Source organism: Aquarana catesbeiana, linkage group LG10 (genome assembly GCF_042186555.1).
Source record: "Aquarana catesbeiana isolate 2022-GZ linkage group LG10, ASM4218655v1, whole genome shotgun sequence".
NCBI classification, from domain to species: Eukaryota; Metazoa; Chordata; class Amphibia; order Anura; family Ranidae; genus Aquarana; species Aquarana catesbeiana.
This window is the reverse complement of record NC_133333.1, coordinates 228,101,752-228,221,515: the sequence shown is the minus strand read 5'-3', so window position 1 is coordinate 228,221,515 and position 119,764 is coordinate 228,101,752. Positions and strand designations below refer to the sequence as shown.

Genomic DNA, 119,764 nt, shown 5'->3' with positions numbered 1-119,764 from the left:
AGCTGATCATGTGGTAAAGGACCGCTGTGATTGGCCCTTTACCCCAAACTGCCTGAACCCGAGATAGAGAAGAGGACTGACCTACAGTCGCCTTTGGATCGATAACTCCTCATTTGAGACCTGAAAATTTAGGGGTTCAGAGAGATATTTGGGTGGGAAAGAACCTCCATCCCTCAGTAGAGAGTAGAGAAGAACACAACAAAATGAGCAATGTTGGCTAGCGCGTGGCTGAGACAAGGTTGCTAAACTGATGACTGTCTCTTTGGGAACTCTAATGCCCCGTACACACGGTCGGATTTTCCGATGGACAATGTCCGATCGGAGCGTGTTGTCGGAAATTCCGACCGTGTGTGGGCTCCATCGGACATTTTCCATCGGATTTTCCGACACACAAAGTTTGAGAGCAGGCTATAAAATTTTCCGACAACAAAATTCGTTGTCGGAAATTTCGATCGTGTGTACACAAATCCGACGGACAAAGTGCCACGCATGCTCAGAATAAATAAAGAGATGAAAGCTATTGGCCACTGCCCCGTTTATAGCCCCGACGTACGTGTTTTACGTCACCGCGTTCAGAACGATCGGATTTTCCGACAACTTTGTGTGACCGTGTGTATGCAAGACAAGTTTGAGCCAACATCCGTCGGAAAAAATCCTAGGATTTTGTTGTCGGAATGTCCGAACAAAGTCCGACCGTGTGTACGGGGCATTAGGCATCCAGGAGATTTCAAACACCCTGTTAAAGGAGAAGTGTGACTGGCAGTGAGCCGAGCATTTGTACCAAGAATTGATCGACTATTTTTGCTTCCGGAGGACAAGCTTTTTTTTTCTGTTGGCCTGTTTTTGACTGTAAAAGGGATTGTTTGCTTTTTCTAAGGTGCTTGGCTGATGATCTCCAGCTCCAATATGACAGTGTATATATAATAAATAAACTATTTTTTGTAAATAGCATGACAAATACATTACTTTAAATATTAATTAGATATACACATCATAGAAACTAAAAAGTAAATGTTTACATTATCACAAAAGGTGACTTTCTTAAGTTATACTTTTTCAATCCTATAATGTGTTTATATAATAATCATTTGTTATTACTATATTTAGCTAAAGCTTTAGGTTAGTGTTTTTTGTTTAGCATAGATTTAACTGGATGACATATTTTTGTCAACATTATAAACTGCATAACTATGTCAAGGAACAGAAATGAGGGTGATTACTAGGTGCAATAGGCCAGGCCTAGTATTATTTATACCCGTTTGCCAATGCTGTGTCTTAGACCAATAGAATTGGAAAAACAAATTATCAAAGTATCCTCTACCTCATGGAGTTGATGATGTTTGAGGTCCTGCATTCAGCACCATCTAAAAAGATAGCACTGAAATTTCAAGTGACGGGAGGCAGGGCGGGGTTTATGATCATGTGACCGCCACGATTGTCTGTCACAGCTGTCATATAATTGGAAAGCTTTCTATTAGTCGCCGCTAACTGTGGTGGGAGCGCACAGGGAACGTTCTCTCGGTACAGCTGTGTTTACAAAATGATATGCAAATCTGTGGCCGCTCGGAGAGGCCACATATTTGTGTACTGTTGGTGCAAAGGAGTTAAAAAGGCCAGCTAGGAAATGCCCCACTATGCAAACAGTGTGGCCAAAGGAGCTGATTGTAGATACATATAAACCCAACTATTGGATTAGTTAAAGGCTAAGTTCACCTCATTGCATGCATTGTGATAGTACATAGCCCCAAGAGCTGTGCAGTGAATATTCCGAGTGTGAGGTCTGTTACACAGGCTGGTGTGGGTGGTCATAATATACTGTATAAGTGCAGCAGAGATTGGGGGAAGATGTTAGGGTGATGTGAGCTAGTTCATCTTTTCATAAAAAAAAATAGTTTTTCACTTTTTAGAGCCTCAAAATTATTACATATAACTTCTCAATGAATTATACTAATCAACCTCTGCATAAACCTTTTAATACAGAAAACTAAAAGAATTTGCACAGAGTTTGAAAGGTTGAACTTCAGAACAATGGGTTGTATTGGTGCGTAAACAGATAAGACCTGCGTAACCTTAAAAATGACTCTGCTCCCGGTCCGGATGGCTTTTCAGCCCCGTACTACAAACATTTCTCCCAGCAGCTTTCTCCATATCTAGCCCACTTTTTTAATCAGCTTTGAGCCGGGGGACAACTAGACAAGACGCTTAATTCAGCCTTCATTACAGTACTGCCAAAACCAGGCAAGGACACTAGCTGCACAGCTAATTACCGGCCCATATCATTGATCAACAATGATCTAAAAATCTTAACTATAATCTTAGCTAATAGAATATCCTCCTTTATAAGCCTATATATTAATAGGGATCAGGTGGGCTTTATTCCTGGGAGACAGGGTCCAGATCAAATCAGGAGAGCTATAGACATAGTTTCATTACTAAAATCTGGCTGGGACAAGGGATCCCCTCAGCAGGGATTTGTGCTTTCTCTGGATCTAATGAAAGCTTTTAACTCTGTCTCCTGGGCCTTCCTGTTCCAGATACTAAAGAAGTGGGGTTTTGGTCAAACCTTTATGAATATAATAGGAGCACTATACTCCACTCTGGTAGCACAAGTTAAAATGCAGGGTTATTATTCGCATCCTTTCCCAATTTTAAATGGTACTAGACAAGGTTGCCCTTTGTCCCCATTGGTTTTTGCCGTGGTCATCGAGACACTGGCTATCGCCATCCGGGATAATCCGGACATACATGGAGTGCGTTGTGGCCCACAAATCCACAAGTGTGCTCTCTTTGCCGATGATGTGTTGCTTTTCATCACCTCGCCACTTACATCTGTGCCAAACCTATACAGGGTGCTCGGTGACTTCGGCAAGGTGTCTGGCCTTAGGGTTAATTACTCTAAATCTATGGCACTAGGGGCGTGTCCAAGATGGCGACCGGGATGGACGCATAGTTAGGAGGCTCCACTACCCTGCCGGCTATTAATCCTGTTTCCCAGCGGAATTTTATGAATCGGGACCTACCCAGGCACAGTTCCGAACTCACAGACCTGGTATGCCCTATAATCGCCGCTCCGCCGCCCACAAAAAACCCTCTACGACCCGCACTACCTCCAGTGGCGGGAAGGCTCAGAGCAACAAGACGGCTAACATGGCGTCGCAGACCGAGGAAGCGGATCCTGAGCTTCAAGAAACAGACCACTTCACTGCACTGATGCAAGCCATCGGGACATGCCAAACCACACTGACAGGCAAAATTGATAAAATCCAACTAGAGATGGGTCTAATTCGAAAAGATATGGACAAATTCAGGACCCGGATGTCAGAGGTGGAGCGCCGCGTGGGGGACACGGAGGACATGCTGGGTGAGCACACATCATCTCTCCGAACCCTCACTACTAAAGTGAGGGCACTAGAATATCGTGCGGAGGACGCGGAGAACCGCAACAGGAGGAATAACCTCCGAATCATTGGACTGCCTGAGAGGGCTGAAGATCCTGATCCAACCGGATTTACTGAACGCCTTCTGAGGCAGCTATTCCCGCAGGCGGCCTTCTCCCCTTTCTTCGCGGTGGAGTGCGCTCACAGAATGCCGGCGGCTCGTGGGCCTCCTGGGACCCCGCCTCGCACATTCATCCTCCGGCTACTGAATTACCGAGACCGGGACGCTGTCCTAAGGGAGAGCAGGAAGATGGAGACCCTGCGATTTGAGGGGTCCCACCTGATGATCTTCCCGGATTTCTCTGTCGAAACGCAGAAACAGCGCAAATCATTCGACCATGTAAAGCAAGAGATGCGTAAGAAAGGCCTCAAATACAGTATGCTTTTCCCGGCCAGACTACGAGTCCAAGACGGAGAAACACACAGATTCTTCACTACCCCTGAAGAAGCAGCTAATTGGCTAGACACCATCCCACAGCGTTAACCATAAACCCTGACTGCTACATGTTTTTTTTCCCGGTGGGTGAGTTCTTGTTTGCTGTACCGCACTTTTAATTTTCTTTTATTTTTTGTTTGTGTTATCAATGGCCGCTGACTACATACTATTGCCCTCACAACTAGTAAAGCAGGCCAGTACTCTGTGGCATATCCGCATACCACACTGTGCAGCAGTGAATGCATGGCATAATATATCCCAGGGGGTGGGTCTCTTCTTGCTCCAGCACCCCCCCTTTTTGTTCCAATACTGGCTGACCACAGCTGCCATGCTACATGGTGCTCCACCCCCCCTGAATGTGAACCTTCAACACAACAAGTTAACCCTGGCCAAAAATCAGCAGCACACATGCACACCAGTATTCACCATATGAAGCAGCAAATTTACTACATAGAGGAAGCGGATGCAGTGCACTTTGAGACTTTAACCCATGAAGAGGTACCTCGGCACATACTCTGTCTGGAGGAGACTACGGGGGTCGAGATTCTACACCCCCCTTTTTTACACCCGGGTGAACCCTCTCCGCCGGCTCGCTATAACATACAGCGGTGGATAGACCTACTCTATTATATTGGTGGCATAATCCCTCCGCAGGGAAAGAAATTCCCTCTTTTCCTTCTATTGATGTTAATACCCTGAAAAGGGGTAGCTGGCGCACATCACGACTGCTAAGCAGTTTGCGGACTTCCTTATTGTGCCTCCAAGGCGCCCTATTGGCGCACTGCCTCCAAGGGACTTTAAAAGTCATGTTTTGTTTGGGTATTCAAACGCACCCAGGTTTGGGGGGTTGCGTGGGGAGGGGGGGTGGGGGTTTTGTTCAACGGTACGCCAACAAATCTATCTATGTTGATGCTCATATATCAGTTTTATCTTTTACATCTGTAACAGGAATTTGGAATCCAATTGACAGTAGGTCGGGTATGCTGGTCCTGCGTCTGGGTCTGCATGGGGGTCCGGTGAGCAGATTAGCTGAGATATATACTTACCTACAAGTATGGCCCCTATTAGAGTGATTTCCTGGAATGTGCAGGGGCTTAATTCCAAGTTCAAACGATCCCTTGTATTTTCATATTTAAAAAAATATCATCCGCACATTTGTTTGCTCCAAGAAACCCATCTTACGGGCTCCAGAATACTCTCTCTCAAAAAGCCCTGGGTGGGATCGTATTTTCATTCCACCTATTCCTCCCACTCCCAAGGAGTTAGTGTTCTTGTGCATAAGGCACTTCCCTTTGTGCTTCTGGACCTTCATCTAGACCCGGACGGGCAATATGTGATTTTGCACGCACTGTGTGACAGATTGGAAATGTTAATAGTAGGTCTATACTTGCCACCACCAGCTAAAATGATGGTATTACATAAAATTCAAAATATTATGGTCAATTATAGTACCCCCAATATAATCATAGCAGGTGATTTTAACATGACTCCAAACCCTAGTGTTGATAGGTTACACACAGGTCAGACAACAGACTCGGCACTGTCCCGTTGGGCGGAGGTATATGGCCTTACTGATACCTGGAGATGGAAAAATCCACAAGGTAGACAATTCTCATGTCACTCTGCTACACATGCGACATTGTCGCGCATTGATTTAATTTATGTTACCGATCCCCTGTTATCCCGGGTGTCTGCTGTTTCCCATCTGCCGCGTGGCATATCAGACCATACCCCGGTTATGCTGGATCTCTCTATGGGTTCGGTAGCTAGTACGGGCCTGTGGAGACTATCCAGATACTGGGTCACCGATGAGAAACTGGAACCAATAATGCTAATGGAACTGGGGGAATACTGGACACATAATGACCAATCGGCCTCTCCATCAATAGTATGGGATGCATTTAAGGCGTATGCCAGGGGTAGGTATCAGTTTAATATCTCTAAGGTTAGGAAAGAATCGAGACTGGAGCTCTCGGCGGCAGAACAAAGGGCAATAAGACTAGAGACAATACACTGCCTCACCCGACCAGGGAACACACTCCGATATGCTCGCGGCATATAGGGAGGTGGCGCTCATTCGGGCAACCTCTTGCCGTCGCTTCCTCCTTGCCCAGACTCAACGTATATTTGAGCAGGGCGAGCGATCGGGTAGATTGCTGGCCTGGTTAGCTACGGAACGGGCTGGTAGCCCCTGTATAGCTAATATTAGAGCTGAGGATGATACATTGCTCTCTGATCCCGCGCGTATTAATACGCGGTTCGAAAGGTATTATCAGCAACTCTACACATCCAGAGCCACATACTCCCCTGAGGAATTGAATTCGTTCCTCCTAAAGATAGAATTCCCTACTCTTACACTGGAGGCGAGTCAGGCACTGGAAGCTCCTATAACACTGAAAGAAGTCCAAAGAGCCATCAAGTCACTTCAGGCGGGTAAAACTCCGGGACCTGACGGATTACCCACAGAATTCTACAAAACCAATTTGGATATAATAGGCCCCTACTTTCATACTATGCTCACTAAAGCATTAACTCAGCAGTGTCTCCCACCCTCAATGATGGAAGCAGTAATCATTGTCATTCCAAAACCGGGGAAGGACCCAGAAGTCTGTTCATCCTACCGACCCATTTCTTTACTGAACGTGGACGCCAAGATCCTTACAAAGATCTTGGCGGGCAGGTTAAACTCGGTGATACTATCCCTCGTACATGGTGACCAAACCGGGTTTATGCCCGGCAAGGGCACGGATATAAATATCCGCAGACTCCATACTAACATAGCGCTACCCCGAGATCCTAAAGTGGGTGGAGTGGTGGCCTCGTTAGACGCCGAAAAGGCCTTTGACTCAGTTGAGTGGGCCTTCTTGTGGGAGGTAATGTCTAAATTTGGATTTGGGAATAAATATATCAGCTGGGTCAAATTACTTTACCAATCGCCAACGGCTAGAGTGCGTACAGGTGGTCTCCTCTCTCCTCCCTTCCACTTGTCCAGAGGGACAAGTCAGGGATGTCCACTGTCCCCAGGGCTGTTTGCCCTCGCCATTGAACCTATGGCTATATTACTCCGCTCGGCCTCTGCGGTGAAGGGATTAGAGATAGGACCACTGATGGAACGAATCTCACTGTACGCGGACGACACGCTTTTATACCTGGGGGATGATACCCATTCTTTAGTTGCGGCGCTTGAAATTATAAATCATTATGGCGTATTCTCCGGGGTCAAAATTAACTGGAGTAAGTCTAACCTGTTCAGCCTGACTGACAGTGACTCCCCCAATGCCGACCTGACCCCCCTTCGCAGAGTCACCCAGTTTAGATTTCTTGGTATTGAGATATGCAGGGACCTAACCCAATATCTAACGAACAATTTATATCCCATCCTCCAAAACCTCATTGCAAAATGTCAGGCCTGGAAGTCACTTCCATTAACACCAGTGGGACGGGTGAATCTATTAAAAATGACGTTCCTTCCCAAGTTTTTATATATTTTCAGGAACACCCCGGTCCCAATCCCAGTCTCTTTTTTCCACAAACTAGATGGGGTAATCTCCTCCTTTATATGGGGAGGGAAAGTCCCAAGAATAGCGAAAGCCAAGCTACAACTTCCCCTATCTTCTGGAGGCCTGGCACTACCATGCTTCCAGAAATATTACTGGGCGGCAGTGCTGGTCACTGTTCGATGGTGGTTCAGGCAGAATAGATCAAACCCCGCGCTAAACCTTGAAGCAGCCATAATGGGTTCATACTCAGCCCTTACAAACGTTGTCTATAGAGGTGTAAAAGCCAGCTCACATATAACTCTACCAATGCGCACCACAATACAAGTATGGGATAAAGTCAATGCAGATATAGCAAGTAAGGATACTATTTCCCCTCATACCCCACTATGGGGTAATCCCAGACTTCCACACTTCAGGTCCATCCCAGACCCCAGTATATGGGCTAAGTATGGGATAGTAAAGATTAAGCAGATCATGCCCAATGGGCAAATACTCCCATTCCCAGAACTCAAAAAGACATATCAGCTCCCTTCATGGATGTTATTTCGATATCTCCAACTAAAACATGCTACGCAAGCACAGTTCCCTACAGTAGTCACAGTGGCATCAAATATGGTGGAGAGCTTCCTTACCTCGCGGGGGGTAGACAGGATACTATCTTCCATATATCTACGCCTTACCTGCGGTGACGCAGAGAAGAACCCACATCTCCTACAAATGTGGAAATCAGACATAACGGATCTCTCTGACGAACAATGGGAAACAGCGATTCAAAACTATATACCGACAGTGATCTCGGCTAGGGATAGATTTATCCAACTCAAATTCATACATAGAGCGTACTATACGCCACAAAGACTGGCGCGGATATTCCCTTCGCAAACCGATCACTGTACAAAATGTCAGCAGGCGCGGGGGACGTTTTATCACGTCATCTGGGAATGTCCTGTCATTCAGGAATATTGGAAGAAAGTGGTTGAGGAAATTAATAGTGTCACCAACATGTCTATGCCCTTAGATCCTAGGATTCTTATTCTAAGGGTTACAGAATTAATAACTCACTCTACGTATGAAAAGCTACTATTGTTTTATCTGTGCTTCTATGCAAGGAAGGCTCTCCTCCAACAGTGGAAACTGGCGGCTCCCCCCACTGTGACTCAGTGGCGTGCCCTAGTGGATGCGGTGCTACCCTTATACAAATTGACGTATATGGGCCGTAAATGCCCTAAAAAATTTGACAAAGTGTGGGAACCATGGGTGACCGCTAGACCACTTTTGGACTGAGGCGGTCCTCGAGGATAGCTTTAACACTAACGATACTGCTGGGCTGCATGTATTAATTATCCAGACCTAGAAATATAGTTAAACTGAAATAATGAGGATAGTCCTGACTTGCCTACCTACCCTAAGCCTGGATGTTATGCTGGTATAGATGAGTTAGGAAATATTGGGACTTATGCTTGAGGCCCTCCTCCTTACCGTATAATTCTGTTTGACTGGTGAACCCTTTTCCTAATGTATATCTAACCAATGAATTTGATCGATTATTACAAGATGTAATAGTATAATTGAGTCCAATGTGGCCCCCCCCCTCCTCTTCCCCTCTCTCCCCCTTCCTTTCTCCTCTTCCCATCTCCCCCCTACCAACTATAAACTAGAGTTATAATCCAGCACAAATGTTAGGCAGGAATACCAGGCTCCGACCCATATTCCAGAGTAGTGTTATGTAGCATCATCATTTATTCTAAATTGAATGTGAGTTAATATTTCTAGATAGAATACATTGTTATGTTATATTCATGCTGTACCGTATTTGTTTTCTTTTGTATTATTTTTTGTATTTGATAGAAATAAAAACTTTTCTGTTAAAAAAAAAAAAAAAATCTATGGCACTAAACATTAACTTACCAACATCCATGATAGCCCTGCTCAAAAACAGCTTCCGATTCGGTTGGGGGGAGACAATGATCCCCTATCTGGGTATCAATCTTACAGCATCAATTGACAATCTCTATAATGCAAATTTCCCCCTGCTCTTTCGTAAACTGGGAGAGGACTTATCATGATGGGATAAAATGGGGCTATCCTGGTTAGGCAGAGTCAATTCAGTGAAAATGACTCTGCTACCACGCATCCTTTATCTATTTAGGTCCCTGCCAATACCTATTCCCAAGGATCACCTCAGGAAATTTCAATCTAAAATTATTAAATTTACATGGGGTGCGATGGGACATAAGATTTCCAAGGAGACCCTGTTCAGGAGCAGGGATCAGGGAGGAGTGGGTCTACCTAATCTTCTCTGGTACCATCAGGCAGCACAACTTTCCCAGCTCTCCACTGTATACTCTAGGGTTGCTCACCCAGATTGGGTACATATGGAACGACAGGCTATCCCTCAATTTACTTTAGATTACATCATCTGGTCCCCGCCTAGATCTAGACCTGCCATCATGGTCCCTACACTTTCCCACTCCCTGACAATGTGGGACTCTCTCAAAAACAATTCTCGAATAGTATCACACTAGCATCCCTTGTCCCACATTTTCTGAAATCCTCTTTTTCCTCCTGGCATGGACATAAAAGCGTTCCAGTGGTGGCTAGATAAGGGGATATATAGAATAGGACATTTTGCTAATCCTACGTGACCCCTCACTTTGGCCCACTGCACTAACAAACTCGACATGCCCAACACAGAAAGGTTTTGATACAGACAGATATTTCACTTTCTGCAGTCTTTTAGGTCCCCCAATAACACCCCACTTTCAATCAAAGAATATGAACGGTGGTGTGGTCAAGCTGTGGAGAAGAGGGGCGGGATTTCGGTGATTTACCAATCACTTGCTAAGGCTGAGACCAAATCACTCTTCATGAGGGAATGGGAAAATGATCTACAACACACATGGAGTGTTGAAGAATGGCATAGAGCTTCTACTGCAGCATCTAAGGGCATTTTGAATATAGCTTTAATTGAAGCGAATATGAAAGTCCTCATGCGGTGGTATATGGTCCCTCTCAAACTCTACAAAATCTACTCAAGCGCTTCCCCTATGTGTTTTCGTAATTGTGGGCATATTGGGTCCATGCTACACATTTGGTGGGACTGCCCTAGGCTCAGTGGCCTATGGAATAGGATCTTTACTATCATTAGGAAAATAACGGGATTACCAATCAAAAAGTCTCCTCAGCTAGTTCTCCTGAACTTTCCCTGTCCAAAACCCCCTAAATTAGTCCAACGACTTATTATGTTCATTTTCCTAGGGACCAAGCTCACGATTGCACGGGCCTGGAAAAGACCAACTGTATCCTTTCTCTTGGTTAAGAGAAAGATTTCATGGATCATGACCCAGGAGAAAACGGTTAGCATCCTCCTGGACACTACCTCTAAACACGATGCCGTCTGGGACCCTTGGACTAGATACATATCTCCACCGCCCTTGGCATCTCCATTACCCAGACCTCTGTAGCTGAGTGAGTACCGCACCATCTTAGGATGTATCATTCCTTTTTTCTCTACCCTCTCTATTCTCTTCTCTCCTCTTCCCTATCTTTTCCTATACTTTTGATTATTGGCATACAGGTTCGACTACTTTGCTAACACTTGGAGAAGCTACTTCAGCCCATTCCTTATTTACAGGTAATAAGCTTCTTCAGATGGTTACCAAAGCTAATTTAATGCAGATTGGACCTATGGTTCGATTTCCTCCACTTATTGGACAGCCACATGCAACTTTCACTATAAGCTCTGTTAGTTATCCCAATATTCTGGGTTCAATACTCACGATAGTCACTTCATATTTGCATTCACTCTTCCTTCAAAAGGTTTTGCTTCACTTTTATTACATCATATATCATAGTTTTAGAGGTCTGGATTCTCCTGAGAGGTGGACCTCCCCTCCCGACACAGTGAGTTCCCATGAGCGGTGCTGGGGTAGAGGAGTGGCCCCTCTTATCGGAGTCTGTCTTATTGGACTTAACTTACTGCTGACAACATATGTTTCTCTGTCCTAAATGGATTTTATGTTCTGTCTGCTACTATTTTGGCAATTGTTGTACTTTGGTTGTACCTGTAATCTTAATCATCTCTTTGTTGATTTTTCAATAAAAAAACTATTGAAATTAAACAGATAAGACCTGGACCCAGAAAGAAGTAAACTTTTTTAAAAAACTGAAACAGTTCCATGTTTACAAGGCTTTCAGAACTTACAAGTGTTACTACTGCCTAGCTAGTGAAAAACAAACCTAAACCTTTCTATTCAGCTGACCAAGAGTCAACACTCTTAAATTTGATGATGGTGTCCTCTATTGTTCAACTTAAAGTGAAAGTAAACCCAACTATCATTTTTAGCCAAGGAAGCTTTCATCTTCGTCTCTGTTTACTCTCCAACTGCCATTAAGCTTCACATGTGATCAGTTGATTGGATGGTTTATCGTGTTGAGGTCAGAACTCTGTGCAGGCCAGTCAAGTTCCTCCACCCCAAACTTGCTCATCCATGTTTTTATGGACCTTGCTTTGTGCACTGGTCCAACCCCTTGGGTGGAGAGGGGATGGTGTGGGGTTGCTTTTCAGGGGTCAGGTTTGGCTCCTTAGTTCCAGTGAGGGGAACTCTTAAGGCATCAGCATACCAAGACATTTTGTACAATTTCATGCTCCCAACTTTGAGGGAACAGTTTGAGCATGGCCCCTTCCTGTTCCAACATGACTGCACACCAATGCACAAGGCAAGGCTCATAAAGACATGGATGAGCAAATTTGGGGTGGAGGAACTTGACTGACCTGCACAGAGTCCTGACCTCAACCCAATAGAACACCTTTGGGATGAATTAGAGCAGAGATTGCAAACCAGGCCTTCTCGTCCAACATCAGTGCCTGACCTAACAAATGCACTTCTGGAAGAATGGTTAAACATTCCCATAGACACACTCCCAAACCTTGTGGACAGCCTTCCAAGAAGAGTTGAAGCTGTTATAGCTGCAAAGGGTGGGTCATTCAATATTGAACCCTACAAACTAAGACAGGGATGCCATTAAAGTTCATGCACATGTAAAGGCAGGCGTCCTGATACTTTTGGTAATATAGTGTCTATACCCAGGTACATGTGCAAAATTCCTTTTGCTGATATACCTTTTTGTACATTGGATGTATGTACTGTTAATAACCTTTTCTTATATAAAGCTTGTATTATTTCCATACAGGTGTGCATCTTTATACTTATACAAGAGAAAAAGGAAAAAAGTGCCAAGCAGGCATCGTGAAGATGATATAAACAGCAATGGCACTCACAAGCAGTTGTGGTGGGGGATGAAGTTTGCAGTGGATGGGAAGTCCAAGTGTGAACTGGGAGCTATGGTCTTTATCCATTATAGGAAGAAGGCAAGCTGTATAGAGGGAGTGAGATCAGCCTGAGATCTGTCCAGAGGGAGCCGGCGTCGAGCTGTTCTGTATAGCCGGGATGGTTCGTCTGGTGTTCGGATATCCGTCCAAAGTATGTATCTCCAGCGGGAGTGTAGAGAGGAGCTGCCAGTCCGTCTGCCATGAGAACCAATGGGAACGCGTTTCGGAAGCAAGCCACACTATCTTCAACAGCCTCTTTTTTTATTATTGACATTTATTCCTATACCTCTGGGAATAAGACTTTTTTTTGGCTGTTTATTTTAATAAGTTGCTTCATTATATCCTATGACCATGGGATTGGCACGGAGGTAGCTCTGTAGTGTATTGTGTTTTGTGGTTTTATCTTTTTACTTATGGTTAATGGTATATGCTGATAAATTTACCACAGCGCTGTCACTTTAAAAGCATGAATATTTGCCTTGGACTGCTTGCTGTTTATCAAGTACCAGAATTTTAAGCAGTTGTTTGTACTATTAATCTTTATCCACAGCTCTGTCCTTCTCATGCTAATATTATCACATCAATATTACCATATATTATCACATCATATATGCATTTGTGCATTAATTACAAAATTAATGAAATTGGTAAAATAATTTATTATTTCTTGTTATATCCGTTTCATTCGTTTTGTATTTAATGCACAAATGCATACAATGAGATCATGTACGGTGCTATTGCTGTAATAATATTAGCGTGACAAGGAAAGCGCTGTGGATAGAGATTAATAATGGTATATGCTGCTTGCAGTAGTTCCTCTGCTCCCAATTACTTTGTTTAGATTTCTGTTAAAAATTTTGAGTAAGGGAGTCCCCAATATTCACAGAGGCCCTGCCCTGGGTGAAGACACTGCCAACTTTATTATCAAACTCACACTTCCACTTACCGACGATTCTGGTTCTCTTATTTTCCTAGGGGTTTAGTGCAATATCTTGTTTGGGATTGTTATTTCCCATATACCCCTCCCCCCCCAAAAAAAAAGTGAACTACACTCCTTAAACTTTTAGTCAGGAAAATATGAAATATTGCATACACATACTTAATATCTACTAATAATATTTCTAGCCACATATAAAGCTTTCAGCTCCTTTTATACAGCTCAGTAGCTCAAGCAGAAATTTACTGCAGAACTGAATGAGTCAGGAGACAAGCATTTCCAACTTTCTAATTTTTTTGTCTATAAAGCCCGGTACACACTAATGCCCTGTACACACGATCGGACATTCCGACAACAAAATCCATGGATTTTTTCCAACGGATGTTGGCTCAAACTTGTCTTGCATACACAGGGTCACACAAATCTTGTTGGAAATTCCGAAGTCAAGAACGCGGTGACGTACAACATGCACAACGGCACTAGAAAAGGGAAGTTCAATACCAAGTGCGCCACCCTTTGGGCTTCTTCTGCTAATCTCGTGTTAGTAGAAGTTTGGTGGGAGATGATTCGCGCTTTTCAGCCTCGTGCTTTTCCGATCGTTACTGCTCTTCACTTTGTGTTTGTGGGTTCATATCTGGTTTTCAGTGCGTGTAGTCATTTCGCATTTGTTTTTCAGTGCGTATTTTATAGTACGTATTTGATTTTGCAGTGCGTTCTTGTCCGCTCGTTTCTGATTTTCAGCTCGCTCTTTTCAGGCCTTTCTGTTTTTCAGTGCTTTCTGTTAGTTCGTTCTGACCAGCCGACCGTTTTGAAGCCAGGAGGACCCTCACCCCGGACCAGAGGGTTTTTAACTACCGGCTGGCCAGAGCCAGAAGAGTGATGGAGAACGCTGGATAATGGCCAGCCAGTTCCACCTATTCCTTGCAGCAATCAACATGGCGGAATATAAACTTAACCATATAATCCTTGCATGCTGGATTCTCCACAACTCTTTAAGGAGAAATTCAATGAACTATGTTGCCTCAGTTGGGCCTGAGGCCGGACTTCAAGAAGAAACCCTGACGGCGCTTGAAGCTGGCCGTCCTGGCTTGCCCCCCAAAGCGCCCACGAAGTAAGACAGAAGTATGTCAAGTACTTTGCGGGTAGGGGGGCCATTGATATGCCAAAAATGTTTAAGAAACATTTTCAAAATAACATTTTTAGTTAAACTGAAATAAGATTTACTTAGATTTACTGCTTGTGTTTCTTTTAGCTGTCTCCTAGGTTCTCCAATGGTCTTTTCTTTTTTGCCATTTTCTTCAATAGTGCAAATGTAATTTATTTGATACATGAGGTGACAATCTCTTCTTCAGCGAAATATTATTATGTTGTGGGTCTGCTACACACACACACCTTGTTTTTGTTGTGAATGTATGTAATGCATTACTGATAAAAATATACATCATTTTCAGCACCATGAATGAATTTTGGTAAGTCACGAAAATGGCGTGATTGTGGCAAATTATAAAGCACTCAATATCATTTTTTGGACTAAGGCTCAATATCATTTTTTGGACTAAGTTGGTGTTTACACTGACATGGGGGTTATTTACTAAAGTAAGATCCACTTTGCACTTCAAGTGCACTGCAAAAGTACACATGAAACTGCACTTGAAACTGCACTGAAAATGCACTTGTAGTGCAAAGTGGATTTGCCTTTAGTAAATAACCCCCATTTCAGTGTAAACACCAACTTAGTCCAAAAAATGATATTGAGCCTTGAAAGAAGAAGCCACACATTGTTGAATAGAAAACTTTTTACTCTCTGTTCATTCACATGTGCATTAGAAAAGGGTTTTTTGAACAAACCAGCATATTTTAGTAATAAAAAATTTTTATTGGACAGTACAAATAGCCTTTTTGTGTTAAAACAGGCATGTTTAAAACCATAAAACAACACACAACTCAGGAACTTACAAATTTCAACTTTGACAAAGTGAAGGCAATATCAGACATTAGTATGTCCAAACTGTGTTGATATTGCCTTCATCAGATGGGGTGATGTCACCCCTGTGAAAGCCAAATTTTGAAGATGCACACAAATTGACAGTCAAAATAGGGATTTCCCTCCTGATCCCATGCCTAATGTCAACATGTGCTAGCTCCCATTATGGGGGATCAATGGACGTGTTTCGGGGGTGCAACCCCTTCCTCTCATCTACTTTAGTTGCGAGGAAGGGGTTGCAGCCCCAAAACGCGTACCTTGATATCCCGTGATGGCAGATAGCACATGTTGGCACACTGTGTGCGTCTTCATAATTTGGCTTTTAAAATTTTGGAGAAAAGTTAGAAAAATAGAAAGAATTTGATAAATGTTGGTGTGTTTTCGATTCTGCCTAAAACATCAATGATGTTTTTGAGTCTTTTTTCAACACCATTGATGTTTTCCTTGATCTTCTGTAAATCCCGATTGCACACCATGATCTCCCCGATGAGGACGTGTGCACTTGTGAAATGCGTTTCTACTTCAACAACATCCACATCACCTAAAAAAAAAAACCACCATGTATTATAAATATGCAGGCATCCATCTATTACCTGAAGCTGTGGTCTCAGACACTCACCTGTTGTGGTCACTATTTTGTCCACTTCATAAACCTCTCCTTCCTCCACATCCTCTGGTTGTTGTTTTTGGATTTTCCCTTCTTTAGGAGGTTGGGGGTCCCTGGTGACCTCAGAAATCCCGAGTCTTTTCTCCCCTATGTGAATAAAATAAAGGTATACTTAGCACTAGGGATGAGCTTCGAGCTCGAGTCGAACATGAGTTCAACTCAAACAACGGCTGTTCGCCAGTTTGCCGAATAGTGAACAATTTGGGGTGTTCGCGGCAAATACGAATGCCGCGGAACACCCTTTAAAAGTCTATGGGAGAAATCAAAAGTGCTAATTTTAAAGGCTTATATGCATGGTATTGTCATAAAAAGTGTTTGGGGACCTGGGTCCTGCCCTAGGGGACATGTATCAATGCAAAAAGAAGTTTTAAAAATGGCTGTTTTTTTGGGAGCAGTGATTTTAATAATGCTTAAATTGAAACAATAAAAGTGTAATATTCCTTTAAATTTCGTACCTGGGGGGTGTCTATAGTATGCCTGTAAAGGGGCGCATGTTTCCCGTGCTTAGAACAGTCTGACAGCAAAATGACATTTCAAAGGAAAAAAAATCATTTAAAACTAATCGCGGCTAATAATGAATTGTCAGTCCGACAATACACATAAAAGTTAATTGATAACAAGGGCATGGGATTTCCCCACAGGGGAACCCCGAACCAAAATTTAAAAAAAAGTGCATGGGGGTCCCCCTAAATTCCATACCAGGCTCTTCAGTTCTGATATGGGTATTAAGGGGAACCCCGCGCCAAAATTTAAAAAAAGAAATGGCGTGGGGGTCACCCTAAATTCCATACCAGGCCCTTCAGGTCTGGTATGGATATTAAGGGGAACCCCTCGCCAATTTTTTTTTAAAAATGGCGTGGGGGTCCCCTTCAAAATCCATACCAGACCCTTCTGGTCTGGTATGGATTTTAAGGGGAACCCCGCGCCAAAATTAAAAATAAAATTGGCGTGGGGTCCCCCCAAAAATCCATACCAGACCCTTATCCGAGCACGCAACCTGGCAGGCCGCAGAAAAATAGGGGGGGACAAGAGAGCGCCCCCCCTCCTGAACCATACCAGGCCACATGCCCTCAACATTGGGAGGGTGCTTTGAGGTAGCCCCCCAAAGCACCTTGTCCCCATGTTGATGGGGAGAAGGGACTCATTCCCACAACCCTTTCCCGGTGGTTGTGGGGATCAGCGGGCGGGGGGCTTATCGGAATCTGGAAGCCCCCTTTAACAAGGGGACCCCCAGATCCCGCCCCCCTCTGACAACACGGGGAAAGCCACAGGGAACTCACATGAATTCCCAGTGCGTCAGAGGAGGGTGGGGTCAAGGGGTGGCCCCGCCCTCCGTTTTAAAAGAAATGTCAGAAGAAGCGAAGCGTCACATGGATGAAGACTCCCTCTGAGGCAGATGGTGCAGACGGAGCAGAGAAGAAGCCTGGAGGAAGATGCGGGACGAAAAGAGCAGAGGAAAAAGAAGATGGAGAAGAAGAAAATGAAGAAGATGGAGGAAGAAGAAGAACACCAAAAGAACACCAGAAGAAAGAAGATGGAAGAAGAAGCTGAAAGAAGAAGAAATTAATAAAGGACTTGTCAAAAACCATCTCTTGTCTTTTTTAACCTTTTTTGACACTTTTTTGTGAAATAATAGGGGTACATTTGAACCCCATTACCAATTAACATGGGGGGCCGGGATCTGGGGCCTATATCGGGCCTGCCAGGCTGCGTGCTCGGATAAGGGTCTGGTATGGATTTTTGGGGTGACCCCATGCCATTTTTTTGTTAATTTTGGCGCGGGGTTCCCCTTAATATCCATACCAGACTTGAAGGGCCTGGTATGGAATTTAGGGGGACCCCCATGCATTTTTTTTATTTTGGTTTGGGGTTCCCCTGTGGGGAAATCCCATGCCACTTTTATCAATTAACTTTTATGTGTATTGTCGGGCCGACAATTCATTAATAGCTGCGAGTAGTTTTAAATGACTTTTTTTCCTTTGAAATGTCATTTTGCTGTCAGACTGTTCTAAACATGGGAAACATGAGCCCCTTTACAGGCATACTATAGACACCCCCCAGGTATGAAATTTAAAGGAATTGTTTCACTTTAAGCATTATTAAAATCACTGCTCCCGAAAAAACGGTTGTTTTTAAAACTTCTTTTTGCATTGATATACGTTCCCTGGGGCAGGACCCAGGTCCCCAAACACTTTTTATGACAATAACGTGCATATAAGCCTTTAAAATGAGCACTTTTGATTATTCATGTTCGTGTCCCATAGACTTTAACAATGTTCGCGTGTTCGAACAAATTTTTTGCCTGTTCGCAAGTTCTGCTGCGAACCAAACCGGGGGGGGGGTGTTTGGCTCATCCCTACATAGCACACAGATATTTGAGGCAAGAAATAGGAATATGAAACATTGCTTGGAAGTGTTGTACAATTGTCTGTTTTGGCAGAGTTTAAAGCTGAAGACATTATTTTTTTCCCTTTACAAAGCTGGAATACTTACCTTTTTTGTTAAAGTATCACACATGTAGAGACCCCTAGTATCCACTGTAGCACCTGTGTGGGACACCCTAAAAAGGATGCTCTGGAAAGTGCGCATGCGCGGGGCTCGCAAGATGGCCGCTATAGCCTAGAGCTCCGCTCCCTCACGAGCAATCGGCGCCCACAGCATTGACCACAGTGCACCGCCGCACATTTAAAGCACCTGGAGACATTCCCCACGGCCCCAGCTACACCCCCATATGACCGGGGTCCCGGTGAAACGAAACCTGTGGCCACAATTGGAGAGAGCAGGAACGGCTGGGACTACCAAGATGGCCACCGCTACACAGGCACAGCCACAGGATCTCTGCTCCACAGGCCTGGCGGACTACAGGTCAAAGCAACCCCACATCCCCCCTCACTTCACCCCAGGTAGACAAACGGGATACCCACCTCTGCTGACCCCTTCTCCAGCCTCTACAGGATCCCTGCAGGATCACTCCCTCTGTGATGGCCCTCTGTCCCCCCTGGGATCTGTCTCAGGTCACTCAGGCCTCCCTCCTCATGCCTTCCCTGCCAGTGACCCTGCATCTCACATGGATTCCCTCTTCCACAGATTCTCTGAACTTCTGGACAGAGGCCTGGCTCAAACGGCAGCTAAAATTACAGGGGACCTGAAGGCAGACTTTATTAATTAAGGAGCTCGGATCGATACGATCGAACACAAAATTGGGGACAATATAGCTATCACTAACCAAAATTTGCAGCACATCAGCACTGTGCAAGATCAATTGGACCTAGCAATGGCCCGTATTGACGAACTTGAGAATAGGTCAAGACGATACAACATCAGAATCCGCCTCCTACCGGAAACGATTCACAATGTTCCAGAAGCAGTCCAGGACCTGATTAAACATCTAATCCCTAATATCTCCTCTCACCGCCTTGAATTGGACAGGGCACACAGAGCATTAGGGCCCCCCAGAAAAGACGGCACCCCAAGAGATATTATCGCTAAGCCCCCCCACTACACAGTTAAAGAGGAAGTGATGAGACAGGCCAGGTCCTCTCACTCAGTGCAGTGCATGGGACACCCAGTACAGATCTTTGCAGACCTCTCACCCTCTACGATCCAGAGGAGGAGATCATTGAAACCCCTGCTTCTCGCTCTCACCCAAAGAGACGTTAAATACAAGTGGGCATTCCCATTCGCGGTTAAATTCTCCGTCAAGGGGAAACAATACGCCTTCTCCTCCCTCCCAGAAGGAGAAAAACTTCTCTTGCACCTGAAAATCATCTCCCAGGAAGCCGACATGGACACAACCAATGCCGGGATCAACTCCAACAAATGACAGACCCCCACCAGCCCTCAATCTCCCCTGTGGTCAACAGGAAAAGCAAAGAAGGCCAAAGACAACAACCAAACTTGAAGCCAGTGATGATGTGAACTGCATCTCTTCTATCCCGGTTGTGAAGTAGGGATCGGATTGATCATCCCCACGAACATGGGGGATCATTCGCGTGTATTCGTTAGGCATGCTAGCCAACCGGGCACCGTTTTCTGAATTTTCAGAACTTTTTGTTCTTTGTTTTTCATGTTCCAGGTTTTTTGTTTTTTTGTTCATTTTTTTTTTTTTTTTTCTTTTTTGCTGTTTTTAACTGGCCCACTGACATATCTACTAAGCTCAAGGGAGCTGTGCCTCTCCGGATTGAGAGTAGGGGGAAAATTTAACCCCCATGATTGGGGGATTTTATTTAGGTCTAGTCTTTGGACGCTTTGCTGTGATAGCGAATGGATAGAGACCTAGGGGGTTACTACACTTGGCGGAGGTTTAGGGCCACTAGCTAGTCACACTGTTAAGATAACCTGGTATACACCGGTAATGGTTTAAAAAATTTTCTTTGTTTTTTCTTCTTTTTTTCCCACAAGGGAACGAGTTTTCTGTAGGGCGTTCGGTTTCGTGAAGGAACACTTGCGCACCAACCTAACCCTTGGACACCCGTAGGTCTCTAGGGGCTAGGCTGTTTGAGCCCAGATGGGCCAGACATACTCTAATTTTTTTCTAAAAGACGTGGGGGGTTTCTCCTTCCCTGTGTCCTTTCTCTCTTTTCTAGGAGACCTTTTCTTCTCTATCCTGCACCCCCACCCCTCCTCCCCGATCACTGCAATGTGCCTAACCACATCTTGTGTTTCAGATACCACACACACCTCCAAGGAAGTTCCTGATATCTTCCCAACAAGAAGGAAGAATGATCATCATCCTAAAGTCCAGGTTCCCACGCATCAAAGGGTAAGTGAGGGCTGATGCACTTCACTCCAACTGCTCCATGGCTAACGATCCTACAGCTGAACTCCACATAGCCTCCCATAATGTCCAGGGAATCAATTCCCAGATTAAGAGGAGAAAGGTCCTCGATTATTACAAGCTTCTCAAGCTAGACATTGTCATGCTGCAAGAAACGCACTTCCCCTCCCGGTATAGCCCTAAGTATCTTCACCCTCACTTCCCACAGTCTTAGCGAGCGCTGACAACAAAACTAAGGGAGTTGCAATCATAATATCCAAACACCTTAAATTTGTAAAGATCTCTGAATTCGCTGACCCAGAGGCCAGATTCCTCCTGGTCAGGGGCACAGTGGGGGACCACCTGTATTCCCTGATCTCCTACTATGCTCCAAATAGAGGACAAGCAAAATTTTTTGATTCCCTATTGCGCATCCTCGCTCAGAAATTGGAGGGAACGGTCATCTTTGGCGGAGACTCAAACGCAGCGTTCGATCAGGGATTGGACAAATCTAAACCCCCACCGACTCAACTTACGCGACCCACCAAAGAAAGCCTCAGAATCGCAAAGATAATCCATGCTCATGGCCTAGCTGACACATGGAGGGAAATTAACCCCAGCAAAAGGGACTATACCCATTACTCTCCCCCTCATAACACCTATGCGAGGATTGACCACATCTTAACCCCATCCTCCCTACTCCCATTGATCCACAGAGCACAAATCAGGGAGTCGGCCCTCTCGGACCACTCCATCGTCACCCTGTCAATCAAAACGGGCCCCCTGGGCGGATCCAGGGGACATTGGAGACTGAATGAGTCGCTATTATCTGATCCCATCAGGGCCATAGAACTTGAAAAAGCCCTACAAGAATACTTTAAACTCAATAAATCAGAGGACATTTCTCCCGAAATGTTATGGGCGGCACATAAAGCTTTTCTAAGGGGTAAACTCATCCAGATTGCCACTCAAATCAAACGAGCACAGAAAGCAGACCTAATTCGGTTGGCCAGGGAATATACCGCACTGAAGGCTTCCCACAAAAAAGACCCCTCCAAGACCCCTGTTTCCCTCATTGATAAAGCTAGACTTGATGTCAATCTAGCACTCACCTCCAAGGCTGAAAAGGCCGTGCGCTGGAACGGCCAAAAATTTTACACTCAGGCAGACAAAATAGGCCCCCTTCTAGCTAAAAAACTGTCTCCCCCCTTCAAGATCCACGCGTTTCCCAAACTAAGAATAAATGGTCAACCCCCCACAACCAACCCTTCCAAGATACTAGATGCCTTCCAGGGTTTTTACTCTAAATTATATAGTCAAACCAATACGCCAAACGCGGACTTAATCCCTCAGTTCCTGGAGGGTATTCCACTACCCTCCCTAAAAGATAACCACAAACAAAAGATGGAAACACCCATCACAGTGGAGGAGGTTTTGGGGGTCATAAAAGATCTTAGAAGGGGGTCAGCTCCGGGTCCTGATGGTCTCTCTGTAGCATACTACAAGTCTTTCGCAGCCATTCTGGCACCTCACCTGAACTCCTTCTTTAACTCCAAAACCAACGGAACCCCCCTAGACATTCACCTCAATACTGCTTTAATCACAGTCATACCTAAACCTGACAAAAACCACGAAGACGTTAGCAACTACAGACCGATCTCACTCATAAACAATGACCTAAAAGTACTCACCAAAATAATGGCTAACAGGTTGTCATCCTTTATTACTCAATATATACATAAGGACCAGGTAGGATTCATACCCGGGAGACAGGGTCCTGACCAAATAAGGAGGGCGATAGATATCACTTCGATTCTTCAAACTAAGTGGGATGGGGGGCCAAACCAATCGTGATTCCTTCTATCATTAGACCTGCAGAAGGCCTTTGACACGGTCTCCTGGCACTACATCTTCACTGTGCTGGAGAGGTGGGGATTTGGCGACCGCTTCCTGGGACTTGCATGCTCTCTACTCACAATCAAAGGCCCAAATACGCCTCCAAGGACATTACTCCAAACCAATAGACATTTTGCGTGGCACTAGGCAAGGGTGCCCTCTATCTCCCCTAATCTTCGCAATAGCCATAGAAACCTTAGCGATCGCTATTCGACAGAACCCTGATATAAAAGGGGTGACCTGTGGAGACCAGACGCACAAATGTGGGCTTTTCGCCGACGACATCCTCCTTTTCCTGACATCCCCGCTCACTACACTCCCCAATCGCTGCCTAGTGTTGTGAAGGAATGTGATGTAGATAATAATAGTAATCTGAAAATGTCTATTTTCTTATGTGCATACATATTTTTCTCCTTACTCATTATATAAGTATACAGGTTTGCTCTGTTCTTATATTTTCTCAAGATGGCGGGTACCCCCTACATCCCACACATCAGAAGAACGCGGAACTGAAGATAAGACCAAAGACAGCCAAACCTCGTTATGAAAATTCTCCATCTTCTTTATCTTCTTAACCAATGAGATGTACCTATTAGACTAACATAGCAATGACGTATTTGTGTGTATAAAACATTAACACCGCCTTGAATAAATTAGAAGTGTAACAGTAATGCTGCTGAGCGTGTCTCAGAGTGTTTACTTTTATATGCATGCATATCAACACTTTTCAAATTAGAGACAGCAGCAGATAACCTTGGGCTCGATTGGAGCTCTTAATCATTTCCATAACAGATGGTGCCGAAACCCGGGACCTCAGGCTACAGTCGAAGCCATACCGCGACAAGCATTCGGGCGTTAACTGATTGATGAGACGGGGTTTGCGCAGCCCTAACAGTACCGGTGAGTTTGATTTATATTCTTACCACTGTACGACTCTCTTATCTTTCGGTTGACGGCTGGATCCTGTCGGTATGCTGAGACTGTCTTAGAGGCAGGTATTTCCTCGCCTGAGGTTGTTTAACGAACCTGCCAATGGGTTTCTGCTGACTGTATTTTTTTGTTCACTGTCTGCCATTCTTTGGGCTGCGAAACTCAGCAGTCTAAGGGTGCTACATGTGTGAATGGGTAGTCTCATCTCCAGATGAGCTTTCGGCCTCTGGCATGAGATTGTTTCCCGTGTGGCAAACGTTATAGACGGGTTACTCTGGGTTCGACGAACCTTTGAGGGGAATTTCAGCTGCTGGCTTTGCAGCCTGAAGTGCTACATGTGTGAATGGGTAGTCTCATCTCCAGATGAGCTTTCGGCCTCTGAGATGAGATTGTTTCCCTTGTAGCAAGCGTCTATAAACGGGTTTATTTTTGCAGGGTGGTCTGCCCTTGTGGTTATTTTAGCCTGCTGAAATTTTGCAGTTCGAAGAGTGGCAGGTGTAATGTCCTGTCGTGATTGTATTTGTGGTTTATTGTTTGCTATACATGAGAGGGGGTGGGGACTGGTGAAAGTCAGAGAAGGAGGCTACCCGAAGGATCTGTTGGGTCGCGGGCCGTTGCTCCTCACTACCCCTGATGTGTTTGTTCTTGTTCTGAGATTAACCGTACATTAGTCTTATGAGCCCCCACCGAAGGAATTTGCTGATAAGAACGCTGAGAAAAATATTAACCCCTTGGTTGTACGAGGGAAAAGAAAGTGATATTGCAAAGAAGATGTTGAAATAGTTAACAAAGTTGAAAGAAGTGTAACAGTAATGCTGCTGAGCGTGTCTCAGAGTGTTTACTTTTATATGCATGCATATCAACACTTTTCAAATTAGAGACAGCAGCAGATAACCTTGGGCTCGATTGGAGCTCTTAATCATTTCCATAACAGTGTTAAGGAACTTTGCTAAAATTTCTGGACTCGAAGTTAATTTCACCAAATCTCAAGCTCTTAATGTCTCCTTACCGCCTCAAACAGTTGCCTCTTTAAAACAGTCCTTCCACTTCAAATGGGGCGACACCTCCATTAGCTACCTAGGTATCACACTGACGGCCACGACGGAAACTCTTTATGCACAAAATTATCCTTCACTCTTCAGGAAACTGGAGGCAGACCTTACTACATGGTCAAAACACGAGCTATCCTGGCTGGGCCGGATCAACTCCATTAAGATGACCTTACTCCCCAGGTTCCTATACTTCTTTCGCTCCCTCCCTATCCCAATCAGGAAAGATCACCTGAGAGCGTTACAGAGTAAAATACTCCAATTTATATGGGGTAAGAAAGGATACCGTATTCCTCAGAATACCCTATTCATTCATAGACGCAAGGGAGGGCTGGGTCTTCCAAATTTACACAAATACTACTTGGCTGCTAGATTAGCCCAATTGTCCTCAATTTACTCACGCTATGAAAAACCAGACTGGGTGACTATTGAACGAAAGGCCATCCCCAACCATATGCTAGATTACATACTTTGGTGCCCGACTAAATCTAGACCACCCATCCCCTCACCCACTTTATCCCACTCCTGCGCCCTTTGGGATTCCCTCCGGCAATCGACAGCTCTGGTCTCCACGGGTCGTCCCCTAGCTCACCTATTCCACAACCCTGACTTTCCACCTGGACTTGACATCTCAGCATTCAAATGGTGGCTGGACAAAGGGCTATACCGGATAGGGCACTTCTTCACTCCCAATGGACCAATCACCCTCAAATTCTGTATCAAACACCTGGACCTCCCGGAATCGGAACGATTCCGCTTTTACTAAATCGCACACTTTCTCCACACTATTTGGAAGGAGAAACCACTTCCCCCTAAATTTACTGTATACGAACAATGGTGCGGACAAGCCATGGAGCAGAGGGGAGGCATATCAGTGATATATTCGGCCCTCACTTGCCCTACAGACAAAACCACATATATGAAGGCTTGGGAGGCTGACTTCCAATGCTGCAGGGACATAGAGATTTGGCAAGCAGCACTAACTAAATCCTTTAAGGGGATCCAGAACATCTCCTTGATGGAGGCAAGCATCAAACTGATAACCAGATGCTATCTGACTCCTACCAGGTTGGCAGCAATCTATCCCTCAGCGAACCCCTTATGTTTCAGGGGATGCCAACACCTGGGCACAATGGCCCACATTTGGTGGGAATGCCACAAAATACGCACTTTTTGGAGAAAAGTCTTCTCTATGATTAACAAAGTGACAGCTTGCCAGGTCCCTAGATCCCCAGAGGTGGCAATTCTCAATGCAAACCTATCTGGAATTTCTAAGGCTACCCAAACCCTGATCAACTTTATATTACTGGGCACTAAAATCTCCATTGCCAAAGCCTGGAAACAGCCGAGACCCTCGTTCAACGCAGTGAAAAGGAAGGTTTTGTGGATTATGACCCAAGAAAAACTTTCCAGCATTCTGACTAACACCTCCACGAAATTCCAAACAATATGGGAACCTTGGGCCCAATATATGGGAACTTCCCTCATACCGGGTGTTCAGGTGCGCAACAACCCCTAACCCACACCTAGACGAATTCATCCTACAGTTCTACTAGAGGCACACAGATGTAATCCTTCTCCCTCCTCACCCACCCCGAGGACCCCCTTTACCCCCCCCTTCCTCCTCACTCTTTTTTCCCTCTCTTTCATCTCTTCTTTCTGTCTACCACCTCACATCAGATAGCTAACTGGTGACAACTCAATATGAAGCTACCATACGGTAAACTATCTCGTTTACGGGGATTCATAACCTCCTCAATACTCACTTGGCTCAGCCCAAGTGTGCAAAGGAGAAATATGGAATTTTCCCCGCCCGGCACAGTTAGATCCCGTCAGGGGTGCCGGGGTTGGGGAAAGGTCCAGTGTTGTTTTAGGGACAATACATGGAGTCTGATTATTTAGTGTTTAGACATTGATTTCTATCTGGTTGACCCCCCCAATAGCCTTTAAGGTTGAGAAACCGTATGTTATATGTTTTTTTTCTCAAAATGTAACATTTATGTCTCATGTTCCAGGAGGCGTTCCCTCCTGTGCATTCTAATATGTCAATGCATAAACTGTATGACCTAATTGAAAATAAAAACATATTGAAAGTAAAAAAAGGATGTTCTGGTGTCCCACACTAGTGCTTCTTCATCCAGATGTGTAAACAGCTTCTGAATGTCCTCTCCTTACACTGAATCAAGTTTGCATTTCATCCTAGTTACAAACCCATCTAGCCACTTCAGCCCCGGAAGGATTTACCCCGTTCCTGATCAGAGCACTTTTTACAATTTGGCACTGCGTCGCTTTAACTGCTAATTGCGCGGTCATGCAATGCTGTACCCAAACAAATTTGTCCTTTTCTTCCCACAAATAGAGCTTTCTTTTGATGGTATTTGATCACCTCTGCCGTTTTTATTTTTTGCGCTATAAACGGAAAAAGACCGAAAATTTTGAAAAAAAATGATATTTTCTACTTTTTGTTATAAAAAAAATCCAATAAACTCAATTTTAGTCATACATTTAGGCCAAAATGTATTCGGCCACATATCTTTGGTAAAAAAAATGTCAATAAGCGTATATTTATTGATTTACGCAAAAGTTATAGCGTCTACAAACTAGGGTACATTTTCTGGAATTTACATATCTTTTAGTTTATGACTGCCTATGTCATTTCTTGAGGTGCTAAAATGGCAGGGCAGTACAAAACCCCCCCAAATGACCCCATTTTGGAAAGTAGACACCCCAAGGAAATTGCTGAGAGGCATGTTGAATATTTATTTTTTTTGTCCCAAGTGATTGAATAATGACAAAAAAATAAGAAAAAAAAAAAAAAACAATTTACAAAAAGTTGTCACTAAATGATATATTGCTCACACAGGCCATGGGAATATGTGGAATTGCACCTCAAAATACATTCAGCTGCTTCTCCTGAGTACGAGGATACCACATGTGTGGGACTTTTTGGGAGTCTAGCCGCGTACGGGGCCCCGAAAACCAAGCACCGCCTTCAGGATTTCTAAGGGCATAAATTTTTGATTTCACTCCTCACTACCTATCACAGTTTTGAAGGCCATAAAAGGACAAGATGGCACAAACCCCCCCAAATGACCCCATTTTGGAAAGTAGACACCCCAAGCTATTTGCTGAGAGGCATGTTGAGTCCATGGAATATTTTATTTTTTGACACAAGTTGCGGGAATGTGACAATTTTTTTTTTTTTTGCACAAAGTTGTCACTAAATGATATATTGCTCACACAGGCCATGGGCATATGTGGAATTGCACCCCAAAATACATTTAGCTGCTTCTCCTGAGTATGGGGATACCACATGTGTGGGACGTTTTGGGAGCTTAGCCGCGTACGGGGCCCCGAAAACCAAGCACCGCCTTCAGGATTTCTAAGGGCATAAATTTTTAATTTCACTCCTCACTACCTATCACAGTTTTGAAGGCCATAAAATGCCAAGATGGCACAAAACCCCCCCAAATGACCCCATTTTGGAAAGTAGACACCCCAAGCTATTTGCTGAGAGGCATGTTGAGTCCATGGAATATTTTATTTTTTGACACAAGTTGCGGGAAAGTGACAATTTTTTTTTTTTTTTTGCAGAAAGTTGTCACTAAATGATATATTGCTCACACAGGCCATGGGCATATGTGGAATTGCACCCCAAAATACATTCTGCTGATTCTCCTGAGTACGGGGATACCACATGTGTGGGACTTTTTGGGAGCCTAGCCGCGTACGGGGCCCCGAAAACCAAGCACCGCCTTCAGGATTTCTAAGGGCGTAAAGTTGTGATTTCACTCCTCACTACCTATCACATTTTTGAAGGCCATAAAATGCCCAGATGGCACAAACCCCCCCCAAATGACCCCATTTTGGAAAGTAGACACCCCAAGCTATTTGCTGAGAGGCACATTGAGTCCATGGAATATTTTATATTTTGACACAAGTTGCGGGAAAGTGACAATTTTTTTTTTTTTTTTTTGCACAAAGTTGTCATTAAATGATATCTTGCTCAAACATGCCATGGGCATATGTGGAATTACACCCCAAAATACATTCTGCTGCTTCTCCTAAGTACGGGGATATCACATGAGTGGCACTTTTTGGGAGCCTAGCTTCATACGGGCCCCAAAATCCAATCACCACCTTCAGGATTTCTAAGAGCGTAAATTTTTGATTTCACTCCTCACTACCTATCACAGTTTCGAAGGCCATAAAATGCCAAGGTAGCACAAAACCCCCCAAAATGACCCCATTTTGGAAAGTAGACACCCCAAGCTATTTGCTGAGAGGCATGGTGAGTATTTTGCAGCTCCCATTTGTTTTTGAAAATGAAGAAAGACAAGAAAAACATTTTTTTTTTTCTTTTTTCAATTTTCAAAAGTTTGTGACAAAAAGTGAGGTCTGCAAAATACTCACTATACCTCTCAGCAAATAGCTTTGGGTGTCTATTTTCCAAAATGGGGTCATTTGGGGGGGTTTGTGCCATCTGGGCATTCCATGGCCTCCGAAACTGTGATAGGCAGTGAAGAGTGAAATCAAAAATTTACGCCCTTAGAAAGCCTGAAGGCGGTGCTTGGTTTTCGGGGTCCGTACGCGGCTAGGCTCCCAAAAAGTCTCATACATGTGGTATCCCCGTACTCAGGAGAAGCAACAGAATGTATTTTGGGGTGTAATTTCACATATTCCCATGGCATGTTTGAGCAATATATAATTTAGTGACAACTTTGTGCCAAAAAAAATTTGTCTTTTTCCCGCAACTTGTGTCACAATATAAAATATTCCATGGACTCGACATGCCTCTCAGCAAATAGCTTGGGGTGTCTACTTTCCAAAATGGGGTCATTTGGGGGGGGGTTTGAACTGTCCTGGCATTTTATGCACATTTAGAAGCTTATGTCACACATCACTCACTCTTCTAATCACTTGAAGACAAAGCCCTTTCTGACACTTTTTGTGTACATGAAAAAATTATTTTTTTTTGCAAAAAAATTACTTTGAACCCCCAAACATTATATATTTTTTTTAAAGAAAATGCCCTACAGATTAAAATGGTGGGTGTTTCATTTTTTTTTTTCACACAGTATTTGCGCAGCGATTTTTCAAACGCATTTTTTGGGGAAAAAACACACTTTTTTAAATTTTAATACACTAAAACACACTATATTGCCCAAATGTTTGATGAGATAAAAAAGATGATCTTAGGCCGAGTACATGGATACCAAACATGACATGCTTTAAAATTGCGCACAAACGTGCAGTGGCGACAAACTAAATACATTTTTAAAAGCCTTTAAAAGCCTTTACAGGTTACCACTTTAGATTTACAGAGGAGGTCTACTGCTAAAATTACTGCCCTCGATCTGACCTTCGCGGTGATACCTCATATGCATGGTGCAATTGCTGTTTACATTTGACGCCAGACCGACGCTTGCGTTCGCCTTTGTGCGAGAGCAGGGGGGGACAGGGGTGCTTTTTTTTTTTTTTTTCTTTATTATTTTTTTGCTTTTTTATCTTATTTTTAAACTGTTCCTTTCATTTTTATTTTTTTTTAATCATTTTTATTGTTATCTCAGGGAATGTAAATATCCCCTATGATAGCAACAGGTAGTGACAGGTACTCTTTTTAGAAAAAATTGGGGTCTATTAGACCCTAGATCTCTCCTCTGCCCTCAAAGCATCTGACCACACCAAGATCAGTGTGATAAAATGCTTTCCCAATTTCCCAATGGCGCTGTTTACATCCGGCGAAATCTAAGTCATGAAATGCTCGTAGCTTCCAGTTTCTTAGGCCATAGAGATGTTTGGAGCCATTCTGGTCTCTGATCAGCTCTACGGTCAGCTGGCTGAATCACTGGCTGCATTCTCAGGTTCCCTGTTGGGACAGGAGAACCAGAGAAAAACATGGAAGACGGTGGGGGGGCATTCCCTCCCACTGCTTGTAAAAGCAGTCTAGAGGCTAATTAGCCGCTAGGATTGCTTTTACATGAAAGCCGACCGCTGGCTGAAAAGAATGATACCAAGATGATACCTAAACCTGCAGGCATCATTCTGGTATAACCACTCAAAGTCCAGCAACATACCAGTATGTTGCTGGTCCTTGTTGGGCATACATTGTAAACTTTTTTTTCATGCAGCCTGTGGGCTGAACGAAAAAAAGATATTGATCGGTGGGTATGCCCACCATTAGAATACCTCCCTTCATCCACCCACTTCTAATGATGGGCATACATGCACCGTATTTATATGCCGAAGCATGGGGGCATCCTCCCACAAAAGGCAGGAGCAAATCGCTCCTCCACCCACTGCTGCCCCCACGCTTCGGCATATATGCTGAAGTATGTAGTATGTAACTGTGGTGGTGAAATCACCTCCGCCAGCGCTGGAGTCACGGCTTTATGTATCATGGGAGTAAACGCTGTTACTGTCAAGATAAATAAATCCGTGCTGCAACTGAATGGCGTACCTGCTAAGCAAATGATGGTTAAGAAAAAAACAAAGTAACATTACAGTATAACAGTAATACTTACCATACTGCAAAGCAAAATACAAAAAAAAACATAGTAAAAAATAAAACATTTAACGCAACCTGTGCCTACCTAAAATATATATATGCCGAAGCATGGGGGCATCCTCCCGCAAAAGGCATACTAATGTATGGTAGCGTTCAAAACATTCACCAATGCAAAGACCAGGATTGCCAGGACAGAGGGGACAATAATACTGGGTGTCACGCCTAAATCCGTGCTTGCTGCAGACATGACATCTTTTTTGGGGGGTTCGTTGGGTAGGGGTACTCGGGAGGGCATAAAGAAAATGCCTCTCATGCAGCCGGCTTACTGCATTTGGTTGGGGAAGGTGAGGTGGAGCACCGTCTGGAAACAGAAGGGCTCTGACGATCTCTTCCTGGAATTTAAGGAAGGATCCAGTCTGTCCTGAAGCTCTGTATAGCACATGAGCGTTCAGCAAAGCCAATTGAAATAAATAAACAGACACTTTTTTGTACCAGCGTCTGGCCTTATGGGCAATTAGGTACGGCGCCAACAACTGGTCGTTGAGGTCCACCCCTCCCATATTAAGGTTATATTCGTGGACACAGAGGGGTTTCTCCACAACACCAGTCGCCGTAGGAATTTGGACCATCGTGTCTGCATGAAGGGAGGTAAGAACGAAAACATTCTTATTGTCCCTCCACTTCATAGCGAGCAAGTTATTACACGCAAGCAGGCTCTCTCCCCCAGCCTAAGACGGGAATCTACAAGCCGCTGGGGAAAGCCCCGGCGATTAGGTCGCACGGTGCCACATGCTCCAATCTGATGATCAAAAAGGTGGCTAAAAAGTGGCACGCTCGTGTAATAATTGTCCACGTACAAGTGGTACCCTTTTCCGAATAAGGTTGACACCAAGTCGCACAATATCTTGCCAGCGCTTTCTATGTAGTCAGGGCAGTTTGTCGGCTCTACGTGACTATCTTTGCCCTCGTAAACCATAAAACTACATGTATAGCCTGTGGCCCTGTCACAGAGCTTATACATCTTGACCCCGTATCTGGCACGCTTGCTGGGAAGGTACTGTTTGAATGACAAGAGGCCAGAAAACTTAACCAGGGACTCATCAACGCAGACAACTTGATGGGGAGTAAACAAGTCTGCAAAACGTTGGTTGAAGTGGTTTATGAGGGGCCGAATTTTGTAGAGCCGATCGTATCCAGGGTCTCCACGAGGACGACAGAGTTCATTGTCGTTGAAGTGCATGAACCGCAAAATCTGCTCGTATCGTGCCCTGGCCATGGAAGCAGAGAACAAGGGCGAATGGTAAATTGGGTCAGTGGACCAATATGACCGCAACTCACTCTTTTTATTCAAGCCCATGAGGAGGGAAAGGCCCAGAAAGATCTTAAATTCGGAAACCATAATTGGTTTCCAATCTCTGGCAAGGGAGGACTGGGGATTAGTGGCGATGTGTTGACCAGCGTATAAATTGCTTTGGTTCACAATAGATCTATAGAGATCTTCGGTGAAAAACAGCGAGTAAAAAATCCAGTGGCATAAAGTCAACTGTTTCCACCTGAATTCCGGGTTGGCCAGTGAAAGGGGGAAGTACGGGTGCTGCAGAAGTGGTGGGTACCCAATTCGGGTTGGCGAATGCAGCAGGAAGGGCACTATGGGCACGACGGGCCTGTGTTCGTCTTCTTGGTGGCAGCGGGACACTACTTGTGCTTGCCACCTCGCCAGCTTGAACTGCACTTATGGGACTCGCCACGTCACCAAGTGTTACTGCAGTGCTGGATGTACGACCAGGGTGTACTAGGCCGCTGGTGCTTGCCAGTTCACCAGAAGGAATAGCGGCACTAGTACTTCTCTGCTCCATACGAGAGCCCTGCGGTTCTTGCACTTCAAGGACAGAAGAAGTTCGGGGTCTGGTACGCCTGACCTTAGCAGGGACCACAACTCCGTCGTCAGAGCTATCTGTCATGGAGCCGCTGTCCTCTACAGGATCGTATTCTGAGCCTGAATCTGACAGATGAGTGACTTCCTCTTCACTATCTGTTATGCTCAGAAACGTGTAGGCCTCTTCACTAGTGTACCTTCGATTTGCCATTTTGGGCTCTAAATTTAGGGGTACACTAGTTAGACTCACAGGCAAAAAAGCTCCTGACTGTTAGCGACTGATTCAAAACGCTACCAAAAAACTGTTAGCGATCGCAGGGATCAGGCCTGACTCTGCGAACGCTGCAGTTATGTGTGCTTAGTGTTTTGTAAGTGACAGTTATCGATTGATACTGCACTTGGGTGGGCTGGGCTGGGCTGGGCCAAGGAGCAAAACGCAGGTGCTAGCAGGTATCTGGGCTGATCCCGCTAACACTGCGTTTCAGGGAACCCTAAACTGCTGGGGAGTATAGATCTGATTGGATCAGATATTGATCTGCTCAGATACTATAGCACTAAGGGAGGTGTATGCTGCGTGCGTGGGTTTTAGCGGTACTGGCGCTAACCTGACGCTGACTGGGGCGATGCAGACCTTATCTGACCCTAAAAACGTAACTTATATCACCGCCGGGCAATTAGGGGGTTAAACCTTTATAAGGTAATAAACGGCAGGTGCCCTAAAACTATAATAAACTATAATAAACTATAAAAAAATAAACGAACTAACCAGCGTCACCCGTAACAGTTATACGGTGATCGCTGGTGAAAGGGTTAACTAGGGGGCAATCAGGGGGTTAAAACCTTTAGCAGGTAGTATATGGGGGTCCCTGTCGCTCTAAAACACTGACAGCGAACCTATATACTTACCTCCCTAACTAGCGTCACCTGTGTCACTAATACAGCGATCAGAAAAACGATCGCTTAGCGACACTGGTGATGGGGGGTGATCACAGGGTTAACCTTTATTAGGGGGGGTTAGGGGGGTACCCTGGACCTAAAGGGGGGTACCCTAGACCTAAAGGGGGCTAACCTAACTGCCCTAACACTTATAACTGTCACAAACTGACACCAATGCAAAAAAAAAAAAAAACTGCTATTGGTGTCAGTGTGACAGGGGGTACAGGGGGGTGATCGGGGGGTAATCGGGGGGTGAAGGGGGGTGAAAAGTGTGCTTGCGTGTTCTACTGGAAGTGTAGTGTTGGTGCAACTTACTTGGATGTCTTCTCTCCTCGACGCCGGATCGAAAAGACCGGCTCGAGGAGAGATGACATCACTTCCTCTCCCTCTGTTTACATTACAGAGGGAGAGGAAGCATTTGATTCGCTGGGAGTGATCGGGAGGGGGTGGCCATCAATGGATGGCCTCCCCCTGACCTCTCATCGCCCGCGAACAAGAGCCGACCGCCTATGGCACCGGGGGGGGTCCGATCGGACCCCCCACCCGCGGGAAGGCATCACGTATCAGTTACGTGATTTTGCCTGCTCGTGCCATTCTGCTCACGTATATAGGCGTGAGGCGGTCGGCAAGTGGCTAGACAACAATGTACTAAACTTCTTTTAAGACAAATAGGCATGGCCAAAAGTAGTTAACCTGCATTTGCAAAAAACATCATATTAGTGGGTGAACGAACAATGTTTACTACGAACGATTACTGTGCCCACAGACCTGAAAGTTGCCATTTTAAACTGTACAACAGTAAAGAAAAGCACATGGAGCAGCACAAACGTAAGAAGAAGAAGAATAGGAACATAGGACAAATACTTACTTTTTTGCAGCACTCTCTTGATTCTTCTGTACTGATCCTGCTCCCTCAATTTGAAGTCTGACCATCGTTTCCTCAGTTGATCCTTGGATCACCGTACCCCAAAATTCTTCGGCAGACTTTTCACAACTTTAGTCATGATCTTGGCCTTTCTCACATTTGGGTTTGGGTACAGTCCATGCTTCCCATCATAGTCGGCCCTCTTGAAGATGTCCACAATCTCTATATAGGCCATATTTGAAGCCTTAAATATCCTCCGGGATCAGGACTTATGTGGCTCCAGGTTTTGTCGTTGCTGCTGTCTGCATGCACTTGTTGTCTCTCCGCCATGTGCTCTCCCACTGCGCCGAAAGCCAAGGGGCGGGGAATAGACTAGAAAGAACGTCAGGGGCGGGCGGAGTTTCAGGCATGCGCAGTGTATAAAAAGCGTACATAGGATCTGTGAGTGGAGGAAGGAGCAGCGTAAGCGCCGATCGTTCTAACGAAGGTACAATTTTAACTTGGTGCATCAGTGGCCTATACTGCTTCTAGATTGAGGTCTATATTGGAAAATGATTAGGAGAGTTTAGCCTGACATTAGGGTTTGTCTTGTGTTGTGTCTTGCAGAGAAAATGGATCTATTCAATGATGAGGACTTTATTCCCATATTCATTGATATGTACAGGGAGCTGCCCTGTCTGTGGCAGGTAAATCACCCCTTTTATAACAATAAACCAAAGAGGAAGGCAGCGATGGATCAATTGCTGGAATTTGTGAAGCTGGTGATCACCACGGCAGACATCCCCTATTTGAAAGCCCTAATTGGTGGCATGAGGAGCACTTATAATAGGGAGCACAAGAAGATCCAGTATTCCCAGAGATCAGGAGCTGCAGCAGATGACATTTATGTACCCAGGCTGTGGTACTATGACAGACAGCATTTTCTGGCAGGCCAGACTGAACCCAGGCCAGCACTCTTCAATCTTCCTTCAAGGCTTCCTTCCACCTCAGCTGGGTCTTCTGACGTCCAGCCTGGGCCTTCCAGCCAGGAAGAAGTAGAGGAGCCCAGCTTGAGCCACGTATAGCATTGTTCAATATATTTCTAGTGAAATAATTAATGATGTTAACTAGATGTTATTATTGATCAGTAATTTATGATTTTACAAAGTGTTTTACATATCAATAGACAGTAGTAGCCACAAATGATTGGGAGAAGAATAAAAAATGCTGGGGTCAGAATGATAGTCTTTTCTATTTATTAACATTCAATTTGCAACAGTCACGAGCTGAAAATTGTGTGTGATTGATGAACCAATAACTAAAATTATGTCCCTTTTTCATACACAGGAAAGTCTCAGCCAGGAGAAGGCCATGGAAAGTGGCAGCAAGGAGGTGGTGGGGGTAAGTGGCAGCCAGGAGGTGGCCAGGCCCAGTAGCCTGCCCGAATCCCAGGTCCCTCCCCTCCGCCTTCCACAAAAAAGTCCCAGGAAGAGGAGTAACCTGGAGGAGGCAGAACTTGGCCTATTTCGGAAGGCTACTGCGGCCCTCAGAAACCCCCCCCAATAATCAAGAGGACTATGCCTACATGGCAGCCTGCAATATGCAGGAAATGGAGGAGGGCCAACGCCGCTTATGTGAGGAAGTTATGTTAGAAGCCCTAAATAAGGGGTAGAGGGGTGAACTCACAAGCCAAAGCCATGTTTGTGAGTTCAACCACGGTCCTCCTCCTCCTCCTCCACCGCCTGCCACAACTACAACACCAGAGCCACAGCCTGGAAGCAAGCATACAAGGAAGACAAAAGAGTGATGGCCTGGGTTTGGTCTTACAAAAGATGCAGGCTGTTGTAAGACCACAGCCTGGGGACATATATGTCATATACTGCTGTTCCTGATCTCTTGTAGTCCTGGACCGGATTGTGCTCACTATTTTAAGGACTCCTCAGGCCACCAATTTTGACTGTAAAATAAATGATGTGTGCCCTGGGGTACAAAGGCTTCACAAATTTCACCAGTTTCTTCAGCGTTGCCTTCCTCTTTATTTTGTTATGACCCATAATAAATGGCTATTTATTTTTCACAAATACTTGCCTATGTGTTTAACTTAAAAAATGCCAGTTTGTTTGTGAGTAGGCAGGTACATTTCAGAATGCGCTGCATTAACTGCTTGACGACCGTCCGCCGCAGTTGTACTACGGCAGAATGGCACAGGCAGGCGAATCGCCGTCATGGTACATCGGTGCCATAGACGGCGACTAGGGGGCGCGCACGCCCCCTGCTCACCCACGGAGCCGATGCGAGTGCCGAGTGGTCTCTTTCACCGCTGGGCTCCCACGATCGCTCGGGGCACACGGAGAACCGCAAGCTGTGTGTGTAAACACAGTTTCCGGTTCTCTGAGGGGAGTACTGACAGATCCTCTGTTCATACAGTGTATGAACAGGCAATCTGTTAGTTTTCCTGCACAGTCCACATCCCCCTTCAGTTAGAACACTTCCTAGGACACACATTAACCCCTTCACTGCCCCCTAGTGTTAACCCCTGCACTGCCAGTGACATTTTTACAGTAATCAATGCATTTTTAATTGCACTGATCGCTGTATTAATGCCAATGGTCCCAAAAATGTGACAAAAGTGTCCAATGTGTCCGCCATAATGTTGCAGTCACAATAAAAATCACTGATCACTGCCATTACTAGTAAAAAACTAATTATTAATAAAAATGCCATAAAACTATATCCTATTTTGTAGACGTTATAACTTTTGCGCAAACAAATCAATATACTCTTATTGCAATTTTTTTTACCAAAAATATGTAGAAGAATACGCATCGGCCTAAACTGAGGAAAAAAAAAATGTTTTTTTATATATTTTATGGGGATATTTATTATAGCAAAAAGTAAAAAATAATGCGTTTTTTTCAAAATTGTCGCTCTTTTTTTTGTTTATAGCCCAAAAAATAAAAACCGCAGAGGTGATCAAATACCACCAAAAGAAAGCTCTATTTGTGGGGAAAAAAGGACATCAATTTTGTTTGGGAGTCACGTCGCACAACTGCGCAATTGTCAGTTAAATGGACGCAGTGCCGAATCGCAAAGAGTGCTCTGGTCTTTGGCCAGCCAAATGGTCCGGGGCTGAAGCAGTTAAAAGATTTAAAAATTTGTAGCGTGATGAATGTGCTATCTCCATTTTGAATGCTAGTTTTACCAGACCGAGCGCCAGTGGCGTAGCGTGGGTTGTCAGCACCCGGGGCAAGGCAAGTAATTTGCGCCCCCCCTAACCTGCGGACTTTTAGCTATCCCTGAGTCCCTTCAAATAGAATACTGTAGTACTGACCTACCTGATTCCTATACTGACCACTACACTACATTGTCCTCTACACTGACCACTATACTATACTGACCACTATACTGACCACTATATTACACTTACCACTACACTGACCACTACACTGTCCACTATACTGACCACCATACTACACTGTCCACCATACTGACCACTATACTACACTACACTGTCCACTATACTACACTGTCCACTATACTACAGTGTCCACTATACTACACTACACTTGACCACCATACTACACTGACCACTATACTACACTATAGTGACCACCATACTACCCTGTCCACTATACTACACTACACTGACCACTATACTACACTATACTGACCACCATACTACACTGACCACTATACTACACTATACTGACCACCATACTACACTGACCACTATCCACTTAAAGACCAGCCTCGTTTTGGATTTTAGGTGTTTACAAGTTTAAAACAGGTTTTTTTGCTAGAAAATTACTTAGAACCCCCAAACATTATATATTGTTTTTTTTCTAACATCCTAGAGAATACAATAGCGGTCATTGCAATACTTTTTTTTGCACCGTATTTGCGCAGCGGTCTTCTAAGCGCACTTTTTTTGGAAAAAATTCACTTTTTTGAAAAAAAAAATAAGACAACAGTAAAGTTAGCCCAATTTTTTTTTATATTGTGAAATATAATGTTACGCCAAGTAAATTGATACCCAACATGTCACGCTTCAAAATTGCGCCCGCTCGTGGAATAGCGTCAAACTTTTACCCTTAAAAATCTCCATAGGCGACGTTTAAAAAATTCTACAGATTGCATGTTTTGCGTTACAGAGGAGGTCTAGGGCTAGAATTATTGCTCTCACTCTACCGGTCGCGGCGATACTTCACATGTGTGGTTTGACCACCGTTTTCATATGCGGGCGCTAGTCACGTATGCGTTCGCTTCTGCGTGCGAGCTCGTCGGGACAGGGCGCTTTAAAAAATTTTTTTTTTATTATTTATTTTATTTTATTTTATTTATTTTTTCACTGTTTTTTAAAAAAAAATAATTTGGATCACTTTTATTCCTATTACAAGGAATGTAAACATCCCTTGTAATAGAAAAAAGCATGACAGGTCCTCTTAAATATGAGATCTGGGGTCAAAAAGTCCTCAGATCTCATATTTAGACTAAAATGCAAAAAAAAAAAAAAAAAAAAAAAGTCGTTGAAAAAAATGACACTAAAAAAATTTGTGCCTTTAAGAGAGTGGGCGGAGCCGTCGTAATGACGTCGCTCCGGCCGTCACATGGTATGGAGACGGGTAGGCGCCATCTTGGCCTCACTTGTCTCCATACCTCAGCAGGGAAAGGACCCGATCGCCTCCGCCGCTACCGACGGCTCCAGTAAGCGGCGGAGGGTGCGGGAGAGCGGCGGGAGGGGGGGTGGCACCTCTCCTGCCGCCGATAACGGTGATCTTGCGGCGAACCCGCCGCTGAGACCACCATTATCGTGTACAGAATCGCTCACTGAAAAGATGGATATCTCGGTTGTGGCAGCAGCTGCTGCCGTTACCGAGATATCCATCTTCAAAAAAATGACGTATATATACAGTGAGCGGGGCTGAAGTGGCTATACTACACTATACTGACCACCATACTACACTGACCACTATACTACACTACACTGACCACTATACTACACTGTCCACTATACTACACTGTCCACTGTACTACACTGTCCACTATACTACACTGACCACTATGCTACACTATACTGACCACCATACTACACTGACCACTATACTATACTATACTGACCACCATACTACACTGACCACTATACTACACTGTCCACTATACTACACTGACCACTATACTACACTGACCACTATACTACACTGTCCACTATACTACACTGACCACCATACTACACTGACCACTATACTACACTATACTGACCACCATACTACACTGACCACTATACTACACTGTCCACTATACTACACTGACCACTATACTACACTGACCACAATACTACACTGACCACTATACTACATTGACCACTATACTACACTGACCACTATACTACACTGACCACTATACTACACTGTCCACTATACTACACTGTCCACTATACTACACTGACCACCATACTACACTGTCCACTATACTACACTGTCCACTATACTACACTGACCACTATACTACACTGACCACTATACTACACTATACTGACCACCATACTACACTGACCACTATACTACACTATACTGACCACCATACTACACTGACCACTATACTACACTGTCCACTATACTACACTGACCACTATACTACACTGTCCACTATACTACACTGACCACTATACTACACTGACCACCATACTACACTGTCCACTATACTACACTGACCACTATACTACACTGTCCACTATACTACACTGTCCACTATACTACACTGACCACTATACTACACTGACCACCATACTACACTGTCCATTATACTACACTATACTGACCACCATACTACACTATACTGACCACCATACTACACTGACCACTATACTACACTATACTACACTGTCCACTATACTACACTGACCACTATACTACACTGACCACTATACTACACTACACTGACCACTATACTACACTGTCCACTATACTACACTGACCACCATACTACACTGACCACCATACTACACTGTCCACCATACTACACTGTCCACCATACTACACTGACCACCATACTACACTGACCACCATACTACACTGACCACTATACTACACTGTCCACTATACTATACTGTCCACTACACTAGTGTCCACTATACTACACTACACTGACCAACATACTACACTGTCCACTATACTACACTGACCATTATACTACACTACACTGACCACCATACTACACTGTCCACTATACTACACTGTCCACTATACTACACTATACTGTCCACTATACTACACTGTCCACTATACTATACTGTCCACTACACTAACCACTACACTGTCCACTATACTACACTATACTGACCACCATACTACACTGACCACTATACTACCCTGACCACTATACTACACTGACCACCATACTACACTATACTGTCCACTATACTACACTGTCCACTACACTATACTGTCCACTATACTACACTGTCCACTATACTACACTGTCCACTATACTACACTGACCACTATACTACACTGTCCACTATACTACACTGACCACTATACTACACTGTCCACTATGCTACACTGTCCACTATACTACACTGACCACCATACTACACTGTCCACTATATTACACTGACCACTATACTACACTGTCCACTACACTACACTGACCTCCATACTAAACTACACTACACTGACCACCATACTACACTGTCCACTATACTACACTGACCACCATACTACACTGTCCACTATACTACACTGACCACCATACTACACTGACCACCATACTACAGTGACCACTATACTACACTGACCACTACACTACACTGACCTCCATACTAAACTACACTACACTGACCACTATACTACACTGTCCACTATACTACACTGACCACCATACTACACTGACCACTATACTACACTGTCCACTATACTATACTGTCCACTACACTGACCTCCATACTAAACTACACTACACTGTCCACTATACTAACCAGTATACTATACTACACTAACCACCATACTACACTAACCACTATACTACACTACACTGTCCACTACACTAACCACCATGCTAACCACTATACTACACTACTCTGACCTCCATACTAAACTACACTATACTGACCACTATGCTAACCACTATAATATACTACACTAACCACTATACTGTCCACTATACTACACTATACTACACTATACTGTCCACTACACTGCCCCCCATAGTGACCACTACACTACACTGACCTCCATACTATACTACACTATAATATACTGTCCTGCCTACAGTCTCTCTCTTGCTCCCCCCCTCCCCCTCCCAGTAACATGACTCTCACTCACCTTCTTATCCTGGCTGCATCAATCTGGAGGAGGAGAACACAGCGGCGGTTCACATTCTTCTCTCACCTGCGCTCTGCTTGCTGCCATGTTCAGTGTGCAGCGCCCTGTGATTGGGCGTATGGGGGGTCATGTGTGGAGGCGGGACTTCAGGAGCGATCGAGGACAGGCCAGCCCTACGCCTCACATGACCCCCATACACCCAATCACAGGGCGCCGGACACTTAACATGGCGGCCGGAGCCCGGGGACACAGAATTAGAAATTAGGAGGAGGCAGCCAGTGACACATACTGGCGCCCCCCTAAATATCGCACCCGGGGCCACGGCACCCCCTGCACCCCCCACACTATGCCACTGTCGAGCGCTTCCATCTCGTAATTGATTCTGAGCATGCGTGGAACTTTGTGCGTCGGAATTGTGTACACACGATCGGAATTTACCAGAACAGATTTTGTTGTCGGAAAATTTGAGATCCGGATCTCAAATTTTGTTTGTCGGAAATTCCAACGGAAAATGTCTGAAGGAGCCTACACATGGTTGGAATTTCCGTCAAAATGCTCCCATCGAACATTTTCCGTCGGAAAATCCGACCGTGTGTACAGGGCATAACAGTTTTTTTTGCAGGCTGAACAACAAAAATGAAGAGCTCGGGAGGAGCCGCTTTCCTAACTATCTGATGTTAGCGATCTCCCCGGCTGAGCTATTGTGTTCTGACAGGGGCCCCTGCGAGAACACACTGGTCAGCGCTCTAAGCCATTGGCTGTGAACGCTGATGGGGTGGTGATCAGAAGACCTTTTTCGGTCATGCCCCTTCAACAGAAGGGCCGAATGTCAGCCAATTTCTATTGAATCGGTCTATGCCACCTGACATGCGGCCCGTGTGTGCGGCCCTTAAAGGAGTTGTAAAGTCAGAAGGTTTTTTTTATCTTAATGCGTTCTATGCATTAAGATAAAAAGCCTTCTGTGTGCAGCAGCCTCCCCAGCAACTCTAATACTTACCTGAGCCGCATCTCTGTCCATCGATGTCCATGAGTGTCTCGGACTTCCGAGACACTCCCTCCTGATTGGCTGAGACTTAGCAGCGGTACCCACTGCTGTCAATCAAAGTTAGTCAGCCAATCAGGAGAGAGAGGGGGTGGGGCCAGGCCGCAGTTCCATGTCTGAATGGACACAGAGAGCTGTGGCTCGGCTCGGGTGCTCCCATAGCATGCTGCTTGCTGTGGGGGCACTCAACAGGAGGGAGGGGCCAGTAGAGCCGAAGAGGGACTTGAGAAGAAGAGGATCCGGGCTTCTCTGTGCAAAGGCAACTGCACAGAGGAGGTAAGAATGACATGTTTGTTATTTTTATAGAAGAAAAAATGAGACTTTACGATCAATTCTGAATATAACTTGTAGATGTTGCTGATAAATTCATTGCGGAACCAAAATTTACGTTCTTCACTTGCAGAATATTGGAAACTTTCCCTGTAATGCCCATTTACTATTTTATTCAGAGAGGAAATTTAGGAGAAAGAAATGCACCTAAAATAGTTTATCAAGCAGGGTTTTAAATGTGATTCTGAACAGGAAAACATAACCTCCCCGGAGGTGTTACCACTTGCTGACTGCGTTGTTAATGCACGGATACTGGATTTCATCAGGAAAAATTAAAATTAATGCATTTTAATCTATGACCACCTCTGTACCATGTCCGCATCCTCTGACCACCTCTGTACCATGTCCACATTCTCTGACCACCTTTGTATAATGTCCACATCCTCTGACCATCTCTTTACCATGTCTGCATCCTCTGACCACCTCTGTACCATGTCTGCATCCTCTGACCACCTCTGTACCATGTCTGCATCCTCTGACCACCTCTGTACCATGTCTGCAGCAGCTAACCATCTCCTGTATCATGTCTGCAATCTCTGACCATCTCTTATTTTGTATCATATCTGCAGTCTCTGAGGGGGAGCCTGGAGAGGCATTGAAAGTTAGAACGCCGCTGGGATGGGGATTACAGGAGGAGTCAGTGTGGACTGTAGAGAAGAGACTATAGGATAAAACCAGAGCCACCAAACTGGATCCGACTGACTGAGCCCTGCACGGTGCACCTGAGAGGAGGTCAGTGACATCACCATCAGGCCAGTCTGAGGGGGTCACTGGTGTAAGGGGGGGGTGAAAACAATAAAGGTTCCCCCTTACATTAGTGTATTCACTGTGCAGAAGGTGAACTCTGGTCACCAGAGTGCCCCCCACATCAGAGTTCCAGGTGTTTCCCTTTCCATCAGTCTGCAGGGGGAACTCTGATGTAAAGGAGGCCAAAAACAATTCTATAGCTCAACGTCTGCTGACCAACCAAATGAACCTGTCTAACTGTCTGTTAAAAGCAGTGGTTTAGTTAGCACACATTTGCAAATGCATGTAAAAGGCCTCGTCATGGCACCCTGTGTTGCTTGCAGTCCTAACACTACAATTTTATAAGTGTCTCCACAGTGGAAGCACATGCATGGAATGGATAGATGTGGGGCAGGTGAGCCTGGAGGCAGCCCAAGCCCCCTTAAAGGAACAGGAGCACACTGGACACCCAGCAAGAGCACGATGGCAGCGAAGGTGCCCAGAGTGTCCCCAGACCATTTATATGAACAGTAACAAAAAAATGGCCAGTTATAGGTGGGGGCAGTGGCCAGTTTTCTGTTTCTGATGTAAAGGAGAATGCAGTGGACTCTGATAAAAAGTGGTCTCTGGTGACCAGAGCCCCCCCCCCCTTTACATCAGAGTTCCCCCTTAGATCATGATCTGCAGAATTCCCCTTTATGTCAGAATTCCCTTGCACTGTAAGGGGGAATCCTGCAAACTCTGATGTAAAGAGGAACTCTGTGTTTTTGACATTTGTTTAACTTAAATACTTTACTAATAGCACTAGCTACATGTTTATATTGTAAATATTGATCTTTGCACTGTTTAGCACTGAAAAGTGTCATTTTAGGTACTTTCGTAGTTTCCTAAAAAAATTGGCTCTGTCAGTAAATTTCATGAATGTTGCCAGCAAAAAAATTGGTACTGTTTGTAAATTTTGGCATCCTGCCAGTAAATTGCACTTCGGGGGGGTTGGCAACACTGAATCCTGGTAACCAACTACAAGAAACGTCTTACCTCTGTGCTTGACAACAAGGTTTTCTCCACCAAGTACATATTTTATATGGGGATCAAATACTTATTTTACTCACTGAACTGCAACTCAATTTATAGCATTTGTTTTATGTGGTTTTTCTGGATTTTTGGTTGATACTCTGTCTCTATCACCCCTTCCCGCCGACCGTACGCAGATATGCATACTCGGCTTTCCGGGGTTATACCGGGATGATGCCCGCAGCTGCAGGCATCATCCCGGTACCGTTGTTTACAGCGGGCGATCGGCTACCCGTGTATAACAACCGATGCGGCTAAAAGCCGCTCGGCTGGTATACCGGAGGAGCGGGAGGGGACACCCCCCCCTCCCGCCGCCTCCCACCGCTGTTACCGGGCCTCCCGTGCGATCGGGAGGCCCGGTGTCCATTCGGCTGCCTTCGGCGGCTGGGGGTGGGCTGGAACGAAGCTGTGAGCGGCTTCGTTCCAGCCTGCTCGTTGTAAACGCGGAAGCGACGTCATGACGTCACTTCCCGTTTACTCGGCTGCCAATGGCGCCAAATTTAAAAAAGTACACAGTATTCAGAATCGCCGTTTTCGGCGATCTGAATACTTTGAAGTGTAAAGGAGGGATGGACCCCCCCATCCCTCCATAAAGAGTACCTGTCACCACCTATTACTGTCACAAGGGATGTTTACATTGCTTGTGACAGCAATAAAAGTAAAAAAAAAAAAAATTTTTTAAACACAATTTATAAAGTACAAAAATAAATAAAATAAATAAAAAAAAAAAAAAAAAATTTAAAGTGCCCCTGTCCCCGCGAGCTCGCGCAGCGAAGAAAACGCATACGGAAGTCGCGCCCGCATATGTAAACGGTGTTCAAACCACACATGTGAGGTATCGCTGCGATCGTCAGAGCGAGAGCAATAATTCTAGCCCTAGACCTCCTCTGTAGCTCAAACCTGGTAACCGTAAAAAAATTTTAAATGTCGCATATGGAAATTCATAGGTACCGTAGTTCGTCGCCATTCCACGAGTGCGTGCAATTATAAAGGGTGACATGTTTGGTATCTATTTACTCGGCGTAACATCATCTTTCACATTATTTAAAAAAATTGGGGTAACTTTACTGTTTGGATTTTTTAAAATTCATGAAAGTGTCACTTTTCCAAAAATTTGCGTTTAAAACACCGCTGCACAAATACCGTGTGATAAAAAATATTGCAACAATTGCCATTTTATTCTCTAGATTCTCTGCTAAAAAAATATATATAATGTTTGGGGGTTCTAAGTAATTTTCTAGCAAAAAATACGGATTTTAACTTGTAAACACCAAATTTCAAAAATAGGCTTAGTCATGAAAGGGTTAAAATACACCTACAGTATGATAAAAAATTATAGACCCTTCATTTCTTTGTATGTGGGCAAACTGACAAAATCAGCAGGGAATCAAATAATTATTTTCCCCACTGTATAATATTTGGGTGTTCTAAGTAATTTCCTAGCAAAAAATACAGATTTTTACTTGAAAACAACAAATGTAAAAAAAGCCTGGTCTTAAAGTGGTTAAACCTTTGCAAACTCAGATGGCAATCATAGCTCAGTCAGCACTATTCCCATGACTGCTTTATAAATATATTTATGATTATATTACAATAAAATGTAACCACCTTATTTCAAAGGAATATAAATAGAACTCAAACAGTAAAGCTTAGTTGAGAGCAGAAATCAAAGAGGTGAAGTTCAGCATTTCAGGACGATGGATTCCACAACACATAAACTCTATCATGTACATGGAATGGATTCTAGAAGTTTTCTGGATTTATATTTCTCTAATAAGGAGGACATGGTCTTTGCAGAGGATTTTTTAACATTTCCAATGGGGATGATTCACTATCAGTTCAGCACCGGTATGTACAGCATAGAATGATGTTTTTAACAAAAAAGACTAATGTTGTTAATAAATCTAAAGCCTCGTACACACGATCGGATTGTTGGCCAACAGAGCCTCAGACTTTTGTCTGAAGGGTGTGTGTCAGGACCTTGTCTTGCAAACTAACAGCACACAATTGTCGGCCAACAAACACGAACGTAGTGATGTACTACGTGGAATTTCAGCTCTTGAGCGCCACCCTTTGGGCACCTTCTGCTAATGTCGTGCTTGGTGAGCATTGATTCCAAGTATGCGTGTTTGTACTTTGGACTTTTGTGTGACGGACTTGTATACAGACGATATGAAAATCTGACAACAGACCGTTGTCCCCCCGAAAATTTACTAGCCTGCCATCCAACATGTGTTGGTGGAAAGTTGGACAACAATTGTCTGACGGAGCATACTAACGGTCAGATTTTAGGCCAACAGTCTGTCATCACACAATTCCCTGCCGAAAATCTGATCGTGTGTACGAGGCTTATGAGTATCACCAGGGCCGCTGATAGAAATCATGGGGCCCCGTACAGCCTACCTGACGGGGTCCCCTTCAGCTCCACCCCTGGCCCCACCCCTGGCCCCGCCCCTGGCCTCTCCCCAGACCCTGCCTTGAAACAAAGTCAATATGGCCAATGCAATATTGTGCTGCAGACAGTGCCACCCATGCCGCCAATGGCATAATGCCATTGGCAGCATAGGTGGCACTGTCTCTGCAGGCAGCACATGCATGATGGCATTAGTATCATGGGTGGAACTGTCTGCAGCACATTACAGCATTGGTGGCATGGGAGGCACTGTCTCTGCAGGCAGCACATGCATTATGGGCCATAATGCATATGCTACCTGCAGACAGTGCCACCCATGCCACCAATGCCATATTGTGCTGCAGACAGTGCCACCCATGATGCTAATGCCATAACACATGTGCTACCTGCTGACAGTGCCACCCATGCCGTCAATGCCATATTGTGCAGCATACAGTGCCACCCATGCCGCCAATGGCACAATGCCATTGGCATCATGGGTGGCACTGTCTCTGCAGGCAGCACATGCATTATGGTATTAGTATCATGGGTGGCACTGTCTGCAGCACAATATGGCGTTGGCAGCATGGGTGGCAGTGTGGCACTGTCTCTGCAGGCAGCACATGCGTTATGGGCCATAACGCATGTGCTACCTGCAGACAGTGCCACCCATGCCGCCAATGCCATATTGTGCTGCAGACAGTGCCACCCATCATGCTAATGCCACAATGTATAGATGCTGCTGCAGTAGTAGTAGATCTTGATTTCCCCCCCTCCCCCCAAGCTAACACACACATGTGTAATTGTTAGCCGGGCCCAAGGAGTCACTTCTTCCCTGATCCTGCTGCTGCCTGGACTGTCCACAAACTATTACAGTCAGATGTGATGCCGATGCCAGCTACTTCTTTTTTGTCCTCTGCAGCCGCTGCTCGCCTCACTGCTAATTCTCTCACAAGGAGAGAGAGGAGTTACTCTGCCGCACCAGGGGGACGGCACTATGGAGGACGCGCTGGCTGTGACTTGAGACAGTATGCTTTATTTCTTACTAAAAAATCATGCTGTTTCTATAAAAAAAAATATTCACCTCACTATGGGCTCTTCCACATTTTGTTGTGTTACAACCTGCAATTGAGATTCATTTGATTGATATTTTATATCACTAATGTACATGAGATTAAATTGAATTTGTAAATAAATAACAAAGATCAACACAAAAAAATGTGTTTCCTCTGGCGCAACCAATCTCCCTCTGATTTAGTATAATTGGTTGAATGAAGTCTACTTTTGGGTAATTAATGTTCCTGGAGTAAGCAAGTCCAGGATAAGAGTTTAGACAAGTACCAATCAAGGTAGGGTTCTAGAAATAATTTTTAGAAACTTCTCCAGCGGGTTTTAAAAAACATTTAATTGTGGAAAGCTGTCTTGGGTGCCACTTCCATGGGAGGCAAACAACAACTTCAAGATTAAGCCTCTGTCCATTTACTCCATCCAATGGCACAATGAAGGGATGGAGAACTCCTACTTGAGGTGGAGAGGTCAACAGTGGCAGCCTGATCCAAAGAAGATTATTGTAAAACAGAATCATAAACTGGTACCACATTATGTCACTCTAATGCCCTGTACACACGGTCGGATTTTCCGAAGGAAAATGTGTGATAGGAACTTGTTGTAGGAAATTCCGACCGTGTGTGGGCTCCATCACACATTTTCCATCGGAATTTCCGACACACAAAGTTTGAGAGCTTGCTATAAAATTTTCCGACAACAAAATCCATTGTCGGAAATTCTGATCATGTGTACACAAGCCGACGCACAAAGTGCCACGCATGCTCAGAATAAATTAAGAGACTAAAGCTATTGGCTACTGCCCCGTTTATAGTCCCGATGTATGTGTTTTACGTCACCGCGTTCAGAATGATCGGATTTTCCGATAACTTTGTGTGACCGTGTGTATGCAAGACAAGTTTGAGCCAACATCCGTCGGAAAAAATCCATGGATTTTGTTGTCGGAATTTCCGACAACAAAACCGTGGATTTTTTTCTGAAGGATGTTGCCTCAAACTTGTCTTGCATACACACGGGCACACAAATGTTGTTGGAAATTCCGAATGTGAGAACGCGGTGACAAGACGTTCGACGAGCCAAGAAAAAGGAAGTTCAATAGCTAGTGCGGCTCCTTCTGCTTGATTCCAAGCAAGCGTGAGCTTTTGTGCGACGGACTTGTGTACACACGATTGGACTTTCCGACAACAAGTGAAGTTGTCAGAAAATTTGAGAACCTGCTCTTTGTTGTATGTGTACATACATATATTAATATAATGTAATCCCACATAAATCGTATATTATTATATGTATGTACACATACAACACTCTCAAACATTTGTGGCGGGCAATTCTGACAGCAAATGTTCGATGGAGCATACACACGATCGGACTTTCCGACAACAAGCTCACATCGAACATTTCCCGACCGTGTGTATGCGGCATTAGTCACTTTGCTTGCAAAAGGTCAATTCACAAACATTATCATATTTGTTTTCTATCTTTAAGCCCCAGTTTATACTTGTACGACTTGTCATGCAACTTTGGACCCCAAAGTCACATGCCAAGTTGCACCCCATGTTTTCCAATGATTACCATTCATATTTATGCGACTTAAGACTCATGCACATAGGGTGTTTTTCCTGCTGCTTTTAGGAGCATCATGCGTTTTTTTTTTTACAGATTTAAAACGTCTCTCCATGTTATTCTATGTGTCCACATAGGCTTTTAGGAGCTTTTAGTGGCATAGGCATTTTCAAGCTGCAAAAAAACCCAGGCCAGTGCGTTTTTAGGCAGCAGCGTTACAGCTGTAAAAATGCCTGACGTGGCTAAATGCATGTTAATGCTGTATACAGCTTTAAGCCGCATCAAGCGTTTTTAAGCTGTAGTAATTGGATTTGGGAGTGGAAAATAGAAGAGGGCAGAGAAACGCTGCTAAATGCTAACACAGCATGTAAGGTGGAATCCTGCAAACTCTGATGTAAAGAGGAACTTTGTGAGCATTAACACCATTAACGCCAATGCAAAACACTTGTAAAAGCATGTTTTTCCTGATGTCAGTACTGGCTTTGCAGCTTGTTTTTTTTCTAATGCCCTGTGTGCATGAGGTCTTAAAGTCACAGCGACTTTAGAATAGTTCTTGTACTACTTTGGTCAAATTTTCATGCAACCTAAGGCCCATAGACTTCAATGTAAACCCTCAAAAGTCGCATGAAATTTGCACCTGCATCATATACACGTGTGTGCGACTTTGTAGAGTACACGCAGTCACATGGTCTAAGCCAAAGCTGCAACAAAGTTGCACTCGTCCAAAGTTGCATCAAGTCACACTGTAAAGTTGCAGTGGAAATCACACAATTTTGAAGTTGCACAAGTGTGAATGGAGCCTAAATGATCAGAACAGATGTAGCAAAGTGACTGTTTCTCTGCAAATGGCACTCTGACCCCTTTATATTCTCCTTACCCTCTCTCTCTCTCTTTCTCTCAGTCTCAGCTCCTTGCGCATCTGGTGCTTTCATATATGGAGAATAATATGACATATAATGGTGGCTGGCCTAGCAAGAAATCCCAGAGCCATATTATATATTGGTTGCGATTTTTTAAAGCTATTTTCATCTAGCAGTGTCATTAAATGCCAAATGTTATGAAAGTGTGAAATCTCTTTTTTGGCAGTGAAATTAGTTTTGGGTAAGATAACATCTGCATCTCTAATATTCCTCCAGGTCGAGCTGAGGGTACATTTTTGATTGACATCAGCCTTGGTTCCTTCATTCACCATCTTTATTCCGCCTCCAATTGCTTCAAAAAAATAGTCCTATTAAAATTCCAAGAGAAATGTATTATGGAACTGAACAGATGGCTACATGACCGTACCGGAGCATATGATTGGTCGCATACATCATCAGCCGCAGCTGAGTTAGAAGGAACGAGGTGACTTGTCCCCTTTCTGATTTTTGCATCTTAGGTTACAGAAGATTGTTTCTTTAAAGGCAACTTCTATTGTTTTTGAGTATATTTAATTTATTAAGTTGGTTAAAATACAACCTTTTTTTTCATGTTTTTGGTCAGGTAACTATGAAATATTGTATTTGAAAAGTTCAAATCTATATTTTCATCCAGCAGATGAAGCTCTCAGCTCTTTATAATGTTTTTATTCTGGGCTCTCCTTATCTACTGTGTTAAAAAAGCCTATTCACATTGTTTAACCACTTCAGCCCCGGAAGGATTTACCCCCTTCTTGACCAGAGCACTTTTTACAATTTGGCACTGCGTCACTTTAACTGCTAATTACACGGTCATGCAATGCTGTACCCAAACGAAATTTGCGTCCTTTTCTTCCCACAAATAGAGCTTTCTTTTGATGGTATTTGATTACCTCTGCGATTTTTATTTTTTGCGCTATAAATGGAAAAAGACCTAAAATTTTGAAAAAAATGATATTTTCTACTTTTTGTTATAAAAAAAATCCAATAAACTCAATTTTAGTCATACATTACAAAATGTATTCGGCCACATGTCTTTGGTAAAAAAATGTCAATAAGCATATATTTATTGGTTTGCGCAAAAGTTTTAGTGTCTACAAACTAGGGTACATTTTCTGGAATTTACACAGCTTTTAGTTTATGGCTGCCTATGTCATTTCTTGAGGTGCTAAAATGTCAGGGCAGTACAAGACCCCCCCAAATGACCCCATTTTGGAAAGTAGACACCCCAAGGAAATTGCTGAGAGGCATGTTGAGCCCATTGAATATTAATTTTTTTGTCCCAAGTGATTGAATAATGACAAAAAAAAAAATGACAAAAAGTTGTCACTAAATGATATATTGCTCAAACATGCCATGGGCATATGTGGAATTACACCTCAAAATACATTCTGCTGCTTCTTCTGAGTACGGGAATACCACATGTGTGGGACTTTTTGGGAGCTTAGCTGTGTACAGGGCCCCGAAACCAAGCACCGCCTTCAGGATTTCTAAGGGCGTCAATTTTTTATTTCACTCCTCACTACCTATCACAGTTTTGAAGGCCATAAAATGCAAAGATGGCACAAAATCCCCCCAAATGGACCCATTTTGGAAAGTAGACACCCCAAGCTATTTGCTGAGAGGCATGTTGAGTCCATGGAATATTTTATATTTTGCCACAAGTTGCAGGAAAATGACAATTTTTTTTTTTTTGCACAAAATTGTCACTAAATGATATATTGCTCACACAGGCCATGGGCATATGTGGAATTGCATCCCAAAATACATTCTGCTGATTCTCCTGAGTACGGGGATACCACATGTGTGGGACTTTTTGGGAGCCTAGCCGCGTACGGGGCCCCAAAAACCAAGCAACGCCTACAGGATTTCTGAGGGCGTAAAGTTTTGATTTGACTCCTCACTACCTATCACAGTTTTGAAGGCCATAAAATGCCCAGATGGCACAAACCCCCCCAAATGACCCCATTTTGGAAAGTATACACCCCAAGCTATTTGCTGAGAGGCATGTTGAGTCCATGGAATATTTTATATTTTGACACAAGTTGCGGGAAAATTAAACTTTTTTTTTTTTTTGCACAAAGTTGTCACTAAATTATATATTGCTCAAACATGCCATGGGCATATGTGGAATTACACTCCAAAATACATTCTGCTGCTTCTCCTGAGTACGGGGATACCACATGTGTGGGACTTTTTGTGAGCCTAGCTGCATACGGGGCCCAGAAACCAAGCACCGCCTTCAGGATTTCTAAGGGCGTGAAGTTTTAATTTGACTCCTCACTACCTATCACAGTTTTGAAGGCCATAAAATGCCCAGATGGCACAACCCCCCAAATGACCCCATTTTGGAAAGTATACACCCCAAGCTATTTGCTGAGAGGCATGTTGAGTCCATGGAATATTTTATATTTTGACACAAGTTGCAGAAAAATTAAACTTTTTTTTTTTGCACAAAGTTGTCACTAAATGATATATTGCTCAAACATGCCATGGGCATATGTGGAATTACACTCCAAAATACATTCTGCTGCTTCTCCTGAGTATGGGGATACCACATGTGTGGGACTTTTTGGGAGCCTAGCTGCATACGGGGCCCCGAAAACCAATCACCGCCTTCAGGATTTCTAAGGGAGTAAATTTTTGATTCACTCCTCACTACCTATCACAGTTTCGAAGGCCATAAAATGCCAAGATAGCACAAACCCCCCCAAATGACCCCATTTTGGAAAGTAGACACCCCAAGCTATTTGCTGAGAGGCATGGTGAGTTTGTTTTTGAAAATAAAGAAAGACAAGAAAAAAAATTTTTTTTCTTTTTTCAATTTTCAAAACTTTGTGACAAAAAGTGAGGTCTGCAAAATACTCACTATACCTCTCAGCAAATAGCTTGGCTTGTCTACTTTCCAAAAAAGGGTCATTTGGGGGGGTTTGTGCCACCTTCCATTCCATGGACTCCGAAACTGTGATAGGCAGTGAAGATTGAAATAAAAAATGTACGCCCTTAGAAAGCCTGAAGGCGGTGCTTGGTTTTTGGGGTCCCGTACGCAGCTAGGCTCCCAAAAAGTCTCACACATGTGGTATCCCCGTACTCAGGAGAAGCAACAGAATGTATTTTGGGGTGTAATTTCACATATTCCCATGGCATGTTTGAGCAATATATCATTTAGTGACAACTTTGTGCAAAAAAAAAAAAAAATTGTCTTTTTCCCGCAACTTGTGTCACAATATAAAATATTCCATGGACTCGACATGCCTCTCAGAAAATAGCTTGGGGTGTCTACTTTCCAAAATGGGGTCATTTGGGGGGTTTTGAACTGTCCTGGCATTTTATGCACAACATTTAGAAGCTTATGTCACACATCACCCACTCTTCTAACCACTTGAAGACAAAGCCCTTTCTGACACTTTTTGTTTACATGAAAAAATTATTTTTTTTGCAAGAAAATTACTTTGAACCCCCAAACATTATATATTTTTTAAAGCAAATGCCATACAGATTAAAATGGTGGGTGTTTCATTTTTTTTTATCACACAGTATTTGCGCAGCAATTTTTCAAACGCATTTTTTGGGGAAAAAACATACTTTTTTTAAATTTTAATGCACTAAAACACACTATATTGCCCAAATGTTTGATGAGATAAAAAAGATGATCTTAGGCCGAGTACATGGATACCAAACATGACATTCTTTAAAATTGTGCACAAGCGTGCAGTGGCGACAAACTAAATACATTTTGAAAAGCCTTTAAAAGCCTTTACAGGTTACCACTTTAGATTTACAGAGGAGATCTACTGCTAAAATTACTGCCCTTGATCTGACCTTCGCGGTGATACCTCACATGCATGGTGCAATTGCTGTTTACATTTGACGCCAGACCGACGCTTGCGTTCGCCTTTGCGCGAGAGAAGGGGGGACAGGGGTGCTTTTTTTTTTTTCTTTATTATTTTTTTTCTTTTTTATCTTATTTTTAAACTGTTCCTTTCATTTTTTTTATCATGTTTATTGTTATCTCAGGGAATGTAAATATCCCCTATGATAGCAATAGGTAATGACAGGTACTCTTTTTAGAAAAAATTGGGGTCTATTAGACCCTAGATCTCTCCTCTGCCCTCAAAGCATCTGACCACACCAAGATCAGTGTGATAAAATGCTTTCCCAATTTCCCAATGGCGCTGTTTACATCCGGCAAAATCTAAGTCATAAAATGCTCGTAGCTTCTGGTTTCTTAGGCCATAGAGATGTTTGGAGCCACTCTGGTCTCTGATAAGCTCTATGGTCAGCTGGCTGAATCACCGGCTGCATTCTCAGGTTCCCTATTGGGACAGGAGAGCCAGAGAAAAACATGGAAGACGGTGGGGGGGCATTCCCTCCCACTGCTTGTAAAAGCAGTCTAAAGGCTAATTAGCCTCTAGGATTGCTTCTACATGAAAGCCGACCGCCGGCTGAAAAGAATGATACCAAGATGATACCTAAACCTACAGGCATCATTCTGGTATAGCAGTACGTTGCTGGTCCTTGTTGGGCATATCTTGTAAACTTTTTTTTCATGCAGCCTGTGGGCTGAGCGAAAAAAAGAGATTGATCGGTGGGTATGCCCACCATTAGAATACCTCTCTTCATCCACCCACTTCTAATGATGGGCATACATGCAACGTATATATATATATATATATATATATATGCCGACGCATGGGGGCATCCTCCCGCAAAGTTAGGAGCAAATCACTCCTCCGCCCTCTGCTGCCCCCATGCTTCGGCATATATGCTGAAGTATGTAACTGTGGTGGTGAAATCACCTCCGACAGTGCTGGAGTCACGGCTTTATGTATCGTGGGAGCAAACGCTGTTGCTGTCAAGATAAATAAATCCGCGCTGCAACTGAATGGCGTACCTGCAAGCAAATGATGGTTAACAATAAAACAAAGTAACATTACAGTATAACAGTAATGCCCCGTACACACGGTCGGATTTTCCGATGGAAAATGTCCGATCGGAGCGTGTTGTCGGAAATTCCGACCGTGTGTGGGCTCCATCGGACATTTTCCATCGGGTTTTCCGACACACAAAGTTGGAGAGCAGGAGATAAAATTGTCGGAAATTCCGATCGTGTGTACACAAATCTGACGGACAAAGTGCCACGCATGCTCAGAATAAATAAAGAGATGAAAGCTATTGGCCACTGCCCCGTTTATAGTCCCGACGTACGTGTTTTACGTCACCGCGTTCAGAACGATCGGATTTTCCGACAACTTTGTGTGACCGTGTGTATGCAAGACAAGTTTGAGCCAACATCCGTCGGAAAAAATCCATGAATTTTGTTGTCGGAGTGTCCGAACAAAGTCCGACCATGTGTATGCCCTATAAGACTTACCATACCTGCAAAGCAAATACAAAAAAAAATAGTAAAAACGCTGTTGCTGTCAAGATAAATCCGCTCTGCAGCTGAATGGCGTACCTGAAAACAAAAAAATGGTTAACAATAAAACACAGTAAACAGTAAAGTATAAAAAAATTGCATATCTGAAAAGCAAACATGGTAAAACATAATAACAATAAAACATTGCAGAATAGAATACAGTAAAAAAGAGCAGAACAATAGAGAGAGAATAGAGAGAGAGAGAACAATAAGACGACAACTATTTTTGTTTTTTTTATTTTATACTTTTTTTGTGTTTTTATTTTTTTTTACTTTTTTTTTCTTTACGCTTTTTTTTGTAACTATAACTTTTGTAACTGGTACCAGGTACGGGTCTCTCAAAAGGCGATGGCATCTTGGGAGACCCTGTGTCAGTGTGCCTAGTCTGTGCAGTGCTGTAGCCTACGCTAATACTCAACTAGTGAATGGTAGCGTTCAAAACATTCACCAATGCAAAGACCAGGATTGTCAGGACAGGAGGGACAATAATACCGGGTGTCACACCTTTATTCGTGCTTGCTGCAGACACAACATCTTCTTTGGGGGGCTCGTTGGGTAGGGGTACTTGGGAGAACATAGGGAAAATGCCTTTCATGCAGCCGGCTTACTACATTTGTTTGGGGAAGGTGAGGGGGAGCACCGTCTGGAAACAGAAGGGATCTGACAATCTCTTCCTGGAATTTAAGGAAGGATCCAGTCCGTCCTGAAGCTCTGTATAGCACATGAGCGTTCAGCAAAGCCAATTGAAATAAATAAACAGACACTTTCTTGTACCAGCGTCTGGCCTTACGGGCAATTAGGTATGACGCCAACAACTGGTCGTTGAGGTCCACCCCTCCCATATTTTGGTTGTATTCGTGGACACAGAGGGGTTTCTCCACAACAACACCATTCGCCGTAGTAATTTGGACCATAAGGGGGGTAAGAACGAAAACATTCTTATTGTCCCTCCACTTCATAGCGAGCAAATTATTACACTGCAAGCAGGCTCTCTCCCCCAGCCTAAGACAGAAATCTACAAGCTGATGGGGAAAGCCCCGGCGATTAGGTCGCACGGTGCCATATGCTCCAATCTGTTGATCAAAAAGGTGACTAAAAAGTGGCACGCTCGTGTAATAATTGTCCACGTACAAGTGGTACCCCTTTCTGAATAAGGGTGACACCAAGTCCCACACTATCTTGCCAGCGCTTCCTATGTAGTCAGGGCAGTTTGTCGGCTCTATGTGACTATCTTTGCCCTCGTAAACCATAAAACTACATGTATAGCCTGTGGCCCTGTCACAGAGCTTATACATCTTGACCCCGTATCTGGCACGCTTGCTGGGAAGGTACTGTTTGAATGACAAGCGGCCAGAAAACTTCATCAACGCAGACAACTTGATGGGGAGTAAACAAGTCTGCAAAACGCTGGTTGAAATGGTTTACGAGGGGCCTAATTTTGTAGAGCCGATCGTATTCAGGTACTCCATGAGGACGACAGAGTTCATTGTTGTTGAAGTGCATGAACCGCAAAATCTGCTCGTATCGTGCCCTGGTCATGGAGGCAGAGAACACGGGCATATGGTAAATTGGGTCAGTGGACCAATATGACTACAACTCACTCTTTTTAGTTATGCCCATGTTGAGGGAAAGACCCAGAAAGATCTTAAATTCAGAAACCGTAATTGTTTTCCAATCTCTGGCAAGGGAGGACTGAGGAATAGTGGCGATGTGTTGACCAGTGTAAAAATTGCTTTGGTCCATAATAGATCTATAGAGATCTTTGGTGAAAAACAGCGAATAAAAATCCAGTGACGTAAAATCAACTGTTTCCACCTGAATTCTGGGTTGGCCAGTGAATGGGGGAAGTACAGGTGCTGCAGAAGTGGTGGGTTCCCAATTCGGATTGGCGAATGCAGCAGGAAGGGCACTATGGGCATGACGGGCCTGTGTTCGTCTTCTTGGTGGCAGTGGGACACTACTTGTGCTTGCCACTTCGCCAGCTTGAACTGCACTTATGGGACTCGCCACGTCACCAAGTGTTACTGCAGTGCTGGATGTACGACCAGGGTGTACTAGGCCGCTGGTGCTTGCCTGTTCACCAGAAGGAATAGCGGCGCTAGTACTGTTCTGCTCCATAGGAGGGACCTGCGGTTCTTGCACATCAAAGACAGAAGAAGATGTTCGGGGTCTGGTACGCCTGACCATGGCAGGGACCACAACTCCGTCGTCAGAGCTATCTGTCATGGAGCCGCTGTCCTCTACAGGATTGTATTCTGAGCCTGAATCTGACAGATGAGTGACTTCCTCTTCACTTTCTGTCATGCTCAGAAACGTGTAGGCCTCTTCACTAGTGTACCTTCGATTTGCCATTTTGGGCTCTAAATTTAGTGGTACACTAGTGAGACTCACAGATATGGATGAGCTTTGAGTTCGAGTCGAACTCATGTTCGACTCGAACATCGGCTGTTCGCAAGTTCGCCGAACAGCGAACAATTTGGGGTGCTCGTGGCAAATTCAAATACCGCGGAACACCCTTTAAAAGTCTATGGGAGAAATCAAAAGTGCTAATTTTAAAGGCTTATATTCATGGTATTGTCATTAAAAGTGTTTGGAGACCTGGGTCCTGCCCCAGGGGACATGGATCAATGCAAAAAGAAGTTTTAAAAATGGCTGTTTTTTCGGGAGCAGTGATTTTAATAATGCTTAAAGTGAAACAATAAAAGTGTAATATCCCTTTAAATTTCGTACCTGGGGGGTGTCTATAGTATGCCTGTAAAGGGGCGCATGCTTCACGTGTTTAGAACAGTCTGATAGCAAAATGACATTTCAAAGGAAAAAAAGTCATTTAAACTACTCACGGCTATTAATGAATTGCCGGTCCGACAATACACATAAAAGTTCATTGATAAAAACGGCATGGGAATTCCGAACCAAAATTTAAAAAAAAAATGACGTGGGGGGTCCCCCTAGATTCCATACCAGCCCCTTCAGGTCTGGTATGGATATTAAGGGGAACCCCGCGCCAAAATTTAAAAAAAAAGGTATGGGGTCCCCCCAAAAGTCCATACCAGACCCTTATCCGAGCACGCAACCTGGCAGGCCGCAGGAAAAGAGGGGGGACGAGAGAGCGCCCCCTCTCCTGAACTGTACCAGGCCACATGCCCTCAATATTGGGATGGTGCTTTGGGGTAGCCCCCCAAAACACCTTGTCCCCATGTTGATGAGGACAAGGGCCTCATCCCCACAACCCTGGCCGGTGGTTGTGGGGGTCTGCGGGCGGGGGGCTTATCGGAATCTGGAAGCCCCCTTTAACAAGGGGACACCCAGATCCCGAACCTCCCCCCTGTTTGAAATGGTAAGGGGGTACACCCCTACCATTTCACTAAAAAAGTGTCAAAAATGTTAAAAATGACAAGAGACAGTTTTTGACAATTCCTTTATTTAAATGCTTCTTCTTTCTTCTTTCTTCTATCTTCCTTTGGTTTCTCCCTCCATCTTCTTCTTCTTCTGGTTCTTCTGGTTCTTCTGGTTCTTCCTCCGGTGTTCTCGTCCGGCATCTTCCTCCGCAGCGTCGGAGTATTCTTCCCTTCTCCTCGGGCCGCTCTGCATCCATGATGGCATGGAGGGAGGCTCCCGCTGTGTGACGCTTCTCTCTTCATCTTCTTCTCTTCATCTTCTTGTCTTCATCTTCTTTTCGGGCCGCTCCGCATCCATTATGGCATGGAGGGAGGCTCCCACTGTGTGGCGCTTCTCCTCTTCTGACGGTTCTTAAATAACGGGGGGCGGGGCGTCACACAGCGGGAGCCACCCTCCATGACATCATGGATGCGGAGTGGCACGAAAAGAAGATGAAGACAAGAAGATGAAGAGAAGAAGATGAAGAGAAGATGAAGAGAGAAGCGTCACACAGCGGGAGCCTCCCTCCATGCCATCATGGATGCGGAGCGGCCCGAGGAGAAGAAGGGAAGAAGACACCGACGCCGCGGAGGAAGATGCCGGACGAGAACACCAGAGGAAGAACCAGAAGAACCAGAAGAAGAAGAAGATGGAGGAAGAAACCGAAGGAAGATAGAAGAAAGAAGAAGCATTTAAATAAAGGAATTGTCAAGAACTGTCTCTTGTCATTCTTAACATTTTTTACACTTTTTTAGTGAAATGGTAGGGGTACAAGTACCCCTTTACCATTTCACACAGGGGGGAGGGCCGGGATCTGGGGGTCCCCTTGTTAAAGGGGCTTCCAGATTCCGATAAGCCCCCTGCCCGCAGACCCCCACAACCACCGGCCAGGGTTGTGGGGATGAGGCCCTTGTCCTCATCAACATGGGGACAAGGTGTTTTGGGGGGCTACCCCAAAGCACCCTCCCAATGTTGAGGGCACGTGGCCTGGTACGGTTCGGGGGGGGCACTCTCTCGTCCCCCCTCTTTTTCTGCGGCCTGCCAGGTTGCGTGCTCGGATAAGGGTCTGGTATGGATTTTTATGGGGACCCCACGCCATTTTTTTTTTTTTTATTTTGGCCGGGGTTCCCCTTAATATCCATACCAGACCTGAAGGGCCGTTTTTATAAATGAACTTTTATGTGTATTGTCGGACCAGTAATTCATTAATAGCCGCGAGTAGTTTTAAATTACTTTTTTTCCTTTGAAATGTCATTTTGCTGTCAGACTGTTCTAAACACGGGAAACATGCGCCCCTTTACAGGCATACTATAGACACCCCCAGGTACGAAATTTCACTTTAAGCATTATTAAAATCAAAGCTCCCGAAAAAACGGCCATTTTTAAAACTTTTTTTTGCATTGATCCATGTCCCCTGGGGCAGGACCCAGTTCCCCAAACACTTTTCATGACAATAACTTGCATATAAGCCTTTAAAATTAGCACTTTTGATTATTCATGTTCGTGTCCCATAGACTTTAACGGTGTTCGCGTGTTCGAACAAATTTTTTGCCTGTTCGGAAGTTCTGGTTCGAACCGAACAGGGGGGTGTTCGGCTCATCCCTACTCACAGGCAAAAAAGCTCCTGACTGTTAGCGACTGTAGCAAAACGCTACCAACAAAAACTGTTAGCGATCGCAGGGATCAGGCCTGACTCTGCGAACACTGCAGTTATGTGTGTTTAGTGTTTTGTAAGTGACAGTGATCGATCAATACTGCATTTGGGTGGGCTGGGCAGGGCTGGGCCGAGGGGCAAAACGCATTTGCTAGCAGGTATCTGGGCTGATCCCACTAACACTGTGTTTTTAGGAACCCTAAACTGCTGGGAATGCTAGTATAGATCTGATCGGATCAGATATTGATCCGTTCAGATACTATACCACTAAGGGAGATGTATGGATCGTGCGTGGGTGTTAGCGGTACTGGCGCTAACCTGACGCTGCCTGGGGCGACGCAGACCTTATCTGACCCTAAAACTCAACTTATATCACCGCCGGGCGATTAGGGGGTTAAACCTTTATAAGGTAATAAACGGCGGGTGCCCTGAAACTATAATAAACAAACTAACTAACCAGCGTCACCCGTAACAGTTATACGGTGATCACTGGTGAAAGGCTTAACTAGGGGGCAATCAGGGGGTTAAAACCTTTATTAGGTAGTATATGGGGGTCCCTGTCGCTATAAAACACTGACGGCGAACCTATATACTTACCTCCCTAACTAGCGTCACCTGTGTCACTAATACAGCGATCAGAAAAACGATCGCTTAGTGACACTGGCGACGGGGGGTGATCAAGGGGTTAACCTTTATTAGGGGGGTTAGGGGGCATCCTAGACCTAAAGGGGGCTACCACTAACTGCCCTACCACGTATAACTGTCACAAACTGACACCAATGCAAAAAAACAACAACTGCTATTGGTGTCACTGTGACAGGGGGTACAGGGGGGTGATCGGGGGGTGATGGGGGGTGAAATGTGTGCCTAGAGTGTTCTACTGTACGTGTAGTGTTTGGTGCACTTACTTGATGTCTTCTCTCCTCGGCGCCGGAATGAAAAGACCGGCTCGAGGAGAGATGACATCACTTCCTCTGCCGCTGTTTACATTACAGCAGCAGAGGAAGAACATCATTGGCTGGGAGCGATCGTGAGGGGGTGGCCACGAATTGATGGCCTCCCCCTCACCTCTGATCGCTCCTGGACAGAAGCCGACGGCCTCGGGCACTGGGGGGGTCCGATCGGACCCCCAGCCCGTGGGAGGCAAGTAACGTACCCATTGGCTGGGAGCGATCATGAGGGGGTGGCCATGAATGGATGGCCTCCCCCTCACCTCTGATCGCTCCGGGACAGAAGCCGACCGCCTCGGGCACCCATACTTTACGTACCCATACTTTACTTTGCCTGCCCGTGCCATTCTGCCGCAGTATATCTGCGTGAGGCGGTCGACAAGTGGTTAAAGTTGATCCCCCAGATGAAGGCACGTATACCCTGTGCCGAAGACGCGTAGGGGAGGGGCAGGACGGAGCTTTCTACACACAGACAGGCAGAGGATTGTACACCGCACCGCACGCCACAGGATTCATCTGTATTGCATACTTTGGATAGGATGGTGCACTGACGCACCCAAGCATTGTGAGTACCCTCCTGGAGGGATTGTTTTTAGGGCTTTTCAAATAAATTCCTGGCGGTATTATGCTATGAGTCTCCTTTCTTTCATATATGTCACCATTTGAGCGAGGTACAGATCATCACCAGCAGACCCTGTATGAGCCCTGGAGTGGCTCTAATGCGTGTTTTGACACTGTTTAGCTACTGTGTCACACGCTCTAAGGTGAGCGCATTATCCATTGGGGGTCACTGGAGAGCACTGCAGCATGCCATAATATGCACATCTTTTAAGAAGAGCATGAGGAATATTTAGCACTTTTTCATAAAAACAAGCATGAGGAATGCCTGCTATTTGTTTGGACACTATTGTGCACTTTGATTTATATACTTTTGTGAATTGTTTGGACTGAGATATATTCATTTGTATGAATTGTTTTCGGACACTTTATTCATCAAGTAGCACTTGAATAATTTTTGTTAATTATTTAAAAGATTTTTTTCTTTTCTCTCTCACATTTTTTTGCATGTTGCATGTTACCATTTATTCATATATTCAATTGTGGATTTTAGTCACTTTCTTCACAGGCATTTGACACTGTTTGTAATTTTTAATATTGTATGGATTTATTATATTTTTTGTTCACGTATTTATAACCTTTAGCGCATACACATATATTTATTTTATTTTTGGCATATACACAGTATGGAACGTGGTTAGCGTGTGCAGCTGAATTAGGTTCATTTATTCACATTTGAGGCATTAACCCATTTGTGGCTCACAAGATTTTAGCACTATTTTTAGGCAACAGTGATAGGTGGCACTGGTGATGCGAACCGGTGGACACTGATTGGCAGCACTGGTAGACACTGATAGGTGGTACTAATGGGCACTGCTTTGCAGTACTTATGGGCATAGGTAGGTGGCACTGGTGGGCACTGATGAGGCGGCAGTGCCCCTCTGTGTGAGTGACCGATGTCCCATTTACAGAAGATGTTAATCGGCTTTATTTTTTCCTCATGCTATCAGCGCGAGAAGGAAAAGCCTATTACTTTCTTCTGTTTACATTATGTGATCAGCTGTCATTGGCTGACAGCTGATCACGTGGTAAGGAGCCGGGATCGGCCCCTTACTCCGATCTGTGATCAGCTGAGTCTCATTGACTGGATGAATAAGATGAATATTTCTGCATATAAAAAGAGAATGGTAATAATAATTTTCTATAACAAGATATATTTTATATATATATTAAAACTGAATTCTAGGCAGATATAAAAGACTCAGATTAACGGAGCTCTGTAATCATTTTAAATGCAAACAGTGTAAGTACCTGAATCCAACCTGTTATCCACCTCTTGCAGTCTCTGTACTACAGGACTGGAGTGTGAGAGGAAAAAGCAGCACATGTTCATGTGATGATAGAAGGAAGGAGCAGCGTGACAGAGAGACAAGACCATCACTGTGCTGCTTCTCATATCACTGTCTGTCTGGCTCCCTGCTAATGCTGGCTTGCATCTGGATTTTGTGAATATAAGTGGAATTTGGAACTAAAGTGGAGCGTTAATAACCATAATTTGCACTTTTGACTGCTTGTTATTACAAGGGTTTTTGTTTTTTCTCCTCATTAGATAAGTTTGCTATCAGTTTTTAAAACACTTTTTTTCCCCTCCTTTTTCTGACACTTTTTAAACAGCACATTTTTTTCATCTCTGCTAATTAAGGGGAGTGGTTAATTGTTCACAGGTCTATATAAGGGTCTATACAACTCCCTTTGGAGCTGGCTCCCTGCTAATGCTGGTTTGCATCTGGATTTTGTGAACATAAGTGGAATTTGGAACTAAAGTGGAGAGTTACTAGCCAGGAGTTGAAAACAGGAGTTAAAGTGGAGGGCCACCCTAAAATAAAAAATGCATCAATATTTTTTAAAAAATAAAAAAACAAAAAATTTGAAAAAAAAAAATTTAACTTACCTGAAACCTCTGTTGCTAGGCAGTCTTCCTAATCTGCCTCTTCCTATTCCGTGGCGCTTCCTCCTCTTCTGCGAGCAACCCCGTTGCCTTCTGGGACATGTGTGTGTCTCAGAAACCAACGGGGCCATTCACAAAGTGCCGCGCGACTGCGCAGTTGGAAACTGGCAGTGAAGCCACAAGGCTCCACTGCCTGTTTCCCTTAGTTAGGATGGTGGCACCAGCCGCCCATCCGATGGATGGATCGGCCTCGGGGGGTCGACATCGCGGGCTCGCTGGACAGGTAAGTGTCATTACTAAAAGTCAGCAGCTACAGTGTTTGTAGCTGCTGACTTTTAAAAAAAAACAAAAAACAGCCAGAACACCACTTTAAGACAGGAGTCTTCTAACCTGTAAGTAACATCTTAAACTTCCTATAAGTAATTATATTGTAACTGGGAAATGAGTGCTAGCAGGGTTGAAGGTTTTGCTCAGTGCACAGTGTGCCACATGTATGCAAAATTGGTGCAATTGCTCCAGAATGGATACCGCTGTGACAGATGTGAGCAGGTTGCACTTCTGGAAGCTCGCATTAGAGATCTGGAGGAGCAAGTTGCAACACTGGGCAGAAAGGACAACCTTGAAAGGGGTCCTCTGCTTGAGGAGCAGGTGGTCAATAGGGTTGATGTGGAGGGTGGAGGGGCAAGTCATTAATATCAGATAGGAAGATGAGTTAATGTAGTTAGAGGGAGTGGAAGGGGCTCACAGAAAAGGAAGGCCAGTCCTGTCTTTGTGCATCAAAACAAATTTGCCAAGTTGAGTAAAGGTGTGGAGGTGGCAAACACAGAGGTGGCAGCCCTGGATGTCACTGCTACCCCTAACAGCCGGGTGAGCAACCCATCTAGTAGGGGTGGTGAGGGGAGTGCAGGTAGGCCCAGACAGTTGGTGGTAATAGGGGATTCTATAATCAGAAGGACTGATAGAATAATTTGTTGCCAGGATTGTCTCAACCGAATGGTTTGCTGTCTCCCTGGTGCCAGGGTTCGGCATGTGGTGGACCGGGTTGATAAATGACTGGGAGGGGATGGGCATGACCCAGCTGTCTTGGTCCATGTTGGAACCAATGACAGAATATATGGAAGGTGGAGGTTTCTTAAGAATCAATTTAAAGAACTAGGCTGCAAGTTGAAGGGAAGGACCTCCAAGGTAATATTCTCTGAAATATTGCCTGTGCCATGCGCAACACAGGAAAGGCAGGGGAAGATTAAAAAGCTGAATACATGGCTTAAGATCTGGTGTAAGAAGGAAGGGTTTGGGTTTCTAGAGCACGGGGCTGACTTTTCATTGGGGTGCAATATATATGCTAAAGATGGTTTGCACCTGAATGGAAGGGGGTGTGCTGGAGGAGAGGTTTATGGGAAGGTTGGAGGAGTATTTAAACTAGGATTGAGGGGGGAGGGTGAACTAGAATTTAATCAGGCAGACAGGTCAGTTAGGGGTCAGACATTTATGGAGGGTGCAATGGGGATAGATGGGGGGGAGGGTTATGGCAGGTGACATGAAAGTTCCCATGTTACAAACAACCATTGGAAATTATTATAAAAAAATATAAAAAATATAAAAATGAAGGAACACTATTGTTGTTTAAATGTTACAAAGAATATAACAGAATATGTAAAAAGGAAATCAAGGATGCAAAAATTCAAAATGAATGACAGATTGCAAAAGATAGTAGGACAAATCCCCCCCAAAAATCTTCAAATATATTAATAGTAAAAAGGTCAGTTCTGAGCATGTAGGCCCTTTACAAAATAATCTAGACTGAGGACAAAGAAAAGGCACATTTATTAAATACATTCTTAAGTTCTCTGTATACAAAGGAGCATGGGGGAGCTCAAGTTCATAATGGGGATGGTATTGACACAGCCCCAAATGATCCACAATGGCTCAAAAGGGATATGGTTCAGAAATATTTAGGTAGGATAAAGGCTGATAAAGTACCTGGACCAGATGGCATCCACCCGCGGATCCTAAAAGAATTGAGCTCTGTAATTTCAAAGCCATTGTTTCTAATTTTTTAGGGACTCATTAATGACGGAAATAGTACCACTTGATTGGCGTAGTGCCAATGTGGTGCCTATATTTAAAAAGGGAACAAAGTCTTTACCAAGTAACTATAGACCTGTTAGTTTAACTTCTATAGTCAGGAAGATACTGGAGAGTTTAATAAAAGAACACATAGATGAGTTCTTGCTGGGAAAAAAATATTTTAAGCAACATACAGCATGGGTTCACGAAAGACAGACATTGTCAAACAAATCTGAGTTCTTTTTATGAAGAGGTAAGTAAAACCATGGACAGAGGGGTGATTGTGGACGTGGTATATTTGGATTTTGCAAAAGTGTTTGACACAGTTCCCCACACACGGCTAATGTGTAAGGCAAAGTCTACAGGCTTGGAAATATCAGTTTGTAAATGGATAGAAAACTGGCTTAAAGACAGAATTCAGAGAGTAGTCGTTAATGATTCCTTCTCTGAATGGTCTAAGGTCATCAGTGGTGTACCCCAAGGTTTAGTGTTGGGACCCTTACTTTTTAATACCTTTATAAATAATATAGGGTCTGGGATTAAAAGTACCATTTCAGTCTTTGCAGATGACACCAAACTATGCAGTAGAATAACGTCCTTACAGGATGTCCCCAATTTACAAGCCGACCTCAATACACTGTCTAATTGGACGGATATGTGGCAGATGAAGTTTAATGTTTATAAATGTAAAGTTATGCACTTGGGGGCTAAGAATATGCATGCATCATACATAATAGGGGGACTACAACTGGGGGAATCCATAGTGAAGAAGAATCTGGGAGTTTTGGTAGATCATAAGCTCAATAATACCATGCAATGCCAAGCTGCGGTGTCCAAAGCAAGCAAAATCCTTTCTTGCATTAAGAGAGATATGGACTCGAGAGAGAGAGAGATATTTTGCCCCTGTACAAATCATTAGTAAGACCTAATCTGGAATATGCAGTTCAGTTTTGGGCACCAGTTGTGGGATATCAGGGAACTGGAGAAAGTGCAGAGAAGGGCAACCAAACTGATAAGAGGCATGGAGGAGCTCATCTATGAGGAAAGATTAGAGGAACTGAATTTATTCTCTCTTGAGAAGAGGAGATTAAGGGGGATAGGATCAACATGTACAAATATATAAGGGTCCATATAGTGAACTTAGTGTTGAGTTATTCACTTTACAGTCAACACAGAGGACAAGGGGGCACTCTTTACACCTAGAGGAAAAGAGATTTCATCTTCAAGTATGGAAAGGTTTCTTCACAGTAAGAGCTGTGAAAATGTGGAATAGACTCCCTCCAGATGTGGTTCTGGCCATCTCAGTAGATTGCTTTAAGAAAGGCCTGGATTCTTTCCTAAATGCACACAATATAACTGGGTACTAGCATTTATAGGATAAGTTGATCCAGGGAAAATCCAAATGCCTCCTGGGGGTCAGGAAATCATTTTTTCCCCTGCTGTAGCAAAATGGATCATGCTTTGCTGGGGTTTTTCCCCTTCCTCTGGATCAACTCTGGGTATAGGATTGGGTATATGGGATTGTTTGATATTACTTTTTATTTATTTATTTATTTTTATGGTTGGACTTGTGTCTTTTTTCAACCTGACTAACTATGTAACTATGCAACTGTCCAGTCACAGAGTGGGGAGGGTCCAGGACAACCTGGGCTTAGAGGAAGTGGGTTGAATGATCCTGGCCATCAGACCGAAGCAATCAAGTGGCAGAAAAATTGTACTATGGGGGATATCTCTGGACTGAAGTTGAATATTGCAGAAAAATCTGGTTGTATTATTTTATCTTTTAACATGTTATTCATCTTGTTATTTGTATCTGGAGTTCTGTTTTTTTTTTTTTTGTTCAATTCTAAAATTGATAGATATAGTATATAAGTAGATATAAAATGAAATCATGTTTATTTATATTTGATCAGAAATTAGTGGATGTGCTTTCCAGATCTGTTGGATTAGCTGGTGGCTATTAGAGTGGTGTATTAGGCTGCCCATAGATGAGTGGGCTGAATGAAAAAACTGATCAGATATCCCTATCCACACATTCAAGGTGGATAAATGAATCCTCCCTGCTGTGTCATTGTCTTCCTGCAGCACTGATCGAGCGTGGAGAATTCAACAGGGTGGTTGTACAGAAGTCAATCGGTAGATCAACTTCTGTACAACTACAGTGCCCATACATAGATTGAAATTCGGTCAGTCCCTGCTGAACCAGTCTAATTTCAATCCATATATGGCCAGCTTTAGCTCCCCCCCTCCCCGGTTCGGTTTGCACCAGGACAGGCAAAAAATGTGTGCGAACACCGTTAAAGTCTATGGGACACATTGAGAGGGTGGTCTTGTATTTATATAATATAAACATGTAATATTTGCATATTTGAGCCATTTTGAATTGTATTTTGGATTATAGTCTATTCCACTATCAATGAGAGTATCACCATCCTTTCATACGCATTTAATCAGATCAGGATTGAAAACATTTCTACCATGAGGGCTCACCAATGTTGATGCCATGTCAGTTTTTTCCCGTGCAGAAAACTGCATACACGTTGCAGATTCCTGCACAGAAAAAATCTGCATGTTAAGGTGTGAACAGGGAATGAGGCCTTAGCCCCTGGATCACACCATGGTGCAGAGACTCCAGTTTTTCTGCATGCGTTCTGCAAGGGCACAAAAAAATAATGGTTCTCTAGGTGCTCTGTTCACACCACAACACTGGTATCATGTGTGGATTTTTTCTGTGTAGACATCTAAAATGTGTATGCAGTTTTCCACACGGAAAAAAAACCTGAATTGACATCAACATCGGTGTGAACAGGGCACAGAACTGACACGTATGAAAATTGATGTAAACTGACGTGAAACCAATGTTTTTGCAAGTAAAATCTGAATACCCTTCAGTTCCCATTTTTCACGCATGAATGGTGTGAACGAGCCCATAATCTTGCCTTGAGGTTACTTTTTTCTGTGGGCTTCATCACAGTCTTGTGATATTTAACCACACAGATTTACCTCTGAGTTCAGCACTTAATTTATTCCTGTGAACGTATTTTTACATTTACATATTCATCATCTTTACTGGATTCAATAATATCTCGTGAACCTACGCAGACTATTCATATTATTCCCTTTCCTGACAGACTCCATGGCAGCCTACGTGTGGGTTCACCCCGCCTCCTCTCCAATGCTATAGAACCCCATTCCCATAAATGAGTACTCACCACTAGCTACTGTGTTCCTTTTTTGTCCTCCTCTATGGACCTATACATGCTGTTCGCTTCAGGATTGAATGGATCCAAGATTTGGCATACCTTTGTGCGGTGCAGCTCAGAGCCCAGCCATGGGCGGGCGAGTAGCTTAAGAGGCTTGAGTATTTCCCCTTGGTGGATGGGTGGTCGCCTCTGTATGCCCGGCGGACGGTTTCATCAACGGCTGGCAAAGTCTGTGGTGTCCTCTTTTCATCCTCCATGGCAGTTTCTATATGTGGTCAGTGTACCTGTGTTTACCCGGTATTTAGATTAGTGTATCTCATTTCCCTCATGGTGGCTGGAACGCCACGGCACTTCCGGGTTGCGGCAGTCTCCGGCACTGGCGCATGCGCTGTAGCCGCCTCGAGAGCGAGGCTTGGCTCGTGCACGCGCGGTACGGCGGTCCGTTCGTCGGCCGCGCAGGCGCCAAGCGGCGGTCTCCTATTGCGCGTGCGCAGTGGGAGACGATGACGTCACGGGCGGGGAATTTAAATTCTGCCCTCCTGTCCTGTTGTGTTGGGATTTTCCTTGGTAGGGAAAGGAGGAGCGGATCCCTGCTGGACTCCAGGTGAGTGGTTTAAGATCTGTTATCTCTGCACAAAAAAAAATATATTTAATAAATAAATAAATATTAAAGGGAGACAGTATTTTTTGTTAAAAAAAAAATATATAACTAGCCTCAACCAGGACACGCGCAGCCTGGATTGTACAGACCATACAGCAAGCATATAGGGCTAAGGGCTTGGCACCTCCAGAGGCGGTGATGGCCCATTCCACCAGGGGAATGACAGCCTCGTGGACAGCGGCTCGACATGTGGCTCTAGACATCTGCAAGGCAGCCTCATGGGCTTCTATTAATACTTTCATGTCCCATTACTGCATAGAGCCTGCTTCATTGTCCTCTGTAAACTTTATGTTGCAAATCCTATCGACTGATAGGGCAAATTAAAATTATGTTTTGTTCAGCATACCCACCCATGTGGTTGGCTAGTTATTTCCCACACGTAGGCTGCCATGGAGTCTGTCAGGAAAAAGGAAAATTTATTATCAGATACTTACCGTAATTTTCCTTTCCTGATGGACTCCATGGCAGACGGAGTTCCCACCCATTGGTCAAAGAGTAGGCTAGTTACGGAACGCAGTAGCTAGTGGTGAGTACTCATTTATGGGAATGGGGTCCTATAGCAATGGAGAGGAGGCGGGGTTAACCCACACGTAGGCTGCCATGGAGTCCATCAGGAAAGGTACGGTAAGTATCTGATAATAAATTTTCCTTTTTTCTCAGTTGGAGATCATTTATTCACTCAAGTGAATCCTGTAAATTGACTCATCCCAGTTTATTGTGTCCCTATAGGTTACTTTATCAGCTTGCTTAGATTGTGTTAGTTTTGACCCCCTATCTTACACAATATTTCTGTTAAACATTTGTGTATTGTCCCTTTTTCCTTCTATGAATCTTGGACCTTTACTTGTAGTTTTTGATTGAGTTTTACGATTGGGATTTAGTATGCAGGTTTATTATCATGGCACAATCTCCTTCTTCGTCACCTGTTTTTTTCCTGTCTTTTAAGACATGTTTTTTTAAGCTTTTTCGTACTACATATTTTAAAGTGAACACGAATAACCAAACAACATAAAAAAAATAATCCTTAAACTTCTACACTTGTTCAATCATATTTTTGAAGCCTCCACAATACCTACAGCATTTCTATGGGAGAGGCGCTCATTGTTCTAATATCCAAACCCGGAAAAGACCCAGGGATACCAGAATCATGTACACCTATTTCACTTTTGCATGCAGATATCAAAATATTGGCTAAGATTTGGTCTTATTTAATATTAGTTGTTTTGTTCTTGATCCATTCAGATCAGTTGGGCTTCATCCCTGGACGTCTCTTATTCTTAGATGTCTGTTCATGAACCTACAGGCCTCCCATGATGACATTGGCATGAGAGTTATAGTTGCTTTAGATCATGCAGCCAAGGACTTTGATTTGGTTGAGTGGGGCTAGATTCGGCAATGAATGGAATATCATGGTTTCAACCATATTTTTTTAAAATGGGTGAAACTATTGTATCAGGTCTCTGTTGTGAATGTATTGGCTAATGAATGGGCCTCTGATTCGTTCCCTCTCTCTAGGGGGACAAGACTGGGCTGCCCACTTTCCCCACCCCTTTTGCTCTGGTGGCAGAACCTTTAGCTATGTAACCCCTTCATACAGGGTTTGTGAATAGGCCCCTTAGTTGAGACTGTTAGTCTGTAAGCAGATGACATGCTTCTATATGTCAGACTTAGGCCTCTCTTTACGAACCACTTTGCAGACCATTGAACACTTTGGGAAATTTTCTGGTCTCAAAATTAATTGAGACAAATCCTGGATCCTACCTCTTGACAGCTTCCTGACACCCAGTGATCAAGATCCTCTACCTCTGACAAGGGTTAGTGAGCTAAAATATCTGGGTGTGCTTGTTACTAAGCACCCTACAAATTATACCTCCCTCAATATTGAACCCCTTTACAATATGGCTAAAGCTAAGATTCAGGCATGGGCCAGACTTCACTAGGGGTCATGGGAAGAATAAATCAGGTCAAAATGATCCTGCTACCTAAGATACTGTACCTTTTATGGCACTCCCTTGTCTATCTACTGTACCTCTAAAACATTTTAAGCTTCTGGAGGCTATCCTTAATTTCTTTGTCTGGGACTCCAATAGACTTAATTTGTCCTGCGCACTTTAAAAAAATCTTCAGGTTTATGTGGAGTTGTCTTGCCAGACTTTAGTCTTTGATAGATATATAGATAGATAGATAGATAGATAGATAGATAGATAGATAGATAGATAGATAGATAGATAGATAGATAGATAGATAGATAGATTTTATTGTCATTGTATACATACAACAAAATTTTTCCGGGTACTCTTTACAGCAGCAATAAAACACCACTTCTCAGCAAAAAACACACATACATACTCCTAGCACATGCCCACAATACGGCCCTAGGGAAAAAACTATGCTTTAAGCAATTAGTGTGCATTTTAAGTGTTCTATATCTTTTCCCTGATGGCAATGGGACAAACACACTGTAAGCTGGGTGGGTTGGATCAATACTAATAGCTTTTGCCCACTTTTTTAATCGGCTGGCATATGCTGTGTCCAAATTCGGTAGCTCTGTTCCTATGATCCGCTGTGTTGTTTTCACCACACGAAACAGGCACTTCTTATCCTTATCAATGCAGCCTGGCAGGTCAGGAAAGGGGAGGGGACAAATGAGCCCCCCCTCCTGAACCATACCAGGCTACATGCCCCCCGCCCCAAAGCACCTTGCCCCCATGTTGATGGGGACAAGGGCCTCTTCACAACAACCTTGGGCTGTGGTTGTCGGAGTATGCAATGCAGGCAGGGGGCTTATTGAAATCTGGAACCTCAGATCCTGCCCCCCCATGTGAATGGGTATCGGGTACACCGTACCCCTACCCATTCACCAAAAAAGTGTCAAAAAGTAATAACCACAAGAAACTGTTTTTGACAAGTCCTTTATTAAAAAATAAAAAAATATTGTCCCTCGATGTAAATCCATCATCAATCACAACGCCCACCGGACCCGAAAAATTGAGAAAATTAAAGAGCTCTCGCCTCCTGGAAGGCCTCCCGCTGACTACCCGCTCTGCGCTTTGACAGTTCTTTTATAGGCAAGGGGTATGATGTCAGAAGGAGTGGTGCCACAGGGTGACGTATCCGGGTGGCCCCGCCCCTTGCCTATATAAGAACTGTCAAAGTGCAGAGTGGGCAATCGGCGGGAGGTTATTTTTCGGGTCCGGTGGGCGTCATGATTGACGATGGATTTACATCAAGGGACACTATTTTTTTATTTTTAATAAAGGATTTGTCAAAAACTGTTGTTTCTTGTGGTTATTACTTTTTGACACTTTTTTGTTGAATGGGTAGGGGTACAATGTACTCGATACTCATTCACATAGGGTAGGGAACGAGCCCCCAGCCCAAAGCACCCACCCCCCATGTTGAGGGCATGTGGCCTGGTCTCTTCAGGAGAGGGGGGGCGCTCATTCGTCCCCTCCCCTTTTCTGACCTGCTGGGCTGCATGCTCGGATAAGGGTCTGGTATGGATTTTGGGAGGGACCCTATGCCGTTTGTTTTTAAAATTTCGGCATTGGGTTCCCCTTAAAATTCATACCAGACCCATAGGGCCTGGTATAGACTGGGAGGGGGACTCCACTTTTTTTTATTCACCTGTCAGTGGAGAAACCCATTGACAGCTGATGACTCATCGTTCGTTACGGACCCGCGGCCCTGCTCCTTAACAACTAGCTTACACTGCGCCATGACTGGGCAAAGCTTTGCCCAATCAGGGTGCAGAATGCACTGTGCAGAGTTCAGTGCATTGCAGGGTGTTAGTCGGGGCGAACACCCAGCAAACGCTCTGCAAATTCGGGTGTTTGGCGACCGGTCGAACAGGCTCGGGCCGAACCGTTCGCCCATCCCTACAAAAAGATATGGAGCTTAGCCTCTACAAACTAAATCTCACAGAATTTCACTCCTCTCTGGCACAATAAATATCTACCTGAGCTTCTATCTATTCCCAATGTGGATATTTGGGCGTCCAAAGGTATATATTTCTTGCACCATGTGCTGTCCTCTGGTAGCCTAAAAATATTTGACCTCTTGAAGGAGGAATTCTCTTTACCCAACCACATATTTTTTCGGTACTTACGACATGCTTCAGGATCAGAACTTACCTTGGGCACATTTTATCATCTGCTATGGGTTTATCATATTATTCAGACGTTCTGGGCACAAGTGGTGACATTTTTGCATGACACCATGGGCTCCCCACTGACCCTAGACCCTAAGCCATGTCTGCTTGAACATTATCTTAATCCCGATATGGATAAGTTCACTAAAATTATTAAATATGAAACCTTATTCCTAGCTAGAAAATGAATTGCGAGACGTTGGATGAGGGCTAATCTCCCTACACTCAACTCCCGGATTTGTGAAATTATTAATACATTTTTTTAAGAGTTTATCTATGTCCATAGAGGCTGCCTGTCCAAATTCAACAAAATGTTGAATTTAATTGCAGTCGTAAGCAACATATTGGTGACTTTGGAATATGTGTTTCTATGCCACATGAAGAATAATGGACCAACTTTTGTACTGCTTTGCCCCACGTTATGGTTGCCTAATAAAAGGGTCCTTTATTAATGGGCCACATACCTTCTATTGGTAAAATTACATTGACCTTATCACACCTATGTTCTACTTCCACTGTTATTTGTACTTAGTTGACATGAATACCTTGTTTAGGACTCAACCTCTTTATTCATGAGTGCAATATTGTACTACACTGGCCATTGTACTGTATAGTGTTGTACTATTGGGAGATTCTTCCTTTGCATGTACTTGTATTTGCCATCTTGTAAACAATATGTTCTATATAATCTCCCATGTGTGATGATTTAATAAAGATCACATTTTTCAACAAGAACAAAAAAAACATAGGCAAAGCTATTTATCTAGCGTCTGTGCTTCGGAAATTCTGAGACTAGATGTTATAGCCATGAAAGATGCTGTTTTCAGGTTTAAGTTGCAAATGTTGTGTAGCGCAGACTCCAAACCAGTCTTGCTGTTTGTCCCAGGTTTTATTCCTTACTGGATGCATAGCAGCCAGGCACACAGCAGTTTTCAGTCTCACCATGCACAACCAGGAAGAAAGTATCTTTTTAGAGTTTATTGCCTGAAGAACTTAGGGTATAGGATGAGCCTTGGGATACTCCAAATCTAGTGTACACTTTAACAGATGACCAGTGGCATCAGGAGGGGGGGCTGAGGGGGGCCCTGAGTTGGTCCCCAAAAAGCCTTGGGTCTCTGGCATGCACAATTCTATTATTACCCCCGAGCCCGAGCAGGGACCGATCTGACCCCAAATGCGGTCGAGTGACATAGCAGGTCCTGCCCTCTGGAGCCTGCAGCGCCTATGATGGACATCCCACTGTTTCAATGCCAGGACCGCAGGACATGTGACATCCATCATAGGCGCTGCAGGCTCCAGAAGGCGGTAATAACAATGCGGCCACCGCCACGCCGCATAACTCTGACAAGATCCCCACTCAGGCGGGCGGCTCTCCTCTCCTGTCCTGTCATGGCTCTGGCTGCCTGAAGTGCCTGGTGTCCACTGTCTACTGTACTGTGATGGGCATGGCGCACACTACGGCTGAACTGCAGGAGAAGGTCACGTCACCTGAAGTCTGGTCAGGTAGGTCAGTGCGTGTCAGTGTATGTCAGGTAGGTCAGTGTATGTCAGGTAGTCAGTGTGTGTCAGATAGGTAAGTGTATGTCAGGTAGGTCAGTGTATGTCACGTAGGAAGGTCAGAGTATGTCAGATAGGTCAGTGTAATGGTCAGGTAGGTCAGTGTATGTCAGATAGGTCAGTGTATGTCAGGTAGGTCAGTTTATGTCAGGTAGGTCAGTGTATGTCAGGTAGTCAGTGTGTGTCAGATAGGTAAGTGTATGTCAGGTAGGTCAGTGTATGTCACGTAGGAAGGTCAGAGTATGTCAGATAGGTCAGTGTAATGGTCGGGTAGGTCAGTGTATGTCAGATAGGTCAGTGTATGTCAGGTAGGTCAGTGTATGTCAGGTAGGTCAATGTATGTCAGATAGATCAGTGTATGTCAGGTAGGTCAGTGTATGACAGGTAGGTCAGTGTATGACAGGTAGGTAAGTGTATGCCAGATAGGTCAGTGTATGTCAGGTAGGTCAGTGTAATGGTCAGGTAGGCCAGTGTATGTTAGATAGGTCAGTGTATGTCAGATAGGTCAGTGTAATGGTCGGGTAGGTCAGTGTATGTCAGATAGGTCAGTGTATGTCAGGTAGGTCAGTGTATGTCTGGTAGGTCAATGTACGTCAGATAGATCAGTGTATGTCAGGTAGGTCAGTGTATGACAGGTAGGTCAGTGTATGTCAGATAGGTCAGTGTATGTCAGGTAAGTCAGTGTATGACAGGTAGGTCAGTGTATGCCAGATAGGTCAGTGTATGACAGGTAGGAAGGTCAGTGTGTGTCAGGTAGGTCAGTGTATGTCAGGTAGGTCAGTGTATTTCAGATAGGTCAGTGTATGTCAGGAAGGTCAGAGTATGTCAGATAGGTCAGTGTATGACAGGTAGGTAAGTGTATGTCAGATAGGTCAGTGTATGTCAGGTAGGTCAGTGTAATGGTCAGGTAGGTCAGTGTATGTCAGATAGGTCAGTGTATGTCAGATAGGTCAGTGTAATGGTCGGATAGGTCAATGTATGTCAGATAGGTCAGTGTATGTCAGGTAGGTCAGTGTAATGGTCGGGTAGGTCAGTGTATGTCAGGTAGGTCAGTGTATGACAGGTAGGTCAATGTATGTCAGGTAGGTCAGTGTATGTCAGGTAGGTCTGTGTATGACAGGTAAGTCAGTGTATGTCAGTGTATGACAGGTAGGTCAGTGTATGTCAGATAGGTCAGTGTATGTCAGGTAGGAAGGTCAGTGTGTGTCAGGTAGGTCAGTGTATGTCAGGTAGGTCAGTGTATTTCAGATAGGTCAGTGTATGTCAGGTAGGTCAGTGCGCATCAGGTAGGTCAGGTAACACACCCCCCGGACTTGGGGCTAAAGCCCCTGGTCTTTTTGCCACCTAGCAATGCCCCCGCAGATGACACACTCTAGTAGTAGGTAACTTTTTCAAGGTAGACCTCAGTCTACCTCTGACCAGGGATTGGCTGAGGCTGCATAAGAAGTAGTTGAGCATGCAACCAGCAGAACCCAGAACAACCAAAATCCAATCCTGCTCCACTCTACAGAGGAGCCCAAAACTAAATTTACCTAAACCTATTAGCAACCTAACTAGGAGGGTGGTATCTTAAAAAACAACATTCAAATCCCACAATGTTACAAAGCTCTCCTTTTAAGGTCTACTCATCATATAGGCTTTAGAATTACAATTGGATGAAGAGCCTATCTGGTTGCTGAGAATGCTGACAAGGTCAAAATATGAACTCTCAAAGTATTGTCCCCTAGATTCATATCCAGGCCACTTTGAAGAAAACTTAAAATTTGCTTTGTACCTGAATTGATTGGACTAAATTTATGTTTTCCTATGTCTAGGAATTTTTTCCAGACTCTGGATTAAATGCTATTCAATATAATCTTTCCCTAGTAGAGATATCACGTGAAGGACATTTATATTTACAAATATATATTTTTAAAATATACAAATCTTTATTCACATTTCGCTTAACACAGACCAGATGACAAACACTTAAAACCATTAAAAATAAGATGTGTTGGATAAGAAAGATCATGATTTGGCAGCAGTCTTTGTAGGTATGTTGAGGCAGATTGCAGTATATAACCACAAGTACTGCAGTTTTCTATAGTTGTACACACCCATTAGCCATCCATACATTATTCATTACCAGGTGCGCAAAAGTGTACTGAATAGAAATATTCCATTGTAGTATCCCTCCAAGTTGACCATTGAGAGTAATTCCAGATTTGGATGGTATAGTGGCTGTAAAGTTGGTGTGTAAAGACCAGGTTTTGTTGATTTATACAGGTTTATCCAGCAACTGACTTGTAAGTATTGTAAGTTGTATTGTTTTCATTGCAAAACAGTTTTGAAAAGTGCCCATAGTGATCTTATCTGCATATAATGTTTTTAGCTACACAATCCACCTTACACAAAGAAGCTATTCACCATTGATGTGAAGAAGGATCAAAGTTTCTGTAAGTAATTGCAATGGCTTGCTTGTAGCTATAGTTCAGTTGCAATAGGAAATCTGAATCTGAAAAAACAGCATCATATGGGCATTATCTGTAGCATTTCAGGTTCCCATGGTAGGAGCTTTCAGCATTGTATCAATGTCCAAACTCTTCAATAGAGATGGGCCGAACACCCCCTGTTCGGTTTGCACCAGAACTCCCAAACAGTGGAATTGTTCTAACCCGAGCGGTGAACCCTATTAAAGTCTATGGGAGCCGAGCTGAACAGGAAAAATCAAAAGTGCCCATTTTGAAGGCTTATATGCAAGTAATTGGCCATAAAAGGGGTATGGGTGCCTGGGTACCACCCTGTGGGACATGAATCAATATTTTATTTTTTTTTTAAAACAATTGTTTTTTCAGGAAGAGTGATTTTAATTATGCTTAAAGTGCAGCAATAAAAATGAAAAAATTCTTTAAATATCAGCCTGGGGAGTCCCCTTAATGTGCCTGTAAAGTGGCGTATCTGTAGCATGCATCAAACATGCTGCAGCAAAAATTTAATTTCTTAAGAAAAAAAAAAAACGAGTTCAATCTCATTTAAAATGTCTCGCAGTTACAATTGCTGGCACCCAGCCATGGAAAAAATAAATAAAGGGGCCTCATCCCCAAAACCTTGGCCGGCGGTTGTGGAGATCTGCATGCAGGGGGCTTATCGGAATCTGGAAGCTCCCTTTAACAAGGGGGCCCCCAGATCATGCCCCCCATGTGAACAAATAAAAAATGTGTCCCTCAAGGTAAATCCATCGTCAATAACTCCACCCGCCGACCCCCAAAAAAATGCTTCTGCCTCCTGGGATGGCCTCCCGCTGAATGCCTGCTTTGTGCTTTGACATTTCTTATATAGGTAAGGGGTGGGGCCACCTAGCTACATCACGCGGTGGCACCGCCCTCTTCTGACTTCACAGACTGGTGCATGCTGGGCCTGTGATGCCACAAGGGGCCCACCCCTTACCTATATAAGAAATCTCAAAGTGCAGAACAGGCATTCAGTGGGAGGCCATCCCAGGAGGCAGAGCGTTTAAAAAATTTTTTTTTTGGGGGGTCGGCGGTGTGGCGGGTGGCATAAATGATGATGGATTTACATAGAGGGACACCATTTTTTAATTTTTTAATAAAGGATTTGTCAAAAACTTGTTTTTGTTACATTTTTGCACTTTTTTGGTGAATGGGTAGTGTTACTATGTACCCGATGCTCATTCACATGGGGGGGCCCTTTTTAAAGGGGCTTCCAGATTCTTATAAGCCACGGTTATGGGGATGAGGCCCTTGTCCCCATCAACATGGGGAGAAGGTGCTTTGGGGTGGCCCCAAGGCACCCACCCTCCATGTTGAGGGCATGTGGCCTGGTATGGTCCGGGGGCCCTCACTTGCCCCCACTCTCCTGACCTGCCGGGCTACATGCCCAGATAAGGGTCTAGTATGGATTTTGGGGGGACCCCACACTATATTTCTTTTTAATTCAGCGTGGGGTTCACCTCCGAACCTTTACCAGACCACGTCGTTTTTAACTATTTTAACTGGCACTTTTTATTTTTACTCAGCTGTCAGCGGGGAAACCATTTGACAGCTAAGGACTCATCGGTTGTTAAGGACTCTGCAGCTGGCTTCCCAGCTCCGCTCCTTAACAACCAGCTTACACTGCACCCTGATTGGTCAAAGCTTTGTCCAATCATGGTGCAGAATGCACTGTGCAGCGCTCAGTGTATTAGGGCGAACACCCTGCAAATTCGGCCAAAACTCATGCTCAGGCCTAACCGTTCACCCATCCCTACCCTTCAATAAACAGAATTTGTTGTTTACTTCCAGACTTTCAATAGAGTACCAAAAAAGTCTGCTGAAAAATTCAAGGAACTGGAGTACAGGAAACCTTAAGGTCTAAGAGATTGTTCTGTGCTCAGAGAAAAATTGACTTGGCCTCCTTCAGGATGGTATTGCATTTCATTCTCCCTTGCTTCAGAAAATAAAACACTACCATCTTGTTGTTTGTTTGAATTCGAGTTTTCTTCCTCCTGATTAGAGAAACAAAGAAGTACAATATTATGCTGCTCAAAGTTCCAGAATATTGAAGACTACTTACTTACTTGTTACTATTTCTGACCTTGACGATTTGCCCTGGACTAGAATATCCTGAAAATGAGCTCTGCAGCCTTGAGTGCTGACATCTGACATATTGTGATCCAAATTCACATGTCCAGCCGCTTTTGCATATTCAATAACAATTTGGCTTATCTAAAGTAATGATCTCCATATGTACTGGCTCAGGAAGCCTTTTTGAAAGCATGGAAATAAAAGCATGGAACACATGTCCTGTGCTTCATTAATAGAATGAATTAACACCACATTACTCTGTTACCTGCTTATTACACAATACCTCTACAACCACCAGAATAGGGTTCCTCATGAGGGACACCTTTAGCACCTGTGGTATGAGGAATTCAGGAAGGAGAGTTTCAGAGAACCTGCCTGAAAAGGACCAAAGGAAGCAGTTAGGTAAGGGTAAAAATGGTAAAAAAAGTATTTCTGTAGTAATTTTTTCCTTGCTAGGCACGGTAGCTGCATTCTATTACTGTAATGATTAAAAAAAACAACAAAAAAAAGGTTTTGGTGCTAGGTAGAGTTTTTTTTAATTTATGGAGTAGTCAGTCTTGTAGCCCTGTAAGGTTTGGCCCATTAATATGCTGCCATGCCATGCACAGGAAAGTACTATTAGGCAGGCTGCAAAAATGAGAAATGTATTTAGTCGAAGGTAAAATGTATTCAAATACAATCACAGTGAATAATTATTTACGAGAATGAACTTAAAGAGGAGGTCCAGCCCCCCCACGAAAAAATGAAAAGTCAGCAGCTATAAATACTGCAGTTGCTAACTTTGAATATATGGACACTTATCTGTCAAGGGAGCCTGCGGTGTTGGGTGCAGCCGCCGCCATTCCAGGTAAAGGAACCTGGCAGTGAAGCTTTTCAGACCGACGCGTTTCGTTCACTCCGCATTGCAACTTTTCCAAGGGACTGTTCCTAGCTAGAGATGACCCGAACACTCCCCGGTTCGGCTTGCAGCAGAACATGCGAACAGACAAAAAATTTGTTCAAAAAACGTTAAAGACTATGGGACACGAACGTGAAAAATCAAATTGCTAATTTTAAAGGCTTATATGCAAGTTATTGCCATAAAAAGTATTTGGGGACCCGGGTTCTGCCCCAGGTGACATGTATCAATGCAAAAAAAGTTTCAAAAACTACAGTTTTTTCAGGAGCAGTGATTTTAATAATGCCTAAAGTGAAACAATAAAAATGAAATATTCTTGTCCTTTGTATGCCTGTAAAGTAACGCACCTTTCCCATGTTTATAACAGTGCCACAGCAAAATGTAATTTCTAAAGGAAAAAATGTAATTTAAAACTGCTCGCAGATGTAATGTATTGTCAGATCCCGGCAATATAGATAAAAATACCAAAAATACCAAAAAAAAATTGGCGTGGATGTCACCCCCAAAATCCATACCAGGCCCTTCAGGTCTGGTATGGATATTAAGGGGACCCCCCCACCCAATTTATTCAACAAATAGCGTGGGGGTCCCCTAGGCTCCCAGGCACTATATACTCTGAACAGTAGTATATATACTATACGACTTGCCCTATATACTCTGCAGAAAATTGAGCCTTAGGTGTTGGTGGTACCAGAACTCTGTAAGACCTCGTATTTACTCTTGTTGGGTGCAGGAACGAGCCCTGCTGTAAAATATTAGATCAAAAATTGTAATTACATGCCCCTGTTAAAGAGTGGCAGAAAAAATTGGGCCTAGGGTGATGGTGGTGGTGCCACAACACTGTAACCCCTCACAGATACTGTTGTTGGGCGCAGGAACAGGCCCTGCTGTAAAATATTATATCAAAAATTGTAATTTCATGCCCCTGTTAAATGGGGGCAGGAAAATTGGGCCCTGGGTGGTGGTGCCACAACACTGTAACACCTCACAGATACTTTTGTTGGGCACAGGAATGGGCCCTGCTGTGAAATATTAGATCAAAAATTATAATTACATGCCCCTGTTAAACAGAGGCAGAAAATTTGGCCTAGGGTGGTGGTGGTGCCACAACACTGTAAGCCCTCACAGTTACTCTTGTTGGGCGCAAGAATGGGCCCTGCATTGAAATATTATATAAAAAATTGTAATTACATGCCCCTGTTAAACAGGGGCAGAAAAATTGGGCCTTGGGTGGTGGTGCCCTAAACCAAAAATAGCGTTGGAAGCTAGCATCAGCAAGATTGAGGAGGAATAGGATAGTCAGCATAGGCAGTCTTCAAGGGATCCCACATCCATAGCAAATTCAATCAGTTACATCAGCATCAGGTGCTTGATAGCTGCTGATCCAAGACTGATTAATTTTTATGAATGTGAGCCTATCAACAGAGTCTGTGGACAGGCACATTTTATGATCCATTACAAACCCTCCAGCAGCACTGAATGTGCATTCAGAAAGCACGCTGGATGCAGGACAGGCCAGTAGCTCAATTGCATATTGAGCAAGTTTTGGCCAGTGGTCCATCCTCAAGACCCAGTAACCCAGTGGATGCTCTGTTGGAGAGGTCTCCAAGTCTGCTCTTGTACCTAGATATTCCAGCATCATGTAATGCAGATTCTAGCAATGGTTGCGTGAACCGATCAGACTTTGGTGCTGAGGACTGTAAAACTGTTTAAAGGCATCAGTCAGCTGGCCACCTTTTCCAATACTCTTCCTCTGACTGAACGAAGCCTCACAAACACATTGTCCAGCACCAGGAAATTGTAACGTCCCAGGGTCTGGAAATGCATTGCACAAACCTTTCATCAAGGCCTCCTGAAGATGTTTCATCCTCTGCTCCCTCTGCAAAGGTATGATGAGTTCTGTAACCTTACCCTTGTAACATGGATCAAGAAGGGTTGCCAGGCAGTAATGATCCCTCTCTTGATACCATGAATCCTAGGGTCCTTTCGCAGGCTTTGCAGAATCAGGGAGGCCATGCAGCGTAAGTTTGCAAAGGCATTCGATTCTGAATCTTCTGGGTAGCTAAGGATCACATGATCCGTAACTACCTCCTCCCAGCCACGTACAACTCCTTGGGTTTCTGCGGACTGAAAACCATTACTTGAAGACTGCTGCTGAGTGTTATCCTTTACATCCATGCTGGCACAATCCTCCTCTTCCTCTTCTTCCTGTGTGTTTGGCAGGCCCGCAGGAATGCTATCTAGATAAAGGGGGCCTTGAGAGGAAAGGAAGCCCTTCTCTTCCTCCCACTGTTCTGCCTCAAGTGCCCTGTCTATGATTCCATGAAGCGTGTGCTCCAGCAGGAAGACTAGAGGGACAGTGTCACTGATACATGCATTGTCACTGCTCACCATCCTTGTGACCTCCTCAAATGGTGACAGGACAGTGCATGCATCCTTGATCAGTAGCCACTGGTGTGGCAAAAAGAATCCAAGCTCCCCTGACCCTGTCCTTGTGCCATACTCGCACAGGTACTCATTGATGGCCCTCTGCTGTGTGTGCAGCCGCTGCAGCATTGCCAACATTGAGTTCCACCTGGTGGACATGTCACAAATGAGGCGGTTGCTGGGCAGGTTGCATTCCATTTGAATGTCAGCCAGCCGAGCACTTGCATTGTATGACCGTCGGAAATGACCACAGCCTGGGTGCCTGCTCAAGAGCCGCTGCACCACCAAATTCAGGACGTGTGCCAAACATGAGACATGGGTTAAGTGTCCCTGTCGAAGGGTGGAGAGAAGGTTGGTACCATTGTCGCATATAACCATTCCTGGCTGAAGCAGGCATGGCATCAACAACCTCTGAGCCTGCCCCTGCAGATCTTACAAAATCTCTGCACCTTTGTGGCTCCTGTCCCCTAGGCAGACCAACTCAAGCACTGCATGGCATCTTTTAGCCTGACTGCTTGCGTAGCCCTTTGAACGCTTACAGAGAACCGCTGGTTCAGAGAACAAATCTGCAGAAGAGTTCATAGAGGTAGAAGAAGAGGAGGGGTGGAGGAGAGAGCTGTGGCAGAATCACCACTAGCATTTTGGAGGCGGGGTGATGGAACAAGCTCCAACAACACTGAACCCTGTCCTGCATCCTTCCCAGCTGCCAGCAGAGTTATCCAGTGTGCCATGAAGGAAAGGTAAAATCCATGCCCATGCCTGCTGGACCATGAGTCAGCGGTAATATGAACCTTACTGCTGACTACCCTGTCCAACAAGGCCAAAACATTGCCTTCCACATGCCGGTAGAGAGCCGGAGTGGCCTTCCATGAAAAGAAATGGCGTTTTGGAACCTGCCACTGAGATACAGCACATTCCACAAATTCACAAAATTGGACAGAGTCTACCAGCTGAAAATGCAGCTGTTTCAGTGCTAGCAATTTGGCCAAGGTAGCATTTAGATTCTGAGCATGTGGATGGCTGGGACCAAATTTCTTTTTACAGTTCAACAACCGGTGTAGGGAAATTTCTATGCTAAAATCAGATGGTGGTGTACTGCCAGCAGATTGGCTGCAAGTATTTGGGACACCTATTGCTATAACTTTATTCCTCTCAGTGCAGGTTTTTGAGAGGACTGGAGGTATAGCAGGGTTGGAGATCCCAGATGAGGAGCAAGGAGAAGTCCGTCTTTTTCTTTGATGTGGGTCTTTCAAGTGTTGTTGCAAACAGACTGCATGGCAAATCGTCATATATCTGGTCAATCATGTGGTGCCCAAGCGGCTGCCATGCTTGATTCGCTTCAGACATAGGTTGGAAACAGCAACTGCTACAGAAGTGTTAAAGAAAAGGCCAAATGTGGCAAGACATTGTATTCTTTGCCACTGGCATTCAAATATTACCCCAACGAAAAGAGAATAATTTCGTAGAATAAACAACACAGAAAAAATAGAACTTATTAGCATATCACAGGAAAAAATAACCAATTTCACTTCAACATGGTACAACTGGATAGAATTTAAACAATCCCCTGCCTATAAAGCAGTAAATGTATAAAAACAAAGCCAACTTCTTACTAGGGATTAGCTTTGAGTTTGAGTCAAACCCATGTTCTATTGTTCGTCGAATTGCGAACGTTATGGGCCGTTCGCTCCAAATTCGAGTGGCGCGTCACCGCCCATAATTCACTGCGACATCGCAGTGCATTGCTGGCTGATGATTGGCCAAGCATGCACTATGACCCGCATGCTTGGCCAATCACACCACCGTCTGTACAGAGAGCCGTAATTGGCCAAAGCCAGGATGGCTTTGCCCAATTATGGCTCAGGGGGTTTAGTACATGCCCCACACTATATAAGGCCGCCTGCGTGGCGGCCTTGTGCAGTGTGTTGCGGCGGCAGAGAGAGATAGACAGAGAGACAGTGTCATTTGATTTAAGTTAGACACAGTAGGCAGGCGAGTCAGTTAGCTGCACTTACAGTGTATTATGTATATATGCATCCTAGGTGTTGTATATATATATATATATATATATATATATATATATATATATATATACACACAGTGGGGACGGAAAGTAAATACAACAAAACAAAACAAAAACTCTTGCGCATAAATGTATAAGCCCGACAGTTCAAAGTTCTCGATGGATGGTAGCTTTCAGCCTTGCTGCCCTCAAGGATAGGGAAATCCTAACATACAGACAAAAAACAGAAAAGAGAGGGCGCACCGGCCTAGTGCATTATCTTTAAAAAGGTTTATTAAAACAGAAAACGTAAAAGTACTACTCACAAGGGTAGATAAAAATCACGCATAATAGTCAAATGATGGTAGCAGTCTCCAGACCTTTGGACAAGATGTGCAGACCGCTGCTGGCTGACGCGTTTCAAAGGTAGCACCTTCTTCTTTGGAAAGTATTCAGACCACCTTAAATTTTTCACTCTTTGTTATATTGCAGCCATTTGCTAAAATCATTTAAGTTCATTTTTTCCCTCATTAATGTACACACAGCACCCCATATTGACAGAAAAACACAGAATTGTTGACATTTTTGCAGATTTATTAAAAAAAAAAGCTGAAATATCACATGGTCCTAAGTATTCAGACCCTTTGCTGTGACACACATATATTTAACTCAGGTGCTGTCCATTTCTTCTGATCATCCTTGAGATGGTTTTACGCCTTCATTTGAGTCCAGCTGTGTTTGATTATACTGATTGGACTTGATTAGGAAAGCCACACACCTGCCTATATAAGACCTTACAGCTCACAGTGCATGTCAGAGCAAATGAGAATCATGAGGTCAAAGGAACAGCTTGAAGAGCTCAGAGACAGAATTGTGGCAAGGCACAGATCTGGGCAAGGTTACAAAAAAATTCTGCTGCACTTAAGCTTCCTAAGAGCACAGTGGCCTCCATAATCCTTAAATGGAAGACGTTTGGGACGACCAGAACCATTCCCAGAGCTGGCCGTCCGGCCAAACTGAGCTATCGGGGGGAGAAGATCCTTGGTGAGAGAGGTAAAGAAGAACCCAAAGATCACTGTGGCTGAGCTCCAGAGATGCAGTCGGGAGATGGGAGAAAGTTGTAGAAAGTCAACCATCACTGCAGCCCTCTACCAGTCGGGGCTTTATGGCACAATGGCCTGACGGAAGCCTCTCCTAAGTGCAAGACACATGACAGCCCGCATGGAGTTAGCTAAAAAACACCTGAAGGACTTCAAGATGGTGATAAATAAGATTCTCTGGTCTGATGAGACCAAGATAGAACTTTTTGGCCTTAATTCCAAGCAGTATGTATGGAGAAAACCAGGCACTGCTCATCACCTGTCCAATACAGTCCCAACAGTGAAGAATGGTGGTGGCAGCATCATGCTGTGGGGGTGTTTTTCAGCTGCAGAGACAAGACGACTGGTTGCAATCGAGGGAAAGATGAATGCAGCCAAGTACAGGGATATCCTGGATGAAAACCTTCTCCAGAGTGCTAAGGACCTCAGACTGGGCCGAAGGTTTACCCTCCAACAAGACAATGACCCTAAGCACACAGCTAAAATAACGAAGGAGTGGCTTCACAACAACGTGACTGTTCTTGAATGGCCCAGCCAGAGCCCTGACTTAAACCCAATTGAGCATCTCTGGAGAGACCTAAAAATGGCTGTCCACCAACGTTTACCATCCAGCCTGACAGAACTGGAGAGGATCTGCAAGGAGGAATGGCAGAGGATCCCCAAATCTAGGTGTGAAAAACTTGTTGCATCTTTCCCAAAAAGACTCATGGCTGTATTAGATCAAAAGGGTGCTTCTACTAAATACTGAGCAACGGATCTGAATACTTAGGACCATGTAATATTTCAGTTTTTCTTTTTTAATAAATTTTCAAAAATGTCAACAATTCTGTGTTTTTATGCCAACTTAAATGATTTTAGCAAATGGCTGCAATATAACAAAGAGTGAAAAATTTAAGGGGGTCTGAATACTTTCCGTCCCCACTGTATACTGTATTCAGTTTAGCTAGATCCGTTCCTGTTATTCTCTTCCTAATATACTGACAGGCAGGCAGGTGTTTTTACAGTATTTACAGTTAGTGTACTGTGTCCTTTGCACGGTGTGTACCTAAAGCTACCTGAAGAAAATTGCTGGTGTTCTTCTGATCCTATTAATACCACAGGCAGGCAGCTGCAGTATATACAGCTAGTGTACTGTGTCCTCTGCAAAGTTGCAACTAAAGCTACCTGAAGACAATTGCTGGTGTTCTTCTGATCCTATTAATACCACAGGCAGGCAGCTGCAGTATTTACAGTTAGTGTACTGTGTCTTCTGCACAGTGTGCACCTAAAGCTACCTGGAGACAATTGCTGGTGTTCTTCTGATCTTATTATTACCACAAGAAGGCAGCTGCAGTATTTACAGTTAGTGTACTGTGCCCTCTGCACAGAGTGCACCTAAAGCTACCTGAAGACAATTGCTGGTGTTCTTCTGATCCTATTAATACCACAGGCAGGCAGCTGCAGTATTTACAGTTAGTGTACTGTGTCCTTTGCACAGTGGGCACCTAAAGCTACCTGAAGACAATTGCTTGTGTTCTTCTGATCCTATTAATACCACAGGCAGGCAGCTGCAATATTTACAGTTAGTGTACTGTGTCCTCTGCACAGTGTGCACCTAAAGCTACCTGAAGACAATTGCTGTTGTTCTGATCCTATTAGTACCACAGGCAGGCAGCTGCAGTATTTACAGTTAGTGTACTGTGTCCTCTGCACACTGTGCACCTAAAGCTACCTGGAGACAATTGCTGGTGTTCTTCTGATCCTATTAGTACCACAGGCAGGCAGCTGCAGTATTTACAGTTAGTGTACTGTGTCCACTGCACAGTGTGCACCTAAAGCTACCTGAAGACAATTGCTGGTGTTCTGATCCTATTAATACTACAGGAAGGCAGCTGCAGTATTTGCAGTTAGTGTACTGTGCCCTCTGCACAGTGTGCACCTAAAGCTACCTGAAGACAATTGCTGGTGTTCTTCTGATCCTATTAATACCACAGGCAGGCAGCTGCAATATTTACAGTTAGTGTACTGTGTCCTTTGCACAGTGTGCACCTAAAGCTACCTGAAGACAATTGCTGGTGTTCTTTTGATCCTATTAATACCACAGGCAGGCAGCTGCAATATTTACAGTTAGTGCACTGTGTCCTCTGCACAGTGTGCACCTAAAGCTACCTGAAGACAATTGCTGTTGTTCTGATCCTATTAGTACCACAGGGAGGGAGCTGCAATATTTACAGTTAGTGTATTGTGTCCTCTGCACACTGTGCACCTAAAGCTACCTGGAGACAATTGCTGGTGTTCTTCTGATCCTATTAGTACCACAGGCAGGCAGCTGCAATATTTACAGTTAGTATACTTTGTCCACTGCACAATGTGCACCTAAAGCTACCTGAAGACAATTGCTGGTGTTCTGATCCTATTAATATCACAGGAAGGCAGCTGCAGTATTTGCAGTTAGTGTACTGTGTCCTCTGCACAGTGTGCACCTAAAGCTACCTGAAGACAATTGCTGGTGTTCGTCTGATCCTATTAATACCACAGGCAGGCAGCTGCAGTATTTACAGTTAGTGTACTGTGTCCTTTGAACAGTGCGCACCTAAAGCTACCTGAAGACAATTGCTGGTGTTCTTCTGATCCTATTAATACCACAGGCAGGCAGCTGCATTATTTACAGTTAGTGTACTGTGTCCTCTGCACAGTGTGCACCTAAAGCTACCTGAAGACAATTGCTGGTGTTCTGATCCTATTAATACCACAGACAGGCAGCTGCAGTATTTACAGTTAGTGTACTGTGTCCTCTGCACAGTGTACACCTAAAGCTACCTGAAGACAATTGCTGGTGTTCTTCTGATCCTATTAATACCACAGGCAGGCAGCTGCAGTATTTACAGTTAGTGTACTGTGTCCTCTGCACAGTGTGCACCTAAAGCTACCTGAAGACAATTGCTGGTGTTCTTCTGATCCTATTATTACCACAAGAAGGCAGCTGCAGTATTTACAGTTAGTGTACTGTGCCCTCTGCACAGTGTGCACCTAAAGCTACCTGAAGACAATTGCTGGTGTTCTTCTGATCCTATTAATACCACAGGCAGGCAGCTGCAATATTTACAGTTAGTGTACTGTGTCCTCTGCACAGTGTGCACCTAAAGCTACCTGAAGACAATTGCTGTTGTTCTGATCCTATTAATACCACAGGCAGGCAGCTGCAGTATTTACAGTTAGTGTACTGTGTCCTCTGCACACTGTGCACCTAAAGCTACCTGGAGACAATTGCTGGTGTTCTTCTGATCCTATTAGTACCACAGGCAGGCAGCTGCAGTATTTACAGTTAGTATACTGTGTCCACTGCACAATGTGCACCTAAAGCTACCTGAAGACAATTGCTGGTGTTCTGATCCTATTAATATCACAGGAAGGCAGCTGCAGTATTTGCAGTTAGTGTACTGTGCCCTCTGCACAGTGTGCACTTAAAGCTACCTGAAGACAATTGCTGGTGTTCTTCTGATCCTATTAATACCACAGGCAGGCAGCTGCAGTATTTACAGTTAGTGTACTGTGTCCTTTGCACAGTGTGCACCTAAAGCTACCTGAAGACAATTGCTGGTGTTCTTTTGATCCTATTAATACCACAGGCAGGCAGCTGCAATATTTACAGTTAGTGTACTGTGTCCTCTGCACAGTGTGCACCTAAAGCTACCTGAAGACAATTGCTGTTGTTCTGATCCTATTAGTACCACAGGGAGGGAGCTGCAATATTTACAGTTAGTGTATTGTGTCCTCTGCACACTGTGCACCTAAAGCTACCTGGAGACAATTGCTGGTGTTCTTCTGATCCTATTAATACCACAGGCAGGCAGCTGCAGTATTTACAGTTAGTGTACTGTGTCCTTTGAACAGTGTGCACCTAAAGCTACCTGAAGACAATTGCTGGTGTTCTTCTGATCCTATTAATACCACAGGCAGGCAGCTGCAGTATTTACAGTTAGTGTACTGTGTCCTCTGCACAGTGTGCACCTAAAGCTACCTGAAGACAATTGCTGGTGTTCTGATCCTATTAATACCACAGGCAGGCAGCTGCAGTATTTACAGTTAGTGTACTGTGTCCTCTGCACAGTGTGCACCTAAAGCTACCTGAAGACAATTGCTGGTGTTCTTCTGATCCTATTAATGCCACAGGCAGATAGCTGCACTATTTACAGTTAGTGTACTGTGTCCTCTGCACAGTGTGCACCTAAAGCTATCTGAAGACAATTGTTGTTGTTCTGATCCTATTAATACCACAGGTAGGCAGCTGCACTATTTACAGTTAGTGTACTGTGTCCTCTGCACAGTGTGCACCTAAAGCTACCTGAAGACAATTGCTGGTGTTCTGATCCTATTAATACCACAGGCAGGCAGCTGCAGTATTTACAGTTAGTGTACTGTGTCCTCTGCACAGTGTGCACCTAAAGCTACCTGAAGACAATTGCTGGTGTTCTGATCCTATTAATACCACAGGCAGGCAGCTGCAGTATTTACAGTTAGTGTACTGTGTTCTCTGCACAGTGTGCACCTAAAGCTGCCTGAAGACAATTGCTGGTGTTCTGATCCTATTAATACCACAGGCAGCTGCATTTTTTACAGTTAGTGTACTGCGTCCTCTGCACAGAGTGCACCTAAAGCTACCTGAAGACAACTGCTGGTGTTCTCATACTAATAATTCTACAGGCAGGCAGTTGATTCTGCTAGCTGCAGTATAATCAGTATATATATATACATCCCAGCTTTGTGCGGCTACATCTCACTGCAGGCTATTAGTATGTCTGGAAGGCCAACAAGGAGAGGCAGACAGTCACAAGCCAATAAAAGAGGGCAAGCAGGCTCTGTGTCTAGAGGCAACAGTGTTGGTCGTGGACACGGTGCATCCTCATCAGCACGTGGCCGTGGGACACGCTTGTCCTTTTATTCGGCAGCTGGCCGTGTTGGACCACAACACGGCCTCTTCCCTCGGCTCAATGGCATCAGTCACTCCTTCCCTAGCCCCACCATGTCCTCCTGAGGAGTCCCCCGAACTGTTTGACCACAGTGATGGGTACATGCTCCAGGAGGATGCCCAGTGTTTTGAAGGCTCCAATGATGGTACCCAGCTAGAGGAAGGCAGTAACATGAGCCCAGAGAGAGGGGGTGCCCAAGAAGGACAGCACTCTGGCAGTCGTGTTCCCCCAGCTGCAGCATACTGCCAGCTTTGTTCCAGTGATGAGGAGGGCGGGGATGATGAGGAAGTCACTGACTCCACGTGGGTGCCTGAGGAGGAGGCACATCGCCAACGAGGCAGGATGCCCTCCAGGGGCCAGCTGCTTAAGGGCAGCACACCGACTGCATCACACTGCAGAGCTCTGAATGTACAGGGTGCTGCTGTCTCTGCACGTTATTCCAAAAGTTGTTTGGTGCGGGCCTTTTTTGAGACGAGTGCATCAGATCGCACCGCTGCTATTTGCAACATATGTCTCAAGCGTATCTCACATGGCCAAAACATCACCCGCTTGGGCACCACATGCTTGACCAGACATATGTCGACCTGCCATGTGGTTTATTGGCAAGCGTACTGAAAAGACCCACACCAAAGAACAAAGCAGACCTCTCCTTGCTCCTCATCAGCTGGGATCTCCAACCCCACTATACCTTCAGTCCTCTCTGAAACCTGCACTGAGAGGAATGAAGGTGTAGAATTAGGTGTGTCACAGCCAAGTACTTGCGGGCAATCTGCTATCGGTACACCGATGTCAGATTGTACCAGCCAAATTTCCCTGCCCCAGCTGCTGCACCACCGAAAGAAGTTCGCTCCCAGCCATCCACATGCCCAGCGGTTGAATGCTAGCTTGGCTAAATTGCTAGAACTTCAACTGCTGCCTCTTCAGTTGGTAGACTCTGCCCCCTTCCGTGAGTTTGTGGAATGTGCGGTTCCTCAGTGGCAGGTTCCCAAACGCCAATTTTTCTCACGGAAGGCAATGTCTTGGCCTCGCTGGACAGGGCGGTCAGTGGTAAGGTGCATATTACCGCTGCCTCATGGTCCAGCAGGCATGGACAGGGATGTTACCTATCTTTCACCTGTCTCTTCTGGCAGCTGGGAAGGATGCAGGACAGGGTGCAGTAGTGTTGGAGGTTGTTCCGCCACCACGCCTCCAAAATTCTACTAGTTGTGATTATGCCACACCTCTCTCCTCCACCCCTCCTCTTCTTCTTCCTCCATGGCCTCTTCCTGTGCTGATTTGTCCTCGGAACCAGCAGTGCTCTGTAGGCGTTCAAGGGGCTACGCAAGCACTTAGGCAAAAAGATGACATGCGGTTCTTGAGCTGGTGTGCTTGGGGGACAGGAGCCATGCTGGGGCAGAGATTCTGTCAGCTCTGCAGGGGCAGGTTCAGAGGTGGTTGACACCACGCCAGCTTAAGCCAGGAATGGTGGTTTGCGACAATGGCACCAACCTCCTCTCCGCCCTCCGACAGGGACAACTGACCCGTGTGCCCTGTTTGGCTCACGTCCTTGGTGGTGCAGCGGTTCTTGGGCAGGTACCTTGGCTTACAGGATGTCCTGAGGCAGGCCAGGAAAGTCTGTGTGCATTTCCACCGGTCATATAATGCCAGTGCTCAGCTGGCTGACCTCCAAAAGGAATTTAACCTGCCCAGGAACCTCCTAATCTGTGACATGCCCACCAAGTGGAACTCAACATTGGCCATGCTGCAGCAGCTGCACTCGCAGCAGAGGGCCATCAATGATTACCTATGGCACTAGGACAGGGTCAGGGGAGCTTGGTTTTTTCCCCAAGCCAGTGGGCCATGATCAGGGATGCATGCACTGTCCTGTCACCATTTGAGGAGGCCACGAGGATGGTGAGCAGTGACAGTGCATGCATCAGTGACACTGTCCCCCTTGTCCACCTGTTGGAGCACACGCTGCGTGGAATAATGGACAGGGCACTTGAGGCAGAACAGAGGCAGGAAGAGGAGGACTTCCTTAGCTCTCAAGGCCCCCTTTATCCAGACAGTGTTCCTGTGTGCCCGCCAATCACACAGGAAGAGGATGAGGAGGAGGATTGTGTCAGCATGGAGGTGGAGCCTGGCACTCAGCATCAGCAGCAGTCTTCAAGGGATCATTTACAGTCCCAAGAAACCCATGGACTTGTACGTGGCTGGGAGGAGGTGGTTGCGGATTATGTCGTCCTTAGTGACCTAGAGTACTCCGGACCGAATGCCTCAGCAAACCTACACTGCATGGCCTCCCTGATCCTGCAAAGCCTGCGGAAGGATCCACGTATTCGTGGTATCAAGGAGAGGGATCATTACTGGCTGGCAACCCTCCTTGATCCATGTTACAAGGGTAAGGTTGCGGACCTTATCTTGCCATCGCAGAGGGAGCAAAGGATGAAACATCTTAAGGAGGCCTTGCAGAAAGGTCCGTGCAACGCGTTCCCAGAGACTGGGAGGTTACAACTGGACAACGTGTTGCTGAGGCTTCGGTCAGTAAAAGGGGGTGCAGGGGAGAAGGTGCCCGTCTGACCAATGTGTTCAGACAATTTTTTAGTCCGCAGCCCCAAGGTATGATCGGTTCCAGCAACCATCACCAGCGTCTGTTTTACATGGTGCAGGAATACCTAGGGGCAAGATCAGATTTGGATACGATTCCCACCAAAAATCCTCTGGGTTACTGGGTCTTGAGGATGGATCACTGGCCAGAGCTTGCACAGTATGCAATTAAGCTACTGTCCTGTCCTGCATCCAGCGTTCTTTCGGAACTCACATTCAGTGCTGCTGGATTCTTTGTAACCGATCACAGGGTGCGCTTGTCCACCGACTCGGTCGATCGACTGACCTTCATAAAAATGAATCAGTCTTGGATCACCACCAGCTACCAAGCACCTGATGCTGATGAAACCGAATAATTTTTTTTTTTTAAATCTCAGATCCCTTCAAGACTGCCTATGCTGATGTTGAGTGACTAACCTGTTATGCTGAGTGACTATCCTCTTCCTCCTCAATGATCATGCTGATAGCTTGTAAGAACATTTTTGGTTCTGGGCGCCGCCACCTGTGGCTAAGGCCCAACTTTTCAGCCCTTGTTTAACAGGGGCGTGTAATTACAAGTTTTGATGTAATATTTTGCAGGAGGGTTCGTTGCTGCGCTCAACTACAGTATCTGTGAGGGGTTGCAGTGTTGTGGCACCAGTGCCTAAGGCCAATTTTTCAGCCCCTGTTTAACAGGGGCGTGTAATTACAATTTTTGATGCAATACTTTGCAGCAGGGTTCATTCCTGCGCTCCAACTAGAGTATCTGTGAGGGGTTACAGTGTTGTGGGACCAGCACCAGTGCCTAAGGACCAATTTTCCTGCCCCTGTTCAACAGGGACATGTAATTATTATTCTTGATCTAATATTTCACAGCAAGGCCCATTCCTGCGCCCACCAAGAGTAACTGTGAGGACTTACAGTGTTGTGGCACCAGCACCACCACCACCAAAGGCCCAATTTTTCTACCACTGTTCAACAATGGCATGTAATTACAATTCTTGATATAATAGTTCTCAGCAGGGCATTTCAGCGCCCACCAAGAGTAACTGTGAGGGCTTACAGTGTTGTGGCAACACCAACACCTAAGGCCCACATTTCTGCAGAGTATATAGGGCAGGCCCCTACTTTCAAACATCCAACTTACAAATGACTCTTACTTGCAAACGGAAGGAGACAACAGGAAATGAGATGAAATCTACCCCTAGGAAGGGAAATTCTGTTCTGTAAGAGTTAATATGGGAAAAACACGTCTCCTCTCCACTGATGCTTTATCACCAATCCTTGTTTCACTAAAAACCCCAAACTTTCAAAAAACATTTGTCATTGGGACAGAAAGTGAGGTGAAATCTTCTGAAGAGGTGCACAGACAGCAAAACAAATGTTACAGGGGTGATAACCCTTCCCTATGTTTTTCCAAAAAGCTTAAAAATAGATTTTTTGGCTGGAGCTACACTTTAAAAATGTTCCAGTTCAAAATTACAAACAGATTCTACTTAACAACAAACCTACATACCCTGTCTTGTTTGCAGCGCCTGTATACTGCTGTTTAGAGTATATAGGGCCTGGGGGCCCCACGCCTTTCCTATTTTTAATTTGGGTGCGGGGTTCCCCTTAATATCCATACAAGACCCAAAAGGTCTGGTAATGGGCTGGGTCGGGGGGGTACCCATGCCGTTTTTCTCAATGATTTTCATCCATGTTGCCGGGACCAGGCATTGCATTAAAGCCGAAAGCAGTTTTAAATGACTTTTTTTCCTTTTGAAATGTCGTTTTGTGCAAGGACAGTTCTAAACACGGGAAACACATGCTACTTCACATGCATACTATAGACACCCCCCAGGTACGATATTTAAAGGAATATTTCACTTTTTTTTCACTTTAAGCATCATTAAAATCACTGCTCCTTAAAAAACATCCTTTTTTAAAACTTTTCTTTTGCATTGATACATGTCCCCTGGGGCAGAACTCAGGTCCCCTTTTTAGGAGAATAACTTGCATATTAGCCTTTAAAATGAGCACTTTTGATTTTGAACGTTCGAGTCCCATAGACTTTAACGGGGTTCTAAAGTTTGCGCAAACTTTCGGTCCGTTCGCAGGTTCTGGTGCGAACCGAACCGGGGGGTGTTCGGCTCATCCCTACTCCTTACAAATAAAACACTTGAGCGTCTAGAGGGAACTATGGACACAACTTCACCCCACCCTTTCCTACTCCACTACCCAAGTTATATCTTTTTTTTTGTTAATTTATCCACCTTGTTTCTTTCCTTTTTCCCTTTTAATATTTACACAACTTAATACAAACTTAAATTAAAGCCCAGCACAAGCACAGTGTTATGGACTAACTAAAATAAAGATCATAAACTTCTCTCATGACTTGTCAATACATATACTGTATATGCATAAAATAGATATTTCTGTATTGTTTTAAGATATATTGTTATTTTACTAAAAAATGATTGTTCAGATGTAAAATGCGATACATTTCCAATGATTTCTTAATGTGAATGTTCAACCACTACAATGATATGTTGTATAATATTCCTATGTTTATTCAATAAAAATTTGTGGAAAAAAAAGGCCCACACCTAGGAACTTTTAAAAGTCAGCAGGGAGTCAGCAGCGTCCTGCACCTGCGGACCTCTGTGGTGTGATGCAATAAGGTGGCTGCCCTTAAGCTGCCCCCTAGAGGACATCCTGCCTCATTTAAGTTGTGCCACCTCCTCCTCCTCCTCTCTTCTCTCAGGCACCCAAGTACAGTCAGTGACCTCATCATACCCTCCCTCCTTGTCACTGGAACAAACTTGGCAGTATGCTGCAGCTAGAGGAACAGTTTCTTGTCTTTCTGTTGCACCCCCTCCGTCTAGGCTCATGTTACTCCCTTCCTCAACCTGGAAACCATCATCAGAGCCTTCAGATCACTGTGCATCCTCCAACAGCATGTACCCGACACTGTGGTTGAATAAATCTGGGGATTCCTCCATGCATGATGGTGGGGCTACAGAAGGAGTAACTGTGGACAAGGAGCCGGTGGAATAGGTCGCTTTGGCAGCTGGGTTGGAAGGCAAACTACTCTGAACCTGGATGGTGGAGGATTAGGAGGATGAGCATGGCTTTGTTATCCACTCCACCAACTCTTCTGCATGTTGTGGCTCAATAACACGGCCAGCAGCAGAAACAAAGGATAAGCGTGCCACCTGCAGAGGATGCACCATGTCCACGACCACCACTGTTGACTGTAGACACAGAGGCTGTTTGCCCTCTTTTAGTGGCCTGTGAGCATCTGCCTCTCTTTGGTGGTCTTCCGGCCTACACTGTATTAGCTACTGTATACACCGCCTGAAGTGTAGTAGAAACTGTACACACTGTATTAGATACTGTGTACACCTCCTGCATTGTATTAGAAACTGTACTATGGCTGCACTGTATTGTGTACTATGTACACCACCAGAAGTGTAGTAAAAACTGTACACACTGTGTTAGATACTGTGTACACCACAAGAAAAGTAGTAGAAACTGTACTACGGCTGCACTGTATTGTGTACTGTGTACACCACCAGAAGTGTAGTAGAAACTGTACACACTGTATTAGATACTGTGTACACCGCCTGCACTGTATTAGAAACTGTACTACGGCTGCACTGTATTGTGTACTGTGTACACCACCAGAAGTGTAGTAGAAATTGTACACACTGTATTAGATGCTGTGTACACCGCCTGCACTGTATTAGAAACTGTACTATGGCTGCACTGTATTGTGTACTGTGTACACCACCGGAAGTGTAGTAGAAATCGTACACACTGTATTAGATACTGTGTACACCACCTGAAGTGTAGTAGAAACTGCACACACTGTATTAGATACTGTGTACACTGCCTGCACTGTATTAGAAACTGTACTACGGCTGCACTGTATTGTGTACTGTGCACACCACCAGAAGTGTAGTAGAAATCGTACACACTGTATTAGATACTGTGTACACCGCCTGAAGTGTAGTAGAAACTGTACACACTGTATTAGATACTGTGTACACTGCCTGCACTGTATTAGAAACTGTACTACGGCTGCACTGTATTGTGTACTGTGTACACCACCAGAAGTGTAGTAGAAATCGTACACACTGTATTAGATACTGTGTACACCACCTGAAGTGTAGTAGAAACTGTAGAAACTGTACACACTGTACACACTCTACTCTCTCTCTCTCTCTCTCTCTCTCTCTATATATATATATATATATATATATATATATATAATATATATATACACAAGACTGTATACATATATTAATACACTGCCTGCACTGACTGAATATCAAATAAACACTAACAATATATATTCTATGCTAAATACAGAGTTTATATATATATATATATATATATATATATATATATATATATATATATATATATATATATATATATATATATATATATATATATATATATATATATATATATATATATATATATATATACACACACTAGACTGACTGTATATACAGTGGGGACGGAAAGTATTCAGACCCCCTTAAATTTTTCACTCTTTGTTACATTGCAGCCATTTGCTAAAATCATTTAAGTTAATTTTTTTCCTCATTAATGTACACACAGCACCCCATATTGACAGAAAAACACAGAATTCTTGACATTTTTGCAGATTTATTAAAAAAGAAAAACTAAAATATCACATGGTTCTAAGTATTCAGTCCCTTTGCTCAGAAGCACCCTTTTGATCTAATACAGTCATGAGTCTTTTTGGGAAATATGCAACAAGTTTTTCACACCTGGATTTGGGGATCCTCTGACATTCCTCCTGGCAGATCCTCTCCAGTTCTGTCAGGTTGGATGGTAAACTTTGGTAGACAGCCATTTTTAGGTCTCTCCAGAGATGCTCAATTGGGTTTAAGTCAGGGCTCTGGCTGGGCCATTTAAAAACAGTCACTGAGTTGTTGTGAAGCCACTCCTTCCTTATTTTAGCTGTGTGCTTAGGGTCATTGTCTTGTTGGAAGGTAAACCTTTGGCCCAGTCTGAGGTCCTGAGCACTCTGGAGAATCTTAGAATTAAGGCCAAAAAGTTCTATCTTGTTCTCATCAGACCAGAGAATCATATGTCTCACCATCTTGGAGTCCTTCAGGTGTTTTTTAGCAAACTCCATGCGGGCTTTCATGTGTCTTGCACTGAGGAGAGGCTTCCGTCAGGCCACTCTGCCATAAAGCCCCGACTGGTGGAGGGCTGCAGTGATGGTTGACTTTCTACATCTTTCTCCCATCTCCCGACTGCATCTCTGGAGCTCAGCCACAGTGATCTTTGGGCTCTTCTTTATCTATCTCACCAAGGCTCTTCTCCCCCGATAGCTCAGTTTGGCGGACGGTCAGCTCTAGAAAGGGTTCTGATCGTCCCAAACGTCTTCCATTTTAGGATTATGGAGGCCACTTTGCTCTTAGGAACCTTAAGTGCAGCAGAATTTTTTTTTTCACCTTGGCCAGATCTGTGACTTGCCACAATTCTGACTCTGAGCTCCTCAGGCAGCTCCTTTGACCTCATGATTCTCATTTGCTCTGACATGCACTGTGAGCTGTAAGGTCTCATATAGACAGGTGTGTGGCTTTCCTAATCAAGTCCAATCAGTATAATCAAACACAGCTGGACTCAAATGAAGGTGTAGAACCATCTCAAGGATGATAAGAAGAAATGGACAGCATCTGAGTTAAATATATGAGTGTCACAGCAAGGGGTCTGAATACTTAGGACCATGTGATATTTCAGTTTTTCTTTTTTAATAAATCTGCAAAAATGTCAACAATTTTGTGTTTTTCTGTCAATATGGGGTGCTGTTTGTACATTAATGAGGAAAAAAAATGAACTTAAATGATTTTAGCAAATGGCTGCAATATAACAAAGAGTGAAAAATTTAAGGGGGTCTGAATACTTTTCCATCCCCACTGTATATATATATATATATATATATATATATATATATATATATATGCTGCACTTAAAAACTTCTTTGCTTTATTTCACAATATCTTCAGGAGAGATTTACGAAGCAAGTATAATCCTTTCAAGCAATATCAAGGCAACAAATGCCTACACAGTTTCAGACATGAGTAGATTCAGATATGGATGGTTGGATGGATGGATTACGTTTCGGGCTAGTCAGCTTACGCCCTTCCTGAGATCCATTGAAGCACATCTGTATGTGCTTCAATGGATCTCAGGAAGGGCGTTAGCTGACTAGCCCGAAACGTAATCCATCCATCCATCCATATCTGAATCTACTCATGTCTGAAACTGTTTAGGCATTTGTTGCCTTGATATTGCTTGAAAGGATTATACTTGCTTTGTAAATCTCTCCTGAAGATATTGTGAAATAAAGCAAAGAAGTTTTTAAGTGCAGCAACCTCTTGGACTTTTTATATATATATATATATATATATATATATATATATATATATATATATATATATATATATATATATATATATATATCTCAAATACACTGCCACTTACTGAATAACCTGCCTGCTTAATCTAAATCAAGCTATTTCTTTGTCCACGCCAACAACACTACACACGGCCCCGTGTAAGCAGCCTTATATAGTGTGGGACATGGACTTAGTCCCCCTGAGTCATGATTGAGAAAAGGCACCCTGCCTTTGGCCATTTATGGCTCTCTCAGCAGAGCACGCTGTCAGCGCGCTGTCAGGTGCATGCTTTGGCCAATTATCATATAGCAATGCACTGCGATCTCGCAGTGCATTATGGGGTGTTCTGCGGCGCTCTAATTTTCCGTGATAATGTTCGCTGTTCGGTGAATGGGCGAACACCCGTTGTTCGAGTCGAACTTATGTTCGACTCGAACATCAAGCTCATTCCTATTTCTAGCCTGTAATGGGCTGTTGCTGAACTAACTAAAGACTGTAAGTTCCCCCAAGATTGAACCAGCAGGAGCTGTACAAGGGAACAATCAACACTGACCCCAATCACCACTGACATGACTAAAAACATTATCAGAAGCCTTCGAGACAGCACATCACCCAACGACATCATTCCCACAAAACTCCTGAAAGAATGTTCTGACATCTTGGCCCCTACTATAACACACCTCATAAATCAGTCATTCAAAGAAGGGATTGTTCCAACCACCCTCAAGCAAGGCATCATCAAACCCCTGCTAAAGAAACCCAATCTCGACCCTAAGGACCCTAACTACCGCAGACCGATAACAAGCCTGAACACCATCTCCAAGATTATGGAGAAAACAGTAGTACAACAGCTACAACGCCACCTGGACACACACCAACTCCTGGACCCGCTGCAATCAGGCTTCCGCCCAGGCCATGTCTCCTGGTACTGTTAGACCTCAGTGCAGCATTTGATAGAGTGGACCACAATACTCTACTTGTCCGCCTCACAGAAGTAGCAGGAGCCACAGATTCTGGTCTAAAATGGTTTCCATCCTTCTTAGAGAATCGCTCTCAGACAGTGAAACTATGAGCATTCACCTCTGAAACCCACGCAATCTCCAGCGGAGTCCCTCAGGGTTCACCCTTGTCACCAGTGCTATTCAACATCTACATCCGCCCACTCCTCAAAATCATCAGAAAATCGGACCTCTGCTTCCACTCATACGCTGATGACACCCAACTCTACTTTCGCATCACCGGACAAAAAGACCATCATCAGCAATTAGAGAAATGCCTCACTTTGATAGATGACTGGATGACCATTAGCTCCCTCAAACTCAACGGTTCAAAAACAGAACTTCTCCTACAGGCTAACAAAAATTTCAAAACCAAGACTCCGTGGACACCTCCCACCATCTTTGGACAGACCATCTCTCCAAGCACTAAAGCCAAGAGTCTCGGAGCTCACCATTTCCTCAGCCTGCTACGTAGACTCATCTCCTTCATCCCAGAAGAGGACAAAACAGCAGTAGTTGGAACAATCATCAATTCCCGACTCGACTACGCAAACTCGCTCTACATAGGGTTACCCCAATATCAGCTTGCGCGCTTACAACTCATCCAAAATACGGCGGCAAGACTGCTAACAGGGAATCCATTTCCCCATCCCTGAGGAGCCTACATTGGCTAACTGTAAAGAATCACCCACAAATGCATACAAGAAAACGCTCCTCAATACCTTCGAGAGAAAATAAAACACTACACACCCAATCGTAGTCTTTGATCATCTAACCAAAACCTCCTCCTCATTCCCAAATACCGCTACAAAGCAAAAGGAGAACGAAGATTCGCAGTCCAAGGACCTCGGCTATGGAACGCTCTTCCGACTTACATCCGCATGGAAGAAAACCATCAGGCATTCAGAAAAAACTCAAGACCTACCTCTTCTAAGAAGCTGATAACACAGAATGCATCTATCACCTTGAGGTGATTCAGTGTGCATTTGCAGCGCTTTACAAATCATTCATTCATTCTTTCAACCAAGTTTGTGCAGGTGGAAGGAAGAAGAGAAATCTGTAAATAGGGAGGAAGTTGTCCCTGGTTTAATTGTTGGACATTTTCAAGTTGGGTATCCCATAATCCCTTACCCAGGGCCATCTTAATGCATGGGCACTGCCCAGGGGCCCCAGGTGCATGGGGCCCCACAATAATGTTGCTGTACATCATACTTGCCAACTTCCAGGATTTGCTGGGACAGTCATGCTTTTTACTAAACTGTCCCAAGATGGCCGTGTCCCAGGAAGCGTCCCAGAACCTATGCTGTGCCCTCCTGATCCTAATATTGTGCCCTCCTGACCCCTACTGTACTGTGCCCTTCTGCATTCTCCCTGTACTGTGCCTTTTGTGTTGATTATTCTTTGATTTATGGAATGTTTTCCTTTTTTTAAAATCGATTTTATTTAAAGTACTAATGAATTTATGTTTAATTCTATGAACTATTTATACTTTATTTCTTGAAAGTAAGTGCGTAAATTGAGGCAAGCTGGTAGGGGTCCCAGTGAATTACTTTGCCCAGGGGCCCATGATGCTATTAAGACGGCCCTGCCTTTACCCCATCCAAGTTATCATCCCCTAATAAAACAACAAAAAAAACAAGCCAAAAATCTGATCACTGTGTCTGGATACAAGAAGGAAATGCTGTGTGACTGGCTGTGCAGTAATGGGGAACCCTCCAATAGCAACTCCTACAGGGGTAGTACTACACTAGTATGACAATTTTATTTTAACTTGTCAAATTACAGTCTAATGCCCCGTACACACGGTCGGACTTTGTTTGAACATTCCGACAACAAAATCCTAGGATTTTTTCCGACGGATGTTGGCTCAAACTTGTCTTGCATACACATGGTCACACAAAGTTGTTGGAAAATCCAATCATTCTGAACGCGGTGACGTAAAACACGTACGTCGGGACTATAAATGGGGCAGTGGCCAATAGCTTTCATCTCTTTATTTATTCTTAGCATGCGTGGCACTTTGTGCGTCGGATTTGTGTACACACGATCGGAATTTCCGACAACGGATTTTGTTGTCCGAAAATTTTATATCCTGCTCTCAAACTTTGTGTGTCAGAAAATCCGATGGAAAATGTCCGATGGAGCCCACACACGGTCGGAATTTCCGACAACACGCTCCGATCGGACATTTTCCATCGGAAAATCCGACCGTGTGTACGGGGCATTACTGAATTTTGGCAGAATTGCTTATCACACTATATCACTGTGTATTGAAATATTTCCTGTAATGTCCATATTATGTTTTTTTTTTCTTTCAGAGGTCAACTTCAGGAGAAAGAAATGCGCCTAAGGTCGTCCATCATGCAGATTTTGAAATGTGATTTTGAACAGGAAAACATATCTTCCCCAGTGCTACTACCACTTGCTGATTGTATTATCAGTGCATCAATACTGGAAATGATCAGTAAAAATGAAGATGAATACATGAAGAATCTGGAGAAGACAATAAAGCTGCTAAAACCCGGAGGCCAACTGTTACTTCTTTCGCTATTAGACGCAACTTGCTGGGTTGCTGGAGCAGAACGGTTCCATTGTTTTAAATTTAATGAGGAGTTTGTGAAAAACGCCTTTGGTAAGCTGGGTTTAGTCATTGATTACTGTGCAGTGCAGAGGAGACGCAATGTCAGCGATCTCACAGATTATAAAGCTGTTCTATTCATTGCAGGAAGCAAAGGGGAGTAGATGATTGGAGCCAATAGCATTCATCTAGAGCCAAATAAAGCCAAATAGAATTATGTAATGACCTACTAATGGCAGTCAGAAATCACAGCAGCTGCGCTAAAGTCAGCAATGTTATTCTGCATCAATCTGTGTTAAGTTGTTTTAACAAATATCGCTATCCTAATAAAGATCATTCAGAATATAAATGTGTGTTGACTTGTCTTGGAGCAATATTGTAAACCTTTTATGTATACAATATATCTTTTTTATCTATTTATTGATAACCAACGCATTTCAGGACATTTACTGTGTGCCTTTCATCAGAATATGGATAAAGATTATTTAAAAATAAAATATCAGATACAGTGTATGGACAATATATTAGAAAACATAAAAAATAACATTATCAGGTTAAATACCTAAACATTATTAAAAGTTTATGAGGAGAAAAAATATAGAAGAGATTAAATTAATAAGTGTTGTACAGGACGGCAGGGGTGGGTCCTGGATGGCAGCTATATTTCCCCACTATTTGGGTTGTGTTCCCTTTAACCACTTGCTTACTGGGCACTTTAACCCCCTTCCTGCGCAGGCCAATTTTCAGCTTTCAGCGCTGTCACACTTTGAATGACAATTGCGTGGTCATGCTACACTGTACCCATATGACATTTTTATAATTTTTTCACACAAATAGAGCTGTCTTTTGGTGCTATTTATTCACCAATGTTTTTTTTTTTCTAAGCAAATGAAAAAAGACCGAACATTTAAAAAAAAAAAATGTGTTCATAGTTTTTTTTATAGAATTTGGCAAACAGGTAATTTTACTCCTTCACTGATGGACATTATTAGGCTTCACTGATGGGCACTGATGAGGCAGCACTGATGGACACTGATAGATGATGCTGATGTGCACTGATAGGTGGCACTGATGGGCACTAATAGGTAGCACTGGTGGTCACTGATAGGCAGCACTGATAGGAGGTACTGATAGGCACTGGTAGGCGACACTGATGAGGACGCACTGATGGTCACTGATTGGCAGCACTGGTGGGCACTGTTGGGACTGCATTGATAATCAGTACACTGATAATCATTGCCCTTATTATCAGCCCATAGCTGCAAGTCAGTGCAGCAAGAGCAGAGAGCAAAAGCTTTTGTGGAACCACAGATGCTAGCAGACCTACAGCAGCAAAAGCAATAAACAACCCTGATTTGCACTATGTGGAGGCATTCCCCTTTTTTTCCCACATACTCCCTGGATATGAGAAAATGTTTGAACCTTGGAATTGTTCCTTGCTTCTATCCTGGTGATTCAGCGGTGACATCTCAGTCTGCAAGTGTTCCATCGGTCCTTGGCCATCTGTACATCTGCCCGTGGTGGCACACTGCTCGATTGACTCTATGCTGATGGCAGTAGAGTCCAACAGTTCCAGTAAGTTTATTCACACCTACTTACTGTTTTGATGACCTCTGATTGGATATCTGGAATGTTGATGGAACCCCAGTCCTGAGCTCACTTCATTATTTTTTTGTCACGGACTTTTTCTTCATACGTTTGTAGAGACATTTACATAATATCACATATGGTGTTTATGTTCTGCTTTAACCAGTTGCCAACCACCTAACGCAGATATACTGCAGCAGAATGGCACGGGCAGGCAAAATCACGTACCTGGTACATGATTGCCTTCCCGCGGGCGGGGGGTCCGAGTGGACCCCCCCCGGTGCCCGAGGTGGTCGGCTTTGGTCTGGGAGCGTTCAGTGATGAGGGGGAGGCCATCCATTCGTTGCCCCCCCTCGCAATCACTCCCAGCCAATCAGAATCTTTCCCTGCCTCTGTGTAGTACACAGAGGCAGAGAATGTGATGTCATCTCTCCTCGGCTCGGCAGTTTCCGTTCCGGCGCCGAGGAGAGGAGACTGAAATGTGAGTGCACAACACACACACACATCCCAGTAGATGGTGATATGCGTCGCCCCAGGCAGCGTCAGATTAGCGCCAGTAGCGCTAACACCCACGCACGCAGCATTCGCCTCCCTTAGTGGTATAGTATCTGAACAGATCAATATGTGATCCGATCAGATCTATACTAGCGTCCCCAGCAGTTTAGGGTTCCCAAAAATGCAGTGGTAGCGGGATCAGCCCAGATACCTGCTAGCACCTGCGTTTTTCCCCTCCGCCCGGCCCAGCCCAGCCCAGCCCACCCAAGTGCAGTATCGATCGATCACTGACACTTACAAAACACTAAACGCATAACTGCAGCGTTCGCAGAGTCAGGCCTGATCCCTGCGATCGCTAACAGTTTTTTTGGTAGCGTTTTGGTGAACTGGCAAGCACCAGCCCCAGGCAGCGTCAGGTTAGTGCCAGTACCACTAACACCCACGCACGCACCGTACACCTCCCTTAGTGGTATAGTATCTGAACGGATCAATATCTGATCCGATCAGATCTATACTAGCGTCCCCAGCAGTTTAGGGTTCCCAAAAACGCAGTGTTAGTGGGATCAGCCCAGATACCTGCTAGCACCTGCGTTTTGCCCCTCCGCCCGGCCCAGCCCACCCAAGTGCAGTATCGATCGATCACTGTCACTTACAAAACACTAAACGCATAACTGCAGCGTTCGCAGAGTCAGGCCTGATCCCTGCGATCGCTAACAGTTTTTTTGGTAGTGTTTTGGTGAACTGGCAAGCGACAGCGGCCTAGTCCACCACGGTCGTAGTCAAACCAGCACTGCAGTAACACTTGGTGACGTGGCGAGTCCCATAAGTGCAGTTCAAGCTGGTGAGTTGGCAAGCACAAGTAGTGTCCCGCTGCCACCAAGAAGAAGACAAACAGGCCCGGCGTGCCCATAGTGCCCTTCCTGCTGCATTCGCCAATCCTAATTGGGAACCCACCACTTCTGCAGCGCCCGTACTTCCCCCATTCACATCCCCAACCAAATGCAGTCGGCTGCATGAGAGGCATTTTCCTTATGTCCTCCCGAGTACCCCTACCCAACGAACCCCCCCAAAAAAGATGTCGTGTCTGCAGCAAGCGCGGATATAGGCGTGACACCCGATATTATTGTCCCTCCTGTCCTGACAATCCTGGTCTTTGCATTGGTGAATGTTTTGAATGCTACCATACACTAGTTGAGTATTAGCATAGGGTACAGCATTGCACAGACTAGGCACACTTTCACAGGGTCTCCCAAGATGCCATCGCATTTTGAGAGACCCGAACCTGGAACCGGTTACAGTTATAAAAGTTACAGTTACAAAAAAAAGTGTAAAAAAAAAAAAAAACACAAAAAAAAATATAAAATAAAAAAAAATAGTTGTCGTTTCATTGTTCTCTCTCTCTCTATTCTCTCTCTATTGTTCTGCTCTTTTTTACTGTATTCTATTCTGCAATGTTTTATTGTTATTATGTTTTATCATGTTTGCTTTTCAGTTATGCAATTTTTTTATACTTTACTGTTTACTGTGCTTTATTGTTAACCATTTTTTTGTCTTCAGGTACGCCATTCACGACTAGGGATGAGCTTCGAGTTCGAGTCGAACTCATGTTCCACTCGAACATTGGCTGTTCTCAAGTTCGCCGAACAGCGAACAATTCGGGGTGTTCGCGGCAAATTCGAATGCCGCGGAACACCCTTTAAAAGTCTATGGGAGAAATCAAAAGTGCTAATTTTAAAGGCTTATATGCAAGTTATTGTCATAAAAAGTGTTTGGGGACCTGGGTCCTGCCCCAGGGGACATGGATCAATGCAAAAAAAGTTTTAAAAACGGCCGTTTTTTCAGGAGCAGTGATTTTAATAATGCTTAAAGTCAAACAATAAAAGTGTAATATCCCTTTAAATTTCGTACCTGGGGGGTGTCTATAGTATGCCCGTAAAGGGGCGCATGTTTCCTGTGTTTAGAACAATCTGAAAGCAAAATGACATTTCGAAGGAAAAAACCCATTTAAAACTACTCGCGGCTATTGCATTGCCGGTCCGACAATACACATAGAAGTTCATTGATAAAAGCGGCATGGGAATTCCCCACAGGGGAACCCCAAACCAAAATTTAAAAAAAAAATGACGTGGGGGTCCCCCTAAATTCCATACCAGGCCCTTCAGGTCTGGTATGTATATTAAGGGGAACCTCGGCCAAAATTTAAAAAAAAAATGACGTGGGGGTCCCCCTAAATTCCATACCGGGCCCTTCAGGTCTGGTATTGATTTTAAGGGGAACCCTGCGCCAAAAAAAAAAAAAACGGTGTGGGGCCCCCCAAAAATCCACACCAGACCCTTATCCGAGTACGCAACCTGGCAGGCCGCAGGAAAAGAGGGGGGACGAGAGTGTGCCCCCCCACCCTCCTGAACCGTACCAGGCCACATGCCCTCAACATTGGGAGGGTGCTTTGGGGTAGCCCCCCAAAACACCTTGTCCCCATGTTGATGAGGACAAGGGCCTCATCCCCACAACCCTGGCCGGTGGTTGTGGGGGTCTGCGGGTGGGGGGCTTATCGGAATCTGGAAGCCCCCTTTAACAAGGGGACCCCCAGATCCCGGCCCCCCCTGTGTGAAATGGTAAGGGGGTACTTACCCCTACCATTTCACTAAAAAACTGTCAAAAATGTTAAAAATGACAAGAGACAGTTTTTGATAATTCCTTTATTTAAATGCTTCTTCTTTCTTCCTTCATCTTCTTCTTCTGGTTCTTCTAGTTCTTCCTCCGGCGTTCTCATCCAGCATCTATTCCACTGCGTCTTTTATCTTCTTCTCCTCGGGCCACTCCGCACCCATGGCATGGGGGGAGGCTCCCGCTCTTCTCTTCATCTTCTTCATCTTCTTCTCTTCTTCTCTTCTTCATTTTCTTCTCCGGGCTGCTCCGCATCCATGCTGGCATGGAGGAAGGCTCCCGCTGTGTGACGGCGTCTCCTCATCTTACGGTTCTTAAATAACGGGGGGCGGGGCCATCCGGTGACCCCGCCCCCCTCTGACACACGGTGACTTGACGGGACTTCCCTGTGACGTCACGGGGAATGCCACAGGGAAGTCCCGTCATGTCCCGTGCGTCAGAGGGGGGCCCCGCCCCCCGTTATTTATGAACCGTCAGACGAGGAGACGCCGTCACACAGCGGGAGCCTCCCTCCATGCCATGGGTGCGGAGCGGCCCAGAGAAGAAAATGAAGAAGAGAAGAAGAGAAGAAAAGAAGAAGAGAAGAAGATGAAGAAGATGAAGAGAAGAGCGGGAGCCTCCCCCCATGCCATGGGTGCGGAGCGGCCCGAGGAGAAGAAGATAGAAGACGCCGCGGAGGAGATGCTGGACAAGAATGCCGGAGGAAGAACCAGAAGAACCAGAAGAAGAAGAAGATGAAGGAAGATAGAAGAAAGAAAAAGCATTTAAATAAAGGAATTGTCAAAAACTGTCTCTTGTCATTTTTAACATTTTTGACAGTTTTTTAGTGAAATGGTAGGGGTAAGTACCCCCTTACCATTTCACACAGGAGGGGGGCCGGGATCTGGGGGTCCCCTTGTTAAAGGGGGCTTCCAGATTTCGATAAGCCCCCCACCCGCAGACCCCCACAACCACCGGCCAGGGTTGTGGGAAAGAGACCCTTGTCCTCATCAACATGGGGACAAGGTGTTTTGGGGGGCTACCCCAAAGCACCCTCCCAATGTTGAGGGCATGTGGCCTGGTACGGTTCGGGAGGGGGGGCCACACTCTCATCCCCCCCTCTTTTCCTGCGGCCTGCCAGGTTGCATGCTCGGATAAGGGTCTGGTATGGATTTTTGGGGGGACCCCACGCCGTTTTTTTTTTTTTTTTGGCACGGGGTTCCCCTTAAAATCCATACCAGACCTGAAGGGTCTGGTATGGAATTTAGGGGGACCCCCACTTCATTTTTTTTTTAAATTTTGGCCGGGGTTCCCCTTAATATCCATACCAGACCTGAAGGGCCTGGTATGGAATTTAGGGGGACCCCCACGTCTTTTTTTTTAATTTTGGTTCGGGGTTCCCCTGTGGGGAATTCCCATGCCGTTTTTAGCAATGAACTTCTACGTGTATTGTCTGACCGGCAATGCAATAGCCGCGAGTAGTTTTAAATGGGTTTTTTCCTTCGAAATGTCATTTTGCTGTCAAACTGTTCTAAACACAGGAAACATGCGCCCCTTTACAGGCGTACTATAGACACCCCCCAGCTACAAAATTTAAAGGGATATTACACTTTTATTGTTTGACTTTAAGCATTATTAAAATCACTGCTCCTGAAAAAACGGCTGTTTTTAAAACTTTTTTTTGCATTGATCCATGTCCCCAGGGGCAGGACCCAGGTCCCCAAACACTTTTTATGACAATAACTTGAATATAAGCCTTTAAAATGAGCACTTTTGATTATTCATGTTCGTGTCCCATAGACTTTAACAGTGTTCGTGTGTTAGAACAAACTTTTTTCCTGTTCCCATGTTCTGGTGCGAACCGAACAGGTGGGTGTTCGGCTCATCCCTATTCACGACTTTGAGTGGTTATACCAGAATGATGCCTGCAGGTTTAGGTATCATCTTGGTATCATTCTTTTCAGCCAGCGGTCAGCTTTCATGTGAAAGCAATCCTAGCGGCTAATTAGCCTCTAGACTGCTTTTACAAGCAGTGGGACGGAATGCCCCCCCACCGTCTTCCGCGTTTTTCTCTGGCTCTCCTGTCTTAACAGGGAACCTGAGAACGCAGCCGGTGATTCAGCCAGCTGACCATAGAGCTGATCAGAGACCAGAGTGGCTCCAAACATCTCTATGGCCTAAGAAACCGGAAGCTATGAGCATTTTATGACTTACATTTCGCCGGATGTAAACAGCGCCATTGGGAAATTGGGGAAGCATTTTATCACACCGATCTTAGTGTGGTCAGATGCTTTGAGGGCAGAGGAGAGATCTAGGTTCTAATAGACCCCAATTTTTTCAAAAAAGAGTACCTGTCACTAACTATTGCTATCATAGGGGATATTTACATTCCCTGAGATAACAATAAAAATGATTTAAAAAAAAAAATGAAAGGAACAGTTTAAAAATAAGATAAAAAAGCAAAAAAAAAAAGAAAAAAAAATTTAAAAAAAGCACCCCTGCCCCCCCCTGTTCTCACGCTAAGGCGAACGCAAGCGCCGGTCTGGCGTAAAATGTAAACAGCAATTGCACCATGCATGTGAGGTATCACCGCGAAGGTCAGATCGAGGGTAGTAATTTTAGCAGTAGACCTCCTCTGTAAATCTAAAGTGGTAACCTGTAAAGGCTTTTAAAGGCTTTTAAAAATGTATTTATTTTGCTGCCACTGCACGTTTGTACGCAATTTTAAAGCATGTCATGTTTGGTATCCATGTACTCGGTCTAAGATCATCTTTTTTATTTCATCAAACATTTAGGCAATATAGTGTGTTTTAGTTAATTAAAATTTAAAAAGTGTGTTTTTTCCCCAAAAAATGCATTTGAAAAATCGTTGCGCAAATACTGTGTGAAAAAAAAAATGGAACACCCACTATTTTAATCTGTAGGGCCTTTGCTTTAAAAAAATATATAATGTTTGGGGGTTCAAAGTAATTTTCTTGCAAAAAAAAATAATTTTTCATGTAAACAAAAAGTGTCAGAAAGGGCTTTGTCTTCAAGTGGTTAGGAGAGTGGGTGGTGTGTGACATAAGCTTCTAAATGTTGTGCATAAAATGCCAGGACAGTTCAAACCCCCCCAAATGACCCCATTTTGGAAAGTAGACACCCCAAGCTATTTGCTGAGAGGCATGTCGAGTCCATGTAATATTTTATATTGTGACACAAGTTGTGGGAAAGAGACACTTTTTTTTTTTTTTTTTTGCACAAAGTTGTCACTAAATGATATATTGCTCAAACATGCCATGGGAATATGTGAAATTACACCCCAAAATACATTCTGTTACTTCTCCTGAGTATGGGGATACCACATGTGTGAGACTTTTTGGGAGCCTAGCCTTGTACGGGACCCCGAAAACCAAGCACCGCCTTCAGGCTTTCTAAGGGCGTCAATTTTTGATTTCATTCTTCACTGCCTATCACAGTTTCGGAGGCCATGGAATGCCCAGGTGGCACAAAACCCCCCCAAATGACCTCATTTTGGAAAGTAGACACCCCAAGCTATTTGCTGAGAGGTATAGTGAGTATTTTGCAGACCTCACTTTTTGTCACAAAGTTTTAAAAATTGAAAAAAGAAAAAAAAAATTTTTCTTGTCTTTCTTCATTTTCAAAAACAAATGAGAGCTGCAAAATACTCACCATGCCTCTCAGCAAATAGCTTGGGGTGTCTACTTTCCAAAATGGGGTCATTTGGGGGGGAGGTTGTGCCACCTGGGCATTCCATGGCCTCCAAAACTGTGATAGGCAGTGAAGAGTGAAATCAAAGGCGGTGCTTGCTTTTCGCGGCCCCCGTACACGGCTAGGCTCCCAAAAAGTCCCACACATGTGGTATCCCCATACTCAGGAGAAGCAGCTAAATGTATTTTGGGGTGCGATTCCACATATGCCCATGACCTGTGTGAGCAATATATAATTTAGTGACAACTTTGTGCAAAAAAAAAAAAAAAAATTGTCACTTTCCCGCAACTTGTGTCAAAATATAAAACATTCCATGGACTCAACATGCCTCAAAGCAAATAGCTTGGGGTGTCTACTTTCCAAAATGGGGTCATTTGGGGGGGTTTTATGCCATCTGGGCATTTTATGGCCTTCAAAACTGTGATAGGTAGTGAGGAGTAAAATCAAAAATTTACGGCCTTAGAAATCCTGAAGGCGGTGATTGGTTTTCGGGGGTCCCGTACGCGGCTAGGCTCCCAAAAAGTCCCACACATGTGGTATCCCCGTACTCAAGAGAAGCAGCTGAATATATTTTGGGGTGCAATTCCACATATGCCCATGGCCTGTGTGAGCAATATATCATTTAGTGACAACTTTTTGTAATTTTTTTTTTTGTCATTATTCAATCACTTGGAACAAAAAAAATTCATATTCAATGGGCTCAACATGCCTCTCAGCAATTTCCTTGGGGTGTCTACTTTCCAAAATGGGGTCATTTGTGGGGCAAAATGACATAGGCAGTCATAAATTAAAGGCTGTGTAAATTCCAGAAAATGTACCCTAGTTTGTAGGCGCTATAACTTTTGCGCAAACCAATAAATATACACTTATTGACATTTTTTTACCAAAGACATGTGGCCGAATACATTTTGGCCTAAATGTATGATTAAATTGAGTTTATTGGATTTTTTTTATAACAAAATTATAAAATATCATTTTTTTTCAAAATTTTCATTGTTTTTCCATTTATAGCGCAAAAAATAAAAATGGCAGAGGTGATCAAATACCATCAAAAGAAAGCTCTATTTGTGGGAAGAAAAGGACGCAAGTTTCGTTTGGGTACAGCATTGCATGACCGTGCAATTAGCAGTTAAAGCAACGCAGTGCCAAATTGTAAAAAGTGCTCTGGTCAGGAAGGGGGTAAATCCTTCCGGGGCTGAAGTGGTTAAGCGCTGCAATATATCTACTTCATTTGTTCATGTTTGTCACATTGTTTGTAGCAGCTCTTTTCTTGAATTAGTTGAGGGCAGCGCATTAATCACCTTTATCACCCTTATTATCAGTGTTGATGTCCCTTTAACACAATCCGGTTATTGGCTTCCTTCTTCTCTCCTAGCACTGTCAGTGTGAGGAAAGAAACACAGATAACTGGCTTGTGTTTACATCCGTGATCAGCTGTCATTGGACACAGCTGATCATATGGTAAAGGACCGCTGTGATTGGCCCTTTACCCCAAACTGCCTGAACCCGAGGGAGAGAAGAGGACTGACTTACAGTCGCCTTTGGATTGATAACTCCTCATTTCAGACCTGAAAATTTGGTGGTTCGGAGAGATATTTGGGTGGGAAAGAACCTCCATCCCTTAGTAGAGAATAGAGAAGAACACAACAAAATGAGCAATGTGGGCTAGCGCGTGGCTGAGACAAGGTTGCTGAACTCTGATGACCTTCTCTTTGGGACCCCTTAGGCACCCAGGAGATTTCAAACACCCTGTTAAAGAAGAAGTATGACTGGCAGTGAGCCGAGCGTTTTGTACCAACAATTAATCGACTATTTTTGCTTCAGGAGGACAAGCTTTTTTTCCTGTTGGCCTGTTTTTGACCGTAAAAGGGATCGTTTGCTTTTTCTAAGGTGCTTGGCTGATGATCTCCAGCTCCAATATCACAGTGTATATATAATAAATAAACTACTTTTTATAAATATCATGACAAATAAATTACTTTAAATATTACCGTATTTATCGGCGTATAACACGCACTTTTTTTCCCCTTAAAATCAGGGGAAAATCGCGGGTGCGTGTTATACGCCGATCCCCTGTGATCCTGAGCTGCTAGATCTTCAAAATCGCCGACCGCGATTTGAAAATGGTGCCACCAGTGCCGATATACACAGAGCCAGTCCTCGGCTCTTCTCGGCTACTTTCGGCTTCACTCGAGCGCCGCCCGAACCTAGCTGAGTGTACTCGGCTAGGTTCGGATAGCTCCGCTCACAGTCACGCCCATCCCGGGCGGGACTACGAGTGGAGCCGAAAGTGAACGAGAGCCGCCGAGAAGAGCCGAGGACCGGCTCTGTGTATTTCGGCGCCAGCGGCGCCATTTTCAAATCGCGGTCAGCGATTTTGAAGCCCAGGATGGCAGGGGATCACAGGATCGAAGGCTGCACTGGGGCAAGGCTGCACTGGGGAAGGCTGCACTGACAAGGCTGCACTGGGGAAGGCTGCACTGACAAGGCTGCACTAACAAGGCTGCACTGGGGCAAGGCTGCACTGGGGAAGGCTGCACTGACAAGGCTGCACTGGGGAAGGCTGCACTGACAAGGCTGCACTGACAAGGCTGCACTGAGGCAAGGCTGCACTGAGAAGGCTGCAATGATGGGCATTTAAATGTAAGTTTTTTCCCTTCAACTTCCCTCCTAAAAGTTTTTTTTCCTTAAAATTCCCTCCTAAACTTGGGGTGCGTGTTATACGCCGGTGCGTGTTATACGCCGATAAATACGGTAATTAGATGTACACATTGTAGAAACTAAAAAGTAAATGTTTACATTATCACAAAAGGTGACTTTCTTTAGTTATACTTTTTCGATCCTATAATGTGTTTATATAATAATCATTTGTTATTACTATATTTAGCTAAAGCTTTAGGTTAGTGTTTTTTGTTTAGCATAGATGTAACTGGATGACATATTTTTTTCAACATTATAAACTGCATAACTATGTAAAGGAACAGAAATGAGGATGATTACAAGATGCAATAGGCCAGGCCTTGTCTTATCTATACTTGTTTGCCAATGCTGTATCTTAGACCAATAGAATTGGAAAAACAAATTATCAAAGTATTCTCTACCTCATGGAGTTGGTGATGTTTGAGGTCCTGCATTCCGCACCATCTAAAAAGATAGCACTGAAATTGACAGCTATAGTCCTAATTTTCTATGACCTTCAGTGTTGAGGAAAACCCTTTGGTGCCAGTGCCTCCTGGCCCTTTAAGGGGTTTCAAGTGTCGGGAGGCAGGGCGGGGTTTATGATCATGTGACCGCCACGATTGTCTGTCACAGCAGTCATATAATTGGAAAGCTTTCTGTTAGTCGCCAGTAACTGTGCTGGGAGCGCACAAGGCGCGTGCTCTCTATACAGCTGTGTTTACAAAATGATATGCAAATCTGTGGCCGCTCGGAGAGGCCACATATTTGTGTACTGTTGGTGCAAAGGAGTTAAAAAGGCCAGCTAGGAAATGCACCACTATGCAAACAGTGTGGCCAAAGGAGCTGATTGTAGATACATATAAACCCAACTATTGGATTAGTTAAAGGCTAAGTTCACCTCATTGCATGCATTGTGATAGTACATAGCCCCAAGAGCTGTGCAGTGAATACTCCAAGTGTGGGGTCTGTTACACAGGCTGGTGTGGGTGGTCATAATATACTGTATAAGTGCAGCAGAGATTGGGGGAAGGGTGTTAGGGTGTTAGGGTGATGTGAGCTAGTTCATCTTTTCACATGCTCAGAAGCAAGTATGACACAGAAGTGCTCATAATAGAGCTAGCACATTCTTCACGCTGCAAATTCTGTGATCTTTTAATGCAGTGCATTCTTTTGTGCTTTATAATGCTAGAAGAATGAACTTATTTTGCTGTTGGTATTCACACAGAGTTCTCACAAACGTATTTCTTCATTATTTCTCGTGATCTCATGAATAATCTTTTATTATTTTAAAGCCAGATCTCCCGAATAATGTTTTGAAATATTTTTTATAGTCATTTTTTTTTTAGAATTTTTTATTTCATCAAGAGCTCCTTTTTTTGGATTATTACCAAATTATTTTCTAGTGATCTCCATAATATATTTTTTTTTTTGGTATGCCAAGTTACCACACTAACATTATTATCTTGTATTTTGTAACCTCAAGGAGGTTGGTGTCCCTTGTTAATTTGACATTGTCTTTTTGAAATGTACCTGCCTACTCACAAACAATCTGTCCTATTTTAATAAAAACACATATAGGCATGTATTTTCTCAAAATAAAATATCCATTTATTCTGGTTAACAAAATAAAGAGGAAGGCAAGGCTGGAGAAACTTTTGGAATTTGCAAAGCCTTTTGGCCCCAGGGAAGTCATCAAGTCTGTGTAAACATAAAAAATTATTTTGAGGAGTCCATATAATTTGGAGCCCAATTTGGTCCAGGACTCCCCGAGATCAGGACCAGCAGCAGATGGTATCTATGTCCCCAGGCTGTGGTACTACACCAGCCTGTGTCTTCTGTCAGACCAGACTGAATCCAGGCCATCACTTTCTTCTCTTTGCTGCAACCTTCCCTGCAGCCTTCCTTGGAGGCTGTGGCTCTGGTGGTGGACTTGTGGCAGGAGGAGGAGGAGGATGGGTGAGATCATATATGTGGCTGTTCTCTGTCAGCTGGCCCCTCAACCCCTTCTGAAGGCCCTCAAAAATAATTTGCTCACAGAGTAAGCGTTGGTCCTCCTACGAAAATTCCCCGCTCCTTCTCTCTTTGGCGTGCAGTAGAAGCAACATGGTAGATAAAGAGCAGGTGTGTGGAAATTATTCCAGTAAGAGGAGGAGGAAAGCCCGGAGCCCGAAATGACATGATCCCGGAGGAGGAGATTTAAGGCATACAATATGGTCTTTGAAGAGATAATGGAGATGGTGTACATCTTGCGGAGGAACAACTATGATCGGAAGCATGGACCGTACCTAAACCCTAATTTGCCAAAGGCCAAGATCATGACGAAAGTTATGAAGAGTCTGCAGCAGAATTTTGGGGTACGATGCTCCAAGGATCAAATAAGGAAACGCTGGTCTCACCTTAAACTGAGGGAGCTGGATCAGTATAGAAAAATAAAGAGAGTGCTTCTAAAAAGTAAGTAGTTGTCGTGTGTTCCTATCATTATTATTACTTGCATGCTGAGTCATAGGAAACATCGTTCGCTCATTAAATATGATGTTTTGGGCAGATACAGGTTAAAAAGTTTGTTCTTGTGTCCCCCACTAGTGCTCCTGAGTCCAGATGTGTAAACAGCTGCTGAGTGTCCTCTCCTTACATTACACTGAATCAAGCTTGCATTTCATTCTAGTTACAAACACATCTAGACAGCAATGTACAAAAATTAATTTTATACAAATAGGCATGACCAAATGTATTTAAGGTGTCCCGCACATATGCTCCAGTGGATATTTGGGGTGTCTCCATGTGTGAAAATTGTCACAAAAAGGTAAGTATTCCAGCTTTGGTAAACTAAAAAATCACGTTTTCAGCTTGGAAAAACAAACAATTGTGCTCAAAACAAACAATTGTACCCCACTTCCCAGCAATGTTTCATATTCCTATTTCTGGAATCAAATATCTGTGTGCTAAGTATACCTTTTGTTTCATTCTCATAGGGGAAAAGACTCAGAGGACACCACTCAGTGGACAGCACATCACCAAGAAGGGGAAATCAGCCCAAGACCCCCCCGAGGACCTGGAGGAAGGAGAGGTGGAGGAAGTGGGCGAGATTGTCACCCA

General features: G+C 44.2%; 1 protein-coding gene across 1 annotated transcript; it reads left to right on the top strand.

Annotated features, from left to right (window-relative positions):
* The first annotated feature begins 47,239 nt into the window (after positions 1–47,239).
* Positions 47,240–105,883, top strand: LOC141111252 (indolethylamine N-methyltransferase-like). The gene is made up of 3 exons (XM_073603395.1): positions 47,240–47,430; positions 51,739–51,946; positions 105,291–105,883. Exons 1-3 carry the CDS (start codon positions 47,280–47,282, stop codon positions 105,712–105,714), a joined length of 783 nt encoding a protein of 260 aa, XP_073459496.1. The 5' UTR covers positions 47,240–47,279; the 3' UTR covers positions 105,715–105,883.
* The last annotated feature ends 13,881 nt before the right edge of the window (positions 105,884–119,764 follow it).

Coding starts and splice junctions, on each gene's coding strand:
- LOC141111252 (XM_073603395.1), top strand. CDS start 47,280: ATGGATTCCACAACACATAAACTCTATCATGTACATGGAATGGATTCT. Junction 47,431..51,738: donor TCACTATCAGTTCAGCACCG/GTATGTACAGCA, acceptor ATATTCCTCCAG/GTCGAGCTGAGGGTACATTT. Junction 51,947..105,290: donor GCTGAGTTAGAAGGAACGAG/GTGACTTGTCCC, acceptor TTTTTCTTTCAG/AGGTCAACTTCAGGAGAAAG.